Genomic DNA, 129674 nt, shown 5'->3' on the forward strand with positions numbered 1-129674 from the left:
AGGCGTCGGTCAATGAAGCCCGTGTGTCGTCCTGAACAGAGCGGCGTGTCAGCCAGGCGAGCGACTAGAAACGGGATGTTCCACGCACACGCGAGTCGTCAGCCTCAACAAGCAACGCCTCACATCCGATGATTACATTTACTGTTTGAAGGGAGGAGGAGGAGCTAACTGGTAGCATGAAGCTCCTCCGTGTCTTCAAGGTGTGTTTGATTTTATGCGGTCGTCATTTCGCGTGCAGAACTCGCAGAACTGTTGTTGTTCCGGATTCATAAAACTCATCGGAATTCTGCTCTGCCCCACAACTTTGCAGGTCATGCTGAGTGTCAGGGGTTTTGTCTCTATATGTATTGTTTCAGATGGCATCTTCTCTCCTCCAACGTTTTTGTTTCAAGGCAGTTTAGCAGCAATATGTAGCCCCTCAGACAGACAGACAGACAGACAGACAGACAGACAGACACACACACACACAAACAGTATCTCTCTCTCTCTCTAAACCCAAAATGAGGAAATGTTTCTCTAATGTTGTGGTTTTATTCTGACACACACTGAGGACCTACACACTAACTAGAGAATGCTCTCCACGCATTTCATCCAAAATCTCCCAAATTTTGTGTAATGTTAAACCATTTTGTGACTGGATTCTGTCCACACATGCCTGTATTATATCCTGAGAAAGATGTGATCAATCTGAACCATTAAATCCTTCAGTTTGAAACCAAGACATTTTATGCTACTTTACACTGTGATACATGTTGAGTTGTGACCTCACAGGAAGATCCTCCGCTGCAGGCTGGGGGTCGTCCACACACACACACACACACAGCTGGACTAGGGTGTCCTGAGAAGAGGTGAGTTTGCAATCATGCTTGACCCAACTTTGTTTTCCCACCAGTCTGCACTGTACGTAACCACACATGGTGTCAGGGATGGCTCCCCAGGTTTATTTACTCTCATCGCTGGATCTCTGCGAGCTGTGTGTGGAGCTGTGTGTGGCCTCCATGGCGCTGCGTTGTAAACGCGCCGCCAGAGGAAATGTAACATTTTACAGTAGGCTCGGGCTGGTGACAGATCCAGCACGCGTGGGCGGTGGAGGCACAGACACAATGGGGGGAGACGACCTTCAGACTTCAGGTGGAGCCGTCTCTCAAACGCAATATGTGTTGATTCAACTTTTTGGGGGGAATTCTATAATTTCTAAGTATTTATGTTGAATAATTAGAAAGTATCTTTGAAAGAAATACTCCCTCACTTTCTAACATGCTTCATAATTTTGTGGAAGCATCGTCTGAGCTGCCTGGCGGAGTCTTCTTACACCTTTGGATGCCTGCCTATACTGTAGTACATCAACATGAGTTAAAATCTACTGCTTAAAAAAAATCAATAAAAGCTAAAAGCATCAAGTCTTAACTGTGGATGACATGAGAGGTCAAAGCTGTACGTTAACCTGCATTAACACACTTGTGGGTGAGGGGGGGGGGGGGGGGAGTGCAAGAGAGAGGAAGACTAGAAGTTGAGTCACCCTCATCAATTCTACCTCCAAATGGGACTTTTTGAAGGACGGTGTTTTACGCTCCATGTATTCCGCCTCAGACCTTCGCCTCTCTCTATGGCAGCGCTGCATGTTTGGGCACATGTGGTCCAAATTAGATCCTATGATGCAAAAAAAAAACCGTGGCACCGAGAATCAATGAGGTATGAAGCTTTGCCACGTCTACTTTCAAATCCCATCATTCAATAGAAAACTGGGCAGAACGCGTTTTTCTTTTTCTTTTCGATTTTTTGTTTTCCTTCCTCAGCATTCCACGTTCTGCGACTATAAATGTGTTGAATGTTAAATGCGCAAGATCCCCGCTAATTGCTATCAATTATAACTCCTTAAATGAACGGCAATGAAAGTAAAGGTGTTGCTTACGAGGTGTAAATCCTGCTAAGCCTAAAGGTTCATATAAGCTCAAGATTCTCTGCGTTCTGTCCCATGTTTGGCCCTGTGAACCCTCCATGCAGCACCAGGCCTTCAAGGTCTCCAGGTCTCCAGGTCTCCCTGCAGTGTGGATAACATGTCTCACCTTTGTCTATAGCCGGTGTGTGACGCCCAGCATGATAGTGGTTCTCCATACAGCACTGCCACCCTCACCCGGCCTTTCAGCACCTCCCGGCCCACAGAAAGGGCCTCTTTGTTCAGCTCCTGCTCGTGACGTCCACTCAGGTCCATGCTTCCATTAGCAACAGCCTGCCAAATAACCAGGGATTGTGATGGAGCCTAATACCCACTGTATATGGAGTATTTACTTAAGGAGGAATAGAAAATTGTCCCTCCCATAGCTTCCACACACACAAGACCACATTTATAACTCACTCCAGTCACGTTGACTGACTTTTACCGGCCTGATTGATTGATTGATTGATTTCATTAGCCACACTAGACCTTATATTTAGATTTGATTTATCATCCCGTCGGTGGTTTTATGATTGTTGCAGGTAAATTAATTCACCGTCGCTAAAAAAGAAATAATCTCCAAAGCCACAGTTTACAACTAATATAAGTCAAAGTGTCGTGAATTATTATAATCAAAGATCCTACATCGTAAAGGAACAAAGGAAAGAAATCTTGGTGTTTCCTTCTGGGCGAGAACATGACATCACATCACATCACAACATGAGGCACAAACTAATACAACAAGCTCTTCCATGAAGCACAGTTGAGCTTTATTCCCTCTATTAAACTAAACTCAAACTGGCCCAAATATCCATCATTCTGCATATTACATTCATTAAAGTGTGTGTTCCAGTCGTATTCCACAGTTGTGCAGCTTTCAGGCCCAAATTTTAGCTGAACCAGCAACGAGAATTTCATATTTAATTGGAGCGTCTCGAAAGGTGTTTTATTGCACATGAAACCCAATCCTGTGCAAACATAATGAAAAGTAAACTGAAATTTCCCAAAAAGTGCAAGAAAAGAGAGGGGAAAGTGACACCTTGGATGTGATATTAACTGTGGTCTCTTTCCACCGTGCGGGCTTGATATTTCATGGCCGTGTTCAAAAATAAAGTGTGCCAGTCTTTGGCTTATTTTCCTTGGATAGCGTGACACAGATTGTCTTATCACAGCGCTGACACTGTCCCAGCACAGACTCCTACAGTACACAAATTGAATCCAGGCTGTAGACGCGGAGACAGACTGACCTGCTGAGCCAAGTCTACAAGTATATGGAAATAAAACAATATTCAAGCATAACTTTTAAAATAAACATTTGTACTTGATCGACATAGTTGGCAAATGCTCTCTCCTCCGCTGTCTCTACTTAAGGAAACTAGAGACATGTGTCCTTTCATATCATCGTGGCTTATAATGATAGTTAGCAAGATCAAACCGTTATGACATAAGGCCTCCGTGCGCACTGGTTTCTATTTAGAGTCAAAAACAATCTGCCAGACGGAGCGATTCGAGATTCCGTGCCGCCTTTAACGCCAAATTAATCAAACGCAACAGCGCAGTGCGGGGCAAAAATAAAAAGACAGGAAATAAAATGTCCCCAAACTCATACCGGAGTGACAAAACCCTGGCGGTGACCTCATTGGACAGAGTTAGACGCGGATTTCCCTCAGCTGACGGCTCCTAATATAGCCCCGAGGACGAGGAAAACACGGAGCGGTCGGCGTGGAGACAGAGTGAGACGGGGTGGCCATCCTCGGCTCGTTTTGTTTACCGACCGCCGCGTTCACAGCGCCGTCTTGTTTGCTCGACTGGACTCTCATTGAATTACCACAGAAAACAAACAGGCTGAACAGGCTGAGTTATAAGGAGCTTATTCTTAACATTTCTTTTAATAGACAAAAAAAAATATCAAGGTCTTTTTGTGTATTTTTCTGTAAGACGGGAAACTCCTCCCCCCTCCCTGCTTTTACTGGAACTCTGTCCAGGTGTTTCGTTGTAAACGTTATGACTCATTTGACAATATTACAGTGGCTCTCCCTCCCTGGATCATCTTCACAGTATCTGTCCATGTTAACCTCCTCCAATACAAAACTCTGAGCAGTCCAATAGTCCTTTTTCCTGATCAATATGAAGCATCAGAAAAAACAGAAAGTCCCGTCGGCGGTGCGTTACTGTCTTCTGTCCACCGTGGCGCTAAAACTGATGACAGCCGGCGTGTGTGATGTCGCCACCCAGCGATCAGGACACACCGGCTGAATATAGGCTCTGTTAATAAACGACTAATTTAGGCATAGTTCTGGTCGTCGGCATGTAAATGGCGGACGGCGGTGGAGCACAAACTGCCTCATTCAAACTGAGGTGGGGCGCTCGCCACTCTGAATATTTTTGCTTCATTTTCGAGACCTTTTCCAATAGTTAAAGGAAGAAAAGGAGTTTGTTTGTTTATTGGCGGGGGAACTGGCTCGGTAAGTAACTGTCAGATGTTGAAATTCAGGCTGGTTTTATAAACTTTTTAAAAAGTCTGACCGCTGCGGTGCGTCCGACATACTTGGTTATAAATTTCGCAGGTAGAGAAATGCCATGCATGCATTCATTTTTTAGGCCCCCGCCACACACACACACACACACACACACCTTTCCACAGGATTACACCAAGAAAAAAAAAAAAAAGAAAAAGTGTGTGGTCAGTTTTTCCAGTCCGGCCTAATTAAAGGGGGAGGAATATGAAACATGTCTGCTGTGCTTACAAAGGGCTGTGGCAACCGAATCCATCACCAAGGTCAACACAGATCTCCACAAGCAACAAGCCATCTCATTGTTTACACAGCACCGCGTATCACACTGGAGGAAAACAACACGGACAAGTTTTAGTTTGGTGATTCTGAGAGACCGAAGACGCCGACGAGAGTTCTTCTCTTTATTAATAATCTAGATTTTGTAGTCAAATGAAACACTTACTGTGTTTTCATTGATACTTGCGATATTTCTGGTCATTACCAAAAAGTGGGAAAGATTGTAATTAATCAAAGTAATAATTTGTAACATGGAGTCCCACGTGTGTATGCAGAGCAATTTGCTATATAATAATTACACCACAGCCCAAAGGTGGATTGGAGCTGCACAGGGAGCTCTGTATGTTCCTGCTGCCGTTTGTTTTACCTGGAGTGGCAGTCAACCTATAATAAGTCTATTCACACAATAATTGCTGCATGGGAATACCTTAGGTAAACTGGTCAAGACGTATCAAAAACAATCGGGCGGTTGCAGTGAATTCCTGCGTCTCCGTGAGCAATTGAGGAGCACAGAGGCGCTCAGTGAGACTTTCAGCTCCATCTGCCAGCGAGCCCATCAGGCCCTGGAACCCGGAGCGCTCCCGCCTCACAAAGAGATGAGGGAGCACGGACAGGAGAGGGGCTGCTGGGAGGCTGCGGCGAGGGTCCGGCTCGGCTCAGCTTACCGCCACTTTGCCTCGGACACAGACTTGCCTGTAGTCACACACACACACACACACGCACGCACACGCACACACATGCACGCACACAAACTCCCCTATACTCATCCACTAATTTTGTAGCGCCATTAGAGCTTCAGGAATATAATCAACCACATGTATCGGTCTCAGGAGGTTTCTACAACAACACAGAACGCAACAAAAGCGAGTGTTGGTTTGCACTTCTTGTTTCCTTCATAGCAGCAAATGAGAGAAGGTCCAATCAAATATCTGAGCCCCGGCCGTGAAGGTTTGAGGTTTGATGTAATCCCACACTGGTGATGAATGAGGCTCCTTGCGGAACGGTGGCAGGGAGATCAGGTCCGGTGTTGTCACACGGCGCCTTAAAGCATCGCACTTCTAAAGGACCCGTTCACCTGGGAGGGACCCGGCGAATTAGGGCCTTCATCAATCACAACTCGGCCGGTTTCCACAGGCAAGTAGCATGAACAGCCCTGACACAACGTTCAACACAGGCTCGCTGCCAGAATATAAGTGGCAATATCGTGTTCTATACGCAAAGGATCCTGCAGGGGAGGAACGGGGAGGGGAGTTGCTGTTAACTAAGCGAGCAACAGTCACCAGAACATCTCAGAGCGCCACTGTCAGTCACTACGGGTTCAGAAGGGGAATTTATCTCAAATGTGTCCACTAATGAGGAAACTTTATTCTCCTTTTGCACGGCTTAGGAAAGTTGCAAGTAATGCAAAATAAACATCTACTTGTTACACGTGGAGGTTAACAGTAATCGTTACTCAAACTGGACCTCTCATAAGTCAAACTGGAGAAATGTGGATTTTATACAAGACACGTTAAACCTTTATAAACGTACTTGTCTGTAGCATAATAAGCCTTCGGGGACTGTCGGGGCTTTTTCATAGACTCGTATTATTCCTGCAGTTGCCGGATATTTTCAAAGCAACAGCAATCAATGCGGAGTTAATGAACCCAGTCCTGGGGCTCCTGTATCCCGGTGGCGGCACACGTCCAGAGGCCCAATACCTGAGAGATCCATTTAGGGGTGAGATATTCCGAGCGGAAAAGCCCATTGGTAGCCAGGCCACGTTTTATGGGGGTCAGAACAATTGGGAGAAACGCACACCCAATCTTTCAGTCGTCCACATGCGCAGTAACGCTGTCAACACACTAGGGAGAGCGGGACCCCTGAGGGTCGGTCATGGGGCAGAGCCCATGCCAGAGCCTCTCACCTTCTCCCATAAATCCTTACAATGTGAACTCTCACTGAATGCTGTGGGAAGGTCAGGTGTTTGCTGCTCTCTGTGGAGGGGCCAGAGCTCTGCTGTAAACCTCCAGCACTGATGGGATAAAGCTTCACACTCCTGACCCCGAAGCTACTGGTTACACTTGATGCTGAAATTAACCAGCAGCAGCTTTAATACGCTGAACACGGCGATATGAGAATCAAGCAGAACAGAAGAACACACAGCATCTAGAAGTCTGATAGCTTTGAATATTATACTAATGAAAGAATAAGGAAAAAATAACAATAAAATAATAATGCAATTGGATCAAGAAAACTAAATCAATATACTTCTGTATTTATTTTGCTGTCAGATTCATTGCTGTTGATTATTCATTGTTGCAATCGTCTAACCAGTGAAAGAAAACTATCTGATCTTGGGAGTGTAAATGAGCCCCAAACAAGGACAATTTAATGACATTGCCTTTGATATGGGATGCATCACTCTTGTCATCAACACAAAGCTACAACAGCAGTGGTGTCAGTTTCCATTTGCTGCCTGTGCTGCAGAAAGCCGGTGTGTTTTGTTGAAACCTTCCAAACGTCCAGTGTGCTGCGGCGAGTCTTCCAGCACACTGCGGTGCTTTGTGGTCCGCTGCTCTGAACAGAGGGCAAGGTGTGCTGTGGTATCTGGCCTCTGCTCTCCCTAAGAGGAGGAGCGTGCCTGTCTGCCGTCCCGCTCGGTGGCCGGTGGGAGGAGGAGAGGGCGGGCGGTTGTTTGGCTTGGCCCGCACCGGACACACGTCCTGGACCGCGGCGAGCTGGATACGCGGATTCAGGAACTGGAATCAGCATTGGTACATACGTACTCGCATGTATACACACACCAGCTTCACCACACGCAGACAAACAGACAGACTACACCCCTAACACACACACACACACACACCCTCTTACACCATCACACACTAGCACTGGTGGATCCATTCCCAGAGTGTTTTTGGAGCTTCCCCAGCTGCATGTACTGTGCAGACTGTATGCACGCTGCCCGTTTGGTTTGGCATCGCCAACAGACTGGAAACACGTCACATGACTTCTGGAAAAGGCAGTTCCCACCAGTTTTATGTGCACAAGCCAAACTGAGAGGGAGATGATAGAATCAGGCTCAGTCTGGCGTCTATTACTCCAACTGAACAAGTAGATACTCTTACTTATACACAAAGAGGATCCACAAGACTCCCAATGCATCTGTGTGCTTCTGCCTTCAAACTGCTGGAATTTAAATGAATTTAGGTGTAAATAAACACATTGCAGCGTAATTTACGACTAAAAACAATAATCCTGTATTGGCCTGGACAACAAAGGAACAATCCTCTACCATGAGCTTCCTGTTAGAGCTGCAGTGTGTGTGAGTTTCCTTCATAAGGAGACAAAACATTGTGTGATCCAGTGAGGTGAGAGCTCTGGGTTCACACACACACACACACACACACAGATCGGGACTCACAAGAGCAGACAGAAGCCAGAAAAGACATTTTAGAAAATACTGCCTCCACACAAGCTTGTTTGTGTGTGTTGGTGTGTGCATGTGCCACAATGTGGTGTACAAAATGTCCAAATCTCCATTTTTTATATTCCTGTGTCTGTGCGAATGCAAACCACTTGGCAAACACAAAGTGACTTTTCTGTTCGCTCAGTGTCAAATGAGTGAGTAATTATAGGAGGTGGGCATATTTGGCGTCCGTGTTAGAAGTTTAGGTGGGGAGTGTGTCACGCTCAAATTCATAAACACAATACCAACCCAGCCTGTCTGAGCTGAGAGAGTAGAAGTGGCAAACATCCCCACGTGTTAGCATACAACCAAACCCCCGCGTCAACACGGAGAAACGCGCGCAGATGCCTGCACGCTGACACACACACACACACACACAGCAGGGAAACAAACCTCGGGTGATGTCAGTGTCACCGGGCACGTTCGGGGGCCTGACACCTCCCGGGTGACACGCTTGCTGTTTTGCAGTGTTGGTAAGCAGCGGCCACAGAGGACAAAGACGGCCTTCATGTGGTGTTCACTCAGCCCCGGAGACTACTTCTGGTTTTGTGTGTCTGGAAAGGAGAACGTGAGGTGGCAGCGAGACGCCACCGAGCCACAATCAAGCGCGAGGGATATTTGCACGCGACATTTACTGGAGTTTTAGCGCCGTCTCTCCTTTTTTTCCCCCCCCGATGCCGGTTTCGACCGTGCGCAGGTATTTTCTCAATCTCCAACCTGGGATGTGATTGCCGAGTGATTTCTCCCCGACGAGCGCATACACACACTCCTCAGAGGGCGGAGGGGGACGGGGTATCAGTTTTCAGTAAATTCTATAATGACAAAGACAAGGCCGTCACCATGGCAACCCTCCGCTTCATAAGCAACAGGTTTGAATTTCTACGATACAACAACCCCTCTCTCCATCTCTCCACAGAGGGGGAAATATTAGTTCCTTAGTAAAACATCATTTTCTCTGGCAGGTGAGACCGGACACCAAACCAAAACAAGATGTTGTCTTGTCCTGTTAGCGACGCCAAACACGAGGCCGGGATCCATTTCTTTCTGTTTTCATAGCCAGAAGATCTCTCCCTCTCAGTCGGCTGTCCCTCACTTCAGTTTGTCTTGAAATAGAGCCGCAAGAACCCTCTCTCCACTACACACACACACACATACACACACACCCCCACACACACACTGTCTCCTTAATTTGCCAGGCTGATTTGAAGACTGGTCTTGAGATGACAATATTAATTAAGGGCTAATTAGAGGAAAGCAAACACAAGCTGGTATTCATATTTTCTAAGCGTATTAGAGTAGATGAAGGCCGGGCGGTGGCCTGTGGGCAGACGGGGGGATGTAAGCTGTGTGTAATTAAATAACATGACACCTCTCGGCCCGACTCGCTCACTGTAGGAAACCCCGCACAACATGAGACACATTCCACCGCATGCGTTTGTGTGTCTTGGAGGCTGTCAGCTCTCAGCCATTGTTAAAGCGTGACCAGGCCACCGGAGGAGGGGAGGAATAATACAAATGCTCAAACATATGACGTGACTGACAAGCGGGATTCTCCTGCTGGCCGTAGTGCTTCGTGGAGGGGAGCTGAGAGAATACGTGACGTTTATTATGAAAGGATCTTCTTTCATCGACGTGTGTACGCGTATTGGTGTGTGTGTGTGTGTGTGTGTGATTGGGTGTCACGATTTGGCTTTTCCTTGTCTAAATCAATTGACTGTAAAGATAAATGCGTGACAGCACATTTCTGACACTATGAAGAGGTATGCAAGCTTGCCAGTCTGCTTCAATAATCTTTATTTCTGATATCGGTTTCCTTCTCGGGCAGAGAATCAATGAGATTCCAGGAAACGAGTGTAATGTGTTTACACCGCTGAGATCCTGAGGTCGGGCATCTCAGACTAAACACACCGTTAGCTATTGTTTCTCATCTGGGAAACCAGCGATGACTGGACGTGTAAAGGTTACGAGCAGAGGTCCGGTAAAGTCTCTGTTTGGTAGTTCGGTCAAACATTGGTCAGAAACAGATGAGCTGAGGAGCTGAGGGTTCGACTTCTGCGGCAAAAATAGCTCAGAAACTGCCGAATCTCCTCCGTCTCTCCTCTTTCTCTTTTGATCCCAGTCCAGCTGAGACGTCTCTATTTCTGTCCCCCCCCTCTCTCTCTGCCCCTCTCACCTCTCTCTCTCTCTCTCTCTCTCTCGCTTTCTCTCTCTCTCCGGAAGTGATAGTGGCTGGAGGGGGCAGAAGCTGCGGCAGACAGGCTGTCTGAGGAAACACAGGGCCGAGCACTGGAAGCGTAAGATGTTTCCTTGTGGAAACACTAAGTGCTCTGAATGAAGACAAGTTGCAGGCCTCTGGTTGTCCACCCACACATCTATGTACAAGCTGCACCAATGACCGGCACATGAACAGGAAGTGAACGAGTCCCCGCGCTGACTTGATGCGGCAATAAGCATAACGAGCTAAAGACGTCACAAGACTGCGACCACATCTTAATTAATTAATTCTAATCATAAAATTCAGTAACTGGACCTATTTTCTATCCATCGTCCTCGACGTTACTTCAGGCTAATACTGCACACTTCCTGTTATGCTTAATTAGCACACTCCTATAAAATCATAACAGGAGCCGTGTCGGGTTCCTGTTACCCACAAGGCTTGTTTCTAAAACAAACTGTTGATGGGGGGGGGTAAGTTTAGAGCATTGCTGAATGTAAAGGGTGGTGGGTGTGCTGGGTGGAGCCCTGTGGGTCTGAAGGTCCCCTGTGTTTATGCCTTTGTCATACAGTGTGCTGGCCCCTGGTCCAGGACCCCTGAGGACCCCTCTGGCTGCTGCTGTGTCTGCTCCATCATAAATAAGCAGCCGTAGGACTCGGAACCCTGCATATTCTCACACAAACTACAGTAAACGAGCTCCTGCACCTCATACACTCACAACACAACACAGCATCAGGTCCAGAACACTACACATGAACTGTCACACTTTACACCACATTAAGGATGTTACTCCTCAACTACTTCTTCTGCTGATTGACGATTTGTAACATTTTTGAAGGCATGAATGCACTTTCAGACTGACAGAGGTGTGTGTGTGTGTACTGTGTGTACTTCTCAGCCTGAGTCACAGCACTGAGCGTGGCCGTTCCTGACAGATACAAACACGCAGATATATTGTAAGTTGGCAGTTTGCAGTCAAGGGTTCACTTTGAGGGAAGGCTAAACCACAGAGCAGTCATATAATGCACATAGAGCGTAAAAGCCCGTCAAATGGGGCCTTGAAGGCATCTTAGGTATGATTCTCTTTCAGCTGAAGCTTAGAAACATCCTGGAGTCCCTCGTGAGCGACTTTAACCGACTCGCACTGAGCTCACGGCCACAATCCTCACACTTCACATTGTATTAGATGGATTACAAAAGGAACATCAAAAGGACAACACATTATCCCAAACCTGCATCAGCCTTCTCTTTGTTTGACACAATCTATGGCAAATACAGATGTTAGCATTTTAAAAGGCCAGAATCTAATAACCAAGACTGCCTGAAAAAGTGTTTCCATGAACGTGCTCACAGACACACACACACACCACCTCAGGTTTTCTCTGGCGTGTTGTGGGAATAAGAAATGTTAAGTAAACATTGGATTTCAGTAAGCATCATCAAAATGCTGCTGCTTGTTACTGCATATATTAAAGGCCGCCAGCTGGCTTCATAATTACATAATATGAACATTCTGTCTGCTCCCCCTTTCTTTCATTGGTGCAGGGGGACTTTATTTATAAATATAATCTTTCACAAACAACCAAAAGAGCATTATAAGCAGTAAATGAGTCTGTATCAGTGTGTGGGTGACGCTGTCGCCCCTCCATGGTGCCAGATGTCTCGGAGCCCACGCAGCCTCCACTCAGACCCGAGGGAAAAGGCAGACAGCCCGCTGATATCTGGGAGAAAGAAGCTTTTGATGCTCCCAATCATTTCCACCTTTCCCGGCGCTCATTAGTCACAGCTTCTGTAGCCAAAGTTTGACATTCTTGGCATTTTTTTTAACCATGCAGTTGTCTATAAAAATATATAGTTTCTCCCTGCGTGCTAAATCAGCTGGGGAAATGTAGAACTGTATGCGTGTCTGTTTGTGTGCACATGCTTGCAGCCCCAGAGTATTTACATGTGTATGCTGGAGGAAGCAGGGCCTCCAGGAATTTGATACACCGTCCCACTCAGGAAGAGAGCGCGAGTCACACACCAGATAACACGCCAGTAAAGTTGGGTCCTGGATATTTGGTTAAAGCCGCATGCATTATGCATGCCCTCTCACTGTAAACGTACACGTGTCAAAAGGCTCCCATCATCATCACTCCGCTCGACAGATCCGCTTCCATGGTACAGGGGTCCCTCATGGAGACCCAGGCTCAATATTGGAGGGGAAATCAGTCGTGACACTAATGAGGCCCTAGAAAAATGTTCAGATCCTGTCAAATTCTCTCTATTCATAATTTTCTGGGGGATTTGATTTCAGATTGATTGGTCTACTTCTCCTGTCAAACTCTAGTTTGACAGAATCATTCTGAGAGACGTGAAACTTATTTTGTTAATCCAACTTAATGATTCTATACGGTTCCTATCCAGGCTGCAGTGTTCAATCACTAAGGTCTCATCAGGTCTGATGACACAGACTTTGATATCTTCCTCCCATCTGACTGTTTCTTTTTCCTTTTCTTGTGTTCACTTCCTCCTGAGGTCAGTTAATGGTTATAAATTCTCTGCTTGTATCTCAGCTTGTTGTAGTAAACACAACCCCCTCTGCATGAACCCCCTCACACAAGATTGTATCAGCTTTGGTGTCTTTTGATGCCTTCAGGGCGTCACTGGGCTCCTCTGCTCTCTCTCATGCAATGTTCAGTGTGATTCCAGTAGAAACACAGAGAGAAACGCCTCTCCACAAGGCCGTCGCCTTTGACCTGAGAGTAGCAGGAAGGGGAGGAAGAAGCATAGGGTTGGCCCTCAGGGGGCCATTCCCAGACAGAGAATCTAGAGCGCTGAAGGAACATGTGTGGTTTTGATATCCGTTGTGCTGCTGAACAGGAAACAGAGGTGAACAGCGAGGGGAATCATCTGTTGATCATCTGAGATGCTGGGTTCTTGAAGGGCACCACCTCCACCTCCGCCCTTTACAAAACTGTGCCGCAACACTTTTACAACGTGTGAAGTAAAACATTTAAAAAGCCGAATAGAAAGTCATGATAAACTATAATAGACTCAAACATGTTGCCATAGCTCTTGAACATAACTTAACCATCAGAGGAAAGAGAGGAAGTGTTACATACATGCTGTTAAAATATTATCTTGTTTTATTTTTAAGACAAGTTTTATCTTCCCACCTGCTCGACTTCATGCTCAATTTTAAAATGAACGCTTCATAATCCTCAGCAAAGGATCCACATAAACTCACAATCAGCTTTTTATTTTTCAGCGTGAAAAGAAATGATGGATGTGCTGCGAATCCTTTGAATATTCAGAATTTTTTATGCTTCTTGTGAAGCCGTGTCTCGGTGTGAGGTTGAGTCTCTCCCCTGCTTCTATTTTAACTAGCAGGAGGGGAGGTTCGGGGGCTGCAGCAGACAGTGTGGCGCTGCGAGGCCGGAGCAATGTTAGGCCGGCTGTGCTGGCCCAGGGACTTTACACCTGAATGTGAGAGGGCCTGAGGATGTCAGAAGCATGTATGCCAGAAGACCCCCTACGGTGCCTGTCCCAGACTCAGCTGTGCACACCTCCAGAACGCCTGTCAAAACAGGGATTTCTTTTGGTGAAGGGGCTTTAAGTGAGTCGTGACCGTGACAGTGATAAATGGCCTCGTCCACAGAATATGAATTTGCGGGCACAAAAAATTACAAACCGAGATATCTTTATTTGCACAACGGAGCTGGTGATAAACACAAATTCAAATTCAACACCTGATGAATTCTCACATAAGTGATCTGTTCTCTGTAAGAAATTCTCCTGGTGGTTCTGTGGGGAATGAAAGAGCAACAGTGTGGTTTTCTAGTATATAATAGTCTGTTTGCTTTCAGTTGCTTCAAGAGTGATTAGTCCTCTCTAAGATAACAAAAGCCTACCTGTCACCGGCTACAGAATCATGCTACATGCGTGTAACGCGATCTGCTGAGGTTGCAACTGTGAACAGCGGCTTTATTGATTTTCGGGCGGCAGCGGTTGATATTGTCACATTCAAAACAGCATCTGTATCTGTTTTCAAGGATTTTAGCCATGTGGGCCAAAGTAAACAAATCAAGTGACGGGTGGATGGTGAGGTTTTGCGGAGGGGGCGGGGTCACTGCACAGGCTGTGTGACACACGCTGATCTTGTCAGGATCATGCGGGCACAGTGGGCTGATGACAAGGCAGAGGTGGCCAAGAAAACCCGATCCCCTCCTCAAGGGAGGAGCAGTGTACTGTGGCTTCCTGTTTAGGGGGACAAAGCGGCGGTGTACTTCAAGACACTATATCACCTCTACCATCCCACGTCAAGCCACATCACCTCCCACTCTACCCCATCCATCCCCACCTCCGCCCGGGCTTTGATTTCCAGCCAAAGCAAACAGCGACCCGCTTGCGGCCGCCGTCCCCGTTCCCATGGTGACAGCGCACAAGGGCACAGCGTTGGCCTTGAAGATTTGGATCGGCAGGGGCAGACAAAGAAGCCAATTCAGGGACAGCATAGGAGATTTGGATGCAGGCGGGCCTTTCTGCTGGACACTGGGTCTGAACACACGGGGAGGAAAAAAAATCTGCAGCGTGCAAGACGTATCGCATCCAATCAAGCGAGTGATATTAACACATCCTGTCACTTGGGGGAGACTTTGCAAACAAAGAGGGTTCTTGTCAAGGTTGGATGGGACCATTAATAGAGGTGAAATAGGGAACGATACAGCCGCAAGCATAATTATCTGTGCAAACTCATGAGAGGGCCACACTGGGTCACTCACACACTAAACTACTTCACTCTCAGTATGGAGAACTGCCATAATAATAACAACAATAATAATAATTGTAAGTTAGACTCAAGTCACATATTTGCTGGTTTGAAACTCAAGTTGACAATTTAAAAAAAGACATTGACTTTGAGAACAGAGACTTGTGACTTCAGATAAGAATTGTCGGTTTGGAGGATTTGATTCTAGATTGGATTGATTCCGCCGTATCGTTTAATCTATACAGTGCAGTAAATCAGCTCTACATTCACCTGATCCACGATAAACCCACCAGATAGTTAATCAAGTGGCACAAGATTGAACAATTCATAAGTTAACTTCATGTGTTACAGTTCACACACTAAGGCACTCATTATTATCCTGCCGTTACATTTAGTTTAGAGCGCATTGACTTGTTAAAGACGTGAAACTGGCGGTTTAGGACTTGAGACTTAACTCAATGAAGTGAAAATTTGACCTTCTTCAGCTTTATAGCTTCATCATCAGAAAACAGCTTTGTGGTTGAAGGATTAATCTGAATGCAGGCACAGGGCAGGTGAATACTTGCTGTTAATTACCCAAATCATCAACATGAGAGCCACTGGGAGAGAATTCTAGGGGGCAGTTTTGTCCCCCAAAGTGAGAGACGATGAGAGAAAAGGTGAAAGTTTGATCATTACTATGTGACATTTTGAAACTGTAGACAAATTTGGCTCAAACGCTTGTGTGACATTGTAAACCTTCTGTTGAAATGAGGTGCAGCTCAAAGCTTTTGGTATTAACGCCTGGGGGGCAGAGAGCTATACGCTACCTGATCTGTAACTTAAGACAATTTGTGCCAAATAAAACCTCAATAAATCAAAGCCACATTTCAATGTTGCCTCACCCAGATGTAAATCTGGGGCTCAAAAATTCTCTACGGCCTTGCCCCGGGACTGGAGGTAGAGTGTTATTGTTGATTAAAATGGATTAAGGCTGAGATTACAGTGTCTCCTCCCAAAGTCGGCTCTAAACTCGCCCAGCGCCAGCAGGCCAGGTCACCCTGAAGAGAAATGGAGGCAGTAAGAGAGGCTCTTTGAGTGAGCGGCCCGCTCTGTCTGACTGTGGTTTCCAGTGACACAGTGGCTTTTTATTTTTTATTATACCAAGGGGGGAGGAGGGTACGAGTGAGAAAGGCGGGGATTGAATGAAAAGGGAGAGGGGAGGGAGAGAGGGTGAGGCAGACAGAAAGACAGATTATGAATGAATGACATACATTTAGCGCTCAGACAGAAGGAGCTGCAGCCATCACCGTGTGTGTGTGTCTGGGAACATTTAGGACGGAGCGGCCCTGTCTGCTGGGGAAGGCAATGGGAGCCTTGGGTTTTTGCCTGTGGCCGGTCCTCACCCAGCTGAAAACATATTTTCACATCTCTGCTGGAGACCATTTGCTCTCACATCATCCCACACAGCTCTGACAGGGATGAAGATGCTCCAACAACCAACAATCTGGGCCTGAAATATGCATGAGAACGTGTCGTAAATTGGTAAAAACTCCTTACACACTTCTATGTTAAAGGGTTCCTGGTCTCACTGAGAAGCAACATAAGCAACTCTGCAGCTCTGAGGGACAAAGTAACACGGCAAAAAGAGAGCCTGATACTTTTGACTTTAGAGGTCAAATTCATTACAGGAGGCTCAAATGGGATGCTCTTTTAGCTCTGGTGCTGTAAGCTGTATGTAGGCATTACAGGTTTCTCACAGCAGACATTTGGACTCATCACACGGCCATAACAGTGTGAGATTTGTTGTTGTTTTAGAGTCCCGGCTTTAAAAGATTGCAGTATTGCAGTATTAGACATTCTGTAAGATGTCCTTTTCATCATTCTAACTGTTAAAACCAGAGAAGGAGTGTACATTTTTTAGTGAGGTATTAGTAGTAAAACAGTGAGGGACACACTGACTCAAAAACAGGTTTGTATCATATGTTATATGTAGTATAAAAAGGATTTAATGCCCAATGATGCCAACAAGCACAGACCTTCTCAAAGTGACTCTCTTAGCTTTGGCTTAGCAAGAAAAATCTTCAGGAGAGGCTGAAGTGTGTATAACAAGCAGAGTGGCCGGGGTTAGGGTAAGGCAATATTTATTTCTGCTTTTAATTAGGGAAAATGACTCCCACCTGTGAAAAAGTTATTGTTGCTCTGGTTATAAAAGGTTTCTCTGGAGCGGTTGATTAATTGGGCATGTCTTCAGTGCTCCACTCGAGCTGGACCTGACCAACCAATTATCATAATCCAAGGCTGTTTATTTTTTCTCCACTGCCAGTCATGACGCTGTGGCTGAGCCGGTGGTTTTGCAGTGCGATGCCTGGGGACAGGAGATGCTCAGGGACCGGAGAGACGGACAGGGGAGGCAGGACAAGCTCAGATCAGGCTGTCAGTCATCTGAAATGCTGCAATGACTGACTGGAGATCTGTCTCACTGTACACTAAACACGAGGCAGGACAAGAACCATTAAATCTCTCGCATTTTCACTTTCAAAACTACAGTGAGTTGTACTGTAATTAGTAAATTGGCGCTTTCACAAGTCTTTGATTCCTACTGAGTCATGGACAAGAGAGGAGGAGACACATTGACCCTTTGCTCTTAAAAACATACAACAAACAGCACAAACATTCAAACTTTCTGGATGAATTTAGATGTTTGTCAATGTGTTGAGTCTGGTCATGTTGGTTTACTTGTCCAATTGTTTGTTTTTACATAATTCCTTAGTAACTATTTTCATGTCTAGCGTTGGCTGGAGAGCAGAAACCACCCACAGACGTGACTAACAGAGGAACTGTCCGAGATTAAATTCTTTCCACTTAGAATAAGTCCATTTATAGTCCATGCTGGTGGACATTTCTCCCTTTTCCTGCGTCTAGACAAGCAGAGCAGAACCACAGTGGACAAAAGAGCCACACAGGTCCCTGGAGAACTGTGAATCGCAAACCACCATTTTGAGAGTCCGTCTCCTGGGTTGCATATGTTAGCAGATGGGGAAAACACCACGTTTGTCACTGTAGAGTCCGACCGAGCGCACGCAGCGGTTACAAACCCTCACCTCACTTTTTTGAACAAGAGTAATTGCGACAGAAACCACAGAATTCTCATACTGCTAATGCGATTTGCTGCTGCTGAGCTTCGTCACCTCTAACATGGTATGCTAGTCTGTTAACCTCCGGCTACTGTGCCAGTAGCAAACGCTACTTAAGTTCAATAGTAGTCAGTGACCAAAGGAAATTTAATTTCCCCTCCACTTTACGTTTGATAATGGCCTCTTCCAGAAACCTGCTCCCTCTTGACCTTTACTTCCACCTGTTTTAGTCATGGTCTGTCTCGTGTCACTCACCTCATAACAATGACAACACTACTCCATTGGGCGTCAATTACTACAGGGCCTCCTCAGTGTCCCAGATGGGCCAATAACGCAGGGCGGCTGGCAACATGCGTGGCCTCGCAGTAAACTAGTGCTGCGGGACAACTGCTATCTCTGTGTAAAGAGTTAACGAACACAGCTGCGGCCATTTTCCCACACAGCCACACCTCGGCTCTAAACTGCTCCATTCAATAAAAGAGGCTGCCAGGTTTGCAGAATCGGCCACCGATGGCTGGAATGTTTGGGAGAAAACAAAGATGTTTGTTTCTGCTTTGTGCCGAAGCATTTGGTGGGAAAGTGCAGCTCTTAAAGTGTGTATGAGCCGAAGATCAAGCAGCGATGTGGGCCATGTAACTGCTAATGCTGCTCACCTGGAAACCCATTCAAGAACCATCAGTTATCAGTAAGAAGCTATAATGTTGTTGTTGGCTATGCTTTAATTCTTACTCCACTCATGCAGACTCAAGTCCTTGCTGTCAACATTAAAATACATCATAATGTAGAAAATAGTCCAATGGCCTTGCAAAATGAATAAATCATTTTAAAAGTGTATTGATAATGAAATCACCTTTTGCAGCCTAAGTTAGACATAAACGTAGCTAATGTGTAAATCCACCTCACACTTCAGAGATAACCATCACAATAACTTAAACAAACATCAAACTTGTCCTCCTGCAGCGTGAAAGGTTGAGCTGTGGTATAAATTAAAGGTGCAGCAACTCATGGAGGAGGCAGAAGGTGATGACCTCTTATTCTCCTGTTAGAGAGGAATGTAGGCCAGCGAAAGCATCATTAATCCTCACACAGCACGAGTCCAAACAAACATCTACGGCCAATTAGGACAAAAGCCGGGAATCTGCCAGAGCTCGTTAATTCAAATGATCATTTTACCCATTGTTATTAAAAATCCTCCCTTTCTGTTTTTTTACTGGCAAAACTGGCACATCAACAGCTTTTCTAAGTCCATTTGGTTTGTACAGTATATGATAAACATGTACACTTTCTGGGATATCGTGTTACGAGTTAAAATATCTGTTTAAGTGGCACTTTCAGCAGCTCATAATTTCTGTACACTGGAGCTTCTGTGCCAAGATACACTTACTATTTTTTCTTATCATGTACAGTATCAGGCTGTGAAAGTGGAGCAATAACATCCTTGACTTCTCCTCCTTGCCAAGGTAGCGGCACTGGCGGCTGCTGTCTGTGGAGGAAATTAAAGTGAAATACATCTGCCTGCCTGGCTCTTACACTCCACAGAGCCATAAAGCTCCTCTCAGTGATTGTCATCTTTACAGCCTACACAGCATTTAAGAAGATTTTTCATGTGGCCGAATAAATCACGACTTAAATATTTGTGATCTGCCTAGCAACAACAATAAGAGCAACAGCAAGAAGACAGGAACGTGGTGTGTGTTCAACAGGCGGCAATTCAGCAAAAAAGCAGAGGTCAAAGTCTGGAGTTTACGATTTTAAAGCACTTTAAGTGATTTAATGGACATTAACTTCAGCTGTTTAATGTAAGTTAAATGGAGCCAGAGAAGTTGTGTCGTTAGATGCCAGTAGTGTGCAGTCCACCATAAGAATCAGTAAACTCCCTAAACTTCATTAGCATGTCTGCCTGGAGCTCAGCTTGGTTCGAGCGGCTCGGGCTGAGGCTGAAAGAGCCTTTTCATCCGTGACAGAATGAATCAAATGCATAATTTGGAGAAAGCTGCTGACAGAAAATCAGGTAGGAAAATATTTGGACGTTCATATGCTCCCCCAAACACATCACATGTTAAAAATACAGAGCGTCCTGCACATGCGTGCACGCGTAGCTGAAGGCAGGACGCCTGGCCACCCTCTAATCACACTTCATCCGCCCCACACACTTTGTAAATATCCCATCATCCCCAGGTGGTGGAGACACTAGTCAACGCCAGGAAACTGCCAGCATGACAGACACATGTCTTACACCGCTGCCCCATGCGACCCTGCCCTCCTCCTCCTCCCACAACATCCCCATTCTCAGTGCTCAAGGCCCCTCGCTTGCTCGTGGAGCTGAGTGAGAGATGAAGTTTATGAGGTCTGAGGAACATGTGGCTTCAAATGCAGCTTCTGTTGCTTGTTAGTCGAATCTGCGCCGCACTGACGTAGCACCCTAGTTTTCATTATTCAGCTTTCAGTATTTGTAGTACATTCACTCTGATGCCCCTCTGAGAGCATAATAATATAATAATAACGTCTAAATCCCAACATTTGGAAACCATTGATATTCTGCAAACAATATTAGAACACAGCAAAGTTCACAATATCTGCTAGCTGCTAGCAGGTCAAAGCCTAAGTGGTTCATTTCCTGGCAGACGCTATAAAATACATAAAAGTACAACATAGTAACTCTAACCTGCAATCTGACTTGGGACAGACTGGCGCTCAATAATAATTACCGTTCCCTCAGCCATTACCTCACTGACAACGCTAATAATGTAGCACAAACACAGAATATTAAACTGTATGATCATTCTAAAAATATATGACATACTAGAAAGTATTTCATTTCAAAACATATGAAAAGTCAAAAAACGTTAGATTGAAAATAACATCTGAACCGGAGCGCTCCCAGGTCATTCTACATCAGTTTTCATCTTAAAAATATGTTTCATATACGAGACGCCGCACAGCCGCAGAGCACCGGCGCTCTTAATTCATTACAAAAAAGCATTAAAAATGAATTATCCTCATATTCAGCCCGATACACTTAGGTTGCTTTTCTGCTGCCCGGGTTTTGGTGAACACGTTTCCCACGAGGCTGACAATAATAAGGCTACAATAAAAGGATAGAGGCCAGCGGTACAAACATTAGCAGATTTAAAGACGTCTGACTTTACTGATGCAGAGGGATTGTATACAGTATGGCTGCCATGCTCCATAAAGGTAAATCAGTTGGACTTTTGAGGTTTTTTTCTGCAGAGAGGAATATATGGTCCGCTCATGGAATGGGCCTCTGTGGATCGGCTTCGTTTCGAGCTTTGCGTTGGTCATTAAAGGTGATGCAACAGCTCCACAGTCAAGACGCCGCTTGTGGTCCGGCGTTCCATCAGATTAGATCGACATTTTCTACCGCCGATAGGACTTAAAGTAATCTGGTTTGATATCAGCTCGAGTTGGTGGGTTTTGTTGGTTTTGTTGCTACAGTGTGTTACCAGCGCCCCCCCCCCCCCCCCCCCTCCTTCAAAGCAAAGATCGTCTCAAGCGATTTCTTACATTTAGCCCTCATCAGAGACACCCCTGAAGCAATGCATCACAGCCGTTACAGTGTGTTTAAAAGGCCCAGAGGAAAACAAAAGTGTTCACAGAGGACGAGGGACTGAATGAAATGAACCAGAAATCTGTGTGTGTGTGTGTGTGTGTGTGTGTGTGTGTGTACATGTGTGTGGTTTCTTTTCTGACAAACACACACATGCAGTTTCACACGTAACTACCTGACTAACACACGGCCATATACACGGACGCGTGACTGGGTGAGGACGATTCGTACAAACGTCTCATTGAAGCAGAGATCAGATGAGACCAGTTCAACTCCACTTTAACTCCTGTTTAGATCCTTAGTTGTTGTAAATATTAAGCACTTTGAACTGAAATGAGACGATAATCTATGGCAAATAATAAATGAGATACATTTTCCCTTTGTTGAATTCTTTTAATCTATATTTTGGACACTGACTCAGACTGATTGTTTGGCATTGAGCAGCTTATTGAAACAGAATTTGTACGCCCATGGTTTCAACTTATTCCCTTGTTAATTCGAATGCTTAAGGGCTTCAGCTGAAACAATTATTTGGAATTTAAGGTCTAATAGTTACAATTAGTGGTACAATAACTGGCAAAGGGTTACGGACCTGATTTACTGAAAACAATGTCTAAAACTTACAACTCCGTAACAGCAAGCAAAGGCCGGCGCTTTGAACTCGTGTGCAAATGGACTGCGAACACATCGAGATAGACATCACAGAGATATTGAACAAATTCTCTGAGCTGTGGATGAAATAGCCACTCCGGCTATTAAGAAAACTGGGTGTACTTACGTGCGATTAGGACCATTTAATCTCAGAGAAATGGAAACAACAAGCTGATTAACTTGGCATTGCACCGCCCCTGTTTTCAGTCAACAGTGAGAGCTTGTTTGTGCATTCGGCCAAAAACGCAGAGGGAAAATATTCTGGCTTTAGATTGGATAATAACATTGCAAATCTGATAAATGCCTGGTTACTCATAGCCTATTAGATCTGCTGAATTTAACACCGAATAATGGTCATTTAGGTCCGACCTCCATGGTGACCAGAGTGGGGTGCAAGCTGAGGTTGTTTGCTGTGAGAGGATGAGTTCAACCCCCTTTTCCATTGCATAAATCTCGAATTCGTCGCTGCTAGAATTTTAGAGAAACAGCCAAAGTAATTTCCCAAACAGCCCCTTCTGCACCTTTACGAAATGTTAGACGGGTTATTAATATTCCAACAATATTAAAGCTACATACTTATTTTGACAACATTGATTTTCAACATCTTGGAAATTCCATACAAAACTAACAAAACTCAGTGTGTACTGTATGCGTGTGCATGGGCGCGTGTGTGTGTGTGTGTATGTGTATTCCTGTGTGTAGGTGTGTATTGCTGCAGTCACAAGAATTCCTGAGGGATAATCCCATAATTAGAGCAGATAGCACAGGAAGTTTATTCAGGTGGGCTTTTTAAACAGGCCTGTCTACCTCCTCTACTGTATGAGAGACAGCCCGGCACAAAAGGCTTGTAATGAGAGCCTGTGTAGGTGCTTTCCACTGGGACAAGACTGGAAGATCATGCGCAGGAATCCGATCAGAGAAGCTGACTTGGTGCTGGCTGACGTCTGCTTGTCTGGTTGCATTAGGCTGAAACATGGAGAGAGGTGCACTGATGGACCGGAAAACCCATTTGCTTACTTTTACTTTTTTTACAAAAAACGCTTTCTGGAAATGATTCTGCATTCATCAACGCTATTGTGCAATGAATGTTATCTTTGTGAGGATTCAGCTGGCTAGTAAAGGTTTCAGGAGTGAGGAATGTTTCAGCGTGTCATGTGGGATAGAGATGTTTCAGACATTAGAGGAAAACACAAAGGTGCATAAGAGCAATAGGTGCAGGACCAGGCACCTTACACATGATGTAACAATACAGGAAGATGTAAATGATGTCGTCAATATGAAAACATGAAAACTTACTTATTGACTCAATTGTATTGCTAAAGTCATATTCAAGTGTTTTACTAGCTTCCATTTGTCAGACCTGCCATTTACAGACTACAGCCATAAATGATATGCTCAAAAGAAAAAACATCTGGCTTGGACTTCAGCTGCAACAAAAAAATCATGGCAGCTCTTCTGAACGCCCAAAACAAACTCTCCCTGGGTCAGAGACAGGAAGCAGATGGCTTTCTTTCACTCTCCATGTGGGATCATATGCCCTCCATAAGCCCATTAACACCTACGGTACAGTAGCCACGCCGCTGCGCAACACTACCTTAAGAGTTGGACATCTTTAATTTGGGTCATCTTTGTTGTCTTCTCTGGCTAAACGCATACAAAGTCACATTGAGGCTGCGTGAAGCCATTAGTAATAAATTGCCAAGAACAGTGTGAAAACCCGGTTGAGACCATGTGGTTTTAAACTACCTCCTCCTCGCCATGTTTTTGGAATCACTTCCAGCTGCTCCACAGCCACTAATGGCACCTTGGGCCCACACTGCTGTTTTAACACTGGCCAAGTCTCAGCCCCTCCTGCCTGCGAGAAGCTAAGGAGGTTTTCAACTACTGTTCAACAAATGATTTTAGTCCGTATTACGAGCAATAAAACGACGTCCTGCTGAGTGTCCTGAACGTTGTGTTTTGTGCACGGGAGCAGATCTTATATTAACAGCTAGTCAAACAGTTTCATTTCAAAATTGTGCCTCTGCCAGGTTTTAAGGAAATCCATGAAGACGTGCACTAATCCAATGTAAGCCTTTGATAATACTTTAAGAAATAATGTAAATGTGTTTGGGTCGACTACTTAAGGCTTTTAACTGCACCCACAGCTCGTTGCCCCCGGTTCAACTAGGTCAGGTCTCTCTCTCTTTGTTTTGACTTTTTTTTATAGCTATAAAAGTCTTGAATTCTACTCGACACATGAGGATATTACTTAAAGAATCCAGCTCACAGAGAGAGGAAGTGTAATGCTTCTAACAGCAAAGTACACAGTGAACTAATCATTATTCTACTCACATATTTACAGCAGGAAGACTTAACTATATGCTAATCTATTCCATTAATAAAGCCATTGCCATTAGGGTAATGCTAAATAACTTAAACACACCATGACCAGGTCCATATGGTGGAGAGAAGTTTACAGAGTTTACAAAGTCAAACAAAGAGTGAGGCCAAATGTAGAGCCCAGGTGGCCGCGATGGTCAGTTAGCATCTGCAACCTGCAGGTTATGGAGAGGTCGTCCATCCCGGATGAGCTCATGATGACGGAGGAGCCTTAAAACTGACAACAGATCTAACTGTCAAGGTAATAAAAAGGTAATTCTGAATTTACAGTCTCTGATTCACCGGCATAACTGTTACACGTATCACACGATGACATATCAGAGAAATATCAGACTCTATAAAAATCCAACTTTCCCGCTAACAATAGGGTCAAAGGGTCACACTAACAGAATAAAAGCACCAAATAAAAAACGGAGACATATGCTACAGAACATATGTGGTCCACTTTTGCAGGTCATCACCTTTGCGCCGCAATCTGTCTGAAGTGACTTTGCCGACTTAACGTGATGTGAATTAAAAGCAACAAAAGCCAGAACTGCTTCCATGTGGCAGCATTTACAACACACAACCTGTATGAGAATTATAATCTAAATAGTCTCTTCTCTTCTAACATTCCAGAACATTCTTAGTAAGTAAAAAACAACAATGCAGTAATTCAGTAACTCGTTCGTAACAGTAGATGTGTCATTTTTGCATGTGTCATTTTCTCTATGTGGCTCTGATTAAAGGGGGAAATAAAACAGATCTGGTGCTGTTCCAGATTCCTTCATTGATTTATAGTTCCACCCTCATCTTGTGCTGATCGCCTCACATTCACACAGCAGCACAGATAAACGCCGGCTGACTCAGCGGGCGGTGTCACACACTAACAAAAGCTTCCAGTCACAGGCGTCTGTGCAGTTAATTCCCCCGACTGTACCTGAGCTATTAAAACAGACAACAACATGTGCGCCGGACTGAAGGGGAAACAATGAAGAAACCACAAAAGGTGAATTGTCGACCGGCAACACTGTGTACATTATGCAAACTGTCCTGGTAAACGGCGTTGCACACAAATACTAAATATGTTTACAGTAGAGAACAATCTATGGTTAAGACCTTCATTTCAGTTCAGACAGTTAATAGTCAGACAGACATCTATTGTCAGACATTGTTTCCAGCATTCTGGCAGTTAGTAACTGCAACATAATTACATGTTCCACACAATAAAGGGATTCATACAGGAGGCCAGACAGTTTGCAGGTAAAGGGTAACTATTCTTCTAAAGGATACTGTGACAGTTATGTCCACACTGGTGCCCTCATTCAGCTCACCCTGCAGTTTGAGGAATTGCCTTGAAAACAATTATGCAAAATCACATCCTAAACACAAATGGGAGCTCTACTTAAACAGCCTGAGGGAAATGTAAGCGCCTTTCATGACAGGGGAATGTGTTGTCTGCTGGTGTTTACTTTAAAGGGGCTTCATTCCTGAGCAGCCAGTCTGTTTGAGCCTATCAGTGACATCATCTTGGAGAGAGAGCTCTGCCTGATAACCCCTGACCCCACCGTGCTGTCGGTTGTAGAAACAACTGAGTGTGTGGGGGGCCAGGAATATACCGACACACGTGAGAAGGCCGGTCGATGTGTGCATTCATCTCCACGGAAAAAATGACAAAATGAAAACAATTCACTGACAAATATATAATAATAATAATATATATGAAGTTAACTCATGCAGTCATTTCTCAAAGGTTTTTTCTTTTGCCAAACAGAGAACATGATAGTACCAAAACAATGAGCAGCACAATTCTGATAAGTTAATTATTGTTATATTGTGTCATGTGATGCATGATTAAATAAGAATCTATCCCAGTAAAAATAAAGTGAAATAAAAAAGTCAGTTGTAAGCAGGAGGCTGCAGATCTGCATGTCTGCATGAGTGTGTAACTGTTCATGTGTGCATGTGTTAATGAGTGCTTATGAACCATGGTGGCGGGTCAGATCGGCAATTAGTGCTGGAACTTTTTCGACCCGTCTCTGGAATAGAGGCAGAGAACATCTGGTGTCAATACATCTTAATAACTTATTGTAATTCTCCTTTTCCTGGACTGAACGTGCTGAGACAGAGGCCCTTTTTAAAGAGCTGTCAAGTGTTTGCTGCCTGTTTAAATGGAGTCAGATTGCCATCACTGGATCGGTGACGGTACTGCAGAAAGAAATATAGAAAGGTGGTTTATCTCTCCTGTAGGGTCTCTACAAATGAAGAGGGAACTCTCTTAGATTAAATAATTAACAACAAGTCTGTCACAAATGTTCTCAGACATTTTGTAGTCCCTTATATTGTAGCATAAACCATAATAAACCATAATGATGATGAATTAAACAGAGCATCTACACGTGCACTGACTGCATCTATGGTACTCTATGATAGATTTACTGAGAGGGACATGAGCAATGTTTGTAAAATGTAATTTCATAGAGTATTGGACCTGGAAAATGCCAAAATCCTCAGACATAAACAATAACAAGTGTTTCCTTGGTGTTAGGATAGAAGGGAGAGTTAGTTTGGCCTAAACTCCTGATTTCCTTCATTATTGATCTCCTCTGTGGGGTCTTTAATCGATGCTTACATGCTGTCATTAGTTCTCATTGGACACACAGGTCAGTGCTTACTCGCTTGCTTGCCGGTGCTTTCCCCCCCAAGGCTAATATTAACAGATGTTCCTAAATACTTTCTTGTCAAAGTGAGCATTTGGAATTTCAAGGTCTGCGGAAAATGAGGATGAAAACACATGATACACAAATATAGCTTTTTTTTGTCTTATTCAATACTTAGAAAGCGATGTTCAGTTCTGTGGGGAGGAGAGACGAGAGGATCCTCAGGGAGCTTAGACAGTAAATCTATCCACCGTGCAATTCACCGATTAGGCTTTTGGCCGGCGAATATCTTCTGAGACTATACAAATGACTTCTTCCGTCCAACATTCTTATTTCAGGGTAACCAACACGATATCATTTGAGTGTTCTAAATGGTCTGTCTTGGATATGAGCATGCATAATGTATGAAGTTCAGCAGCGCTCACACAAACCAAACAGACCATTTATAGTATCAAAGGGAAAGAAAATCAAACACTGACGTCAGAGATGCAAAAGCCGACGGGATTGACAGCAGTAAAAGCGGCACAAACACCAGCCGAAAAGACAAAAATAGGCTCTCGGTCAGCCTGTGACGTGGTGAACTAGCGGCTCGGGCCAAACCTTAAGGCGAAAGCACAGGGAGGAGTTGCCCCAGGCACAGCTTACCTCATGCTGTCCCGTTCTGCGATCGCCAACGCGTCGCCATCATCCCCTGGCATCCCTGGTCTTCCTCGAGGGTGTGATGATTGTGAAATGCTGACGTCTCTGGGATCAGAAACACATCCAGAAAATGCTGGGTAAGTGAGGTGCCGCTGGCTGTTTCCATGGCAAACACCGCTATTCTATTACAATAAGTGCATAGTAACATAACCATTTATGATCACAGGCGAACAATGCTCAGTGTGGATGTGATTATTCATTCAGTTAACACGCACTTATAAATGGATCTGACCTCAAACAGCTCCATATGTGTGTGTGTGTGTGAGTAGATACCCCCGTTATAAATATCCCTGCCACGGATTCTAGACTAACAAGCTAAAGGGGCTGCGGACCGCAACCTACGCAGAATAAAGCTCTGGTTGCTTGTGCCGAGCGCTCAGCCAATGCCGTCGATAATACAGCCGCTCCGTCCAAAACCGCACGTTTCGGCCGTATTACAAGAATCTTGCTGAAAGCCCAGAGCCTCTCGTGGCCGACGCAGAGGAAATCAAGTTGGCTACACTATGGCAGGCGACGGACGCAGCCTCCATCGCTGCTTACTGACTTTCAGCAGAGGTGGTTTATGGGGGGGGGCATACAGGGTCCAGACACTCTGGTCAGCTGCCTTCACATTCCACCACCATCATCAACCAAAACACCCCCCCCCCAAGAGCAAGAAGCAGGCGGTAGCGGACGTATCTGTTGATTATATTGGAGCATTGAGGCCCTGAGAGGCTGAAACAGACAGATTCATAACAAATACAGACAGGGATACATGGCTTCCTCCCTCCAGAGATCGACCCCCCCTCGGCCCCCCCTCGGCCCCCCAAGCCCCAAATATTAGGATGCACATATTCACAGACGATATGCGGGGAGCAGCTGTTGAACATGTGGATTTCCATGTTGCTCAGTAAAGACGCAGAGACACATGGCGACACATTCACACCTGTTAGCACCGGCAGCACCACCAGCCAACTCTGACTGACAGCTTCCCCCCCGGCCATCATCGCCTCTCAATCGCAGCGGCACTGTCTAAGCAAACAGTCCATCAGCGGCACGCCGGAAAGTTCTGCCCTACGGCGTTTGTATCCACAAGCTTTCCACATCTCCACTGATTACTGGACAAAGACTGTGAAACAAAACAAGTCAGAAATGTCTTTTTGTTTGTTAATAAAGTCCCGGGCTTCCTGGAATACGAGCTACCGATTGGGAATACGTGCACGTGTACGCGTGTGTGCACAGTGGCCTCAGTGTATGTGTGTGTGTGTGTGTTTGTGTGTGTGTGTGTGTGTGTGTGGAGAGACAAAATGCTCCAGACACCAGCAGTTTAAAGGATAATTACAATAAAACATGCTTCTTTTCCCGTGACTGTGTCAAAAATATGGATTAATAAGCAATCAGCAATATTCCGAGGGATTCCAAAAAGTGCAGCAGCGTTCCTTGCAGTTCACATCACACTGTTTATTTTGGTTTGTTGCAGAAACTGACCTGAGAGCTGTTAGGTTTATTTAACACTTGGAGTCTGCGAGGAGAGACGGGGAGCTGTCAGAGATAAGGAGAGGAGGAGAGGAGCGGTGAATTAGGAACGTTATCGCGTCACAAGATCAAGGAATAAAGAGGGGAGACGCACAGATCTGCCTCCTAATAAATCTCCTAATCGCTCGTCTGAACCGGAGAGTGGTTCTCATCACGGTGATTGATGCTACGCGAGAATCACACACGAGAACCTTCAGGGAGGTTTCCAGCTCTTATGTTTTCTTCCTCCTGTTTGTGCCAAAGAAACAGAAACGGCATGGAACTACAGCAAAGCGGTTAACATCTACATCGCTCTGGATCTAGTATATCTACGTGTGTGTGTGTGTGTGTATGTGGTGGTGACAGGTGATTAAATGGCAGCTGTTGCTCTGCAGTGAGGTAGAGTGTGTTAAACAGCGCTCTGGCATGCACTCTGATCCCTCTTTGTCTGCTTATCTGGGCTCAGGACCTGCAGATGGATGAGTCCAGAGGGGGGGACGGAGGTCTGCGTGGTAAAGTCATCATGCTGTGATGTGAACCAGGCGCACGCAGACGCTTCTCCACAAGTTCAAAAGGGAAATGAAATACTTATTTGATTTTTTCTTCCTCTTCTTTCTCTCTTTCTTTCTTTCTTTTCCCAAGCAGCCTCCCTCTCTGCCATTATGGCCACGAGCAGATTTATTAATGTTATTCCTGGGATCATCTGCATAATGTATGATGGAAATTTATGCGTTTGGCCTGATTTTGGTCCTGACAGAGTGAGGCTGAGTCACAGAGCTGCTGAGTCCTGGTTGACCTGAGGAGGATATACTGATGTGTTCAAACGTCTTCCTCATGACTAACTGCTCAGGGAAGCACAATATAAAGAGGAAGCTCACATATGATCGAACAATATGAGACAAAATATCATTATGTCACCTATATAACATCACCCGTTCACCTCCTTGAATTGGTTGAGACTTTCTATTTTACAACAATTACAACATCAGCCCAGTCTCACCTTTCTGTCTCACTGTGACTCTTCATCTGGTCCAACATGGAACATTGTGAACCTCATGTTGGGCCTCATAACCTCAAATGCCATGAACTGCATCTAAAACTACGTGGGTCAGCGTTGTTTGTGTTTGTGTTCTGGGACTCACCTTCATCGCCATCGCACTTTTCTAACCCGCCGACGTCACGCTTGCTCTCTCGGTCACGCGGTGCGTTCACGGGCGCTGTAGTGTGGACGAAGATCGATTTTCAAACTTTAATTGAGCATTATGCGCGCGCTGTTGTGAGTTAACAGAACATCCGGATGTGTTGTTGACATCACGAATCATTCATGTCGAGTCTCGGCACGTTGAACTCGCCATCTTTCCTCTGTAAATACACTTAAAGCGCATTACATTCACCTGTAAATACACACTGTTTGGCACCTTCCGTCTGCCATTTTTCAATCCCGATCGCTGGTTTCGGTGCTTTCTTTTGAACGCGCCACCTGCTGGTCGGGCGTCCACATTGCGCCAATTGTGAAACTTCTCGAATATTCTTTCATGAAAGAAAGTGAGTTCTCTATGGAGGAAAATATACTTTTACTTTTACTTTTAATTTTGCTTTAACATACAGCACATTTAACAACAGTTATCTTAATTACCAGTTATCATTATTGGATGTAGTTGCAAGTGCATCTGTTTGTTCCTGACCTCGAACGTCTCACCGTGCCTTCCGGTGAGGACGCAGCTCGTCGCTATCTGTGCAGGCTGGAGGCCGGCTATCAATCGTGCCTCCTCCAAAGCCTCTTAAGAAGTTCAAGGGTCTGCGTAAACATGCTGCCAGGGAGCCCCATCGCCACTGATAAAGTCTGTGGGTGTGAGGATACAAACCGCAGTATCACCTGCATTTCCGTCTGATTCCTGATAATCTAATCAGCAGGATGCAGAACCACAGTGCAGCTGAGTTTGATGAGTGTTTACGAAACATATTCAATGGAAAAGTGAAAATCCAGAAGACAACATCAGGAGGTTACAGACTTTACCCAAAAACCCCTCACATAACATTGTTTTAGAATCCACTGCCTGCTTAAATCTTTTATATATAGCATATGTTGTTTTTATGATCTCACTGCTGTTCCATCAAAGCTGAGACCAAATGCAGAAGAGGGAGTGCTTATAGTGAAGCCTGGAGGTCAAGGGCTTAGCATTATCCTCACTCCCCTCCAGGCAGGGCGAGAGTGTGCTCTGACATGACAGAGCTGTTCACAGGCTCTATCACTGTGCCAGCAGAGCTCCCCAGTGCCTCCTTTCATGCCACAACATGCGAGTGTGCAACCGCAAAAGCGTAGAGCGCATAGCCCAGCGCCGCCATTTTCACCACCTCACTTATCATCGCGGTCATTATCATCATCTATAAAAGCACGCAGAGGGGAACCGAAGATATCCTCCAGTGATCGGCTCTATTGGTTGACAGGCCCAGCTGCCTCTGTCCAATAATTCAGCCATTAGTGTTTCGCTGGCACACGGCCCACACCGCCGGCTGTGCCGTGGGCCGAGCCAGCCAGCGACGGCTGTGGAATACTGATGCTCAGCTGTGGGGCCCAGCTAGAGTGAAGCTCCTTCTGCACTGGAACCTTCCTCTCTTCTCTTTTGTCCCTTTCTGTTGTTTTCGTGTGTTGATGCAACTCGTGTTTTGCTTTAATAAAGGGGCGACGCAGTGGAATTCATTTGTAGAATCGGCTTAATTAGCTCTGAAAAAGTTTATAAAAGCTAAAAGAAGTAATTTACAGCTTATTTTAAAGGTAAAGACAGCTTTAAGTTAAACATCATTGTTGGCAGTTTAAAGTTAAATGTCCAACATAGTTTGCTGCATTGGCTTAAACTGCATTGGCGTACATTGATTGATGTTTTCAGATTATTAGTTTTATATTTTATACGTAGTTGTATTCAGATCAAAGATTATTGTGTTGTTTTTTTCAGGCTGTATTAAAACCTCATGCTTTTTGTCTGGCGAAGCAGATTTACTTTAGATACTGAACATTCAAACAACATCCATTTTAGTCAGTATGCTCATTAATAACAAGTAATTACATGAGACCCTCCTGTTATCGCTCAGCAAAACCACCTAAATATCGTGTAATTCAAGATACTTTGTAATTAGTCTGTATTGTTTGTGTAAGCTTTGTATATACAGTTTGGAAATCCATCCTATGGGGCTGTACAAGCTAGAGTAAACAGGCTATTTCTCAAAGCCAAGGGCACTTATGGAGCATATTTATAAATGGTCTGATTCAGACGTTTTATACATTTCATTATAAAATGAAAATTTCTAAGACCCTAGAACCCTTGAACTGCAATTTTGATTTGCCTGGAAATACTGCTGCTGTCAAGAAAAGAAAAATATACAAGTTTCATTTTGGGAATCAGACACAGAACATGAGCGGGCTGCCAGTGAGCAGCGGTAATAACCAAATGACTGACTCTGGCAGGAAATGACACGCATGTCGGTCCTGGGCATCGCAGGGTAGTGCTGACTTGCCCAAAATAGGCCTTGCCAGTAACAACAATATTGCACACAGATCTCTCTATGTGTGCAGGTTAAAGAAGCAGAGACTGGCAGCCGCTCCTTCCCTTCATTATTTCCATCTACTTCCCCTCGAAAATCCTCAATCCTCAGATGCCATCTCTAATAGCCAAGACAACCAACAAATCACCGGCTGATCCTCAATAAGTGCTCCAGCTTATACTGGATGTTGGCAGACAAAATGAGATGGATGATCTCAAGACATATGTGGTGTCACAGTTTGAAGCAGGTAATGGGACACATGCTGTGCACTCTGACTGGCTTGGTTCAATATTGCTCTTTATGTAGAACAGATATTGGACTTTGACCAAAAATACTTACAGTCTTATAAGACTCCTTCATAAAGCAAATACATATATGAGCCTGACGTCACGCAATAAGGCACCGCTGCACCGTCGCTAAAGGTTCAAGCTAAAAATGTGCAAGATTTATAAACTGGCTCTTCCTCACTCTGAGGGCGAGACAGTCACAGTGCCCCCTAACTCACCCTGATCCCAGTTCCCCTCTTCTTGCCTTACCCACAATGCAACAGTCCAACCAAAAAAAGTGCTGAGGCCAAGTCTACCGTCTGTGGACCTCGGTTGAGTTCACCTGCACGCAAAAACCGACAACACCAGATATTATTCATCCTTATTATGGCTGCGAGCTCCGTTCAGACAGTCTTGACTTTACCAAGGTCTCTGCTGGAAAGACCCCATTCCTCATACCTGCAGACATCTGTTTGACCAATCTATGGCTTTGTGGTTTATGGTTTTGTGTTCAGCTGCGCTCATTTATACACTTATCTCTGACACTGGCTAGTTATTGGGGTTAACGCAGGCAAGGACTAACCAGGCTGCAGCCTCGCAAGAAGAAGCCGGGTTCATTTATTTAAACTGTGGCCACCCGACACATGCAACACTTAGTGTGAGTGTGTATTTTCCACGTGGTTTCGCGTTTCACTATAGCAACACATGCACTCATCACAAGGACAAATATACATCCAAGTGTTCTTCAGTTGCATTCAGGCTCTTAATGGCTACGTTGCTTATTTAGCCCCACTGCTGGAGACACTAGCAGATGAATGATCTGAGGTCAGTGCAGCAGCAGCAGGGCCCGGTCGGGAGCTCAAGGCCACAGCACCGCTTTGCCTGCTGCCACTGTAGTCCACTCAAGAATCTATATCTGTGGAATTATAATTGAGGATAAATATTATCAAGTGCAATCTGAGAGGTGTGTTGTGTATTTGTGCGGGGGGCCGACGAGAGAGGCGCTCTGAAACCCACACCGCCGTCGGGCCCTGACCACTGGAGAGCTTAGAGAGAGAGAGAGAGAGACGGCAGAGGAGCAATCTAACCCTCCACGGGCCAGCGCAGGCATCAGGGAACACCGGGGTGAAAGGTCAAGGTGGAGCTGGCGTCAGGACCACGGCGAAGGCTGACAGGACGACACCCCAGTACTCGTGAACAAGCCATTGTTCAGAAACCAGCCGACGATGAGACCTACGGAAGCTCTTGGACGCTGTATCACCCAAAACTGCCCTCCTCTTCTCCTCTCCTCTCCTCCTCCTCCTCAAGCTCTTGGCATTGTCGGTCTTTTCTGCTACTTAGTCTCTCATCACCCAGGTGTAGAAAAACAACCTATAATCCAAGTTCTCTAATCTTGTACAGGATAACTGTCAGCACCTCCATAGACGCTGGAAGCTTCCCCCGGCCTGTGACATCGCTGGCACCAGCAGCAATCACGCTAATCCGCCGGTATCCATGGTAAACAAAACCTTTTGCACAGTCATTATCTACTCACAGCCAAAGGTTGTCAGATAACAAAAGAGAATCGGGGAGAAGAGAATGAATAAAGACAGTAGAGAGAGAAAACAAGAGAGAAAAGCAGGGAAAGAAAAGACAGCAAACAAGGGCAAGAGACAAGTGGACAAAGAGGGAGAGAGAGAGGGAAGAGTCTTTAATTGTATTATATAACACTCTGCTTCATGCCAGGAAGCAACTCTCCCTTTCTTTCTCTCTCTCCCTCTCTCTCACACTCTCTCTTCCTCCCTCTCCCTCTTTCTCTCTCTCTCTCTCTCTCTCTCTCTCTCTCTCTCTCTCTCTCTCTCTCTGGCTCTCTGTTTTCTGTTGTGAACGCTCCAGGCATTCACAGCCTCACTGTAAACTGCGATAAACACTCTGGGGTTTGATCCAAATTTTAATCAAGCCTCAAAATTCTCTAAATCATCTTCATTTTTGACTCATCTACTATACGTTTTGCAGTCGTGTTTTAAACCCCCCTACACACATGATCAGAGCGACTTTGAAACCTGACAGACCTTCTTCAATCAAACCCACACGTGTTCCCCGAAGGTCAGGGAGGTAGAGCGCCTGTAGAGCATCTGTAGAGCTCCGAGCATCGCCTCTGAGTTCGGTATAACCCCCTTTTTTTTCTTCTTTCTTCTCCCCCTGCTTGGTATGTGGTGCAGACTGAAGCAGCAGAACTAAAGTGCTAATTCTTCACACAGGATCTGCTGGGAAAGTGGGAACAGCTGAGGATCTGCAGAGCTGAAAAATTATGAGCAGCTGCCCATATGCAAACCTCCCAGCTCAGGAGCGTGTGTGTGTGTGTGTGTGTGTGTGTGTGTGCGTGTGTGTGTGTGTGTGTGTGCGTGTGTGTGTGTGTGTGTGTGTGTCGCTGTTTGGGGGACCTGATGGACAAAAGTGTTAAGCGTCTTTTCAACTAAGCTGCGCCTGAGCAACAGGGATTTATCATCAAACATCAGCAGTGACTCACATGCATCACATGTTGACCCCTGACAGCCTTTGACCCTCCATAGGACGTGTTTGATCTGTGTGTCTGCAACTGACTGGTGTGTCATGTGGTCAGTTTAAACTTGAATTCTGTTCACTATCCACATTGTAGTTTGCTTTTATGGCATGTTGACCGTTTTGAAATCACCATCTATGTTTATATTACAGCCACAGCTCTTGATGTCCAGATTTGGATTGTAGTTTCTTTTGGACTCATTTAAACTGGTCACCCCTGCTGTGACAGAGACGTTGGTACATTTTCGGTTCACACACCAGTTTAAGCGTGTTGACCAGCGATCAGTGTGTCTATATAAAGTCTCTCAACCAGCCATCCAGGTCACGGCCCGTATCAGAACCTCTGTCCTCCAGGTTCTACACTGACGATATAGTATTTCTCTTACAGTGCGTTATACAAAATATCACCTCCCTGCCTGGAGACACTTTCCTAAACAGTTTCCCTCTGAGACAAATACACTCTTGACAGATGAACAACAAGCTAGGAGAGACTTCTGGCTCTGATTGTCTCCAGTGCCTGTAACTTTCCCAAAACAAGTGGGCGAGAGCAGCGGGGGCTTCTTACGTGCTGAATGTAACAGCAGCACCTGACACCACAACCTCATCCTGCCCTGCTTTTTTATTGTTATTTGGGAAATGCAATACATATTTCTGCGCTACTCAAAGGCCGTCTCCATTTACTACAACAATCTGATTCAATATGTGGTATTATTGTTATGGAACGCAAAGGCAGAGCTGCTGTCTGCCTGTTGCAGACAGTTTGGTATCGAAATTCAAGCTGGAGTAATGAATCTGCTGAAGCTCATTTCACATTTCTTGGCCCAAGGTGAGTTATGAGTGGCAAGATGCACCTCAGTATATTAAAAAACAATCAATCTTTATGGTTATTGCAGGTTATTCTTTGCTGTGTATTTTGTAATAACTGTATGATTCAAACACGGAGAGGAGATTTTAGTTTTGAACAAGCTCCAACAAACTGTGAATCACACTTCAGGATGTGCTTATAATCACTAAAAGCCACAATATCAAACTGAGTGGAAGCTAAAATGAGGAGTGGAGCCACACGTAAACGTCCACTACATCAAACTGAACCTGTGAGACAGAGACGTTTCAAACTGAGGATGAAGCTTTGTCACGTTCGGTCCTACAGGGAATGTCAGAGAATGAACTCTGGGCTCTGAGGCACTGAAACACTCGGCCTCTCCTAATCCCATGAGGTATGTTCCCACTTAGCCAGTAATTGTATTTTCTCTTCACATATTTAATAGAACAACATGGCAGCGGTGCTCTTAATTTCTTCCTTGTGCTTGGAGGACAACCCAAGTGTTGAGTGCAAATAGAAGTGCAAACAATTAGCTAATATAATTCACAGATGTGCTCCGTCGTTTCTAAATTGCACGGCGACATGAGTGCCGCGCCGCGCTCGCTCTCTCACTCACTCGCTCGCTCTCTGCTTCACCCCACTCTGACCCGTTGGCACATACATTTCCGATGACGTCGTAATTAAAATACACTAATTTGATAATAATGCAATAACAGCAGTACCCTGAAGGGCTAATTTAAAGAAAACATTTTCCCAGACCACCGGTAAAGCATGTGTAAGTCTCCATAGCACATACAGTAGCCTGTTGATGTGCTTTGAGGTCTCCGGGGCGTTTCAGAGTTCTGATTTCATACCACAATTAAAATCTCAGCTCCCTTTTGGCTGCGAGCGCCCGGCTGGCGTCAGGGCCTTTGAATGATGTCGTGTCCCCCAGGTGCAAACGTGATGAACATCTGAGGTTGTTTGGAAAGGGTTAAAGTCTGAAGCTCCCCAGCAGATCAGCTTACAACTCAAAACACAACGTCCACATCATTTAAACTGGGTGGTGAAGTTTACTGGGAGTCTCTTTGAGGAAATAACAATGAATATGAAAGCAGGGCTGCAACAAATGTTCATGAATTATTGACTAATCTGTCCCTGACTCAATGTAATGTCAAGAAATAATGGATATAACCAGCGGATTGAGCATTAGAATCATTCCAGTAATGTACTGTGAGATGTTATTGCAGAGATTTTGGAGTTTCGGCCCAAAAAACTCAATAATCTCAACGCTACAGCAGATATTTTTGCTCTGAAGCCCGAAATTGAAATTCGAAAATGTAACAAAAATGTAACCCAGAACATCCTGACAGGTTTGGTTGAGCAGCCTCACATGCTTTACAACATGTTGACACTCGTGACCTACAACTCTGCATGTCATTAGATGAGAGCTGTGCTGTGAGGAACTTTCTCCTCATCAAGGGGACAAATACAATAACAAGCCGCCGACCAATTTGGTGTCTCTTTATTCTTCCCATTGTGTTGTTATTATGGTGCTTTTGAAGCCTACGGAAGTGGAAACAGAAGTGATTGAGCGTGCTCAGTGAGGCTTGGTCCTGTAGGCCCGGGCCGCCTGCGTCACGCCTCATTGTTGGTGCTGATTGGCCCCCGTGTACTGCGCCTCCGCAGCCGGGCTCACTAATGAGCCGCAGGGACGTGGCCACAGTGGCCACAATGACCTGGAGGTCACCGTCACCTTGGCCTGATGGAATGTGCAAGCTGGCAGTTCTGGATTGAGCTCTTCATGTTACAGGTCTGCAAATAATGGACCGATCCTGATCCACTGTACTTTGGCCACATCATGTTACTTCTACTAAGTCATATTTCATTTGTTCATATCTTGGTTTATTTGAAAGCGACACTGCATGTTCACTTTGTAATGGCCGGACTTCTATCTGCAGGGTGGTCACACACACACACGCACACACAGGCCTGTGTTCCCGTACAAGCCTGTGCTTCCATTTGACATTGTTATGCTAAACATTACTTTGGTATCGAGGAAATTCAATTATGGAGCTGTCCAGCCGTGCAGCTGTCTTGTCCTTATCATGTTCATCTGCATGATCAGAAACACATTGAGGTCCCACCAACAGAGGGTCACCACGTCCCCTCACCCAGGGCGCGCGGCCATTTCCTGTGCAGTCCATCACGGACGTCTCTGCTGCCTTTGGCAAAGACGCAAACAGCCAGAAGGAATAACAAGAGACCTCGTGATACCGTTAAACAGCGACTCCATCACTTCCCCCGTGAGCAGCAGGAACATTCAGCTCCTGCGGAAATGCTTAGTTGCAACTCCTTAATTTAGATGAATTGGACAGCAGATTTACAGAACATTACATACATAATATCTAAATAGAGCAAACTTTTCCACTGCGACCTTTAACCTTCTTCAGTGTCTAATGCAGGATTGTACACAAGTTTCCTCCCTGTTCTATAAACTGATCTTCATATAGTGGAATGTTTAGATCCAGATGGTTTTTGTAAACAACTTAAATTTGTTGGTGTAAACTAAGCAACACTGATGTTAGATGATCTTGACAGCTAGATCTTATATTGAAGACAGCATTTGCCACGACAACGAGCCTCATGTAGATGTATTTAAACTTTGTGAATATAAATAAAAAGTGTACAAGATGTGATAAGAAGAAGAGATCGCCTCATTTGACGCAACTATTCTTTTGATTTTGATCACAAAAATATAATAATCGCAAAGAAATGTTGAAATCCTGGAAAGACTGACTGCTACTAAAACAGACAACTGAGACAAGAAGTGAAAGTCAGTTTACATTGCGCAAGTTTGACTTACATCACAATTTACAGATGGAATGTCAAAGAAAGAAAAAGCAAACTTTAAGGTGCAGATATTGAAGTGCAAACATCGACTTTTTAGTACGAAAGAAGAAGTGGACACTCTTAAGACAGCATATTGAGAAGTGAGGGAAAGAGGAGTAACACGACCTCTGATAAAACAGAGCAGCAGTTACAGTAGAGTGGAGCAAACAGTCATTTTTGTGACATTCTAGCGATTAAGTGATTGTCGCTCTTTTCAGTTACTCCTCATGTCACATGTTGCACCTGAGTGTACGACGGTTAGAATCTGGCTCTCTTTCATTTCGGCCCCTGAGGGACAAAGAACTTCACATTACACGTAAAATATAAGCAAAAAGAGAAAACATATACTTTGTTCGAAGAAAGAAATAAAACCTCTGCATGAAATCCTTCCAGTTGTCCTCCTGTGGCACTGTGAAGCTTCATATCAACGCTGTTTAAAAAGGCACATCTCACTTCGGGATTCATACCCCGGCTGTAAACACCGCGAGCTATCTGAAGGCCGCGGCAGAGAGGAAGTGACGCCCTGTCCGTCCTCTCGTCCTCATTATCTGTGAGCGCGCTCGTGCTTGAAGGCTACGATGAACTTCCAGGCCTCGATATAGTGGCACAGGTTGATCTCTGTTGGGAAGAGCTCGTTCCCGTCGTCGGGGACGTCCAGGTCTTTGCGCTCCATATAAGACACCAGCGTGTCCTTCAAGCTGTTAAGAGACAAGTCACACACGTTACACCTGTGATCTCCCACAGTAGACTTTGGATCACATGGAGTTCAGGCTGAAGTTGTTTACCCTAGTTTAAAACATTTACATGCGTGTGCAAAGTGAAATGTTTGCAGAATAACGTGAGCAAACTTTACCCCCACTCAGGCTTGAAGGTCTCAGTGGCATTGGGCTTTTTCAGAACCAGCAGCAGGAACTCGTGCATCTCCAGCACGAAGGTGTCGGCGCTGCTCTTGGAGAAGAACGTGGTCAGCAGCCTGCGCTCGTTGTCGCCCAGGGCCTTCTTGAACTCTGCCGAGATTCCCACAAACGGATCCTGATGAACACGGGAGAAGCAGAGATTATTAAGTCGTCTAGATCGGCCATTTTCCACCAGGTGCTGGATGTTGAAGTCACACTGCTGTTTCTCCTTCCATCTCTTCCTCCTGTGTTGTACTACACTTACCCTCTTGAGCCGCAGCATGTTTTCTGATTTGAGCGAGGCGAGGAGCTGCCACAGGGCCACACAGTGCTTCAGACAGCACACACTCAGGGCCTGAGGGGGGCGCAACACCAACAACATCACATAAGAGTAGATCGCATACAAACCCTCAGTACAGAATGAGACCCGTAGCAAACAGGTTATGGACAGAGTCTCTCAGACGGAGGGGCCGACCTTGACGATGTGCGGCGCCATCTGGTTCCCCATCTGCAGCACCTCCTCCAGGTAGCTCACCAGCTGCATGCTGGGATCGCCCCCGGTCATGGCCAGGAAGCCCAGAGCCACTTCCACTGTGGACAAGGCTTCACACACCTCGCTGTAGGAGTGCAGCTCGCTCGATATGGTGCACAGGGTGAGGGTCTGAAGGGGCTCCTGTTGGCACACACAGACACACAGACACACACACACACACACACACACACACACACACACACACACGGCTCAGTCACAGTCGGCAGGAACACAGCATTTATTCTGGATGCAGCCAGTTTCCCTGCTCACCTGCATTATTTTTGCGTTTACGTCCTTAAAAATGATCTCATAGTTGCGGTCGTGTCTGTTGACAAGCGTTGGAATGCCCTGAGATGAGGAGAGAGACAAGGGGAAGAGAGGATTGTTATGTCATATGTCATTCAAGCATGCAGACATTTCTTGTTTGGCGTCTTGTTATCCGCTCACGTTCAGAGTGATGAGAGGTTTGCCCAACAAGAAACGGGAGAAGATCTGCCGCTGGATCTTGGGTAAGTCATATTCGTACAGGGTCTCCTGGCCTCTCTCAATGCTGTACTGGGTGTTGGACAGAACCAGCGGCAGCAGGTCTCTCTCCACCTCGTACCGGATCACGTGCAGGTCGGTCAGATCTGCGGGACTCACTTTGTAGCTGCGGGAAGGAGAAATAGATCGGTGGTGTTGCTGTTAACACGCTCGCTATCTTGCCATCTATCAGGCTGAAATTAAAAATGTCATTGCGCAATCACATTATTGATGTCACATCCAGTCCAATACACAAATCTGGTTTACATCTGTGAGAGGAGTTTAGACACATTCATCATCACAGCGTTCCTGCAGCCACACGTGTGTAAGTGAATCAAATGCATCAGCGCCCCCACCTGGTCTCCTCTCCAGTGTGCTTATCCACACAGTAGACCAGCTCATTGTGGACGGCAATGAGGTAGCTGACCAGGGCTGTAGAGCACAGGCCTAAGCCTTGTCGTCGTGGTAACAGCACCTTGAAGTCACTCTTCAGGTCCAGGTCCATCTGGCAAAACTCAGCTGGCATCTTAATCTCACCTAGACGACAATATCCATGAGTTACTTCACAACGTCACGCTGGCATGAGACCAGTGTCATTGTTGTGCTGTGTGTGCTCGAGTGTGTGTGTGTGCGTGCGTGTGTATTTACCGTTGGTTGCCAAAGACACCCTGAGGTGATTCCAGGTTGTCAGAAAGGCTTTGATGTGTTTCTCATACCAGAGTTTCAGCGAAGCTACAAACAGATGAAGAAACCAAACATTATCACACAAAGAACAAAACAAACAATAGCAAAGTCAGACATCGCTGCCCAGATCATGTGTGGAGAAACGTTAGCTCCACTGTCACCACTGTCTCTTTCCAGGTTTGAACATCAGTAACTTGGCAAGCGGGGCTTCATTCTGTACACACTTGACAGCTTTACTGTGAGCTGGCTGCTTGGAACGCTAACTGGAGTGTGTGTAGAGATGGAGACTGTACCTGCTTTCTGACTGTTCAGGAACTCGGCAATGGTGCCAAAACTCAGATCGTTGATGTTTTGGAACTTCTTAACCAGATCCCTCTGGAGTGTGAGGATGTCAGGAAGGTGCTTCACCAATCGCAGCTCCGCCTCCTGGGAAAGACATTGTAGGACCTTGAGTTTTGTTTTTGGCGTATCCTCCAATAAGCACATTAACCCTTTAAACTACTGGTATTATTAGTGGTGGAATAACCTACAGAAATGGATGAATGAGTGTTTTCTTACTCTATGCAGGAATCTCCAGAGCACAGGCAGCGTGTCCTTGCCATCATTCTGCTCCACAATGTGTGTGAGGCTCAGCAGAGACACTTTCTCTCTGCAGCTCCACACCACTGAGCGGTGGATCAGAGAGTTTTGGGGAAGCGAAACCAAGAAGAGACGAGGTTCCCCGAACACCAGCTTCATGATGGGATTGGCCGAGAGCCGTTGGTCCGATCGGATGAAAGTGTTCACTTCCTTAAGTGTTCTATCCAAGTGCTGCGGAGGAGGAGGAAATGGCACAAAGATGATGAGCGGCAGGTCTTTAATAAACAAGCACAACACACAGGACAAACGCAACAGAACAGTCTCACCTTCAGCTGAGGTGCGATGACACTGTTGCTCATTTCTATCTCCCAACTGTTTCTAGTCGTTTTGGTGGAAAGCTGATTGTTGTACGGAACAGGCCCTGAAAGACAAACAAGCTGAGTTCAGCAGAGGGAATCTGGGCCAAAAGTCACGTTGGAGAGGAGGGCAAAAATAAAAACATAATATAAATATTCTTTAGTGTCAGTCATTAGGTTACAATAATCATGGACAGTTTGGATAAGTACAAATGAAACAGAGCACTTTCTCTCTCTTTGGTACAGCAAACCGTTTACAACTTACACAGCTGCTGACAACCTGCACAAAACTTTAATGCTGCAGTAACCGGTTTCTGACCACTAGAGGGCAGCCCCTCTCTTTCTCTAGACTACAGGGGCAGCAGAAACGCCTTCTCTCCCCATAGAAAGTAGGCGAAAACAGCAACAGGAAGCTTGATCTCTAAATCCAAAGTGCTCCAGTCTGGTGTTTCCTCACATGGCTGTGTGTAGTTTGGTTCCAGCAGGCTGCTGATGAGCAGATGAAGAGCGTTGACCGTGTCATCGTTCCCTTTGCCCAGCGACCTGGTAAAATGGACTGAGTCCTTCAGCAGGTGAGCGACCAAGAACGCCACTGGATCAGCGACTGGGGGTTTGATGATGGCAGACACAACCTGGAAATACATCAAAGTAGATCAGTGACAGACAGCTTGTGAATGTAGTCTAGTAAACAGGTGCCATTAGGCAGTTAGACACACAGTTAGCCTTTTATTATAGTGAAATGTATGTTTATGTGTGCATATTGTTTCATATATGGAGTGCAAAGCATGGATATTATAATATATGATATTTTAGATAGAAACTTTTTAATTAGCAGGGTAAGGAATCAACCTGATCTAGGTGAGGTGTGTGTACCTGCTGGTGTTTGCTGGCTCCCAGCAGCAGGGACATGTGGGTCAACATGCGGACCATGCTGAAGGGAACTGGGGACATGTTTTTAGTGTCCAACATGTCTGGGTTGTCTCTACGACCGGGGTCACCAAGGATGTGGCCTGACTGAGTGCGGTCACCCCTGGCCAAAGACAATCCATACATCAATCAATCAATCAATCAGTAATGGGATAGTACAATTTCTGATTTGTCCATTTAAAGGAAACTCACTGTAGCTGAGTAGCACGAAATCCCTGAACTGGTTGGTGGTTATTTCCACCAATCGGAGCACGACAGTCCAGACAACGGCTCATTTCCATTGGCTGGCCGCACTGAAATAGAAAAAACAAATTAAAGCAAGAAAAGTAACCCAGAAAAAACTATGAAAGTAGCGAAGCCTTCAAACCAGACATTCAGACTCAACTCACCTCGCCGATGGTGCAGGGGTGACCGTTTTCACAATCTATTGTGAATGACAAACAAATCATGTGTAGAGTCTCTAAATGGCATATTTACATAATATTACATTATTTTAATTAGTGAATATGATTGTTTTGTCTTTGACTTACAGTACCACTGCAAATGCCCCATAGCTTCTTGAGCCACAGCCAGCATGTCCTCAGGCATGGAGGGCAAGAAGGCCGCCTGTCATACCAAAGGACAAAGTTAGATTCACTTCAAACTAAATGGGTGGCGTGGGTGCCGACAATGAAAGCAGGTGATCACACAGGACACACACACAGGACACACACCTGCATGCTTCCAGGTGTGAACGCCAGCTGCTGGAGGGGACCCAAGATGGGTTGTGTCCCACAGAGCAGGACAGCAGCCAGGTGGACCGTCAGCTCTTTTACCATGCAGAGGGCCTCAGAGTGCCCAGGCTGGGCTATCAGGGGCCCCAGGGTGTTCGTCAGCATGGCCTGGGCAAAGGCCTTCACTGCTGGGCTGGCAAGGACCTTGGAGGTCTGGATGTAGGTCCCCAGGTCTTGCAATTGCTGTAAATACAATGACATTATTCAATTTATATTAACCCTAAAAATGCACGGGGAACTTGTCTACTCAATATGTGGTAAATCACATTTCTGGTGGTTTCTAGTAGTCACACACATACACACACACACACACACACAGGTCTGCATGTACCTCAGGTTTGGGGTGGACGTCAGCATTAGCTGCTGCATAGAGACAGGTGACTTCTCTGTACAGAGCCAACAAAAGGTAAACACTTCTCCTTTGTGGTGAACACTTGCACCCCTGAAACAGAAAGAACCCAAATGAAAACAGGGACTCATGAGCACAACACACCAAAAGCAGCATGGTAAAGTTCATTATTAGTGTATAAACAGTGTAACATTACCTCACAAGCCTCATCCAGTCTGTCTGCTTTGCCTTCCATCAGTATTTTAGCTACAGCGTCTCTGATAGTCTTATAGTCTTCCCCACACACAAGAAACTGGTCCATGGCATTGGCCTCCTCAGTCTAGATGTCATGACAGCGTACGTGAGTTTGGGATCATTTCATTTCATTACATGAGCCTTTTGAAAAGGACATTGCGGGGAATAGTACCTGTTGGAGAACTTCATCGGGGAAAAGCCAGTGCACTTCCTTCACTTTGAGGAGTTTCTGGACAAACTCGACGCCATGTTGGCTGCAGATTTTCCGGACCAGGTAAACACGATACCAGTTGTTCCCACTACGCCTACACAGGTCCCTCACACTGGTCAGGAAGGCTGTGGCTCCATTCTGAACACCCTCATGCACTCCTAATATAAGGTTAAAATGTGACAAACACTCACTCAAAACACTCAAAATTGACTTGTGTAAGAAGCATGTATGGATATCATGAAAATGTCATACCTGCAGCGGCCAGGTTGTCCACAAGCAGCTCAGCAGCCATGTCCAGGTCCATACGCACCCTGGCGACCTGCTGCAGATACTCTACAGTTGCTGCTTGACCCGACTGAGCGTCTGTGTGCAGGTGGTCAGAAAGGAAGGCGCCTTCATCCAGCAGATACGTCTTCTGCTCTGTCGCCGAACGAAACTGTAACCTCTCAAACATGGAATCCTACGAGAGAAAATTCACATTACAGAAAGGAGATCAATCACGACGCCAGATACTACGATGGTGCGTGCAATGTAAAATATACAGTACCTCCAGGCAGTTAATGTACATGGAGTAGAGCTCCGTTTTGTCAGTTTCCTCCAGGATGTTACTCCCCTCGACTGCCACCAGGTGCTGCTGCAGGTACCCCTTAACCTCGTCAAAGCTTCAGACACACAGAACAATGTCAGCAACAATCAATGGCGCTTGATGATAATGACGGTAATGGTGATGATAGGAGCCATATTTAAGCAGCATTCTGACACCTGAACGCCTCACCTGTACTTCAACAGGAGTTTGAGCACTACGGACCGAACCACTGGGTTTTTGTCCACAGAGTCATCAAACGGGGAGAGCGTCTTTGTGAGAATTTGGCGATTAGCTGGCAAAAATAGATAATATTAAAGAATTAACAATTAATGTGGAGCATAAGCAGAAGTGTGCACATGTGAGCAGAGGTGGTGCCTTGCCTCTGAGAAAAGGAACGGTAACGGCCTCCACCATGAGGAAGGAGAGCAGATGAAGAATGACCTCTCTACAGGGGGGGGAGTTGTCCTTGAAGCACACGGTGGACACCAAGTCGATGAAGAAAGCGTTGCACTGCTTCCTGAACTGAGCGTGTTGTTTGACCAGAATCCTGCAGCGACAAACGTCAAAGAGGAATTCATTCAGACAGCATCATTTTACTTTGACAGGGAATGAGATCCAGACTGACAAAGATCATTTAAATTACATATGAAGGTAAACGTTCATTGTGTTTCATTCCACATGCAGTAACCGACCGTAAGTTCGCTGAAGGAGCCAGGTGGAAGTCATCCGGCACCGGCTGCATGCACAGGGGACAGTACATCTGACCGAGAGTCAACCACTGTTTGATACAGGCCACACAGTAGATGTGGTCACAGGGCAGGCAGAGGGGATCCTGGGGGTCTCCCATACACACAGGACACAACTTGATTCCAAACCTGGAGGAAAGGCGGAGACCTGGTCAGGCCCAATGTCGTATCAAAATACAGCACGGCGCTAAAGCCTGAGCGGTGACTTCAAGTACCTGAAGATGCATTCAACTGCTCCTTCCTTACAGGATCTCAGTAAATCAATCACAGCCTCAAACGCCTGCTGGGTTTTGAGGTCTGAATACTTCTGTAGTATCTTTGATGGGAGATGATGACAAAGTGAGAGTTACACATTTTATTATGGCTGCAGTAATGCTTGTTATCAAAATACTTTGAATCAACGTCATGTAATGTAATGTCAACTATGAGGCTGGTAGGACAAAGGTTGGACAAACAGGACCGACCTGTGCGAGCACTCGGGTGTGCTCCAACACTACAGGCTTCAGCTTCTTCTCTACCACCTCGATACCCAACAGCATGTGCTCCACAAACAGAGAGAGAGAGAATACACGACTCCATCCGGTTCTAAAAACACACACACACACACACACATACACACACACACACACACACACACAGAAGATGACATCATTATGATATTGAACATTTCACTTTCATCTAATGTATTAAATGAAAGAGTCAGACACTGGACTCACTGGACTCTTTGGACCATGGTCTTGCTCCTCTCTCCGTAGCGTCTCACGCTGTCCTCTGAGCAGATCAGCTCAATGGGGACCTGGAGCTTCTTCACCTGCCTGAGCCAGGCTTGTCTCTGTGCGTCTGTGTCCAGCGTCCTAGGCTCCAGGTACTCCACACAGGCAATAGCAGCATATACATCCAGCACCTTGATGGAGGAGGAATACCATCATCTCAGGGACTCTAGACTCTACACTTATACTGTTGCAGTCAGACTGAACTCACTTTGTAGCATTGACATTCAAAAGAAAAGCATTTTAAATAACTGTTGAGGCTCACCAGTTCCACTCCATTCATGGCATGAGGATTCCTCAAGATGACCCGGGTCACCTCAGACTCGATGCAGATCATTCTCGACAGGTTCTGCAGTCGATTCTTGAACTGGTGGTAAGCGGCATGGACCCACGGGAGAGACGTCACCTCGATAGTGTCGCTCTGTTGCGGCCGTAGCTCATTGACGCAGCAGTTCAAAGCGGCACAAAGGAGCTAGAGAAGCAGAAAGCACACATCACATACACGCACACACTGAGAGAGCAAACAAGAACGTATAGCTTCAAATGCCTCCGATAGATAAACAACCTGCAGATCTTCCTCACACGTCACCGTCATCGTCATGGAGACAAAATCCTGCAAGTAACGTTGGAAAAACTCGGTCTGCATTTTTGGTTCGGCTTTGGCGATGTATCGGCCCAATGGCGTCTTCCCGAAGAACTCATCAAACTGACTTTGTGTCTGGCCTGTCGATGAGCACACAGAGTCATTACAGACATGAATGAACACGATATTATAACACAAAATGGACGGATCGACGGCGCCCTTTGCTCCGGCCTTTTACCTTCATGTTGAAGGGAATAAACCCAGAGTTCTTCCAGGTAGTCCTTGATCCTCCAGCTAAAGGGCATGGTGCAGCCAATGTTCCTACTTGAGGCAATATAGTTCTGTACAAGGATTGTCCTGGTCTCAGAGCTGTGACAGAGGCAGACATGCACAAGAATTAAAGTTAAAAACATGGCAATTTATGAGAATCTACTAAGCCTGTAGGAAACACAATGCTATCATCACTTACTTGTTGTCCAGTGTTACATATGGGACTTCAAGCAGTTTATCGTTGCCAAAGATGTCCAACCACAGCCTCTTCACAGATTCACTACAGTTGCCGTCAAGCAAGATGTCCAGGTTTTTGTCACGATCAATGACGGAGATCAGCTGGGCCAAAAATGGGACGACTACGGCCTGAACACGCTTCCACAGGGTGTGCCTGTCATCATCCAAACAGACGTTACTAAGGCAGGTCCAAAACCAGGGAGAGAAACATATGGAAACGGTTCTGTTTGAGTGCTACGCCCACCTGAATGTTCCACCTTCTTGCAAGGCATCAATGTTGGAAGCCTCCTTAATGACCCAGTTGCTGGATGTAAATGTGTTTCCATCGTGAGTCGCAAGCAAAGAGTGAAGGTGCCTCTTAACAGTTTGCAGGAATTCATCTGAGAAGAATAAGATAACAACCATGATGAGCTTTTCACACACTAACTAAGGAGCTGAAAAGAGGGAGGAGCTGTTGGTACCTTTCATTTCATCAGCGTCATTGAGCAGCGTGAGGAGGATCTCTACTCTCGCAGTGCTGCGGAAGCTACTGTCCCCCTGGTCCCTCAGCATGCCCACTGCACTCTGCACACAGCTCCGCAACAGCGCTGTGGTGTCCAGAGCACGTTCAGGGACCTGCAGCAGGACAGGTCACAGGTCACAGGTTACATCACAGGAACCACAGATCACAACATGCCACAACACACATTCTACATATTAAACTCTCTTTCCATGGGGAGGGGAAATTATCATAAAAAAAATATTTTCTAAATTACAATATGCTGACAACCGTTTATCTTTTCATTTCAAGGAACAACCTTGAAAATGTTTTACTCACGTTTTCTACCAGGGGCTGTGCTTCGTCCTCCTCGTTCCCAGTATACATGTCCTCTGCCACTTCCATGGCTGTTGAAAATAAAATTGTAATTCAATGCCACAGAGGAGCTAATTGTAAAAACCAAGATCATATAAGTATAATCCAGTTACCTTCAGGTGGGCTCTCGTTTTGATCAAACAGCTGACTGATCTTTATGTTCTGCAGGGCTTTGATGTCTGAAACGATGTCTTTTGACTTTCTGAGGTCATCGATATGAACCGATCTCCAAGGGCCTAAAAAGAAGACACGTCTCCACTTATTACTCTTTAAACTCAAAACAATAAGAATAAACTTGCAATATAAATTCCAGTATCCTCACCTCCATGAAACCCAACGTAGGAAGTTCCTCCTTCCATTCTTGGCAGTCTTGTGATGAAGTAGACAAACACTTTGCCTTTCTTGCTGTCCTGTGTGATCTTGTTGATTTCATTGATGGCTGAATACCTGAGTACAGACAAAACAAGTCAATATGGGAAAATGGCATAATGGCACACACAGGAAGGAGACAGGAAGTGTTGGACCTACTTTGCAGATGCTATGAGATTCGCACTCTGGGAGGCTTCATCAAAATCACACTGAATGATGAGGATCTTGTTGCAGGATGTTTTTGTGGCGTCATTGGTTCTTCTTTTAGAAATTAGAAAGTTCCTGGAAGAAAAACATGATTTGGTCCGTACATTAGAAAATACAGACCATATGGTGTAAATATCCTTTTTATTCTATTACTACGTCAAAATAAACATAGGAACATGGTGAATAACTCTTTAATATTAGTACCAAATGTTACCAAATATGTCAACCAACCTGATCTTCTTGAGGAAGGAGTGCTCCGTGTCAAACTGCTGGAGGGAGAGAAGCTCGATACTTTGCAACATGGGCCCAAGTGTCAACAAGTCAGACGCCGTGAGAAGTCTGGAGAATGTCGTCACCTACGAATCAAAGTGAATCAAATCTTAGCCGACATCTGCATCACATCTTTAAGAAAGACATTGTATAACAACTTCATCTACCTCTGTGAAGGAGGAGCTGCAATGGACGTCTTGTCTTATGTGGGCCAGTGTGAAATCAGACAAACAACTGTTGTTCTGCTCTTCAAAGTAGACGCGGGCCAGATCGTCGCTCTCCACTTTGGGAAGACAAGTGCCGTCGAGTCGCACCACCGAGTCTGGCGTGGCGCAGTTGAGCAATATCAGCTTTGCCTCGTCCAGGACTCTCCTATCGGCGTCTTCCGTCTCCATGGCGTCTTTTTGCTTTTCCAAGACTTGAAGCACCACAGAAGCACACGTGTCTGAGTGGTAGCCAATGAAGACATCAGGGGGAAGGTATTTGTGGGTCTGGGGTGTTGCTGCATGTTGACTTTTGTTGACCTTCACAAACTTCTCCACCCATCCCTCCAGTTCGACCACAATTCTCTTCTGCTCGTTTCGGAGGACAGTGTGGATATCCAGGTAATGTTTCTCCAGCCTGTTGATCAAAGGTATCGGGAACTGTTTGTAGACGACTTCTTTTTCCTCGATGACGATTAGCCGGAAGTCTTTGTGCACTCTGCATTTGACACGATGAGTTCCCAGGCCGAGATCCACATACTTCTGACCTCCCAAGCAGACATAGTATTGGTTGAGAGCATCATACAGACTTTCGTAAAGATTCTGCAAGTTTAGAAGCACGACAGTCTGTCCGGTCTCCATGCAGATCTTCACTCTGTTGATGTTGCGGCATATCTGGGTATACTCCTGGTCTTTAGGGAAGCTGGATCCAAAGATAATTTCAGGCTGGCCACTCTCTGAGAAGAAGGTTTGCTGAAGTATCTGTAGGGCTGCGTAGTTTTTCGTCAGCACCAGCAGGTACCTGCAGTCTTCTTCCTGTCCCACCGAGTGAATGTTTTCTTTCACAAACTCAATGGCGTTGATGTTGTCCAGGTTGGGTGTGATCTTCAGCCATTCGGTGAACACCTTTACTGCGTCCACACCGTCTCTGCCGCTGAAATTCCTCAGCACCGCCTTTACAATCTCGTCTGCAGTGGGTTTCTGTTGGGACGCCTTGGCCACTGCAAACACCATCTTCACCAAGCTGTAGTAGTCGCGGAGGCCAAAGAACCCTTTCCCTCGTCTGCGACAGATTCTCAAGTAGGCTTTTGCAAAAGGTTGGAAGACATCCCTCACCTTCTCCAAGACCATTGGATCGGATGAGCATATGCCCTTGGCACTCTCAATTAGTTCTTTTTCATCAGGGTCACCACGGGAGACGAAGATGCCTCTGTTCATCTTTGCTGGGTCTAAAGCCCAGTTTGAGATCCCGATGAATCCGACCTTTTTGTGAGGTAGTGGTTCATCATCAATGCATCCCTCTTCTAGCAGAGGATGAAGGGTTTTCAGTGGCATCTTTGGGGAATCCTCCGCCAACCCAATCTCATCCAGGACCACAACAGAAATGTACTCGTTCAGGTTCTTTCCCTTCTGGAAGCGGGCGCACTGTTTGAATGTATTTATGATGCCATCTGGTGTTGAGTGAGGGCTACACTGGAAGGACACCAGATGGATCTGTTTAAGCCTTCTATAGAGCTCAGAGTGGGCAGCTTGACCCTGCATTGCATCTGCCACCAGAGTTTTGGACAGAGACTTAGAACTTCCGGGTTTTCCAACCAAGAACAAGGGGATTTTTAGCTCAATGCAGATGACCATCATGAAGACGTTCTCTTTGAGGGCACTGTTTCTTGCAATCGTTTCGCCCAATGGCACACCACTCAAAAGGAGATCCTGCATGAGGGAGATTTCCTGCATCACTCTCAATGAGTTGTACCCATCTGGGAGGATGCTACAGATCCTCTGCCTGTATTTATCCTTATTTTCTAGGCAAGCATGGTAGCACACACCAATGGCCATCACCAGAGACCAAAACACAGGATCTCTATTTGGTTGATAGCGCTGATATTTTTCAGTTTGTTCAACGCTAAAATTACTCACAAACTCTTCAAGCTCTGCGAAAAACATCAGATGGTTCTGAAAGAACCAAACAAACGCCTGCATGCAGCGCTCCACATCTCTCAGACTGACAAAGCTGCATTCGTCTTTTCTTGTTCGCATATAGTTCTGTGAAACTGAGAGGACATCTGTGATCAACTTGATGTATCTTTGGTTGATTGCGTTGACAATGGCCACCCGTTGGACAATCTGCTGGATGTATATTCTCTCTGTGTGATCGTTTAACTGCCCAAAGTCCCACACCAGAGGGATCATGCTTGGTGGCAACGCTTGGACCCTGTACACTAACTGCCGGAGCGGGATAGAGCCCAGCTTTTCATCCGTCTCCTCAGCTCGAACTCTGTATCCAAGCCCAGCAGATTCCAACCTCTGTATCATCTCATCTGTGTGCTTTCGGTATGGGTTGCATGCTGCTATTATCTGCAAGCCACAGTTAGGCAACAAGCTATCCCCCTTGACTGTCTTGTCGCAGAGGACCTCCTTAATACTGCTGATGGCTTCAGTGGTGTTGGCCTCATCGAAGAAGAGGACAGAATCAAATCCATAGTCTAATTTGTTGGTAGACGAAATGACTTCTGCGTCCCTGACTTTGCTGTAAATCATGTCTGAGGTGGTTCCTCCATGCACTTTCAGCAGTTTCATGTTCTCAGTGGCCGCTCCGCTCCTCCGCAACTCACAAAGGAACTTTATGAGCCTTGTTTTACCGCAGCCCGTCTCTCCCATGATGATGACGGGGATGCCACACCTGAAACGCATATGGATTGCTAGCATCTTCAAGATGTTGTCAGTTGTGAGCTCATACGTTTCATCAGGGTCAAGAGGCCACTGGATGCCGAGAACGTTGCAGATTCGCTCAATTTTCTCCCCTCTTGGTAGTTGATCAAAGTCAATGTTGAACGGGACCCTTTGGAGTGTCAGACCTTCAAACAAAGCCCTTGTCATGATGTTCCTTTTGATCACCCTTCCCGAGGTTGGCTCAATGGCATCTGCAAAATTATTTTCATTGAGCTGAAGGTGGAAGCCAATGAAGGTCAAAGACATATGGTCATCGTTGAAAAAGATGTATGGATGCGGTTCTGTTTCCCATCTTTTCCGAATCAGAAAAGGGGCCAAGTCTTCATCGCGGACACCAGTCAAGTCCATCTGCAGCCTCCCAGGACTCTGGTCAGAGATGCTCAGTGATGGTGTGGCAAAGTCCTTTGCCATCAGAATCATGAAGTCCACCACAAACGTCTTGAATCCACTTAGAGTGTCTCCAGTGAACGTAGCATCGCAGAAAACAGATGTCTCACAGTCTTTCAGCTGGAGGTTCAGGAACCAAGCAAAATTCCTCAGTTCTGCCCAGGATGGATCCATAATGCCACAAAACATCAGAAGCATCTGAAGACATTCCACATGCGACCCTTCCACACCTGTACATTTGAATGAATCAAGATCGATATGGTTATGAAACCGATTGAGATACTGGTACGGCCTTTGGAAGGCATCACTCCTGAACTCGTGCCCGTCCATCAGCGGATCTTCAGCATTCACAATGGTTGGATCTTCTTGCTTCCTCATTTCTAGCATTAAGACCTCTTTAGGTGGCCGGCAGAAAATGTTTGGGAACACGTCCACGAATGAGCTGTCAGCGGCTTGAGCCTATAAAGAAAACAGATAATAAACAATATAAGACAATATGAAATAAATTGTTTTCGTCGCAACGCCTGTAAGAATCCTGACCTGCCGTGCAGCATGTCTGGGCGTCGCATCGGTTGGTTGTAAAATCTCAATGATGTACAGCTGCTTGTCACTGCACTTCCACATCTTCCCCTCAGAGTCCATCAGATAGCGAAGGATCAACAGTTTGAAAAGAAATTCGTGGAGGCCTTTCTGCACCTTTTCAATAGAACGAGCAGGAAACACACACGTCATCATTCAAACCCAGGTGCGTCATCTCCATACGCCTTTAAATACAAACACAAGATATTACGCGACATCACAAAAACACTTATTCTTACCGATGATGTTACATCAAAATGGAAAATGGAGAGGGCCTTCTTCTTGGGGCTGTTGAGCAGAGACTGAAGGACGACGTTCTCATCGACCTTTGGTTCAATCAGGCGAATGCACCTCATCATTGTGGGTTTCTTGGTTGAGTCCTTCAGTTTTTCAAAAAGTCTCTTGATGTAAAGAGATTTACCTGAAAATGTGCGATCGTTACTACACATATCAACAATGCGTTAACAACTTATGACAAACGCCATTGGACATACGTACCAACGCCGGCTCGTTTGGACGACACGACCCCAATGCACAGTCGATCTTTAAATGCGGCTGCAGCGCTGGACTGATCTGCAGGCACCACGTAATGTTTGTGGAGGTACCTCTGGATCCTCGCCAAGGGCTCCTGTGGCACCATGTGCAGTCTGTGCTGACTGAAAGCCGACGGAAGGTACGCGTGTTCTCTCTCTGAGCTGCAGACGATAACGAGTCTGTAGTCTTTCCTGCTCCGCATCTTCATTCGCTGGAAAAAGCTCTCCACTCTGGAGCTCACGTCATAAGTCAGTAGATCTCCGTACAGCAGAGAGTAAATCTTCTTTCCTCTGTATCCCTCAGTGAGACAGCGTCTGAGGAACAACTCCACCTGCTCGTAAGGCGTCGAGGAGCTGCACAGAAGGACTTCGTCGTAGGTCGGGAGTTCCGCGTCTTCACTGCTCATGTAAATGGAGATGCAAGATGTCAAAACTTCATCGTGAGGGCAAACAATAAGGTTCGGATTGCCGTCGGCCAAGCCGTTGGGTAGATCCCTTGTGATGAACTTGTCCTCTTCATAGGTATCTTCACCCAGCTCATCTTCTTTGTTGGCCAGTATTTCCAACAATCTTCCCAGGCTTTTTGTATCAAGAATGTGGGGCAGAAAACTGGTCATGTCTTTCATGTAAGAGTTCCATATGAAGTCGAACTTCAGGGCCCCTTGAGCTGGTTCAACCATGCTGGGCAGAAGATCCAACTCGCTGGTGAAATCTGGGCCTTCCTGTTCACTTCCTGTAACCATGACAAATGTCTGAAATTCAATGTCCTCGTTTTGCTCTTGTGGTTGTGTGAGAATTTCGTACTGGAGCGTGTGCCGGACCTGCCTCAGGTCTGAGGCTGTGCAGTTTGGCTTGACAAAAGAAAGCATGGTAAGAACTTGCTCCTCTACGTTGGCCACGTGTTGCTGTGTCAGTTTGCTGCACAGGTAGACGATCTGTTCAGCTGTGTAGTAATTCAGATAGTAATGTTGGGAACGCTGTTTGTCCACAAAATCCATCCAGTACTCCAGACATTTCTCCATTTTCCTGCAAAGTTCGGGAAGCTGCTCCTCCACGTTTCCCTCCACGATGATGACGCTGAGCACGCTGCCCAGGTTAAAGTCCATGATGATGCTGGGCTCTGTGTTGTTCAAGCAGCAGCTGATTTGAGCTTCCCAGTGTCTGAACAGAGGGTTGCCAGCTGTGTAGAGGGCGATGAATGCCTGTGCCAGTCTCTGAACGCTGGAAAAAACCTGAAAAGTCAATAACAAATTGCAGTCAGCCACACGTGGATGGATATAATAGAAGCATACCACCTTAAAAGTAACACAGTTGTAAGGATGATAAACTGCATATGGCCTTGGTTCACCTACAGAATGTACGAGGTATGAGGCTGAGCTCAGGATTCTGGCAAACACTCAATCCAGGTATTTGTCCCAACCATGATCAATGTAAGTGAACTCTATACAACAGGGAGGGGCTTAACGCGATAACCAATCAGGAAAACAGGATTTGGGGGAGGGGCCAGAGAACAGCAAGGGGGTGTGGAGGCTACCAGCTTCCTTCTGACGCCCTGACATGGTGCTCAACATACTGTACCTCTGCAAAGTGTTCAACTTCATTCTGGCCCTGATCTCCTTTTCCAGACATGAGCATGAGTTTGTTCTGCAGCTCCCTCAGGTCCTCCAGAGAGTAGCTGCGTGTCTGCTGACCCTCCTCATGCTCCTCTATGATCTGCAGCTTCAGCGCCATGTCAAGACTCAGCTGCAATGATAAACACAAAACACACAAACAATTCAGAACGTTCTGGAGCTGTAACCTGAGCAGTATGGGAGCAGGGTCGATGTCCTTCTTTACCTTTTTGACATTCTGTGCAGTGATATGGTAGATTCCCTTTTGGTTGATGGCCGACGCTAAAGAGAGAGACGACAGCTCCACAGAGCCGTGACTTTCCTTCACCGTCTTCAGCCATTCTATGTGCCGAGCGCTGTCACACTGCAAGAGAGAAGACATGAAGTTTCACTGCACCTATGCCAAATTAATACAACAATGTCATACACAGGTCATAGACACTGTCATAGCAGTAGCCCAGTCTGCAGGGGACAGTAGCCCAGTCTTGCCGGTTCAAGGCCCGTGAGGACCAAAAATATGGAAGCTGGACTGGTAGCTGAAGAGATGCCGGTCAGGTCTCCTGGGCACTGCAGAGGTGCCCTTGAGCAATATATACAGTATGTGTATTTCAGGCCTGTGTCAACAACTACAGAGTGAGGAACTGATTTTCCCATCAGGAACTAATAAAGTACTTCTTCTTCTTCTTATACAGAGGCTCAATGTTGCTATTTGAAAGGTGGAAAAGTATTATGACTTGTATAATGTTTTATGTATGAGGAGTTAACCCTTTAGACTGGGATGTATTTGCCATATCATTGTCCTCTCACCAGTTTCTTAGGTAGGTTGGCGTCATTATCTAAAGCCCTCCAAAGCTTCTTCAGGATCTCCTCGAAAGCCTGAAATCCAGAGTCTGGTTTCAGCTCGTAAAGCATGGAGGAGTAGCCGAGCACAGCGTTGTGGAAGCAAGAGACGCGATCCACGTCCATGTCGTTCTCCCCGGCAGAGATGGAGGCCAGGTCCACAAACACCTTCAGCTCGTTGATATCTGAAATCAAAGGCAAGATGAAGTTTTTAAAAGTGAACTTGCATTAAAGTGAAGTTTTCAGACTGGAGACGGGAGCAGGTGATGAGACGTCTTACCCTCCAGTGCGTCCTTCACCCAGTTTACAAAGTGTTTTCTCAGTCCCAGCTCCTGGAGGCACAATTTGCGTGGTTCGGTGATGTCCGCCAGCACCAGCGTCGCCTGCATCAAATCGTTGTCGATGCGATTGAGGGGCTCCTTCTGAAAGGCGGCGTTATTCTGCAAGACAAAAACGTTAAAAGTTAATGATGCCCAGGGACTAGAATAATGTATTTGTATCTGTATAAGTATAAATCAAACATGGCACTTACAACTTCTGTGAGCGTCTGCAGGACCCTGAAGTCTCCTTGAAGACAAAGTGTCTCCTTGACCATCATGATGATTTCAGCCGACGCCACGGCCAGATGGAGATCGTGGTACTGCTCAATCTGCTGAACTCTCCCGTTGACCCACCGCTTGTCAATATTGTCAATTCTGCACATGATGTCCAGGTCCTCCGCCAGCTTGTCGTACTTGCCCTTGTACGCACTGAAGACTTGGTTGACCTTCTCGAGCCGCATGGTGCCGTTCTTCAACAAATTGTAGATGGTCTTGTAATCATTGAAACAAGGCTCAAAAATGTGGCGGTGTATGTCGAGCGGTGTCAACCCCCTGTTCATCGAATCCGGCCCCTCAGCATCTTCATCATCTCTTTCTTCAGCAGCTATGATTTTGGCTCGTTTCTCCCAGCAGATGCTGAATATGTAACTGTCTCTGAAGGTGTAGAGAACCTCAGCCATGCTTCTGATTTCCTCATCAAGATTAAAGAAGGTGACGATGCCGGCCATGGAAGCGGGCGTCTGGTCAAATTGGTGAACCACCATGAAGTTGATCAGGTGCATGGACTCTAACTCGATCTCCTGGTTCGCCTCCATCTCAGACACATCGACTATCATGGGGAAGAAATGAGGAGATGTTAGAGAGAGAGAGAGAGATGCCACCACCGCATCAAGAGGGTTCCTGTGGCAGACCCAGAGGTCGTCAACAAGAATCTCACTGTTGTCATTATAGCGCTACCGAGACGCGATCAAATTCGGCTACAGTAGACTTCAAACAATTTTTTTTGTAGAAGAAGCCACACCCACTCAACTTAAACAGCAAACACTGGCAAAACGTTACGCAATTTCACAACAAACACACGCTTTGATCTGACTTGGACCAGACAAAAGTGAATATTAGGTCCAGGTGTCACATTGAGGAGCGAGCGTACCTGTGATATGTTCCTCAAGTTTGTGGCTCATCGTGAGCAAGATGTCCAAAAGGTTCTTCTCGTGGTAGACGGCGTCCACTTCCTGCTTTCTCAGCTGGAGCAGCCTGCTCATTTTGCCGTTATCCATGAATTTCTCGTCCTCACGGAGACAATCTGTTGATGTCAAGCCACACATTTCCATCTCAATATTCCTGTCAGGTCATTAAACAGCATCTCAGCACAACAGCTCACTCTGGGGTTCAATACTAAGCACATGTATGACTCATTACCGATCTTTAGCAGGTCTAAGTAAGCTCTCCTCTTCTCCAAAATGATTTCGAGCAGGTGGATGTTGATGTTTCCTGTGACCAGCTGAGCATGGATGTCTGTGAAGAATGATATGGCGATAGCGAGTCTCTCATTGGCCTCTGGTGACAGTCGCTCAATCACTCCTTCCTCTGCACCTGGAAGATTGAAGAAGTTTGTGGTGTGAATGTTGTCAGTCAGTCAGTATGTTCACATGCTACTACAACAATAAATAGATAATAAACTTCAAGTGTGTGTACTTCGGTATGCTTATGCTGAGAAACAGATTTTGTGATTGCGAATCGATTTATTCGAGCTCGTAAACAAACATCTGCCACATCTGAGCAGCAGATTTGTGTGGAGCTCAGTGGAGTGTTGAGTGCATGTCCGTGTAGTGAGTGTTGTACATGTGGCGGTACCGTAGAGTTTGAAAATGTCTTTGGCAGCAGTCCAGGAGAGGAGATGCTGGAGGACCACCTCTTTGTCGTCTCGATAGCCTCCTCGACCGTCCCTTGGCCACGACTTCTGGATTATGGCTGAGATGAGTTTCCCAAACCGCAAGTTGATCTTGAACCTCTCAAACAGTTTCCCCTCTGATTTGGTCTGGAAATGCAAAACAAACAGACATGGATTTCAAACACATAATCACACAGATCCAGAGGAAGATGATCCTGCTGTACAAGTATAATATCAGTGGTTCAGTTTCCGTTTCTTTTCTCTGTAGTTTCACTGGGGAATGTGCTGTACATACTCTTCTTCTTAAATGAGGGTTGTTCAGTCCTAAACCGTGTCTCGTACCTGGCAGAGCGACGTCACCGCCTCAAGAGCACACTTCTCCACACTGGCAGCAACGTGTGAATGGGAACTGCTGAGGTCATCGATCTTTGAGCAGTAGAACTCAATTTGATCCAACGGGGATTCCTGCAACCACAAATTCAGATAAAACACACAGCACACAGAATATCTACCTTCAGAAAAGAAAGGAAATCTATCTATCACAAGATAAATCATGCATACCTTTTTAAACTTGCCCTCAAAATCCAAAGTGAACATCTGCCACCATTCTTTGGTGCAATCGCTGTCTTTGAATTGAACAGCGATGATGTTGTTCCACGTCTGTAAAACACAGATATGTGGATACAGATGAGTTACAAAGTGCATAACATTTTTTTGCGGAGAATAATAACAAGAATTCTTCACGAAAAAGAGAAAACGTATCTCGACGCTGCTCACCTCAATCTCTGCTGTTGAGATATCGTTGCTGAAAAGGGCGGACAGTCCACCTTTAAACAAGGAGTCCCGGAAAAAGCGACTGATCCAGCTTCTCATGATGATCGAGGCCTGATTGATCCAGTATCTCACATGCTGAGGGGTCTCACCCTCCTCGCTCATCTTCACAACAACAAGAGTTAAGCGTTAAAAGAGGGCGGGTCAGTTATTTGGACGTTCTGGCGGACCTGTCACTTCACACACCTGCGTCTTGTTGTTGTGGTGAACCAAGTCGGAAACGGACACGACCAGATGCATGCAGGCTACAGGGATGTCAGGGTAGGTCTTTGAGTACGACGTGGCTTTGACTCCTCGGCAGATCTTGTCCAGCAGGTTCACTGCTGAGGTCAGGCACTCTCTGCTGTAAGCCTCACTAAAGCAACTGTACAAGACGGACAGGAGCCAAAGATTGACGTCTCTATTTGATCATTCTTGTTATTGTCCCCAATCTGGACAACAACACAAGATCTATTTAGGCCCACAGTTAATGTCAGTAGACTTAAAATCTTCTTCAACCGACTTCACATAACAGTAATAAAAGTGGAATGTTTAGTTTTGCAGTCAATAAAAAGTCAAATCACCTGTACTTCTCCTCAATGAGATTCCTTTGAATATGTGAGAGAATGTCAGTCACCGCCTGTCAAACAGGAAGATAAGAACATTGACTTACTGTTTGATTATAATTCATCTTTACATTCTGTTCTTTCAGGAAAGGTTTGCACTTCACCTGGAATTCGCCGTAGGAGATTTCGTGGGGAGCCTTTCCGTTGAAAACACAAAGCATGTCCAGAAGCTCCGTTTTCATGGCAACGCTGCACTCCAGCAGCTCATCCAGTGACATCAGGTACAGGCAGGACCGCGCTGCCAAGGCGTCCACGTGCAGCAGGTGACCGTGGCTCGTAATCAGCTTCAAAAGAGCCCTGAGGAATCACACACACAAAACCCCACAACTTCATACACACACACACTTCACTTCGATATCAAAATGAGATGTTTGTGCAAAGGAAACAGGGCTTTTACCTTTTGTCTTGACTGTTGAATGTTTGAACGTTAAGGCCTTGCAGACCGGCCCAGGTGAGGCCGTACTTTGCGTTCCCCGATGTTGGTACTTCAAAAGGCTTCGTGGTGCCTTTGAGGAGGTGCAAGAGTGGAAGGACCAGAATCCAGTGTGGCATTCCCTTTATTTTCGCAGTGTTTATCAGAGCCGCCAACGCATCTGGCAGACTGAACAAAGAGAATTCTGTAAGCTGGAAAACTAATCAGTAGAATCTCTGGGAACTATTGAATTTCTCACTGAATTATTGAAAAGATAAAGCACGTACTTTTTGAGGTTAGAGACATCTTGTGAAAGACGTGCCCAGTAAATTAGGAATTCATCTTTATTCATGTTGGGCAAGCAGAGCGCAGCGCAGAGTCGAGGAAGCTCATAATCACTCAGTCTGATGGCGTACTGATTACACACACGCAGCATGATCACAGCCGCCCTCAGGGGATCCTGAATGTAGAAACTCTTCCCCTCTCCTTCCTTCAACAACTGAGGGATCACATTCTGCAGCATGAATTCCTTAATCATCTTCCTCACCTGCAAAATCACATCAGAGAAAGTCATTAGAGATGGTCCTGCCCGAGAGCGCACAGCCTATGAGCAAGGCAACCCTGTGAACACTTACATTGTCTTCTCCGTAGTCTAAGTGCCACTTCCTTTCTATGTCCTCATACACAAATGGGTTCCCATAGACCTGAAAGAACTGATTCAACTGAATCAGAAAACTCTTCAAATTGATGTCCGACCAGCTCTTGAGAAGATCAAATAGGGTCTCAAGCATGATGCGTCCAGCGAGGTTTCTGCCTTGAATGAGAGTCTGCTTTTGTTCAGGCCAAATGGTTTCTTTAAGTCGTTTGAGGACACTCTTTGATGGCTCTGCACAAATGATGTCATCATACTGATGCCAGTCCCCTGAACGAACAAAACAAATGGTGGTCATCAGTAATATTCAACTCCTATGATTACATATGGACATGTGGACATGTGGACGGCTGTACTTACCATCCTTGTTGAGGAGATGAGATTTCACAAACAAACACCTGTTTGTTGTACATTGTGAAGTACTCTGTTTGTATATGAACTCATAGTCAAGTTTGTCCTTTTTACTCCTATAGACAGCATATTTGTAAGGTATGGACACTGCTTCAGCATGAGTTTTTGTTGTCACCATGCTGCCCTCAATCAGGAATCCATGTTCACCAAGATCCCTGTGTGAGAAGAACAAGAGAGGCTTGATTTTATCTGACATCATCACTGTTTGTTATTTATTAAACACCTATTTCCTGCATTTTAACTTTAAACTCAAAGTCATATAATTGAGGACGTTTCCCATGGAAAGGTTGATGAGCTTCTGAGGAACAGGACACATCACCTGCCAGCAGAGAAAGCAGACATTCATTTGTGATTAATAGGAAATAAACGTACCTGCTCACAAACAGCTCGGCCAGGTTTTCCTTCCAGTTCCAGATGCGACCTCCAGCCCGGATGAAGATTTGATCTTTATCTGAATCAAACTTGAAATCCTTAGAGAGAACTGCGTGAAAGTAAATAGTGATTCTGTCACATGCGGCGATGGTTTTGGTCCTGGCGGTCGTCCTGAAAGGTACAAATACACAATTATGTACATGAACACACAGTAAACATGGAGCGGAATCAGTCAGGATGAGGATCTGAATGCAAATGTTTTCTTTTTGATACCTCCTGGATGCATGTTCAGGTGAGATGCTGGACTCCTTGTCCTTGTCCTTGTCCTTGTCCTTGTCCTTGTCCTTGTTCGTGTCCTTGTCCTTGTCCTTGTTCGTGTCCTTGTCCTTGTCCTTGTTCGTGTCCTTGTTCGTGTCCTTGTTCTTGTCCTTGTTCTTGTCCTTGTTCTTGTCCTTGTCCTTGTCCTTGTCCTTGCTGCCCTCCTCATCTCCCTTCTTGTCTTTGGTGCCGTGTCTGCTCTCAGACTGCTGAGTCTCCATGTCTTCCACTGGCTCAGTCAGGTCCACACTGGAGCCGGCGCTTTCAGCCTGTAGAGGGAAAGTAACATAGTGATGCTAAAGGTATGAAGACTGGAAAATAAAACCCTCTAGTGTGACTTGAATAGCAGCAGTTGTCATTTACCTTTGATGGTTTTTGGGGCCCAAACACCATCTGCTGTTCAACTTTTGCTGCTTGCGACTGGTTCTGGTTCTGGTTCTGGTTCTGGTTCTGGTCCTGCTTTGCAGCTTTCCCTTTCTGTTTGGGTTTTTCAGCCTGTTTGGGATTTTCTTCCAAATTGGCATTTTGGTCCAGTTCAGGTTGTGTAGGAACTTTCGCGCCTTTGTTGGGCTTTTTTTCTTTTTGGTTTGTGACCTTTGCCTCTGAATCTGAACCTGCCTGAGCGGTTGTGTTTGTGGTGTCTGCTGAAGCGGGTGGTTGTTGAGCGGAGGAGTCAGATAGGGGTTTGGGCGTTTCATCCTGAGCCGTTGTTGGTGTCTCGCTCTCTTCATGTTGGTCCGGAGCGACAGCCTGACTGGCTGCGTCAGGCTCTCCGGTGGCAGCTTCCATCTGGACGTCAGAATGCTCCGACGTGGCAGTCGTGCCGTTAGCTGCTGTGGGATCGATCTTGCTCTCTAATGACGGATGGCAGAGGTGGAGTGAGCCTGGTGTTTCGTCCATTGTATTTTCGGAGCTTTCGCTGTCGGAAAGCTCTGTTCCCTGCTTCGTCTTCCCCTGCTTGTGTTGCAGGGAGATCGCAGACAGATCACTGTGGATCTCATCCTGGGCGAGTGAAAGGTTGTCATCTTTCTTCTTTTTTGTCCTCTTCCGCTTCTTTTTCTATTGAGGAAACAGAGTTTAAAGGATCCAATGGAAATGCACATGTTGTGATTTGATTGTATGTAATTTAGATTAGGGAAAATGTTTGCTATTCCTCTTCAACACCAGATTTTCTTTTTGCATTACATGTGTATTCATAAAGTACAGCCTGATTCATTTATGTATCCGGATTATTCTCTGTGCAGGTTGTGATGCCATGGGGATATTAATAGATCTCTTGATCAAAAATGAAGGAAGAGTTAGAATAAGTACTTGGATAAAAGTGGCTGTAGTTGCTGTTTATTGACGTTGGCGGTGTGATTATGTGTTTATGAATGGTCATGTGTTCATGATTATCTTTTCCAAGGGCCATAAAGATATTTTACTACCGTGACCCTTGATACCTTGTGTTCTCTCTGCTGTATCTGGGGAATATCATGACCCTAATGACTTCGTCCAAACTATAAATCACCTGAGTCTAACGATAAAGCACATTCCTGTAATAACGTTGAGCCTACTTAGGTTCCCTCCTTCTGCCTCAATCATCTGCTTGGCATATTATACAGAAACACCAGGGCGGTTAATATCACATTATACCTCTGCTAAGATGGATTGTAGATTTGTGGATTTGTGATTTTTTAAGGTTGAAAGCTACTAGAGAGGGCTGATTACATAACAAATCACTTCAGTCATTCAGGGTTACCTACAAATCTCACCTTTTTCTTTGGATTACTGCTGGTGTTCTCTTCATTAAGACGTTTGGGTGATTTATCAACAGGTGCTGAGCTCTGAGTTGCACTTTCCATGTCTGCTCTCAAGGACTTGGGCTGACTTTCTGTATCTGAAATTAAAAGATTTACAATTTCAGTCAGACAGCATTCAAAGAAGGGTGTGGCTGCTCAATTTGCTCAGTTGGCCTCATTTGCATGCAAGCAAATTGTCGCCACAGGAATTTCCATTCGTGACAATCCTTTCCAAATGAATGGATGAAACAATAAATAAAGCTAGTGCTCACTTATAAATAGAAATAGAAAAAAGACACATTCTGTATATAATCTACAACCGTTTCTGGTAAATGTATCAATTTGACTGACACACTTTATTTGAATGTTGTTATATTCAGTCACGATGCTGAAGTTGAAGTCTAATTGAGTTCCTGTTTCAGTTTGTAAACGCAACCCAGTGATCAAACCAAAGCCCCATGGCGCGTACAACACCGCCATCGTGAGGTCAAAAACTGTAACTACAAAACCTTAACCTGGAAGTAGACAGATTCCAAGTACAGAATAAAAGTTTTCAGCAGAAAAAAATAAGACTGTTCATTACAACCTTTCACACTTTGTGGTTATACAACAAAATACAAAACATCTCACATACAGAAGTGTTATTTTGTAGCAACATTGCGTTTAAACTAGATGACAACTAGATGACAGCTGGTTAAATTATGGCTCTATTCAGCTGTGTCAACTGAATGTAATGTATGTATACTAACATAGATCCTCTTCTTTAGGACTCCTAACAGTACAGGACACACAGTCACACGTGAAACGCTGTCGATGTGATTTGTAGAAAAAAAGCCCACTTACCCACTGTGCTGTTTGCAGGCTGGACACACAGCTTGTGGCCACACTCACTGCAGAACTTGGCTGCTTTCTCCCCAGCAACGTGGCCACAAGACGAGCACTTCATCTTCAGGCTTCAGTGTTCCCTGAGGAAGAGTCAGTGTTGGTGAAAGTGTGATGCACCCAGAATCCAGATCCACCCAGCAGACACTTCTCTTTCACTTTCCATTCCGCTGAAACAACAACCACTGAGCTGTCGGCTTTTTTTTTTATTAATTTGGACCCGAACCAGTCCGGCACAACATACGAACCTGTGTTAATGTCATAAAGTGAAGGTGGACCTAAGGCTGGTTCTGGGAGGAGATGGGCCTCCTGTGCTCCAGCTGAGCCGCGGAACCTCCAAACACGCAATAATAAAGTCACTCGACTCAGATAGACGGAACACAAAGAGGTCTCACTGCGAACCAGACACGATCTTTCACGGTGATTTATGACTCAATACTACAAAAAACATCTCACGTAGGTTAGGTTACTCAAACAAGTCGAAAAAATCTAAATCTTTCCTGATAATAATAATGAAAAAGCGTCAACACCACAAAAATGGGAGTTTCTCTGGGATGCAAACGTCAATAAACAAATCAGGGAGGTCAAACGGCAGGAGCCATTTAAATAAGTTAGCAACAAATGCCGTGAACGTCACGTAAGATTAATACTTTTATTGTCGATCCTTATAGATTAGAACTAAAGAGTATATCGGTTGAGATTGACTGGTTATCAATAAAGAGAAATTATTATTATTATTTTGTTTTTACACAATGTGGGGAAATAAGGAGAAGTGTGTCAAGTTACATCAGCGACAATGTGAATCTATTTTAAGGTCGAGATGCTGAAGGTGGATAATTAACAGTGATCTTTGTCAGGGTTGTCTTATATGCACAGGAAATAATACTTTCACTACCATTACTACATACATTACATGTATTAAAGCCGATACAATAATTGGCATCATATTACATATAGTTTCACGTCGCTAACAAATCAGGTCAGCGTCTCTTTCCACACAGAGTGACTCCTATTGTCTATACACGATCTTTGAATCACCCTTCAGCCAATCACATGTGGCGCTCAAATCTCGCGCGTTTCCATTCACTTCCTGTTTCGATTCCGTTCCGCAGATAAACAAATAAATCTATCCACCTCAAATACTTAATAGCATTAATTCAACACAACGGCGCATTTATCACATGAAGTCGTAACCAAACACATCGTTCCTTGCCGTTGTGTTGACTCGCTTCCCTCCTAATGTCGCCCTGATATTCCCTAATCAGCTGGACGGTCAGTTTACTTGTGACTCAGACATAGCAGCCAAACTACACTGAGATGAGTTGACCCAGTTTCCCTCGGGTGTTCTGTGACAGACATGCTGATAACCCGACACTGAGAGTATCTGGAGTAAATCCCCCGGTAACGTTGGAGCTCACCTACCTTCTACCTTCTACCTTAGTGGAGGAACATCCGCATGTGAACTCGGCTGGAACTCTGCTGAGAATGAATTCAATTCTCACTTCAGTTCCGCCTGTCATCCTAAGTTTCGTTTTTGTCCGAAATGGGCGTCAGTCACGATAACATCTGTTTGTGTATGACTCATAAGGTTCCTATAGGACTGAGGAAAGTCACAATAAAGCCGTTAAAATGTGAAAAATACTTAGTGATTTATATTTGCCAACTGAGCTCATCACAGGCAGCTCTAACTACGAGGACTAGAGGTTTAATATAGTTTATTTTATTATTATTATCACCATCATCATCATAATTTGTATTATAAATATAACAATGCTGTATTTATTATAATTATTTACTATTTCTTGTTTTAACCATTTTCCCATAATGCCAAAGTGTGACCTATATAAGTCTGGATTTCACACACACATATAGAAATGAAAATGGAAGCAACAGTCTTTTCCAAGGGAAACTGGAGGAGGCAGTAGCTCAGTCGGTAGGGCAAGGCACCACACCCCCAACTGCTCCCCCCTCTGTAATGGGTGGTAATGTAATGTAAGTGGCTTTGGATAAAAGCGCCTGCCAAATGTTCGGAATGTAAACTGAGATCTTTCAGCTAAGGAGGTCTAGTCAGGTGACACACTCTACTGTTTTCCCCAACACACAAGCAATGGAGAAAGCATTCCTCCAGCTGGATGTTGTCCAGTTGCCTTGTTTGCCTTTCATGTCATTTACATTTTTCTGTTGCCTGATAGTAGGAGATGTGAGACATGTATGGAATCATAATTGATGCCGCCATCGTTAATGACATGTCTGATACAATGACATCATGGATGATGACGGTCTGGGGAGGCTGGGGTCAAGAGTGAAAGTTGTCACTGTTGTTAATGACATCATGAATGTTGTCACAGCTGACACACACACTACTTTGAGAAAAAGTTGGGGGAAGGGGGCGACATTAGGGGAAAGTGCCCGAAGGGCCTGAATGACCTACAGGGTTCTTTGCTCTAGTCTGCGGAATGACAAAGATACAGTACATTGCACCAAGGCAACGTAGATCAGGAGCCCTGAAGAGGAAGAATACAAGTGGTGATATCATAGCCCGACCTATCACCCCTAACCCCAGCCTCCCTCCTTCCTCCCCTACGCCCCTCCTGGTCTCTTTTTGACGTTTCTACCTTTTCTCGACTTCCCTCCCGTAACATCCTCCCCCTGATATTTCGACGCCTTCACTCCAGCCCTACCCGTTACCCCTAACCCCAGTCTCATGTTGTCCATGAAGCAGCATTATTAGGTCATTGTTACCTGACTTTTAAGGAGATCTGGACGCTCCAGCCGATCTCAAGAGCTTTGCATTGCAGTTTGTCGCCAGTGATGGGCCCTTCTCTTTGGCACAATAAAGGGTTTATCTTGCGGTTTTGTCCGTGACTTCATAGTGACAACATTCATGATGTCATCATGGGGAATGCTTTTGGGGTTTTAGAAGTCTCCCACTTCTATAATTTGGTAATGGCACATTTATAATAAAACAGCTAATTTTATGTAAATTAAATGAAACCGGCACCGTATGCAAATTTACCTAAACAATGTTTTTGGCAAGTTTGGAGGCAATTGGACAGATTGTGCTCATTGCAACTCCACACAAAACTAAACTGAATGCAAACATACACAATCTCCAATTAAAGTAGAATATAAAGTACAGTAAGAAAGATATGATAAAACAAGATTACATCCCCAGACCACGTGGCCAGATCAGAATTTATCATTCAACCCAGACTTATTCTAAACTCTTCAGTTTTGCTTTCACGCTTTTAGGTGCGTGAAGAATAACAAAATTGAAAAAATGTTGGTTCAAACTGCTCTGATTGTGATTAACAGCTGCTTTTGTTCTTTTACTTCAGTATCTTTCAAGTCCTTTTCCCGCGATTGCTGTGCCTTCTGCCCTGTTTTCTTACACACACAGGGTGAAACACAGACTGATCAAAAGGTGAATAAAGTTTAAATACAGACCAATGGGGGCTGCTGGTTGCTACTTTCACTGTGTCCTTCAGGAAGGACAAAGTGCCCTAGCAGAGTTATAGACGGGCCTCTAGCTCCTGCAAATCACGTGACTTCCCCAAATCAATAAAAGGTCAAAGGTTAAACCAATAGCAACCTGTCCATAACATGGACCAGAACCTGCCTGGGACCCGTTCCAGAGACCAGAAATATGAAAATTAGACCTGGCAGCCAGAAAAGCAGCATAAACTGTGTCGAACCCACTCTGTGCCCGTGTGCCTTGAAGCAAGGCGTGTCAACACTGTTACATGTTTGTCAGGCAGTGTGTCATGGAACAAGAATGTTACTCTAAATGCTTAGCAAATATTGTTGATAGTGATTGACCTTTAGCCTCCACTGCTCAGTTGCAGTAAAGCAGTAAAGAGGCTGCTTTATTCCTAAATCTCCACCAGGGGGCAGAATGAGGTTTAACTAACAGCATTAGAGAATGAAGCAGCAATCGTTAAACAAAGTTCCTTAGTCCTATGAGCTGATTCAGGTGTCTTTTTATTTTTGAAAAAAAAGTCATAGTTTCCATACAATGGTGTCTGTTATCTATATTTTTATATTTATATATATACATGTACACTTGCAGTGCTGTTGTTTCTACTGCTTAGAATTTACAAGATAATAGAGCAAAACCAAATTAGTACTGCTGAACACGTGAAGGGTTTGAGATTTGGCTCCTGTAAAAGCAAAAAAAAGGATTATTAAGTCTATTATTATACAAGCACTGCACAAACATGTAAGGAGCTGTGAGAATTTACCTGCACACTTCACTGTAAATCGCAACATCGACACCGTGGTTTGAATTCATCTGCTGCTCCCTGCAGGCGACACAGTCAATCAGTGTGTGTGCCTCTCATGCAATATAAATGAAGTCAGTATTTTAAAAAGTATCTCACGTGTTTGGTTTCCTCCTGATGTGCACAGATGTGTAAGTGGCTTCTGGTGGTTGCTCAGGTTCTTTTCCATCTTGTGATTTGTGTTTGTCAGAAATGGGCCAGTTGGCATAGATGTGTGTATTCTGGGTATAATTGTGAAGAAAAAAGCATGTGAGGAATTGGTGCAGTAAAAAAACAATGTTATTTGATTGTTGCACTTCCTTCTGCACCTCCAACCAGCTCCATGTGATCGTACACACACAGATTGATGACATGTAAAATGCAACATAAAATCCACAATGTAGTACAAAGAGCAACAGGGGAAACCGTACAGACAGCTGTATGTTCTCCTCAGAGTCGTAGTTTGAAGGCTCCTTGCTCTCTTTGAAGAGACTGGAAGAGATGAAAATATTATATTACATGTAGCGTGACTTGTATAAGAGCTGCAGCTGAGTGTAAATACAGCATGGTACCTTATGATGGCAATACCAATGACCCCAATCAGGAACACGGCAACAGCAGCAAAAATACGTATGTGTCTGGAACGTCTTGCTTCACTTCCTGCATCGCAAAGGCAGAATCGAGCTTCAAAGGAATAACAGAATCTTGTGAAAATTCTGTTTCTAAAGCTCATTTCACTGTCCAAGTGGATGAAAATGGCTGATATGGAATAAATATTGAGTTGATATAGTAAATATATATATCAGTGCGTGTGTGATGAACATCCAAATCTGAAATTCGTTTGATTTAAATTAAGATATTCTTTTTCTTTTTTATTCCAGTCACAAAAAAAAGTATGTTTCCTTGTTGACTATTAAATTCTTAGACTTCATAATTGACCTACTGACCTTTCCTGTTCAGCCTGACAGGGGAGGAGTTCTGGCATCCGTGTTTGTTGGTCACGCTGCATAAATACTCTCCGCCATCAGCAGGGACCGACGTAGCAACTACCAGCAGCTTAGCCTCGTATCCCACTGCTTCTTTCTCAGAGCCTCTCAGAGCAAACCAGGTGTAATTCTCCACCGGGGGGTTCGCGTCGCTGCTGCAAGTCAGAGTGATGTTGCTGCTGATGTCGACCTCTGTGGACGGCCTCACTGACACTGATGTGTCCTTAGGGCAGTCTGAAAACCATTAGTTTAGCACATAACAACAACATACAGCAGATTACATCCTAAATATCAATCACAGGTTATGTCTCTTGCTCTTTGGTGGCGTCCATTCTGTACTTACATCCAACAGAGACGTGTACGGGTGATGAAAGCGTCCCGGGTTCGTTGTTCAGGGAGCAGGTGTAGCTGCCGGAGCTGCGGGTGCTCAGGTTGTCCAGGTGAAGCACACGTCCTTCCTTCATGTGAACTCTATCCTTGAACCAGCTAATAGCAGATGAGCCGCCGTCACAGCTGTTAATGCAGGTCAGACTGACAGACTCGCCCTCCTTTATCTGTCCCTTTCCGACAGGTTTACTCACCGAAATGTGCAAATCTAGAAGAGGAAAGGTTCTGCTTATCTCTCAGACTTTGTAGGTCCAAACGAAACATTTCAAAATGACCTTAGAAACCTTAAAAGACACCAACGACTTACCAGTGACGTGTAATGTTGAGCCACCCGTGCCGGTGAATTTGTTTCTCTTGGCATGAAGTATGAACCTGAAGGTGTATCGTCCTTTGTCGTTATGATCCACTCGGTGTATTTTTAAAGAACAGTTCTGATGTTTGTCGCCAACGTACTGGAATTTTGAGGGTGTTTCCGAGAATTTACTGTCAAAGACGAAAGGACCCCTATAAATATTCGACCTCTCGTGACCCCACATGACTCTTTTCGCTCTCCGCCGCGAAGACATCCCAGGATAGCAGAAGGTACAAGGAATCACGACGGACGAGCCTCTCACCGCACACAAGTGTGGATGCGGGTAATTCACACAGAAGTCGCTGCATACACCTGAAAAAGACGGATTCACGAGTTTAGATTGAACTCCAATAATGTTACACAGAGTATATCCAAGTATTGTGATTACCTGATGCGAGCAATTGTATCATCACAGCCAGCGTAACACACCCATCACCCATGTTGAACCTTTTAGCCGGCCAAGGAAAGTAGAGAAGCTTACGAATACTGATCACACGTTAAGAGGAAGAAGAGAAGAGACCAGGACACTCACACTGCAGAGCGATTTGATTCTGTCTATTTGCATGAGCAGTGAGCGACGAGGCCGTGTGCACAGGAAACACCTCGTGTCCTTAACGTATGCCTCTGCTTTCTTGTGGGTCACAGGTCGCAGTGTGACGCTTTCTGAACACACACAAGTGACAACCCACAAACCAGGTGCAACAATGAGCTTTCCTGTTGTTTGGTATGTGGGCAGTTTATGCAGAGACCTGGGGAATCAGTGATGAAGAGTGAAGTCAGAAAGGAAGACGGAGTTATGGACGGATTGTGTGTCAAAATCCAGAGAGAATGTGTGTTTATGTTCTGATATGCCATCAATGTGCTTTGAAGAGAATGGCGATGCAATCGATTGGATGACGTCATAAACACGAGTTAAATCAATTAAAGTTACTCCAGCCTCCATCTGGTCTGTCTGTTGTTCCTCAGCAGGTCTCCGGAGGCGCAGAGAGGACACACACACACACACACACACACACACACACACACACACACACACACACACACACACACACACGCACGCTGTGAGTGAATCACGCACTCCGGGGCGGTGGTCTGGTCGCGGTGTCAGTATAAGAACCGCGGGACCGGGAGGAGAGCGTCAGTGGAGTCGAACGCGTCTCCAGTTTCGGTGTGATGATGGAGGTTCCCGCTAGACTCGTGTTCCCCGCCGTGCTCCTCTCCGTCATGGTCTCCTTCGGCCCAGCGGACGCGTGGTACAAGCAGGTGTCCGGTCCGAGCTACTCGGTGGGCAGAGCGTCCGGTTTGCTGTCCGGGATCCGGAGGTCACCGTACGTCAGGAGGGACGAGCCGGACGCGGCGGACAGCTTGGAGTCAGTGGCCAACAGCGTGTTGACTGATCTGTCCCCCGGCGGCTCCATCCTCAGCATCCTGAAGACCATGGTGAGTGTGAGCGGAGCGATATTACGCGTTACGCATTACGCACGGTAACGATTGGCACCAAACTTTCTCAAAAATATGAAAACAAATCTAATTCCTTTGTGACTTTAAAATTATGAGCTCAGGATAAATTAGAGTTGGAGATAATATGTTTGCGTTTATACAATATTATAAAGAAGCTGAAGCTGATACTGTTTGTGAAAATGAAAGAAATGTGTTTCTAAATTATTCCAGAAACTCTAAAGGTCCAAAAAAGTAAAAAGCTACTATTTGCAACAAACATTGACTTTCTATTCACGCTGTAGTGATGTCATAAATGTGTCATGCATCTGATTATGATATGGAATTGAAGCTCTCTGACACACACACACACACACACACACGATCATCTGCAACATGATGGCATCACCTCCCCTTTTCTCTCCAACAGTCTGTGTGCATCAAAGAGGTCACGCCCAACCTGCAGAGCTGCGAACTCTTCCAGGAGGTCAAAGGGTCGTTCAAGTGTCAAGCAGACGTCTTCCTGTCGCTGGACTCGTCAGACTGTGCAGAGGACTGAGCAGCAGAGCCAGATGATCATTTTACTCAAGAGTCGTATTCAATGGAAGATGTGCTTTTTGTTGTCCATTTGAACAAAATACTGTATTTGTTTTTCATAAATATGTCTTATTACTTAACATGTACTGTTAATGTACATATCTGACCTGTTTTCATGAATAAATGGATCATACTTCAGCATTTATTGCCTCGGCTTGCTTCAAGATGACATCACAGGAAGTACCAATGCAAATTCTGATGCGTTTGTATAGAAATCTGACAATTAAACCTTTAACCTTTCACTAACATCTTAATGAAACAAATCAGAGAACAATTAGAGATGTGATCATTATGATTAGAGCCCTAGAGCCTAAGGGTGAGTGAGTGAGTGAGTGAGTGTGTGAGTGTGTGAGTGTGTGATAAAATTTCATCCAGACTGGAGAAACAAACACCAGCTGGCTTATCAATAAATATTTTATTTAAAATATCTTCAAATTAAAATGCATACACTGCTTTGCAGCTTAAATAATAATGACCAGAACTTTGTTAAAGTCTTTAAAAGACTTAAGATTTTAAAATCAGCAGGGTCCTTTTGCAGTTTAAAACCACGAGATAAAACCTGCGAGTCCTGTGAGAACTTTCACAGGAGCGGCACAGCGGCCAGGTTCTCCTTGATGATCTGCTCAATGGCCACCTGGAAGACCACCTGGACGCTGCTGGTGTCTGTGGCGGTGGTGAAGTGGTGAAACACGGGCTTGTCCGGCCTGCTGTTACACGCCGAGAACATGGCGGTGATGTAGTGGGCTGCAGTGTCCACATCGCCGTCCGCTCCTGTTTGGACCAGAGACACAATAAATAACTCACAATTAATGCAGCGATCTACTCAGGTTCTTCCTCTCCAAGTTCTGATCCACAGACGTCCTGCTGCGAGATGGAAGCACTCCGTCACTGTGTTAGAGGTTTAAATATGTATGAGCATCATCCGGACAGACTAAATAATACATAGAGCAGAGGAATGTAATGTTTATATGAATGCTATGGGAATCTTTGACTCAGGGGAATTCTGATTTCTCATCAGGTCAGGAGGAAACAGCGACCAGAGGAAGACAACAACACTACATACAATCCAAGATTCAGGCAGATCCCAAACTGTTCTGCTGGATTGAGTTCATATTTTGAACAAGATTGATGCTTGAAAGATGATTGAATATGTAATATGTAGTGTTTTTAAATCAAGTCTACCATTAGGGACTTTACGTGAGAACCTCTGCAGCTACATACACAAAGTACGTGTGTGTGTGAGTGAGTGAGTGAGTGTGTGTGTGTGTCTCCAGCGTACCATCATAGCTGGGCAGGTACCATCTTAGGTGTCTTCCAGAATGCAGGATCTTTTCACGGAAAAGGTCCGTCTTGTTCATGAACAGAATCTTTCAGGGATGGGAAACAGAGATAAAACACAGCCACAACATCCATCACGGCTCCATAACACTTTCAATATCAAACATTCAGAATAAGCAGACTTTATAAAGTCACCTGCTGCAAATTTTCGTTCTTTAAAACCAGCAAACATTCATTTCTGTGTAGGTGAAGTCTACAGTTTGTCTGAAATAATAGTAATTTGTTCATTTACCTCTACAGATGGATCCTCTTACTAGTAAGGGCTAAATATTTTGTAAATAGAGGCAAGACGAGTAAATACAGTGAGCTAATCTTACACAGACGTAAACTCTGATGACCAATAAGTTATTGAAAGCTCAATGATGCTGACAGAAGACATTGCACTGGGCTTTAAACGGCACATCTGCACTGAAACAAGCCGCCAGCCTCACACGTCAGTCAGACTCTCTGTACACCAATTACGTACGTCAGACATAATCACAGCCAGGCGGCTCCCCGACTGCAAAAATCATTACCAAAGGGTGCTTATGGCTTTGTCACCCCACATGTCAGGATGAGCCTCATGCAGACGTGGCAGCCTGAAACGCCACACACACACACACACACACACACACACACACACACACACACACACACACACACACACACACACACACACACACACACACACACACACACACACACACACACACACACACACACACACACACACACACACACACACACACACACACACACACACACACACACACACACACACACACACACACACACACACACACACACACACACACACACACACACACAGAACACTTGTAAGGGTTAAGTTTAGAAACGTACAAGTGAGGTGCTGGTAAAAACTGTGTTGGTGCAGATTGATGAGAAAAGCTCGAGGCTTTCCTTCAGACGATTCTGGGAACAAAAACAAACAGAGGCAGAGAGCGGCGATGAGTCTCGCGGCAGGTTTTTGGCGAGTCAGAAAACACATTTGAGCAGGAGGCAGAACGCACCACTGAGGGGTCTTCAGTCAGGCTCATGTCATAGCTGCTGAGGGCCACGACAAACAGCACGGCCTGAATACCGTCGAAGCAGCTGAGCCACTTCCTCCTCTCGCTCCGCTGGCCACCGACATCATACAACCTGACATGCAACAGGCAAAACACTCATTAATAACGATTATGCTGCAGTAACGCGTCTAAACTGTCTAAACTAAGCAGCTGCTGGTATTTTCCCAAGTTCCAGTCCGGTTCCAGTTTTGTTGCTGGCCATCTTATGATTGTCAGGTCTGAACTTCAGCCTCTTTAGGTCCGTTTGCTAAATACCATATCAAGTCTCAAATGCTCCACTTTCTCTTTTGGTCACTCTCTGGCTCCGTCTCAGCGTCCATCATGTTGGACAGGCGGCAAACAGTCGGGTTGTTACAGATTGTCTGCTGGAAAAGGCTGCAGGTGGTTTAATATGAGGGGGTGGCGACATTGTTCAAATCAGCCTTTTTAGAATTCACTTGCTTGCTTTCCGCTTCATCCACATCAACTTTGGTTTAAGTAGCAGGTTTGTAGATTAACTTTACATTAATACGCTTATACCAACCTATTCACAGTTATTCAATGGAGAGAAGACGACAACATTATTCTCAGGAAGCTGTGAAAACTAAACAATTCTGAGCACACGCTTGAGGGATCTTCATGTGTCTCGGTCCGTCCACATGTATAAAACATGACATTCCTCCACCGGAACAGTCACAGCAGGTTCACACTCTGGGGATCAGTCAGAGTTTTCTATGGAGCTGTAAAGTCTGACCAAGGTATTGTCTCAAACTGAATAAATAAGCTGTTTCCCGCCACATAATCATATTCATGGGCGACGTGGCGATAAGAAAAGCTCCCGCGTCGACGCTTTCAAAGCAATTGTCGAAGGGGAAAAATGTTGTGGCCGTTTATTTCAAAATACAATCCTGCACTAAGTGAAGCTGTGGGTCTGGGTGACACAGGTAATGAGCTCCCATTGGGGCCAGACCGTCTCCAGGTGCACGATTGCGGCTCGCATGTCAAGACGCAGCAAAGTGTTTATCTGCTGGGTCAAGAGTCGGCGTTAACAAGCTGGAAGACTATCGGGCTGTGACAGTGGATGGCAGCAGTTTGGATAATGAGTGACCATGTGACGCTCGGCACCGCAGAGAAAATCCTTCCCTTTCACAATTTGTGGAAAGCCCGAGCAGGGAAACGATGTGACTGAATTTAGACATTCAGGGGATCCGATCAGAGAGCCACGAGACAAACACGTACGTTATTTCCGTGGTAGACGATCCAAGCAAAAATGGGGCCAGATCATCATCATCATAATAAGAACATAAAACTCATGTTAACTAAAACGCTGATTTGGCTGCAACTCGTCTGTTGGCTGCTCTCTGTTGGCTCTGCAGAGGAATCATATTCGGTTCTCTTTGGGCAATCTGCAGACTGGGACAGGAGAAACTTGAACACAGTAGTGAACGTTGAAGTGGACAGATGAGGGGACAGCGCTGTCCCACCTGTACGTTTGTGTTCTTCGGAATATATTCCAAACATCGTCTTGCGGTGGAAGACATCAATATTTCAGGTATCTGCCTTCCCAAGAGCTCTGCATTATGTTCAGAGTCTCTTTGTGAAGTTTGGTGTCGAGTCTCAGGAGGCACACATGCTGCTCACTGAGACGCCAGTGTGGACAGACGGAAGACATAACAAGTCCACATGCAGGTAATGAGACAAATGCAAAACTAATCCAAAGGTTCTAAAAAAGGAACATAAGGTAGATTCTTTGTTTCAGCCAATGAGTGTAAGACGACATTATCTATCTCGTCATCACTGGAAAATTATTAAAATAATAATATTGGCTCTAATACACGATTTTACTTATTCTTGATGACTTTACTGGAGCAGTTAAGGGTTAAGTGCCTTGCTCAACGGCAGTCCAAGAGGAGTCCGTGTACGATGACTAAGTGATTAGATTTAAAACTGGTGAATATGGCTCCACAGTGCAGCAGCGGTCGACTTTAAGTGTGCAGAAGTATATGCAAAAAAAATAAAACCTCATCCCACTAAGGTAAAATAAAGTGAAATATTGTTTTAATCTTAAGCATAAGCGTAAGACTTGTGGTACAATATGGAGTCTGGGTTGTCTGGGGCGCCCGCGGTGAACCATTTACCTTTATTGATTCCTACAGAGCAGAGGGAGAATACGCCCTCTGCTGGGCTCAGGCGTCCCCGCGCAGCACTGCGTCACCTAGAAACCAACACTCGCCTTACCGAAACACGAGGCCATTAAGCTGAAAGTGCGTCTCAATGATGCCGCAGGTCCTCACTCTCACTCGCAGCACATCTGTCTCGGTGGGGACGTAATTCGGAGCGATGACTCGACTCATGTTCTCGAAGAAACTGGATGGGGAACGAGAAGGGGAACGAGACAGGGAACAAGACTCAATCAAACTCACAGTGAGGTTCAGCAGCGTGTTTGGAAAGAGTGAATCATTAATTATTAAAAAAGGGAAAGTTCACCTGCAACCTATTACTCAGGAAGATATTCAGATATGTGAAATACAGTTTGGTTGGGTCATGACGCTCCATGACGCAGCCACAACAAAACAAAACACTAAATCCAACAAAAGCGGCACGCAGGCTTTGTCAAATGGGATTTCATCATCATCAAGTGCTTTTGTGACATAATTGTAGATGAAGGACAACTACCGGGTGATACCACTCAGAAACCCCTCTTCTGCCCGTGGAAAGATGAAGCTTCCCGCATCGGCTCGGCCTCACTGTATACCGACACATGTTTACTGACTGGCACACAGCTCATACAGTGATCCATGCTGTCCTATAACTGTACTACCAACTCTTCCAACCTTTTCACAGGCTTCAGCACCAATCCACCTCCCAAACACCGCTTTCTAATTTGGTCCCAATTAAGCCTCCCACTCCACAAATGTCAGAGGAATCATTTCCTGTGGATGACTTACACTCGCTTTACTGCCGCGCCGCATTGACGACACACAATGATGCGTTTCTTACCGAGCAATTTCCCCTGACATTTACACGCCGCTCGTGATTGGCAGGTAGTTGGCAGCAGTTCACCTGAGGCCGTTCTACTCACTACAGCGCAGAGTCGTTCAGCTCAAACTCGTAACCTCTGGACGCGGCCGCTCGCACGCCTTGGTCGGCCCAGAGGGAACAAAAGGCGTGAGCCACAAAAGGAAGCAGCTCCTGGTCGTCGCCTAGGCAATAGATACAGGACAGGATGGAGCGGGCGTGGACCTGAGACAGTCAACAACAACAACAACAGAAAATGACATCAGATCAAAGTCAAACGGTTTGTCATTACCAGCTAATCCAGCACACAAACGCATGACAAATCACAGTGAGACGTTCTGATTGACAGAGTAAAGTGTGTCAAATGAAGACTGACATCTAGTGTTACAAAGTGGGGACGCAGCAGACTTCCTCCCCTCACAGCCTCCTCCTCCTCCTCCACCTCACCTTGTTCTTCTTGTTAGCGAGGTTGATCCTCAGCATCCCCATCCCCCGCAGAACAAACTTCATCGAGGTCAGGAGGTTATCTAGAACTGCAGGCTGTGGACGGAGGACGCGCAACAAGTTAATTGCAGTGGGAAAGACTCCCAGAATGCTCCTCTTCCTCTACCGTACCTTGAAACTAACGAGCTCCTGTCTGGAGAAGCCGTGACTGTGGATGATCTTCATCTGTTTGATCAGCGTGCTCTTTCCACTCTCTGCAGCCCCTGACCCACACACCACAGAGGCCTTTCAGACACACACACACATGTCAACACTATGACACAGCGTGCATGTGTAAGCACAGACACGTGTCACTCACCCAGCATGAGGAGCTTCATGACGCTCATCTCCGTCTTGGCGTGTTCGCATAACTCTTGTTCTATTTTGGAGCTCTGGATTTTAGCCTTCTTGTCTTCTTCTGTGACTTCTTGGTGAAGGCACATTCCCAAGCAGAGCTAAAGAATCGCATTAGGAAACATTAACACCAGTAATTGTGCCCATAACAGCAAATAATACTTAAATATATACACTTCAGGATGTTTGCAAGCTAGTTTTCCAATGCAAAGCTGACTGGAAACGATTTTAAGATCATTTAAAATCTCCATTTTAGTGAAATACGGGTTTGTTTTGTTAACAAATAAACTAGATTTTGGCCTTTCAGAATAATTGTACTTCCTGACTGCAGCCAGAGTCTCAGTCGTACCTGCAGAGAGGCTGGAAGAACATTTAGACAAGAAAACATCTCTTTGCTTGAGTTCTGCGGTTCGCCTGAACATCTACACACAACACAGGTAAGTTGATCGTCACTGTGACTGCAGAGCTCATTTAATTGATGAGGAGCACGTGCGGGAGCAGGTACACTTCCGGTTAGGTCTTTCCAAATTACACGCGCTTTCAAAGAAGGCGATGCGTTTTTTTCCTTCAAAATAAAACTCCCGCAATCTGCTTTCTTCTTTATTGTTCGAATGTGTTTGTCCATGAACGCGTCATGATGTAGGTACATAATCCTCTACTAATGGAAATGCAGATCCGTGCATTCGAGCACAATGAAGTTACATTCTGCAAACTGAATTTGAGTATTCATAATTAAAGATTCATCCAGTTATCTTGTTTGTCTGCGTTTACCAACATCCTGATAATTAATAATAAATAATCCGATCAATTTAACTAATCAAAGGTAATTTATGTGTCTAACCCTGGGCCTCAGCTGACTCAGGATCAGCTCGCTTACCTCATTTGGCAAATCAATAGTTTAGGTCCAACACATTTTGTTCTAGACATTTTCATATTTTAGTAAAAACAAGACGAAAAAGAGCTTTTCAGATTAATTATTATTGTCGGCAATAATATACTGTAGTTGAATCGGTTTATACATAGCGTACATACATACAGAGTATAGTCCACAGAATACATTCCATACTTTACATACAGACATATTATGTTTCTGAAACAAGTCATAGTGAATGGAGAGGAGGTGAGTAAAATATACATGTACAAAAAATATATTATATAATTACATTTGATATTTAGATAGTGTGAGAGGTTGAGTTGAAATCAAGTCAACAACAATGGACATCTGCAATATTTCTCTACGCTTTGACATTTCAGTGTTAAAAGCATCTGTCCAAACTCTGTAGCTTTCATTCTTTTAATAACTTTTAAGGAGTGTTTGTTTACAAAAACACATAGAAAGAAAGAAGGAAAGAAAGGCAGAAAGGCAGAAAGAAAGAAAGAATAAAATTGCACTGAAGTCAGGTGTGCAGGTCTTGACAGTGCGTGTCTGAGTTAAAAAGCTGCTCTAGTCATTGCAAGCAGTCATCTGCTATGTACATGAGGTCCCATATTAAATATATTTTCACTTCCAAAGGCTTAAGAACCCAAGTAAGAAGCGAAGGGTAGTCGGCATGGTTATATCATTCTTCCACAGTGGTCAGTATATGAAGGAAAGATTCATAATCGAGAAAACCCCAAGCTTCTCCTGAGTAAACCAGCCGATGGAATACTTCATAAAATACGGACAATCTTTCACCCCAGTGGTTTGAGCCTCCTGCACAGAGCCTTCCATCACTTTATGATACATACATACAGCACATACGTGTACACACTAGCTGAGGGCCTGTGGAGGAAGCAGCAGAAGCCTCCACTCGAAAAAACGTCCACTGTCCTCGTATCAGGCTCGTCCCCCAAACTCCCACCGTAAAAAATAGCTAGAAACCTAACATTACATACTGACGACAGAAATAAAAGGAGTTGAAGACTGAAAATCATCTGAAGATATAAAATGGACATTTGAAGTAATGTGGTCCCGCCCATAACTCAGGGAACAGCGGACAGTTCGTTGGTATGGGTGATTTGTTAAGTGACGTTAGCTGGAGTCACGTGTGGTTGCATATGCGGTACAGACGCTGAGGATCCACACACACGCACTCGCACCCGCTCATACACTCACACACACACACATCCAGCAAACCTGGCGATCCCAGACGGCTGCCGGAAACGTTCGTAACACTTACGAGGAGGGTTGATTTGACTGTACGAGAGTTGAAAGTGGGTGGAGTTTGCCGGCTGGTCCTCCTACAGCACAGCCTGAGCTCTTCCTTTAGACTTCTCCTCCTCCTGCCGCTTCATGGCCTGGATCACCGCGATCTCCTTGGCCTCTTTCTTCTGGTTCCGTGCTTCAAACAGCAGCCTGAATCGTAAAGCAGAGGTTGGAGAAATGAATGCGTGAAGTGTTTTTGCAGGTGTTTCTTAGGGTTGGGAGGACACTGGATGGTTTGTTTGAACCTGTTTTTGATTATCCTCTGCACGATGGCGTCTGTGGTGAGGCTATTCCCACTGTCAACCGTACGCAGGATTCCTTTCCTCCTAGGCTCCTGGATATGAAGTGAATATTATATATGAATATCATATTATCAAACAAATGTTCTTTATCAGTGCTACATTTCATTCCATTCATGTTTTGTTGTGAAACTGCTGGGAGGTCTCACAGCATAAGGGTCCGATCCGTCCTTGTCAGGGTAGATCTCTGTTTTTCCATGGCAGACCAGATCCACCTGTGAAGAGGAAGCACATTTGAGTTACGATTTAATTTAGTTTTGTTGCAAATGTCACCATCTAGCTGTGCTTAGTGTATTTTTAAAGTGCATTATTTACCTTAAAATGGTCAAGCAAATCTTTTGTGACTGCAAATGGGGCTCCTATCACCACTTCAGAGACATACTGTGGAAAACACACACACACACACACACACACACACACACACACACACACACACACACACACACACACACACACACACACAGACAATGTCATGTTTGGTTCTTTAAATGTGCACTTGGAGATAAGCAGGATACAGACAGGAAGTAAAAAGGGAGGACGCACTCGACAGGCCAGCACACTGAGCGTTCTCTCGTGCACGTTCATGATGGGGTAATTCTTCCCTTTGTAACGATTCACCTCCTGAAACAGAAGAACAAAGTACAAATCTGCAGTGTGAAACCTCAGATCGTTAAAGGGAAACTTCAGATCTTTAAAGGGAAAGAGTCTCACCTGATCAAAGTGCAGCCCCACTATGATGTATGGCTTTACTGCCAGTTTATGCACCGCTTCCAGAAAGTCCACATGGCCGATGTCTGACAGGGGAGAGGTCAAGGGGGCATCACAGAGTCAGAGTCATGACATTCTAGTTCTTAGAAACCACGATTGCTCAGGTCGGCCTCTCGTTTTATTACTATGAATGTTCGCCGTTTAAGATAAAACAGGTGTAAAAAGATACGGAAGAGGTCAAAGGCTCCTGCCACGTAGATGATGGTGTCGCCGGGTTGAGGCTCCTGGCCCGAAGCGAACTGGATGATCTTCTGTGACGTCTGCAGGAACTGAGACACCCCTGTCCATGGACTGTGGCCCTTCTGAACATGCGACCCCCATAGTCCAGAAACAGACATAATAAGTACAGAGCCAACAGAGACACACATATGAAGCATGAATGTCATCCTGCCAGTCGCCTGTGCAAACAACTACTTCTGTAGCATTAGCGCCACCCTGTGGTGAACGGAAGGATGTGACTTTTGCTTTGCTTTGGTTTAAACGCTGCTGCCGAATCAGCTATTATTCAACCCCGGCCAGATTCATAGCATTATTCTTCCACTCAACCCTCGCCTGCTTTCACTATTTGGTTCTGCAGTATGTTGACCCTGGTTTGTTCTCTCCATCCTGGGACAGAAGTGTCATTCATCACTAAACTGGCAACGTTGCAACTTGGTTATAAATTGTGTCCACAACAGTTCTTTGTCTGGTAATGGTGTCGGCATCCAGCCCATGTGGCGACTTGGCTGACAAAACGGAGGCAGAGAAAGAACAATTTGGCTCCGAAGAGGCCAGAGTGGAGAGTTTGGCTGCGAGCTGCGTTTACTACGACTTTGACGTTGGCTAGGAGATGAGCGACGACGCCGCAAACAGGCTGGGGAGATTTAATGGATGTGGTACGTACCTTTCCAAAGTTGTCTGTGTGCTGCTGATAGTCTGAACTATCCTACAGAGAGGAGAGGAAAGGAGAGGAGAGGAGAGGAGGAGACTTCATTAGACGGAGGCGGGCGAGAGGAGGACTCAGAGTGAGAGATGAAGGCCTCACTCACAATGTTGCTGTGGTGTGCTTTGGTCATCAGCAGCATTCTGCCCACCAGGTCTGTGGTGGAGACTCCCTGGGTTCTCTTACACTCCCTGTGACGGCGAGACAAACAGAGGAGCTGTCACCAACGCGGCTTCAGTCTCCTCCCGGATCATCATCACACGTGCAGGAGGAGAAACCAATCTCACCTGTAGCGTCCCGACTTCTTCACCTCTTCATACGTGTCCTTCCCGTCCACTGTTAGTGTGATGTCATCTGAAACACACAGACAACATACATCTGGTTTCATCTTGTTGTGACCTTTTCACCTTTGGACTATGTAAGAAAATGTGCCGTATTGCGTGCGGTTGTCATGGTTACCTCCGTGCACACAGAAGTCACAGTTGTACTTGTCCAGCGTCTCCAGCGTGGTGACGTACGGCGCTCCTTCCACCACCTCATCAACCCATTTTATGGCGCGCACCATCTTGTACCGCTCCTCCTGAGTGAAGACCGGCGGGCCCTTGTGCTTTGCGATCTCACCTTAACACACACACACATATATAACAGTGATGACTCGCATTTTAACAGAATGCAGGGGAGACAAACAGCCTTAGCGTTACATCGCGATAAGCACTTTTATAGTGACTGAACGCAGCGTCACCCTCATCAAGGAGATGTTCCTTTATCACAGCGGTAGAGAGAAAGGTCGCCGCTATCTGTGCTCACTCCGTCTCTTATCGTGAACACTGTGCGTCAGAATGCGAGAGGCTGAGCTGAACACACTCACTCGGACCCTGTGGTGCTGTTACAGCGTCTCTAATCATGCCGGGCCTAGCTGCTACCCGCCTCGCTGTTATGGGACTGACGAGAAAACATCAATAATATGGAACTATAAAGTTATTCTGCTCTGTAGTTCAGCCCTAAAAAGTCGTATTTTTGTGAAGCAAATATCTCCCAGTGCAGCAATATTACTTTTATATTACTTCTATATTATTTTGCTCGTCTCCTGCAAACACAACATTAGCAGAATCACCTCCCGATTAAGAGAAAATACTTGTTTGGGTGCGACACCTTCGCGTTCTTCCATCCGCAGACTTACTGTCGGTGTGAACTCCAACGATGAGGTAATCGCCCATGGCCTTGGCCTGCCGCAGCTGGTTGGAGTGACCGTAGTGGACCATGTCGTAGCTGCGAGAGGGGAAACAGATAGGAGGTCAGCGAGGAGCGGCTGGGAATGCGGCTGCTGCTGCTGCTGCTGAGTCTGTGCTGCATTCACTGGTAATCAGAAATCTGACGGGTAAAAGTCGACAGCTCAGAAATATCAGAACACAAAATATAACAATGTGTGGATAAGATGACAAGAATAAAAGGTTTGTGTCCAGCAGCTGATATTTCAGGCTCAGATGTCACAGTGTCCTTGATTACAGCTGAACCATAAAACGACTCTGACATCATGATTCATGTGCAGCCCAGAAGTGAAAGGAAACCAGCCATCATCTGTGAGCTCATCTGGATATGGATGATGTGCTTGGCGTTGATCTAATCCACCCGCGTCACATGATATGATGGGAGAGATCGTACCATAATAACACTGGAATTAGAATTTTGCTACTACGTAAGTGAGCAAAATAAGAGATTGAGAGATTCCGTTTGCCGTTACGCTCATAAAAGCGTTATTTAAATATTATATAATGTCAACTTCATGTCTGTATAAACACCTGCAGGCTTGTTAAGATTCACTTTGACCCCAATGACCCCAACCCACGCTCATATAAAAGCTCACACAGCTGTTTCAGAGTGACACACCTGGAGATCTCACACCTCAATCTACAGAACAGACGTCAGATTTGGCAGAAGGAGACGTCAAAGTGAGCGCAGGTGCTGCTGCGGTCGCCCCTGAGTGGAGTCACTGCACAAATCCCTCCTTGGGAAGCTTCCTGTGCCAGCGATTAACTCAGCAAATTAACAAGACGGCGACATAATGAGGCAGCGCTGAAAAACCAAAACAATACATTTGATGAGTGTGTGTTATTTATTTATAACGTTAAAGTGCAGCAAAAGTCAGCATCCTCAGGCTTAATGAGCGGGACGGCTCTATTTATAGCAACCTTACGTTTACTAAAACAGACGGTGGAGTTGTAAGACTTTGTTCGCCGCCGTCGCCGCCGTAACCGAATCCCCCACGCTGCTGTCAGCCACTAATGAAGGACAGCATCTGTGTGTCACTGTACACAGCCTGACTCAGCACAGGCCGGGAGACACTGGGGCGCAGTGAAATCCCCTCCAGCACTGCCACACCTTAAACAAACTAAGGTAGGCCCAGTACCACACACACACACACACACAAACACACAGGGGAAAGCCACAGATGGAAGCTTGTTTTCTAGGAGCTTTTTCCGCTCGTCTTGTGCTGTTAATCAGAGTTGAAATGAGATCCACGTGAGGCGGTGCGGGGACCGGGGGGTGAGACGTCTGGAGGTGAAAGGGGTAAAGGGAGGAAAAGTTTGGGAAACCGCAAGAGCAGGAAGCTGCTGTACGGACGCGGAGCTCTACGGTATCTGGTTCGACCGCACTCATGTTGTATTTTTTAGCAGAGATGGATGGCGGGGGGGGTATCACAGCCAGACGGTGAATTATTCATCAGTGTTGCCTGTTAGTGGACACCCGAACAGCACCTAAGCTGCTCCGGAACAAAAAACCAGACAGGCCAGGGAGCAGACAGTGAGCCAGAGCAGCGAGGAGACGTGGAGGACAAACCGGGGGGAAAAGGTTTCAGTGTTGCTCATGTCTGAAAAAGACGGGAGATCATGAGGTCGTAACTGTGTCGAAGACGTGGAACGCAGCGTGAAACGAAGCGTGAAAGCAGCGATCCAAGCGGAATGAATCGGAGAAACTGTGTGGGTTCCTTAGTTTAAGCCTTTAAATGGTTTGTTTGTTAGGACTGGAACAACAGATGCACACAGGAAGAGGAAGCAGGACTTTACACGCTCCCTTTACACGCACCCGTGACAGACGACCTTTAACCCCTGATGAACCTAGTACTGTGCGGAGAGGAGGAGGTCCGTCGCTCCTCCTCGGAATTCGCCTCCGGGCCAAACTTGCTGACAGTGCAGAACGTGAGCGACAGCATGGCCCGGGGAGAACAATGCACTCTGTGACGGAAAAACAAGCAGGTGTGGGCCGCAGGGGCCAGAGGGGTTAATGACGCACAGTTGACATTCCCTCTCTTTGCGTGTTCAGCCCACCGATGAATATTCCGGCATTCCATATATTCTGCAACATTCCATTTAACTACTTTAACTACAAAATAGAGCGGCTTCAGCTAAATGGCAGCGACACTGGGATGGAGCGGCGCCGTGCGTCCGTCGGCCCAGGTGCAGACATTCAAAACAAAGCCTCGTCTCCACACCGTGAATGCCGGGTGAGAGAGCAGTATCGATACAGGTATTGATCTGTTTCCACCTTTGATGAAGGGACGGAGAGATGGAGACACTGTAGGGGGGGAGGGGATACGCAGCAAAAAGGTCCCCAACCTCATCATCAATCAAACTGAGGGTGTGGATGCTGCAATTAAATCACCAACAAATACACCAACATATGGACCCCAGAAGGATTCAATGGTATTCCTACTGTCACTCAGCTTCCTCTGCAGCTTCGGCCTCTTGTGTCTTTGACTTCAGACTTTGAGCCTCTGACACATGAGCTTAGTGATGTCATTGGTTTTGCCACCTTAAGTGTAACGTACAGTACAGTTTCATTTTCCATCATCGGTCACATTAACGGCACCTGGCTGAGCACCAGCTGAGTGAATTGTAATTGTTTCTCTAAACTCCATTGCATCACGCTGAAAGAGGAGACTTTGTTTGTGCAGGTATCACTGTGGCATCATGGAGGCCTGTGTGTGTGTGTGTGTGTGAGTGTGTGTGTGTGAGCAGCACGTCAAGGAACTCCTATGTTCTGGGTTTGAATCGGGATCTAGACTGGAGACTGATGAAGCCGCAGCAATGCCACATTTCTGTTTGATTGTTTTAACTTTACAGCCAAACTCATAATAACTCTACACTGTGATAGAGTCATTAAGTTACAGTTAAATTTAGTGTGATAACAACACAAAGCCTCACTAACAGCACACAACGGAACTCAATGTTGATGCTGAATGCCAAAAACTGATCCACCAGCAGAGCTCAATCAATGAATCAATCAATTTAGATCAATTGTACTTATCCTTTAATTGCTCTGATCAATTCTGTCGCCTTCTAATGCTCTCACGCTTGGTTTGGTCCTTTGTTTTGTTTATTACACCACTGACTTGGAATGAATATACAGCGTGAGAATAATCACACATTTGTAATGGCAGAAAGTGAGAAAACGTCTAGTCGGCATCATCTTCATCATCTGTGGCTCACTGCGTCTCTTCACTTCACACAGGGTTTGATCATTCTGTAGTGAAGGTATGAATGGGAGAAATACTTAAAGCCACTATAGTATTGTTGACTGTGTGTGTGTGTGTATGTTTATGTGTGGGTGTGTGTGTGTGTGTGTGGCCAGTGCAAAGAGAGGTATTTGCGTCAGTGTTGTGGAAGAAATATCATAGAACATCTTGAGGAGGTTCCTTCTGCATGACATGACAAGACGTGAGCGGCATAAAGGGTTTGAGCAGCAGATATACTATTTACTATGTCAACATCACATAATCCAGTTGTGTGTGTCTGTGAGAAGAAGCAATTATTATGATAACAGCTACAATGTTTGCATCCATTACTGTCCTCAATGTCTCCTGAACTGAGCTCTGGAGTGTGTGTGTGTTCCATCAGACCACTGGTGTGTTAGAATATAAGTGATATAGCAGGATGTTAGTATGGAAGTTAAAGTAGTGATGTGTATGACGTGAAGCAGCAGCAGTGAAGCTGAGAGGCTGAAGCTGAAGCAGGAGGCCTGGAGTCATAAATGTCCTCGGTACCAGCAGCCTGCAAACACATCTGCATCACATATCGCGCGATCATCCAGCCGGGTTACTCACCATCCATCGCACCACACCCGGATCTTTCTCCTCCTCTTCTCGGGACTGCAGGCTGCACCTCCGGGGCTCGTCCCTGCATCTTTACCGGCTGACGGTGTGTTAGCCGGGGGGTGGTGGTGTCCGTTCTTGATCATGTCGTGCGTGAAGGGGGCCAAACCCGGTGAGTGTCGTGTAAGTGCAGCCTCTCTCTCGGGGTTACACAAGCGAGGCCGTGGCGGGGTGGATGGATGGATGTTCGGGTCCCGGTGCGCGCAGGACAGCCGGTCTCCGTGTCAGCGGCAGCAGCAGCAGCAGGAGCAGCAGTTACGCGGTGCGCCAACGCCTCCTCCACCGGCGACGCAGCTACGCACGACGCACGACGCCCGCTGCGTCAAGCCGGTCAGATAGTCGACAAAGGGTGACGGAAGACAACGCAACAGATAAACGCCGCACAACACAGACTGGCCCTCGCGGATTTTATTTTGAAAAGCTTAGACGGAAACTCAATGTTGACTTTAGGTGACGTGACAGAGACTGAATCGTATAAGTGCCGGTGCATAGGGCGACATGTTGTTATATAATAGCGGCATTATCCGTTGGTACCATGTGACTGTGTGATGTGATGTGATGTATGGATGCACAACAACACTAACTACAACGCGAATATGAGTTGAATGGTTTGAGAAATGTAATTAGGAGTTAAATTAATATGACCTAAATACAAAATAAAAGTACAGACTGTTCTATTTTAAAATATGAAAATAAATATGGAAAACATAGCGAATGTCCTTAATATATGGGCTGCATTGCATCCTAATGATTTAAAGATATGATAAATAAATACAAAATAAAGAATGCTAATCAATTTTGCAGCCAGAATAGGATGTGAGCAGGTGTTGGCTCTCCTGTGCCCGGGACAGAGGCGATGAAGGTGTCTGGTCAGGTGTGACCTCTGCAGATGTGATATTCGACCCCTCAAAGAACTGCAGGATTTTTTTTTACGCATTACCTGTATCATGTCACCATAGAATTAATATCCCAACATCACTAAGAAAACAAGTTATAATAATGTGTAATAATAATATCTGTAATAATAATCTGTCTCTGCAGCGTGAAACTACACACTTCGACTCCTCCTTATATCCTGCTGCCTTGCTTATGTAAGCTTATTTGGAGATTAATGCCTACTCAAACAACACATTCAACACGTTACCCACAAATTACTTTTCAGTTCGTTGACAGAAAGACAGCCTCGTGTTTGGCGCCACCTTGTGGAGGACTCCTGCTAAATAACCCATATTTCCATCATAACATACAGTTTAGTCTTTACACTAAAGTGCCAGCAGAGGGAAACCTTTATCCATGGATTGCTTAGGTGGTGCAAGGTAAACTGTTGTTGAGCGGTAATCTTCACTCCACTGTGTTGTCTTTTGTTCTCTCTATTGTCTGTAATCTTTCATCTCAGTTGTGGTGCGCGCAGAATTTCCTGTTGTTGCCGAGATGCCACCAATATCCTGACAAATCAGGGCGTCTGATATGAGAGTAAACATTTCTGCTGCTCTACTTGATGTGCACCAACACAGCACCTTTACCTGCTTCAAATAATTGCTGATTTAGAAGAGACATCCCTCAGTGTTAGCCACACACACACACACACACATGCACACATATAGAAATGTGGTATGGAAAGGCGACATTTGCAGCGGTGTAGTTTCACGCCGAGCTTTGGCAGGGCAGGGATGGTAAATGAACGACTGCGCCTCACTAATGGCGATGGCAGCCTTAATTGTAGAGCAGGCAGTGGTGTGAGAACTGGGGCAGGCACCTGCTGCAGAAGTGGGTGAAGATGAAGAATGTTGTCCTAGATTGCCCACCAGCTCACCTTAACCCAACCCGCCAAATTAATCAACTCTTCAGAGGCCATCCGGTTGTCTGGGGCAGGCATCGGAGGAGGGAGAGGCACATCTTTTAAGGCACAGGTCACACAGACCTGTAGGAGCCTCCTCCTCCCTCTAAGGGGAGGAGGAGGAGGAGGAGGGAACAATGCAAAGAGCCGGAGCACACGCGGGGGTTTGGACTTGCCCTGCAGGAATGGAGCGGTAAGATGGAGCTCGTCTTGAGCCATCTGTCTCTTTGTCTGCCGGCCTGCTCTCCTGAGATGTGTTTTGAATGTGTGCTGGGGTTGAGGAGGGTGATGTTTGATGAGGTGCACTGAGGCAGAGGGGGTTTAGGAGGCCCACAGGGAGCAGAGATGACTAACTCACTACTCCTCCTAATCTAGGACAAGCACACCTAGACATCCTTCATGACTCTAATGTTTTACGCATGTCGGGCCAAAAATATGTCCGCTGAGGTTAGTCAAAGTGGGTCGCCCGACGGCTTTTTTTGGATCACAGAAAAAGAAATCGTGCCATCTAAATGATCGCTGTCTTCTCAAACCCACCCTGGACGGCAGAAAGCCTTCCCCGCTAGTTTATTTTTACAAGTATCAAACTAGGTCAATGACGCCACAGAATATGACAAAAACCCAATTTCCCACTGTTTCAAAGCCTCAAAAAGACACCACAGGTTGCTCGTGAGCCTTTTTCAAAACATTTTTATTGGTCTTATAGAAAATAAAGTAAGCTGTATCAACAAACATACAATATATACATCAATAACTTAGACACCTCAGAGAATCACGTTTAAATCCACAGTTGTTACTGTATATATGAATACATAGTACTTATCTACAGATTGCAAAAAAGTACAATAATTTAATTTATAAATAGTTACAACGAACTATTTTCTGTTTTGATACAAAGTACTGCAATATTTTTATTACAACCCATACAGAAAAATAACAAAAACAGATTATTACCTTTTGTATTACTCGCTTTATAGTCAGATTTTTGAGAACACAGACCGACTCCATGGAGCAAGAGAAAAACCTGCACAGTCAACTGTTTACAAAGCAGAACGTCCATGAAAAAAGCCAAACGTCTGGAGAGCTATTAAAGTCAACGGCCACACAAGTGCTGTTAAATCCTCTCTAACATGTCGCTTAAGAAACAAACACAAAAGAAGAAGAAGAAGAGGAAGGAGAAGAAGAAGAAGCTAGAACCAATTAAAAAGGAAATCTGCAGAACAAATTACAGTGTTAAGATCAATTTCAAATACACGCACACACACACACACATACACACAAGGTATGGAAACAAAAAACGTCGGTGGATGATGTTTCGGTGAACAATCAGCATTGTATTGACTGGTGTAGCAGCAGAGGAACCTCGAACTTCACAATCACACACACACGCACACACAAGAAACAAAACAAAAACACGAGATATTGCAAGTGGCCCTTGTGACAATCTACCGAAGCATCCGTCTCACATCCAGCCAAAATATAAATATCAAAGTTGGACTCAAGGTAAATAGAGAAACGAGAGAATTTAAACGTGTCCCGCAAAAAAACATTTGCTCTTTCACTTTTTGGGACGTCAAATCTAAAAGGGGCGAGAGAAAGAAACATCTTACAAGAAAACTACAAAACCACCAGAGCGAGAGTTATTAAATAATACACCAGAATCACTTAGAGACGATATTGATTTACATCTTACAGCTACTCTTTCACACCTTTCCACTGAGTTGCATATTAAGGGTCACTTCTTCACAATGGTCATTAATACCTACTGCAGCTACATACTTATACATGTGTGTGTGTGTGTGTGTGTGAGAGAGAGAGAGGGACAGAGAGAGAGAGAGTCATCGTCGTTGTCGTCTCTAGTGGAGATCGGAGAGAGATTGGTCGACGGTGCCGCTCCGAGGGGGGGGAACACCTTTTTAAAAGACACTTCACACGGACAAAGATTCACTCCACAAGACTTTAGCCACGGCAATAAAGACGCCAACATCAATACTGGGCTACGTCGAGAGCCAGATATACAGTATATTTTCCCCCCACAGTAAACCAGTCCGTGTAGATAGAGCGAGAGTGAGCAGCGTGCGGATATGGGGGAGGGGGGGAAAGTGGGGATGAGATATAATAACAGATTGATGGCCGGCACGCTGGGCTGGCACGGGGGGCTTTGCAGAGATGCGGTTCAGAGAGAGAGACAGAGAGAGAGAGAGAGAGAGAGATTGTACACCGAATGCTTTGTACAGAAGGCAAAAAAACACCTGGGTGTTCTCAGACGGAAGGCCCCGGTATACTTCAAAAACACACACGGGAGGAGAAGCTGGTGAAACACTGCATGCGGTACAGTTCTAAGAGCCGGAGTTTGTCGGGGGGAGAGCCCCTGAACATAAAAAGCCTGGAGTCTGGACTGATTTATGCCCCGGAACCTTCTACCTCAAATAAAGTGGACTGGGGCCTGTTCAGTTCTGACTAGCAGGAGCGTTCCAATTGTTTGGATGAAGTGCATTTTTTTTTTCTTTTTCTTCTGTCATTGTCATTACGTAACTCGTTTCAGCTTCAGGTGTAAAAAAAATGCTTCATTGTTCAGATTCCTTTTTTTAAAGAGGGCGAGGGGAGCAATGCGACACTTGGCACAGAGGAAGAAGAAGGAGAAGGAGGAGGAGGAGGAGGAGAAGAAGCGCTGGCTGCTGTTGATTGTAATTCTACCTGGTCTTCCTGTGTCTGTGCGTGGATTGAAGCCCTTTATGACGTGACTTATTATCAAAGGAAAGAAAAGCAAAGCTGAAGATGAACAGAGCTGCTGCCACCCGCGCCTCCCTGCTCCTCGTCTACACAAACGCTTTGTTCGCATCTCGTGACCCGTTTTGTCCTGAGCAAAACAAGCAGCGGCAGCTTAGTGCATACGAACCCTCAGCCAAACCCCCCACAGTCTGAGAACCATTTATACACACTGCTGCACCTTTAGGCTGTTTGACGCCATCGCACTTCAAAGTTTACAACAAGGTTTGGAGAGAACACAGCTGGAGGGAAAGTGTTAAAGCTGCTTTTCAAACATTGCCTTTAGTGTGTCAAAAAACATCATTTTTCTTTTGACGTTATTTCTTTTGTTCCAGTGAATCCACGTCAAGCCGGTTCAGTTCTCAAACTGCAGAAACAAAGTCTGGTATGTACTGCCTATGTGAGGCCTTTACAGTGTGTACATACGAGTACACAGTGAGCACACGGGACCAGCTGCACTGTTTAATTAGGAAGATTTAGCTTATGGGGCCTTTAAAAAAACATTTTTAAAGAATAATTTCTTCAATTATTTAGATTTATCAATAATTCAGAATCTATCATTTTCAATTGTTTCGATTTTCTACAGAAATTAAACATTATAATAATATTATATTTTTCACCTCGAGTACCATCAGTGGACCGCGCCCCACAGTTTGAGAACCCCTCACTCAGGCTTACAGGTTAGTGAGACTCTTGTGATTTGTTCTTCACAAGAATGCAGCTTCTGATTTATTTTCCTCCCCCCCTTTTTTTTTTTTTCGTTTTTTTTTTTTAAATCCTCAAATTCCCAAACGCCATTCCACCCAATTCTGTCTCTTTCGAAAAAACCCTTTAAATGACGACGTGATTGGGTAACTAACACCGAGGAAGCGGAAAGAGATATCACAGATGCCAATACGCACAAAAGACAATTGACCTTGTTTACACCACCTAGATTAGCTCTACAGATTTTGTTTTAAATAGCACAGCATTGACATCTATACAGTGAACGACACTGCCAACTTGTCACTTACACGTCACGTCACGCGCTACCTCACAGTACGCGCCTAGTCACTAGAAAAAGCTATCAGACTTCAATAGTAAGCCACTTTTGGTACAATTGCAAAAAAGATATCACAGGTTGTTTTTGTTTTTGTTTTTTGTCACATTTTTCTTTTTCTGTATTTCTAGAAACAACAGAATCTACGTAGTCATAAAAACCCCAAAGAAAGTCAACATTCGACAAAGAATTCTACACCTTAACATTTTTCAAACAGTAAAGCTCGTGTAAAGATTTTCTCTTTTTGGAAACATCCGACCGCCCTGGCGACGAGTCATTGCAACAACAACAACAACAAAAAAAAAAATGCAATATATGTCTTTTAAACAAAACTGGAAGATATTTTCTCTATGGAGCGAAGAATGACGTTTCAAAAATGTCTTGCGGATGACGTCGTCCCCCCACAAAACGCGAGGATATTACTGTAATAACATTCAGCTTTTTCAGATATTCGTTGAAGGGGTCTCGTCGTAGCGGGAACGGCGCTCAGCTTTCCCGCAAACGCGTCGTTTGCAACTGCTGATCGTTTGAAACGTTTTCCATTCCCCCCCCGTAAATATGCGAGACCTCTTTGTATTTTCAGTGCATACGTATATTATTGCATCTACCAGTCATACTGATAACGACAAGTTCATTAAAGCCTGTCACACACACGTGAACACACAAAAACAGGACGATTGCTGGATTTCGGGAGCGTTTTTCCATACTGAAGATTCTTGACGGCCGACCGACAAAACGACAAATTGGGACTAATTTGCTATTTAGGGGTTGAGTCTGGCCGAGAAGTGGTGACTGTTTGTGATCCGTCCTAATTGGAGTCAGTGCATCATAACAAGCCGCTCTGAGGACGGAGAAGAGGGAGCGTCCAGAGAAAAACAGGAAGTTAACAGTCTGACTCCAGTCAAATGCTTATTCTGTTGTACTTTAGTTAACACGGTCACATTACTCGATTAATGCTGCTCCCCCTGAAGCACAGCGTGTGGAGTACAGGTGCAGGAGGTCCAGACGTCAATCTGAGAGCCAATCGAGAGAAGGGGGGCAGGATTGAGAAATGGTGGTCTGATATTGGAGCGTGTTACGATGCACTGACTCTGTTTTTAGTCTTCAAATTCTACGTGCCGTCCTTCTCGCTACTACGACCTAGCCTCCGTTTTGGATTTGACAATGGTGATGACGCTGGTGGCAGCTACTTTACCGGGGATGAGGGGCCCTATGACGGAGGCCATGGGGCCCCTGGCTGAGGTGACGGGGTTGCGGGCCACAGTCCTGGCGAAGCTCTGCAGGGCCTCGTACTTTGAGCGCAGAGCGTCCAGCTCCACCTTCATGCTGGCGTTCTCCGTGGCCAACTTGTCCACCTCCTGCTGCAGCTGGGCCTTTTGCTTCTCCAGCTCTTCCTTCTGAGTCACGCGCTTCACCCGGCAGCTGGCGGCGTAGCCCCGGTTCTTCAAGGTGCGCCGCCGCTGCTTCAGCTGCAGGATCTCCTCCTTCGTCAGGCCCCGTAGGTGCTGGTTCAGCTCCCGCACCGACATGGTCACCAGCTCGTCGTCCGTCAGGCTGGTGCCATTTTCCCCCGGCTCCCGCTTCACCTGAGAACACACACGCACAAACACACACACACGCAGAGAGAGGTGAGCTCAGGCTTCTCCTTATATTGACAATACAATAAATTCTGAAAAGTAAGATGTAACTTTGAATTCAATCCAAGACTAATATGTTATGGGGGAATGAATAATAATTGCGGTTGACGGTTGAGCTCTATATAGGATCCAAACAAGTAGAACGTGTTTCAAGGAGGATGTTTAGAATAATCCTTCATGCTACCTTCAAGGCCTTGTTTCCCTTGTTTGTGGTAGTCATGCCACGAGAGCCGCGTCCACCTGTGCTGCTGGTCGGTCTGCGGATGAGAAAAGTCACCGTGAGTACACAAACAATACCAGAGACCAGAGACGATCTCACACTGATAATTCCTTTGAAACACACAAGAAAGCCTCAACACTTCTTGGCGAGGAAGCGACAGCATGACTAAGCTCTTTCCACACAAAAGCACAAAAGTGGGTCAAGGACTTCAGACTTCTTTGTAATAAATGCCAAGGCCGTTTAGAAAGTGATACCTGGAGCATTTTTGCACCTGTTGTTAGGAATGAATAGCTCGCTGGTATTTCCCCCCTTTGACACGGGTCAGACTGAGCAGCGCCGGGCCGTACGGGATTAACGAGAGGAGGAAGAGCTTTAGAGGGGGGACTCGTTTGAACTCGCAAGACGCGCAAGATCAAAGCAGGCAGGCCGCCGCCGCCGCTGGAGCGACGCAGTGAGGACAGGAGGAGGGCGATGTTTAACTGGCTGGCAGGAACACACAATGATTTCTTGGAAAACAAAATTTGAGAAAGGGACGCGTCCATCATGAGCAGGAGCAGCAGAGGACACGGGCTGAAGGGAATGGACTGGAGCTTTTTAACACACACACACACACACACACACACACACACACACACCCGCACACGCACACGCACACGCACACACGCACACACACACACAGGGAAACACCCAGAGACGCTTTGTGAGTGAGAAATCTAACCTATTGGTGTTAAGACTGACAGGAGGTTGGGTGCCGTCCCCACCGAGAGCTCTGCCACAGGATAAGAGTGCACCATAGACACACATACACACATGCCACAGGCACACACACACACACACACAAAGTTGTGGCCTGGGTGCCTTTTACACTACACACAGTAAATGCTGCGTCAGCGACACAGGCACCCACCACAGTCAGCCCAGCCAGCACATTGCACCGCTAAGCTGATTTACAAGGCACAGCAGTGTGTGTGTGTGTGTGTGTGTGTGTGTGTGTGTGTGTGTGTGTGTGTGTGTGTGTGTGTGTGTGTGTATGTCTACTGAGCACATAAACAAATACATGTGGGCTCTTACAAATCTTTGGTATCCAACGAGGAAAAGAATCCTTCAAAAAAAAGAAGAAGAAGAAGAAGATGCTTCTGTGTTTAGAGATAAACCGAGGAGTCGTGTGTGTGTGCTGAAGTGCTGCAAAGATGGCCAGGACATTACCATGGCAACCCAAAAGGGGTGTTACAGGTGGAGCGGTCACCTGAGTCAAACCGGGAGAGACAGAGGCTTGTTAAAAATGACCTGAATACCGACGACACGATCGCAAACCGGCTCAGGACTTAACACGGAGGTCAGACTGTGACTCGCATCCCCGACGCCTCCACCTCACAAAAAGCTCCTCAGGGGGAAGAGAAGGAAAAAAAACACACACGCTGGCGTCCCTCACCGCCGCACAGATATATAAAAAGAGTCTCTCATGTTTTCCACTGGAGGACTTTCTATTAAACGCCGCACTCTCATCCCTGTTGGTCCGTCTATGAATAGCGGGGCTGATAGTAACACCTCACCTTCCACCGGGCGGCCGTGACTCATTTCCAGTAAGCATTTGGAACCACAGATGCAAAAACATAATGGGATAATGGTCCGCCTGATGATGCACAGATAATGGACAAACAGGCAGGGAAGTACTCCGCTAATAGCTACAGGGGGGGGAGGAGGGGGATGAGCGTAGAGAAGGGGGCCGCTTCTTCCAAAAATTTGATATAAGCTTCGCACCCGACACCTCCCTCCCCCCCCACACACACACAGCTGCCTCGGCCCTCGAGCATTGTTCAAAGCGGAATCCTGGAAATGCAGAGAGAGAGAGACACAGAGAGAGAGAGAGAGAGGGAGAGAGAGAGAGAGGTGGCATGTCGTCCAGGTTGAAGAGGCATATTCTGTCTGGCAGCTGTGGAGGAGAACGCAAGGGGCACCTCGGCGTGCTGGAAGCTCTCGGCCGTGTGACACTGTGGGAGAAAGGAATCGCGTCCGGGGTTTCTGAAAACCCGTCAGCGCCCCGGCCGCTGCCAACAGACGGCGAGCTCCCAGTGACAGGGCATGGCAGCGCAACACACAGACAAGGTCCAACGCACAGCTGCTCCCCTCCCCTGCGCTGCCACCAGGCATGTCATACCTCAGGCCCAGACAAAGAGGCGAGCTCACACACACACACACACACAGATAAAGAATGGTGTATCGTCGGCGTGTAGGTTTATAATCACTTAAAGAGGAGAGAAAGGATTGGGACATTTCTCCCTGTGTGGTTGTTATTGTGCAGGATGCCCTTGTGTCTGACAGCTTCACCCTCTTTACTGTCGCACTTGAGGGAAAGTGGATGCCAACTTCTTCCCTCGCACAGAGCGCAGACACATTACCGTCTATTAATGACTCCGGGGTCTTTTGTGCGTGCCGAGCGAAGGCGGCGGGAGGTGAACGGCGTGGCGTGGAGCGCAGCGCAGGGGCCGGTGGAGGAAAGGAAAGGAAGGGAGCGAGCGAGCGAGCAAGCGAGAGAGCAGAGGACACACACACACACGCGGTGTCTTTTGTAGGTGCTTGCTGAATTTTTATGAATTGCCCCGCAAAGAACGCTGACAAATCAGAGCTGATTGCTTGTGGAGGAGAGACATCACACCCACAGGAAATAGAAAACGCTGAGTGTGGTCACCCGGAGAAAGGCAAGGAGGGGATGGTGTGAGAGAGACAGACAGAGAGAAACAGAGAGAGAGGCAGAGAGAGAGAAAGAGACACAGAGAGAGAGGCAGAGAGAGAGAAAGAGACACAGAGAGAGAGGCAGAGAGAGAAAGACACAGAGAGAGAGGCAGAGAGAGAGAAAGAGACACAGAGAGAGAGGCAGAGAGAGAGAAAGAGACACAGAGAGAGAGGCAGAGAGAGAGAAAGAGACACAGAGAGAGAGGCAGAGAGAGAGAAAGAGACACAGAGAGACAGAGAGAAAGTGGAGTGAAGAGAGAAAGAGAGAGAGAGACAGTGAACAGCCTTGTGAAAAATGCCCGCTCGACACATTTAGAGGAGCTTGAGAAGAACAGGTTGAGGGAGAGAAAAACACTGATCTCAGCAAGGACCACAACCAAGGTGCCAATTAGGAAGTTGTGAAGTTGAACTAGCGCGACGAGAGCGACCCGGCCAACCTTCAAAAGCCGTCTGCCTTCCTTTACGAATCGGGCGGGCGGGGGCGGCGCGCCAAGGCGGGGTCGTCTGGGGTTAGAGTCTGGGAACGGCAGAGAGAGAGAGAGAGAGAAGACTGTGGCGGGAGATAAACGCTGATGTGACACGGCCAGGTTGGGCCTTTTCCTGCCTGTGTCACGCTTTAATGATCTCATCCCCTCCGTGGGATCTCTCCAGGGGATCTGCCGGGGATGGACACCATTATCTAGGGGACCCTTTGTTGGGGGGGGGGGGGTGGCGAGGCGAGGCGAGGCTCCCCTACAGCATCTGCACGCCGCATCCCCTGATGAATATTTATCACTGTCGTACAGCGCCTAAGGTGGGGATGGGGGAGACGAGGGCGGGAGGGAGGCTGAATAAAGACGCTCGGGAGGTGATTCTTCAAGGATACATCCAAGGATCCTTCATCAACGGCTGTCTCAAAATGACGGTGGGCTGGTGGGGGGGCTGGGGGAGAGCGTGGCGGGGGCTGGGGGGTTGGGGGGGGCTGGTTGCCGGTTCTGGAGGTGGCACGCGTGGAGGTAGAGGGGCTGCGAGGAGAGCCAGCTCCACTTGACAGCAGTGTAACGAGATTATCAGGGCCATAAGAGCAAGCGACACACACAAAAAAACAAAAACAACCCAGCAACCTGCCGGAGAATCCAGATTACAACGCCGTCTGCTTCCCTGAATACTAAACGCGGGCGGGGAGAGGACTAACAGGGGCGCAGACTTCAACCCAGACACCAGAGGGGACGGCGTATCTGTGTGTAGCCGCACCAACACCCGTTACAGAAACAAGCACAAGCCCCGTAGAAATGCAACTGGGACGTGATGGATTCTTGAAAGGCGTCCGAGTTCTCTTGGCACAGGCAGGGATGTTAATAAAGTGAATAAAACTCCAGGGTGTAGGTGCGCTCTGATGAAAGCACAGGCAGCGTCCAACCATGAAACCAACAACCCAATAGCGTTTCACACCAATGGAGAGAAAGAAAGAAAGTAAGAAAGTAACAATGAGCCGTTTCTCTCAGACTCATTACTGCCTTTCCTCTGCAACGACAAGATCTGTAAGGAAGGCAGACGAGCGACGGCGGCACATAGAAGTGACTGAAGATCACTGAAGATTGACGCAACACACGGTCGAGGGCTCGACATGGAGTCTGTATGATCGCCTTATCGGTTTCCTCGATCAATAATTGATGAGACTTGTAGCCTCTCGCTCCATTATCGTGGACTTTCCGCAGGAAATAGAACGCCGATTGACCACAAAGATACTGAGAGGCCGACGATGATAAGATAAGTGTGTGGGACGAACGCAAGAAACTAAACAAAAAATACATTTCAATACGTGTCGGCAATTTTGGCTTATCATTTAAATCCTAAATGAATCTGGTTGTTATTTGTCGTCTTGTTGTTCGAAGGGTTAACACACTGAGCGCAGCCAATAATTGAACTCAAACCCCCGTAAATAGTCGTTCTCAACAGTTCGTGTCTGATCAGAGCGACTCCATTTACTGCCTCCCTCCTCGTTCAGAGTGGAAAGAGATGGCAGAGATATTCAGATCTAATCATTCTTCCCTTCAGCCGAGTGAAGTCAATTATCAAGCAAAGCTGCATGTGCCGGCTGCCATTTAACTGCAAATTAAAAATCAGACTCCTCTGATAGCTCTGGAAGAATTACTGGGAGACTGGAGTAAACTTATGGAAAACTGTGTGTGTGCGTGTGTGTGTGTGGGAGGGAGACGGAAAGACACAACAGGCAGAGAGGAGGGAAGCTATTAACCACTAAGTATTCAGAGCGTGAAATAAGAGTGACAAAAAGAGGGAGAGGGGAAATCAGTCAGCAGTTTTTTTCCGGGGGGGGAAACGCGATCCGCTCGTAGTAGAGGGGGAAATACTACGCCGACACGTCTGACCGCTGGAGGGTGAGGGCCACGGCGGCTCGACGGGCAGCCGGTTCGGCGGGGGTTGTGTTTTTATAATCGACGTTGTATTACAATGATTTCCAATTAGCAAATCCCACGAGTCAAAGCGGCTGCAGAGTGGAAAATCTCCCACGTTATTGTCTTGGATGGACGAAGAAACAGCTCAGCGGCGCCCGGAAACGTGTTCCAATTAGAAAGGTTGAGAATACAGAGTGAATGTGTGACGCCCAGTGATGCGTCGACGTAAAGGCCTGTTAGAGAAAACTGATCCGTCACCTTCAGATCATTGATTCCACCTAAACGTTACACTAGATTTACTCTGAGATGAATGATGCTGGGGATTCAGATTACAATGAGATGACAGCAACGTTTTTGGTATTTTATGATGTGTGTTTATATGTGTTCATTCTCATATTTCCTTTTCTGTATAAGCAGGGGATTCTACGTCAGATTCAATGCAGCGAATTGACAAGCAAAGTGGCTCAGATACCCGGAACTGTTCACTTTTTTTATCTTTCCATCCATATTATTGTCGTATTTTTGCGCATTTCATACACTGGACTGTGTTTTTTCCTCTAAAAAGGCAAATCGGGGGTTAAAAACAGCCCTATACAGAAAGAGCAACATCTTCTCCACTGGTTCAGATGGAAAGTTTGGTCAAATTCCCACAAAATTTGATTCCTTGACGACAAAAATGTGCCCCGGTCCAAATTGGCTCATTTCCTCCCCTGACACAGAGAATGCTGGGTAATCTGGACTTTATGTTGGAATGATCTCTGTGATTTGTTTTATTTCCAGAGGATATGAACCAAGGCCGATTTATTACGAGATCAAAATTGACGCCCAGCTGCATTAGGACCTTAAAAACATGACATATGGGCGGGAGTAGAGCCTGCAGACCGGCGTGTGGCTCATTTACGTTGGCAATTTGCATCCAGTTCATGTTTAAAAACGAACACATGAATCAGGGGGGGGGGGGCTGAATACTTTCTGAAGCCGCTGATAATGTGAAGCTTATTTAAAAGGGACTTTGGTATGGACTCCTTTTGCGTTCACCAGCGAAGAGAAGAGATTTCCAAAGCTCTAAAGCCGTTGTTTCGCCGTGTCGGTGTGAGCAGCAGGAAGGAGAGGAGAGGAGAGGAGAGACTTCATTGGCCTTCCTCTGTATCCGCCTGGAGGACTTGATTAAAAGGGAAGAGAATAGCGCGTGATACGTCGGCCTTGCTCTGGCAGAGGAAGTAAGGGTTGCCGGCAACCCACACAGAGGCAAAACCACCGGCAGCTCCACTGTGCAGGATGCATACATATTAAATGCATATTGACCTCGCAGCTACCGCGGCGCCATTTCAGAACAGCGGGCTAAAGTGAAAGCGGGGCGACGCGTTTCAGCGCTAATTCGAGTGAAATCATCGAGATCACTGCTGTCAATGTTGATCTAATCGCTGACTCTCGGGAGAATATCATTGCATTTGTTGATTTTCTCCGGAGCTCTCTGATTCCGATACAGTTATCAAAGTTATTACCTAAAAGGAACAAAGGCGCTAATTTGCATTCACAACACCGCTGGCGGTCAGTTCATTTTTATAACATATGATTGATGATGTCTGCCGACGGGACGTTTGATGAAGCTCACGCTCAATGTGAAACCCGTGATTATGTCGACCCAGAGTACAGCGGAATCTTAAAATTCAATTAAGACGGATGCTTTTAGTGCAGCCAGGAATGAATCTTTAACCTTTGTTTGACCCGGATTCGTCCTGCGTGTCACCGTCCTTTCCTTCCCTGACATTTCCCCTCCATGACGTGTCTTAATAACAACGCCAATCTAGTCTCTTCAAACACCCCCAAAAACCAAGAATCCACTCAATCCCTTCCATTGTTATTCAGTCAATTCAAGTCCAAAATACCTGCGTGACACGTTTCTCTAATGACCTCTAATTCTCGAACAAATAAATCAACCGAGCGGAAAAATAGGTTACATGCAAAGCGTCAACCACTGAACAGCTTGACAGTAAAAGTCGCTGTGTTCTCTCGGAATTTTTTTGGCTCCTCCAACTTACGAACACACACACACACACACACACAGTAGTAATGAACATGCCAAGGCTAACTCCAGCTCCGAGTGGAAATTCATCAAACACACTTGCCACTCTGTCTGGATGAAAGTATTACTTTGAGAAGTGGAGCGGGCATATCGCAATGCTTAGCAATCATAATCCTCACAACACTTGCAAGGGGTTTCATCACCGACATTCCCTCCCCATTGCAAATATATATATTTATATATATATTGATCTTCTCCGTACCCTTCAGGCATTCCTATTTCCCTGTGCAGCTTAAGCAGCACTTTTGTGGACAAATCCCACATTTGTGTTCCTTTCTGGGGGCGATTAATTGTCCTGAATAGGCGGAACTGCTCCCAAGGCGGAGCTGCCTCGGCTACACAAAGGTGCTGGTGGCCACTGTGTTCTCTGTGCCGTGTAGGGTCTTGCCTCGTGTTTCATCAACCTCACACGTATCCTCTTCCATCCTCCGCCGCCTGCCCGTTCCCAGCGACGCCACTGGGTAAGGAGCTGTGCACTGGGCTCACCTCTACGCTCTCCCTGCCTCATTTTTATCATCGCTACCTCGGTGCAAGAGGCCATAAATCTCAGAGGTGATCTCCATCACTCCCCGCCTCCATCCCCACGCCGCTGCCAGCCCCCATCAGGCTTCCAGCGCGGGCCCTCATCTGTTCTTGTTACCTGCAGAGAGCGGCAGAGATGGGCATTACGCCTTATTGCAAAAGCTGGGGCTTGTGATGTGGGGCTGGACTGTCTGCTAAACACACTTCAATGCACCGCTCGCATGAACAAAGATGATGAAATAAGTTGAATATCTGAGCAAGAATGGGCAACTTCTATCTGTTTGTCCCTGAGTATATGCTCAATAGTTTCCAAGGTGACTTTGCAGTTGCACAGAGATTCTCCATGGATAATTCATTACCTGGTCTCCATAAGGAGCCTTTCTAATTGGCAGCACATTTCAACATGCCACACACACACACTTAAAACAAGAGCATCTGGCAAACACAAATAAGGAGAGGAATCACATTTAACCTCCTATTCTGCAAGGCAAACCTGATGCATGTGCAGAATGCCCCCACCACACACACACACACACACACACAGAAATGGATATTCTAAACTGGTATTTTATGTCACCACACAGCCTGAATGGAGACTGTTTTTAACTTCCCATGCAGCTCATGAACATTAATGACCCAGTTTAAAGCCAGACCGGTTGATCACATTATATATTGCTTATCGTGCATTTTTTCTCTAATGGATCTGACATCTGCGTTGACATCCGCGCGCTCAGTTGTTGCTGTGCATGCTCGCACCCTGATTGTTGATGTGCTCGCACGATGACAGCGCTGCAATCAAACGCACCTTCTGAGCTGCATGCAGATGAAGCGCGCTTGATAAACGCATGATGGTCATCACTTGATGCTCGCGGGTCTTGACGACTGAGTTGGGACGATAAATCAGCCGCGTTTTCGATCCATCTGCTCAGTATAACGGCGGCGCGGTGATAAACATCGATCCTGATCCGCCAGAGCAGACCTTTGTCCGGCGGTGCCATATTTCGAGGGTGGGATTCTTAAAACGTCTAAATACACCATTGTGATGATTCAGCATGATGGAACAATACCGCTGCCTGCTGTGGTGATAAAGCGACGCTGTGGTTCAGAGCCAAGCCGCGGTGTGAAAGCCTAGCACGGCGGGTTTGGTTTGATTTGATTTGCCAAATGCCATTGTTAGAATTTGACCAGCGGTTCCCATGGATTGCCACTTCAGGTGAACCGATTCAGCGCCGCTACCGAGACGACGAGTCAATATGAAAGCATGTGAATGTACAGTGATGAAGAGCAAAGTAGAGAGCTGTGTTGGTGTTTGTGCATGTATGTGGTGAGGAATGCTGTAACCCACCTGATCTCACAGCCACACCGCTGCCTCCTCCACTTGCGCTTTGCTCCTCTTCACAGCGAGGTGATGAAGCAGCAGGTTTGAACGGCGAGAAGCGCATGAGTTGACAAACCGCCGAGAAGAAGCGCCACGGAGGCAACGAGACGCTTCGGAAATCCACTTATGCACCCGCCGCAGCCTAGTTGTGGTGAAACACTTGTGCCATTCCGCGGACGCGTCTCTCCAGCGCCTACAACGCCTGCTCGCCAAAGTGGCAAACAACTCCCCGCCTACAAAACAAGCGAGCGAGGAAATCCCCGCGTTCCGCTTCCCTGCTACGGCGCTACCGGCGAGTCCTCGACGGTGTAAATTACGCTCCACGAGTGGACCGTAGCTGCGAATTAAACCCATAAAGGGAATGACACATTTCACCCGTGGCTCATTACTGTATACAAAATATTAGCAGCCATCTCAGCATGGCAACAACCACACCACCACCAATTGCGTTTAACCGAAAACGAGCGTTTCCGGGAACGAGTTATCAAATGAAAAACACTGGAAATGAACCACCTGCGTTTTAACGGCTTGACATACAATGGCGCTTTTACTTTGAAAGGGAATACTGTACACTTCCGGCGTGGTATCGTTCGTATCGCGCTGACTTGACACAGCGACTGATAAGAGGCTAGCCCGTGAAGCTAGCCGAGCCGCGGCCAGTTTTGTCAGCGGCGAGACGAAGACACATGCACACTCAGCAGTACACAAACTCACCTGAGCAGATAAACTCTTCTTTCGAATGGCGCAGTTGTCAATGTGCTCCGGTAATAGAGGCGCACGGCGGGCCGGACATGAGCGGAGCAGCCGCGGTCCAATCCCACACACAGTGACACCGGACCGTACAAACCCAGCTCGCGCTCCTCTTGTTGATTCCTTTCTCTTGTATCGGAGCCAGACGTCATCGTGTTTGGTCACGTGTCTTCATTCATGAAGGGCATTCTTTCATCCCAAACAAACAAGTGTTTTAGGAAGAAAGACGAAATAAATAAAAAGGATTTGACCCAAAGAAGTGCGCGCTGTGGCTGCTTACACCGCCCGACTGCCTGCACCGTCCTGCACTCTCAGCGTTAACGACTCACAACCACAAACTGATGTGTATATATTTAATAATAAAGTTAATAGAAAACAACGCTCTGATGTTGTATGAAATATACTTTTTTAGTTCATACTGAGTGTATAAACAACAACAACACGACTCTGGATCTGCACAGTAGCAAGTGAAATCAGCTCCACCTCCTCTGTCATGAGACAGTTTAACTTTAATTGAAAGCACAGTGTTGCACAGATCTTACAGTGTCAGCTCCCCTCAGAACATGTGAGCTCCTGAAAGCCACGTCACCACGTTTAAACTGCTGTTCAAGCTCACAGTCCAGTCAAGAAGAAGAGATGACAGGTACTATTAGACTGCAAGGTAACAATTACAAACGTAAACAAACCAGTCAGGTAAAGGGAATATATACATTTCACTGTGATCCACATCCTTAATTTAGTGGACATTTTCACAAAAAGGCCTCCTAACATTCCATCTAACTGAACACTAACACATTTTGACCTTTTGAAATATTAAACCCATTAATATTAAAAGAAATGCCACAATAACCCCCCAAGAACATAATGCACCTTCACTGAGTTCATGTGCTTTATGCATTTTAAACCAAAACGTCAAATAGACCCGTATAATATTGACCTCACACTTTTCTCCAGTTAAAACATTAGGTTTGCTTCTGTTTGAACAATTTCCAGTGGCACAAGAACTCACATAGGATGTGAAGAGAGAGCAAGAACATATTCAGCTCTTCTTGTTTCTTGGGTTGTTGGTGTTGAAGAGACTAATCCCACCAGACCTGACTCCATCAGCTTCCACAGTCACTCCTGACTGCTGCAGCACTTTTTTCAAAGTTGTCTTCTTTATGGCAGCTGGGGAGATCGTCTCTTGGTCAGCCAAATACTGAAGCTCCCTATTGAAGGAGGACAGGAGCACAGAGGGTTTGATTTACCATCACGTCTTCAGTTTATCACTAGATTATCATCAACCAGGGAACAAAATACTGTGTCAAATTACTTGCCTATGGCTCCATCTACTGCACAATTTATAAACAGAACATTAAGACATCACGCTTTGGACAACATTGAATTGAAAACATGTGTAGCGTGTCCTAATGACACAAAATAAGAGCACAACTTTCTTATCAACCTACCTAGTCCTAATGCAGGAAGCCTCTACAGCATTGATCAGCAGGCTACGGAAACCACCGCTCTCCATGACATGTAGGGCGTGGATGGTGGCGCCCCCTGGTGAACACACATTGTCCTTGAGTTGACCAGGGTGTTGCTCTGAGTCCAACAGCATCTTGGCTGCTCCCTTAAAAGAGCAAGACACACATTAGGGCAGACATTAGGGCATTGACTGTGTCCTAGTGGTCCTGTATCTTTAAGTTTATGTCTCCATCCATTTGACAGAGACTTCAGTTCACATCTGGCATCAGAGCACCAACCAGCACACTAAGTTAGTCTCTACTTGCATGTCCCAAGTTGAATACAAGATTTTGTAATTTTTCTAGCATTTACCAATCATTTTCCTACCAGCAAAGCTTGGGCTCCGAGGCGTACGGCCAGTCTCCTGGGCAGGCCCATCTTCACTCCACCATCAGCAAGAGCATCTACAGCTGTGAACGCCTACAAGGTCATAAATGACAAATCACGTCTCAAACTACTGTCAGGATGATAGAAACGAAGAAAATTACATAAAGGGCCCATTCCATTAGGTACAGGAAATTGCAGGGAACTCGGCATTGCAAAACACACATTACATGAGTGACTCACATAAGCAGGGCCGCTGCCGCTCAACCCAGTCACGGCATCAATCAAGTCCTCTTCCACCTCCGTGCAGTAACCTACACTGGCCATCAGCTGCTCCAAGAGCCTCCCATCCTCCACCTCCGCGTGCGTCCCTGTGGCATACACAGTCGCACCCTCACGCACCACCACAGGAGTGTTGGTCATCAGGCGCATCACCTTTGGACCAGGGCGATACTGCTGCAGCTTCTGCAAGTGGGAACATTGCACTATTTTAGGGATTCACTTGAAATGGCTTTGCTGAAAGGATCCACAAAACCTGGTTTATCAAGTATGCATTAGTTTCTTTCTTTTATCGACACATACATTTACTTTTTTACAGTACACAACACAACGTATGGCAGCATTTAGTAATTAAAAAAGCATGAGTTTGAGTGTGTTAAGTGTGAACGCCAAAGCAGTGTGACACGTCCCAGCTTGTAGCTGTTATGCCCGAGGGCCTGAGAAAAACGAGCAGAGTGTTAGAGTTTCAGAGCAGAGTGTTAACTACAGCTCACAAATAGCTGCACAGGATGGTTAAGGCAGGATTTCAACACCATTGTACCACAATTCAGCATCAGAGATAAGAGAGAGTAAACAATATGTAGAAATATTGTCATAAATAGTGTCTTTGGAGTGGTGGTGTGTATTTTTATGAGTCTCATGGAGCTCTGCAGCCATCAGACCCTGTGCAGTCTTGGGTAGACAGGGAGTGCCGGTCACTTGCCTTCTCTATGGAGCTGATGGTGACACCTGCAGCACAGGACACAATAAGGTGACGATCTTCAATGTCCGGCCCGATCTCATCCAGGACAAACGGGATGATGTGGGGCTTCACAGCCAGGAAGAGAACATCACTTTTGCTGACGGCTTCTTTGTTGCTGATGGTTAAATTCACACCCAGTTTCTGTAAAGAGAGAAGCATTTTGATTACATAAGTATTTCATTAGGACTATAATACATGTGTGACCTACATGCACAGAGATAAACAATATAAAAGGCTGTAATTACACCAGAAACAGCTCATCTCTCAAATAAATCACCTTCAACCGACACCTGTTGTAAGTAAATAATGAGTCCTATTTGTTAGAGATTCCTGTTGCTTCATCTTTCACGTTTGTTCACTTTTAAAGCGCACACACACAAAACACACATAAATAAACCTACAGAATTAACTTGTAAACACTGCAACATAATCCATTGTACCCACCCGCAGCCCCTGCACGGTGGGGAGATCTGTGTCCGGGGAGCTGGCGGTGATCCGGTGGGTGGAAATCACGCCTAGGTGGAGAAAAGTGACCAGAGTGACTGATTGCAATCAAATATCAGATATAAATGGAAGCACACACACGCCTGTATGTGATGTATAGAAGGTGACGTGACTTACCTGCAGCAGCGAAGCCTCTGACCAGAGCGTGAACCAGCTGGCCCGCTCCGATGAAGCCCACACTCATGCCGGCTGTCACTGTGTCTGGAGACGACCGACACACTTATACAACCAACAACAACACAAGACAATAGCGATAATAAGCCTGTAACAGCTGATCCGAACCGTGACGCATTATGGGTCGTAAACAAACACGACTTCCTGCTTAACTGTTGGTTAAGTTTGAACACACGGTGGCAGCACCGGCACAACAATACTGACAATGGCTGCAAACACACTTACAAATATGAAGGAGGAACTGAAAGTTGACAGAGTGGCCCAGTGACCCGTGAGCCGATGAGCAAGGCACCGGGGAAACAGAGGGGACACCTACCGCGCACCGTCCAGCGTCAACGTGGATCCCTGCCTGTACCTGGTGGTGGAGAGCGGTTGCGATTGACTGACGTGCGGAGGAGCCAATCAGTGAGCTGCTTAGGAGGCAGCGTGTTGTAGCTGACCAATCGCGTAGCAGGATTTGTAATATGAGGGCAGGGCGCTGTGAGGCTCGCCGGGTGCGCCAGGTTTGTGCTGGGTGAGGCAGAAATGGTGGCCAGGTGCCAAAGCAGGTGATAGGAATGAGACTTTGAGGGTTTGGAGCAGCGAGGAGATGCAGAAAGAGTGTCTATGAAGCATTTAAAACGGAGTTTAAACGCAGTCTGAGTAAATAAGGAGCTTTTCTGGTCTTATAGTATTCCCAGTATTTACAACTTTCACGCTAAATGTCTTAACAAATTCACTCTAATTAACATTACATTTCTTCGTTGTCTGTAAATGTTGCTGTTTGTATCGAGGATAAGCAGGGATGAGATATAAACATTTTAATTATTATTGTGAGAAACTGCACATCTGCTCATTTGGACTGAATTTCAAAACCCAAGCCAGTCTGAGAGGAACAGTGTGTGTACTAATCCTGCTCGTTACACACAGAAATCAACCCATAAAATGTACTAATAACTATTTTATTGAACATGGAACAGAATCAGAAGCTATCAGAACAATTCAAATCGTCACATGACACATTGGTGGATGTCCTTAAATACTGTGGCATTACTGTGAAAGCAATATCATTACCAATTACATATGAAATAACAAAAAATACTAGAAAATGGTCAAAAAAAAAAAACAATCAAAACCAAATATACTACATTACTTTGAATAATACTTCAACAAATCCTCTTCACTTTTCTGTTAACAACACATTCCAGTGCATACTTTGACTTGAGATGCTTTTTTAGATACACTTTCATGCTGTTTACTGTTAAATATATTAGTGTTTAGCCTTTTCAAAAACACATGAAACAATCCTTTCTAAGACAATAATACTGTTGAGATGAAACATAATGATACACTCTCATAGCTAATGTAATGTAATGTAATGTAATGTAATGTAATAGGTCTGTCTTGTTTGAGACCACCAACGCAACTTGGAGTTGAGGGGGTTGTCGGTGCTGAGATGGACATATTTTCTGGGGTCCACTGTGAGAGGAGCTGCTGAGGTCAGCTCTTCTGTACACCTGGCAAACAAGCTCTCCCTGGTAGGTCACTGCCTGTATCATGTAATACTGTTAGTTCTGCTGCCACGTGCAGAGGCTCAATGCTCTATGAATACTGGTCACAAAAATGTCACACTGAGATAAGGTCATGAACGGGGAATGAGCCCTTCACACAAACTGACTGTGGAGAGCACGTTGGCCTCAGACTTTATTTTTGTCTCTGTGATCCCAGACAATCTAAGACGGGGGGAAGAGTTTCTCAAACAGCAGAGTTGGAGACAAAGCGGATCCTCTGGGAGTAGACCAGATCGATGAAGTACAGGATCAGGTTGACATTGGTGAACACTGCCACCACCAGCTTACTATCCCAGGGACAATCTCCACGCGGGCAGTTCTCAGGACGAGAAGTGGTGCCGTACTTCTTGTCGAAGCTGAAGATGGGCCACACCAGTGCAGTACTGAGGTAGAGGATCATAGCGAAGAAGGTGTAGACAACCACAAATCTGTCAAAAGGGAACCGCAGGGCAGCGGTCCTCCCGGAAACTGTTAGAACGACCACTATCACGGTGAGAGAGAAACACAGGCTGTACACCACTACACAGTACTGGGTGGCAATGTGGAGGGTGTATTCACTGTCATTGGCCAGGGCCCCAAAAATGATGCAAGCCACAAAAGCCTGGACCACCTTGAGTAGACCGGAAACAGTGGCCATGTACCCCACTACAGCCCCGGGCTTGGCTCGAGTTAGGAACACCTCAGCTCCGTAGGGGAAGCAGCAGAAACTGGAGATGACAGTAACAGAGATGCGGTAGATTTGGGCATCACAGTCGTCCTCAGGGCACTCTGTCTGGAGGAAGTAAACTGGGTAGACCACAGAGGCAGTGATGTACATGAGTGTTGCCAGCATGGCAAACGCCACTGTGAAGTTGTCCCAAGATATGGGCATGCAGGCGTGAAGCCGCGTAACATCCAGGGTGAACACCACCAGTGTGACGGCAAAGCTGAAGCACCACACAAACATGCAGAAGTTTCCATAGCTGGCGCTGTAGTCTGCACCGTGCGACACCAGGGCCATTATGGTGCAACCAAGCACCAGCTGGCAAATCCGAGCGGCACCCAAAGGTGACAAGACAGCTGCCTTGTTGAGGTAGTGTCCTCCATGGGAGTCCATGGTCCTGGCTGACCCCCCAAAAAGCAGCTGGTTTTCCTGATGAAATGCTGTATGCCCGTTTCTTTGTCTTGTGCTTGTGGTCTGCCTGTCTGTATTCACAGGCCTCGCCCTTTCCTTGGTTGCCTTTTATAGATGGTCCTTAATTACAAATCTCTGTTAAAAAAAAAATTCCTGTGCTTGCTTCGTAATTACAGTGGTGTGCTTAAGGTCAAATTACATTCACACACTGCTCTGTAGAACTCTGTAGCTTGTGACTATTTAGTTATAATTTAAATATAAAGTAGTCTATATAAGTAAACTTTTAGTATTTTAAATCAGTGAACCTGTAAGGCCACACAGGCCTATAAGCATTTGTCCCTCATAATACTGGAGAAGTATCAATATTTGAATAAATGTGTATCAGAATGAGATTGTTACCCTGATCCTACTCAAAGCTCTGTGTCATCAGACGCCTTTCGCTCTCTTCATTCTCTTCAGTCTACTCGCTTCGGTTACCAAGCAGTCCAGTGTGTCTCATGAAAAGGTGAAAGTGAAGTTCAGGCTTTTCTGTCAAGTTTTCCTCCAAAAGTGATCCAGAGACCAGTCCTTGAACAGGTGGGTTAGTTTGTAGTCTTGCCACTCACAGAATCAGCCCTGGTAGCTGTGCAGGTCGCTGCTCCCCAAAGTCACTCAAAGCGAGGCCTCTGTCTCTACCTCCTTCTCTTTCTGTTTCTGTCTGACTGTGCTTCTCTTGAAAATGGTCCCTCTCTTTCTTCCTCACACAAACACTCCTCTCTCTCTCTCTCTCTCTCTCTCTCTCTCTCTCTCTCTCTCTCTCTCTCTCTTTCTCTCTCTCTCTCTCTCTCTCCCTCTCCCTCTGTCTCTTGTGTGTCAGTATGTCCTCGATGCCTTGCCAGGGGTGGTTGTTTAAATGAAAGTATGTGCCGAGCCCAGGGTTACAGGCCTAGCCAGTGCTAAAAATAGGGGGTCTATATTCCACAACAGGGTGGGGTGGGAGGCTGCATGCAGGCAGGCGGCATGGGAGTCATATTTCTGGGGAGCACCCAAAGAGACTGAGTCAGAGCTCATTCGGTGCGAAACTGGCATTTATACACAGTGTAATGACAGGGAGGGAGGCTTAGACTCCCATTAGAGACAGAAATTACATACAAGTCCAGAGGGATGATTATATATGAGAGATGGCAGATCTGCGCTCTGCATAAGAGCCGTGAAGTGGAAATGGTCTCCTAGTTACTTGAAGTGCGTGAAACTGTCATATTAGTTCTTTTTTTTAAAAGTTTTCTTTTCAAATGTTACTATTTTAAGTTGTTTTTGAAGTTTGATTTAACATCAGGTTGCACAGGCACAAGCAATGTTATTGTTAATGTCAGCTCTTCACTCTTCAGCGAGCTCTGTGTGTGTACACAGTGAAACAGATATTTCCATGTATTTTGAGTCCAAAAGGGGGAAAGAAAACAAGACAGCACAGAGACATTTACCTTGAAGTATCTGTAATGGGTCTTTTTTTGATACAAAGACATGCAATCAACACAAAGAGAAAAAACAAAACAAAAACAGCAATGTATTTACAATTCACAAAGAATCTTTTCTCTGTGAAAATAGCACTTATAAATATGATTTACATAACAAAATAAATATGTAAATTACCGATGTAGCTTGAGTTTTTTTTTCTGTTAAAAAATATGTTACAGAATAAAATTACAATTAGCAATACCTTTCCTTCTCTGGTGTGAAATAGAGGTCCTTTAAAAACATCATTTATAAGACATCATTACATACATCGTCATTATATTAAAAAGTGATCTCTATTATGATATATAAGAAGAGAGTTACAACGGTGAACACTTAAAAAGAACCTATACAAATACTCAAAAAATTATATAATACACAATATTTGTCTCCCTTTGAATGTGCATTGCATTGATTCTGAGGATGTCGCTGAACTACTGAGGTGACCTAATGTGAAAAGCGCATCCTGCCGTGAATGTTTGCATGAACTCTCTTGTATTGGACTGGCGCAGAGAGGTATAGACTGGATGTAACGGCACCACGGTTTATATTTAGCTACTAATAGACCTTAAAGTTCACCTTAGCACCACAGTCGGGCTCAGCAAGTCACGGAGTGTCGTGGCATCTTCACAGCTGCTGTGTCTGAGAAGACGCCACAGCTTTCCCCACACTGAGCTCTACCTTAGCAGGGACATTTTGTAAAACCAAGATAATCACAAGCAAAAATGATCAATACATTTCTTGATTGGTAATGAATCAATCTGATTTCCGTCTTGTCATTTGTGTTGAATTCTAGTTTCAGCAACTTTCTGTGTGTTATTTCATCCGTGTCTCCAGATTCTGTACCGTATGTGTGATTGCACATGAGAACATTTGATCTGTTATCGTGCCACAAATTGATCTCTGCTCTTCTCTGTCTCTCTCTGCTCTTCTCCTCATTGTCCCCCACTGCCTTAGAGGTAAATTTCCTTCTGTCCCGTCCCGATCCAGTGCTTTTCTCGCCTTATCATACGTCCCTTTATATAGGTTACTGTGTGATGAGATGTAAAGATGATCCAACAATAAAAGAAACACTTAGAACAATCTAATACCTTTATATACTCTATAGTTACTATTCAACAAAGACAGCATTCTGAAGTCACTGTTGCACTTTGTGTTGCCTTAACAATGACTAAATATAATCTAGAGAAGGATGAAAATAGTATTTAAAAAAAATTTGAAACATTAATGAGCATCCTTAAAACTGGATTATACTTGTGATCCTTTTTTCTTTTACAAGCAAAAGATAATTTAATAGGAGAGTAGCAGAGAGTTGTGCCTTGTCGTGTTGGCATGTTGCCCCCTGTACTTGTCACCAGTACTGGGGTTGTGAGGAGCCGCGGGATGGAAGGAAAGAGAAAGTGGGACAAATGCAAGTCTCTGTTAGACTGAGGTTTGGTCAAAGGTAAATATGAGGTCATAAGGGGACGGGTTAGGTAGAACAGGTTGTGAAGGGGCACAGGTAGTTGGAGGTATCAGGCCTTGGAGACTGACCAGTGGGACCAGCCATCCCTGCTTGGACTTAGCTTGGAGTTGCTGTGTGCGAGTGTGTGTGCGCGTGTATCTGTGTGTGTGCGTTCCTTTTAGCTGCCGCTGCTGAGCATGCCCAGTAGCTTGCTGGGGTCCATGCCCTGCTGCTGGGCCATCTGTTGCACGTCAAAGCCCATGTGCATGAGGAACTGGATGACGTTCATCTCCTGTCCAGTGAACTGGTCTCGGATGGTGGGACAGGTGGGGTTGCAGTGTGGCCAGGGGCAGCTGTCAATCAAGTGCACAGGACATCCTTTGGGTGGAGCCTTGTTGTTTCTGTTGTTGTCATGGAGACTACGGTCCCAACAGTGCAGCGCCCGGGGCAGGGAGGTGCCTTTAACCTGCACGTCCATCCAGTAACTAAGATACAACACAAGAGGGCGCTGTCAGTTTACAAATGGAAATTGTCTGTACGGAATTCTTTGCTCTGACAAACACACAGTGGGAATGAGAGTTAGAAAATCAAATACTCACTTTCTAGTGATAACTTCATGTGATAAGCAGGCGGGTGCAAACATGGCTCTGAAAAATAAAACAACATAATGACACCTGTAACATTAACAAACGTTAAATTCACTTAAATGATTAAATGAAGATTTGGTCTTACGGGACGTCTTTGAGCGTGTTCCTGAGTTCAATGCCCAGGTTCTGGATGTAACGCCACTGGCCTTCTTGCACAGGTTGGCCAGTCAGCTGGATGTTGTCCACTGTCAACTGGGCCTCATCAAACAGCCACTGGACCACAAACACAGGGCCTGCAGCGGAGGGATAATCCAGCACATTATATTGAACACACACTCAGATATGAGTGAGTGTGTACTTCCTATGAAACACAACATGGGCTCATACAGCTGATGTCACGGAAAGCAAAACTCACTTTTTATGGATGGAAAGACTCTGTAGCCAAAGAAACAGTTCCACTCTTCTCCTTCGTGTGCCACCCTGCACCGCTCTGGCACCACGCCTCCCCAGTACCTGATGGAGCAGGTGAACAACATGGACAAAGGTTTGATGTCTACATCAACAGCCTGATGAACAAAAACATTCCCGCTCTCATGAGTGTGTTGTCCTCCATACTTGATGCCTCTCTTGATGGTCTCGGTGGGCGTGCAGCTGGCTGTATCCACACAGTCAGTGCAGTGGTACTGCTTGTTGTCCAGGAACCAGCCGGAGTCAGACAGGCCTCGCACTTGAATCCCAGTGTGGCCGAGGCCCTCCAGCAACTCTGCCACGCTGTCCACATTCAGCAGGACCCCAGTACCACCGGCACTGCACAGAGAAACAGATTTGTACACATATATACGGTAAATACAAACACACCAAGATGGCAAATGGTTACATAAAATGATTTCACATGTTTACACACCTGCTTCCTGCTAGTAGGAGGATCTTTGCGTTGTCCAGACCTTTGTTCAGCAGGTCCTTTACAACCTCCTGAATAATCAATGAGCCCATGAAGGCATAACCATCTGAGCAGAGGAGAAAGAGATGTTAGTATTGCATCATAACACTAGAACATTTGAGGAGAGGTGCATCTGATGATTGCGACGATTCAGTGTTGACTTACTCTGTTCTGTTTTGGCTGTGGCGCCGCTCCACACGTCACTAGAACAGTACGGGATGAACCTGAGCGAGCCATAGAGTCTCATGTTAAGACAGCATGTGCAGGATGTGAAATTTACCAGATGTGACTAGGTATGAAGTGCCAACACACACACACACACACACACAGGAGTGGACTTACACCATGTTGGCGTTCCACCAGTGAGGGTTTTCTTCGGGCAGTGGAGACAGGATCCCCGTGCCTGCAGAGACAGCGAGGCACAGATCAACGTGTATCATTAGCCATCCTGGCACTCCCACACACATCCTCTTCCTCCTCATCATCATCACCACGTGGATTACAGTTATTATGCCACAATGAGAGAGAGAGGCGTCTCTGTTCCTGCAGCAGCGGGCGCCATGTCGCCCTACGCCGCAGCTACACTATGACTGGGTGTGGGTCTGAATAACACTGCAGATGAGCGCAGATACATCCGGTCCTTCTCATTACTGGGACTTTACTGTGTGAGCTCTCTGTACTTTGTTCACTCTGCAAGCAGGTCAGGATTTGCTTACAGGCCACAGCCGGGCTAACTGTGATGCTGATGATGGGAGGATCTGAAGCTCACCTGTTTTGGTTTGGGGCCACTTTGATGAGCTCATCAGTCTCCTCATGGTCTCATACCGGCTGTCACAGTTGTCTTTGTGGAAGCAGTACCAGCCGCCTGGATGTAGACACACAAATGCTCAGTTTAGATGCTTTAGTTTGTCATAGAAACGGCTGATTCATTGACCAAAACAGGCTGAAGTCTGTGAGGATTCTAGGTCAGTCAATTCAGATTCTTAGATAATTTTTGTGGACAATACAGCTGGAGATAAACATGTGAATCTTGGGCATCAAAGGGAAAACAGGATGAATATTGGACAGTCATAAACTCATTCATAATACTGACCCTCCAGGAATATCAGCCACCGTCTGCTGCCTCGTGATTCTTTCAAATAGTACCTACAAGAGAACAAAGAGTAACACTTCATAAGAACACAGTGTCAGTGATCGGTGATGGTGATGTTGAAGGAAAACACACATGACATCATTATCTTTTCCAAACAAAGATGGCTTGGTTCTTTGTTGATTCTTGTCTCTAACAGTAGACAGGAAAGGAACATAAAAGAAAGAGCATAACCCCACACAGACTCCATGCTGTCCCCTATCCTCCCCCCTCTTCTTCTGCGGATGCCATTTGACGATATGCTTCATGTTTAATGTGGCAAAGCTAACTAACATACCAGCATTTCCTCCTCTGTGACACTGAGCTCATCAGAAATGGAATGATAAGAAACACAGTGAGCTACCAAAGCTTTATTTGGCCGGTGTACATGTCAACACACAGACTTCAGCCTGTCTGTGTTGCTTCGGGCGCCCATGGCCCTGAGATAAAGCCTCTTTTACTCACATCCCCGCTGACCTAAAGCACATTTATGGTCATATTCATACCACACCATGACTTTTGAGCTGTGTGTCTAGTCACCCAGAAGAGGGCAACGCTATCATGAAGCTCTAGGCTGCAGGAAGCACCGGAGTCCACTACACCTTTCTTTCATTTAACAGGCTACTTATTCAATATGAGGAGGACCAGGATATCCAGTGTATAACAGATGAGGAAGCCTGAAAAGTACTTTTCAGAGCGCAAAGGAGCTTTAACCACAGAAGCAAGAAGCTCCAAATGTGCTCCTATGATGCTGAGAGATGGCGTTATGTGTGTGTGTGTGTGTGTGTGTGTGTGTGTGACCAAACTCAAGTGACTGTCAACCACATTCCAGCTCATTTAAAGAGAGCCTGGGCTTTAATGTCTTATATTGTTATTGGTGTACATGCTGGACATGTTCACTCTGCTTCCAAACAACGAGGAGAACAAACAGCATCTCCTACCTACGTGTCTTAATCCAGACAACGATCACACAACCTTTACACACGATTGGTTTCCCTTCACACAACCATGTGGGCACATGTGTAGCTGTGTGTGTGTGTAGCTGCTGGTCACGGGGTGCATTAGTCTCCCTGAGTGACAGCAGCCACACTGGTGACTGCCATCATGCCATCTGCCATCATGCCACTGTCCCGTACGAGCTCGTCCTCAGAGCTAAAAGGTTCACAGGCTGCTCTCTCACTGGCTCTCTGGGATTTAACCGGAATTAGACAGGAAACTAAATCCTTCCAGGGACGTGGCTATCATAGCAAAAATCCATTTCAGTCGTGTGCCTTCACTGGAATAAAACCCAAAGCACACTAGTAGACACACACACACACATACACACACACACACACACACACGCCAAATCCCTATTTTACGACACAGGCAACATGAACAGTATCATTAAAGCCTTTATGTAACTGTATATACTGCATGTACACAACACCTGCTCTCCCATTCCCATCGCCTTGTTGCTATAGTAAACTTACGCAATGTGATGTCATCCTATTTTTAAAGTTTAATCCCGTTTGAGACAACATATCATTTCGTTCCAAAGCACAACCGTGACATCTGCTCCTAAACTGATAAACATCCATCACACCGCGTCTCAGCTCAGGTGGCGGCAGGTTTACGTGCCAAAGTTCACCTGCAGAGAGAAGATCAAGCGACGTCTCGATGATTACGCAACCGCAGGGCCACAGTGGCTCGTGTGGCTGCAACAACGGCGACGATCAGTCAGTCAGAACCAAGCAAACGCGTTGATGAAGCCACGAACAGACCCCGAGCACGTTTCAGTTTCAGTCTCCGCCAACCCAGTCCCCCTCTTGCCCTCTGCGTTTGATTTTGCTCAAAGGAAATGAGGCACAGACTGTGTGGTGATCCACAAATTTCACGCTCCACTGACGCAAAACTGTTTTGTGTTATTCTGAAGCAGCTCATTACTCTTGACACCCAGATTGGTATGATATTGAATTCTTAACTCGAGGGGTACAAACAACTTTTACGCAGAGCAGATACCTGTGGATTAGTGGCGCTTTTTACGCGCTGGTAAGCATGGCACCCTGCTGGAGTACTCTTGAGCAAAACACGTAAAAAATTCCCGGCTCCAGGCTTTGATCCTTCGCTCTGGGTAACATTCATTTATTCAAGGTAATTTTTTTGCTCTACGTACCCCGCAGGACTTCCGTCGTTGCAGGTGACTGACGTATTCTCCAAAAAGTTGAGCTTCATGTCGTAGTCGAGCTTCTGGGCCGAGCAGGGGTAGAGGGACTGCGCCAGGTTCTTCACTTGTGTCATGAAGTTGTCCCTGTTCTCCTCCACGGCGGTGAAATCCAGAGGGAAGCTCTCCGTCGTGTCGCCCCGGTCCGCTCGGTATGTGGGAGGAGGTGGCGCCCGTCGCGGTTGCGGGTTGCGGCCGCCCCGGTACCTCCGAGCGCAAAGAGCTCCGGGCTGCATCAGCACCAGCAGCAGCAACACTGATGAAACAATCCTGATCGCTGACATGTTTATCCCTGATCGGCCCGCAGCGGCTTTAAGATCTCCTTAGTGATGGATGCGAGAGAGACAACAACAATTACGCAAAAATTACGCACCGTTTTGGAGACGCCACCGAGCGCGTTAATTCTTATGTCAACCAAAGTCTAAAGTCCTCTCAGCTCAGCTCCAGTCCTCTATAGACCTCAGGGTGATACTATGTGCTGTTTATTCTCTCTCTTCTCTCAGCTGTTTACCATCCAGCACACCGGCGCTGCTGCTCCAGTCCTGCCATGCTCTTGTATTTTATTCAAACTTTCCCCCCTTGTGTGTCCGTGCAGCCAATCGCAGCAGCGGGGCAGGACTCGGGGCACGATCAAGCGTGGCAGACTGGCCCCCCCACTACACACACACACACACACACACACACACACACACACACACACACACACACACACACACACACACACACACACACACACACACACTTAAGGGGGGCAGTGAGGCTCCATGCGTTGGTTCTTTTCATCCGCGATGTTTTATTTGATGTGGTGGCTTTTATTGGCCTTGAAATGCCGATTTCCCATTCCAACGCAAATTTATGCAATGGGAATGTGCAACAGTTTGTATGAAGATGGTGGGAAATGTTGTGGGAAAATAACTTTCTGTCTTTATTTATTTATTTATTTATTTATTAACCAATCAAACCAATCAATGTGTTAAATTAATTGAATCAGTCCTACAGTGTGATGTATGATGATGATGTGTGACTTGGGCCCTCATCTTTCCCACATAAACCTGGAGATTGTTTAGGCTTTCATTATGCCTGTTTTCGCACTCTCCCGAATAAATTGATTATTTTTACTCCTGAGTCTTCTCAATTGTCTCACTCCAAATTTCCACCACAGTTTGGCGATGTCGGCAGGATCTGACGCCTGACTGGGTGAACTGCTGCGGCGGGAACGGTATCAGTCGACAAATAGCGATTTCTCCCCTCTCACCAAGCGGTGGGGTGAGCAGACGTTCCGCCACAGCCCTGGGCAATGCTCAGATCCTTGAGGGGTAAAGAACCCGGTGGCTTCTGTAGGGGTAAGGTTATTTACTCAAAAAGAGAAATCCTTGTTGGACAAGGTAACCGGTTTTGGGAATGCCTTGTGGGACAAGGCAACAGTCAAAGTAAACTAAAAGGTGAGGAAGACAATCTATCACCAGCTGCATCTGCATGAGAACGAACTACAAATGCAGTTTGCGTCAAATAAATAAATGGTAGAAGCTGGGATTTCCGGTTAAAGGAAGTTTCAGCCTAAATCAATTGGAACAACTACGGGGTAAACTAATAGGAAAAGAGGAGAGCGATGTACTGAAAACGGGGTGTTGTGGGTTAACAACCAGAAGTGACCCACTGCAGTGTGAAGGAATACATTGATTCTTCATTTTACTCCTGAGTCTTCTCAATTGTCTCACTCCAAATTTCCACCACAGAAAACTATTCGCATTTCAACATCAATAATGTTATGATTCATTGTATTTTGTTTCAAATCAAAGTTAAGATCTGGTGTGTGTACCTGTGTGGAGAGGTCACGAGTTTCCAGAATATCATCTCTCAAAGCTCCAAAACAAACAATCACTTCCACCATCTTCAGTGCTTAAGATGAAGGAAAAGGACACAGACACTTTTTTTATTCGGTTGGAGCCTCCAAGATCAAAGCAGCCATCACTCTTTCTACCCCCCTCCCCTCACCCCCAATACACACACACCCCAATACACACACACACACACACACACACAGTCAGTCTCTTCCAAACTTCGCTGGTCTACTGTATATTTGAAGTGGAGCAGAGCATCCTGACGGGTAGCCAGCGTTTTAACACAGGAATGTCTCTTTATAGTCGCAGTACAGACGTCCCTCCAACAGGCTCTCATTTAAAGTTGAAGTGCAGACAACTAGAAAATGTAATCGCTGACCAAAAATAGTGGTGGTTCTTTGTTTTTTGCCTCTGATCATTGCGACCGCGTGACATTAACTGAGAGGAGCGGACAAGCAGGGACGCTTTAGGGACGTAATTATCTAATGTCACGGTCGCACTAACATGCACATTTGCTTTTGTTTGTTTTCACCAAAGCAACATGGGGAAGCTGCTGAAGTTGTGCGTGATTGAAGAGGCTTTTACTGCCGCACGGCCCCCCGGATTGATGAACGTCTCATTCAGGTGGTGTGATCAGAAAGAGACAGGAAGGGAGTTTAGTGCCAGAAACTCACTGTTTGAGGCAGCGTGATGTCTGACTTTACACTCTTTTCTCTCAACTTGAAAAGCATCTTCCACAAATCCACATGACCTGAGCACATGCACCTAAAAGTTGGAAGTGTTGTGTGTATTTTTTTTAAAGCAGGTAAGATGGATATGAAGTCACCGGCAGCACTGATGGTATTCATTGAGGACTTCAAACAGATGCTTGTATAGATTAAAACATTGACCTCCCTGTTTTATCACACGTCATCCCCAAAAATGTAACCCTGAAATCACTCGCAGATGGACGCCGGCCTCTGAAACACGCACGTCCAAGAGGAGGAGATGCCCCGGTGGCGTGTGTGTGCGTGTGTGTCAAAATGTCCCCTGACCTCAGCCGGCGAGGGCGCTGCTGGGAGCCGCAGATGCAAACACTCGGCGAACGCACGAGACGAGACGAGACGAGACGCCGCCGATGATCTAAAGGAGATTCAAATATTTCACAAAGGATTCTGTGCTCAAGCTGCAAGCAGTGTTTGAATTTAAAACATATAGATCCACCAACCAGAAAGAAAGACAAGCTTCAAAACTGGAGATAAGTCAGAAAGATGGAGTTTTCCACCTGACGAGTGTCTCCTAAAATGTGAATTTGTTATGATTTATTTACAGATTTGTCATTATTTTATACATAACTCTTCAAAATGAATGTGACAAGGTTGTTCATGCTGCCTGAAATCTTATATCTCAGTATTTGGGGGTTGAATATGCACTAATTGGAACATGCATCAGATACGTGTTTTGCTACTGTCGGTGCACAGTGCCGCACATTCTGCTGTGCACCTTGTTTGAACTCCAGACACTAAGCCTCTCTGGCTCTCACTGGTAATTCTCTCTCTCTCTCTCTCTCTCTCTCTCTCTCTCTCTCTCTTTCTCTCTCTTGCTCTCTCTCTCTCCCTCTCTTTTTGCCTGCCATCCTCTGTGTGTAGCATAGGCACAAATTTAACCATGCAAGTCCAAGCGGATTAATCCTAGAATTAGGTCATTCGAGAATGACCCAGCTGTTCTGATGGCAGTCCCTCAGAAGTGCCCCTGTAGCCCCTGTAGCCCCCCACGGCCCCCCGCCCCGCTCCAACTCCAGGCCTCCTGTGAAAGTCAAAGCTTGTCTTTCATCTCCGATCAGTTGCATGTGCCCTCACAGATCCACAGGTTTTACTGCTTAAGTCTGGGCTGGCAGCATTGATCATGTGACCGTTGCCTGCCTGGCGTTCAGACACATCACAGCTCTGGGAGCGCGCTCCGTCTACGCAGCCTGCCAGTTCTGCTCACTCATCCCCATCTTCCATCTCCCCATGCCTGTTAGTTTTGATTTGCACATGCTGTTGTCGAGGGTCCATCCATGATCATCAAATGCTGCTAGTTGGAACTGTTAGGTCAGGTTACATCAAAGAGATCAGGAGGGATCAGCCTCTTGAAAGGGACAGGCTCTGGCTCACATCATCAGAAACAGGTGGAGGTCCTCATTGGAAGAACAAAGGAGAGATCACCATCTATAAAACTTTTGTATTTCATCGAGGAGTTTCTTTAAATTCCTTTAATGTGCCACCCTCTCTTTTACAGAGCCGGCAAACTGCTCAGCTCCAGCATGGAACATATGCTATCAGGTTAGGGATTGTGGGACTCGACCGCAGCACTAAATCCTGTGAAGGTCACAACAGCAAAGCCTGAGGCTTAGTGGCCACAAAGTGTTTAAGTCTAGAAATCTGCTAAAAGCCAGAACGAAAAGGGAAATGGAAATCTAAGGAATATGACTCAGGTGTTACGAATTAGATGAAAAGTTGTTGAAACCTTCAGAGGTTTTGTTTATATTGTCGTAATGAATCTTAATTTCTCCTGTGGCTTACGTTTCCTCGCTGCCTCTTCAAAAGAGACCGCAGCAGACTTTGACATTTAGTTGATTGTTTGTCGTGGCTTATTATGACGGCGCAGCGGTGCACTCTGCATAAAAACAAATATTCTCTTATTCATGCCAAGACGTCGGCTCAATTTAATGGTGATCATAGTTGTTTTAGTCAAGCACCCTGAGTATTTGCCTGCATTCTTTTAATGCCTGGCTCATTATTTGATCTGACTGAAACATTAGAGCGCTCTGACATTTGAGGTTATCCGCCCTTGTGAAAACGTTTTGAGGTGCAGCTTCTGTTCTGCGTCACCTTGAGGCAAAAGTCCGGAAGCATTTCCCCTTAATTTCATGTTGAAGCTATTGTTTAAAACCCAAAACAAACATGTACCAAGGTTTTGGGTGTTAACACGCTGTATCGTTCCTTTCATGTACCTCACCACATGTTCCTGATATTAGCCAGAGAATTAGTAAACAACCTTGATCCTGACTTGAGTCAAGAGGTGCCATCTAAGATGTGGACTTAAATGGAGAGTAAGAGGAGAGGCAGGAGACATCTGTCGAGCAGGCTCTCATTTCGTAAGAGGAGACCTTCTATTGGTTACAGATGATGCCCTGTTTGATAAAAATGAACTCTTTCATGATTGGGCAGCTTGCATTAGGAGCCTCCTTGGCACCCGAGGGGAACCAAATACTTCAGCAAAACATGTCAGCTGTTTGTTGTTGATCTGTCAAGAAGGACGGCTCACAAAATAGCTGCCGTTCCGTGTAAACAGACCCATTATGTCATTCATACTAACCCAGATCGATGTTTGCGTTTGCCAGCGTGTGTTTACATCACGCGTGCGCCTGCATAGCAATGCGCCGCTTGCACTTGCAGGATGAGCAAGGTGGTCCCGGGCCTCGTCGGAGGTCGCTGGTGCATGAGCGTGCCGCCCTCCCTCCGCAGTTTTCCATTCATGCTTAGTGCCTGAATCATCCGACTCCCTTACGACGCCCTGTGCCAGGTAGTGACAGAGGAGGGAGCAGAGACCAATTACGATCGGAGACCTGCTATTATTATCATCAGGGAGGCGGCAGCTCTCCTACCTCGGCGCTCCTTCACATCTAAAACGGAGAATTAGACGCTTTTGTCTTGAAGATGTTTATTTATGCCACAGATTTGCCAAAGGACATGGAAAGCCCTTATTACAGGTCGTGACAGTAAAACCACAACGCATTCTTCATCTTCTGTCTCTTAACCTGCCCCGTCTCTATGGGGACTGCACACACTCTTTTGAAGCCCACACCCTGCTGTAAAACATGGTCATTATTCAGTTATGTGAAAACTGCTCTTAAAACTCTAAAGAATCAACGTAGGAAGAGTTTAGAATCGGCATCGTGTTACAGTTTGAGTTGTCGACATGCAGTGACTCTTATAATCTGTACTTCGGGATTAGACTTAGTCCCAGAAGATCCATTTGAAGTATTTGAAGAAAAACACCTCAGCCTGGGTTTGAATCCCTGCTCAGGACTTTGTGAGTACACAGTTTGCATTTCAGCCCCACTGAGCCACTGGGACACCATTAGCTGCTGGTATGCGCCTCATTATTTTTGACACTCTCTTAACACCGAGCAGCCGTTTTCTTTTATCCTCTCAGCGAGGAAGATGAGGCTACTGTAATCAAAGCAGACAATGATCAGTGCCAGCCTCTTGGCCTGGTACCTACTTTGATGTCATATTTTTGGTGTGGCGGGAATGCGGCGCGTGCCAACGAGGGCCCGTCGTCGCCAACTGTCTGACAGGCTGCCTTTCATCAGAAATGACATCACTCAGCTGCTTGATTACTTTCCGCGCTCTCTTCCAGGCCTGAGAATGTTGCTCCCATGAATCTGAAATCATCGTCGCTGCCTCAGTGTTGAAATAAAAGAAATTCACATGTTTGAGATGAACGCTGAAGCGGTTTGAGGGTCTTTTGTTATTTCTGGGTTTATTTTTAGTCCCCACAAAAACGACAAAAGTATGTATGAACACTCAATACAGCAAAATGAAAGTGTATCAATGGATCAACTTAACACAAGTGCCAAAACTCTTCAACAGCTGATCGCAGTTCAAACTGTTTATATCCAAAACAAAAGTACACCAGGAAGTTGCCTCAGGTTCTGTAGACAGGATGATCAGGTTCAGTCAGGTGGAGTGACAGAGTGAGTAGGAGTGAGGAGGAGAAGGAGGAGGAGGAGGAGGAGGAGGGGATGCAGACCTCCTTCTCCTGAAATGGTAGAAACGGTGTCGGTACGTTGCCTGAATATCCTCATCATCCCGTCGTGGGTTTCCAGATTGTGTCGTCCAAGACTTTGCTGTCTCTCTTTTCACAGGCAGAATGGGCGGCATGTGTCTATAGGAGACTGAATGATGATGTCGTCCCGTAAGTCGTCCTAATCCACCTTGAAGAGAGGCAGCAGGTAGGAACAGTGCAGCAGAACACAGGCGGTGTTGTGATCGGATCAATGTAAATGAAGTGCTAACAGGTATTTATTTACCTTCTGCACCAGTCGGAGGGTTTTCTGATGAATACTTAGTTTATTTCCTGTAAACTCTTGAATATGTATGACAGTGTGAGACCTGTTGGAGTTCAGTAAACAGCCTCTGGCAATACAAGGATGTGAACTTGCTCACAAAATGAGACGTGAAAAGTAAAAACAACTGTGTACACTGAAATCTTTCAACCCAGTATTTCCCTTCCCTCGATTTTCCCTCCTGGTGGGAGAGACCGGTGATAAATTACAAGGTAGAATCTGAAATGTTTGCCTTAGGAGGAAACTCTGGTGTGAGGTGGATATTTATAATCAGCGTCTCCCCCTGCGCGCTCTCTGCCCGCCGTTCGCTTCACAGGACCGCCGTCTGTCTTCACCTGGAGGTCAGGAGCATGTGGAGCGGCTCCTCCTCCCACATCAGAGAGCTTCTCCTCCTCTGGATGGCCCTGCGGATCAGGAGGTGTCACTCCAGACCCGTTCACTAACTGGAAACTGGAGTTTAGCAGATTCAAAAGGCAAATGTTTCAAAGGATTATAGGCTGTGTTTGTTTATCCTCCGCAGAGAGGCAGAGGAGAAGGACAGCGTATCTTCTTAAGAGGCCGAGGTGGGACACACAGTGGGGACCGCAAGGGCTCTTTGATGTCTTCAGATGCCTCTAACACATATCATTTCCTCTGACAAACTGTCCCAGCGTGATTTAATTAGGAACACGGACACACACAATTAAAGCTGATCTGACCGAGGCGCCAACATGACACCATCTTTCCCGAAAACCCCTCACCTTTGCCTTTTGAGGTCACCTGTGGTCGGCCCAGTGGAAACACTTCATTCAAAACAAGGTAACATATCTGTTTAGGAATACGGCGCTCACTTCCCCTCTGTCCTGCGGCAGGAAGAAAGTGGTCATTTGTGGGAAGAAGAAAGTGTTACTCAGGCTTTACTCATAGGAGCGAGGGTGCGAGAGCAGGCGGCGCGAGGGACACATCATCGTGTTTTTGTCATGACTAAAGGAGCAGATTGCTGCCCGCATACTTCAGCCATCTCAGTCTGGTTTGGATCTGTGGAAAAGTTCACAACGCTGGAATCAGGAAATGGGAGTTCCGCCCCTTGAAAGAGCGTCAGGAAGGGAAATGAAGAAAACCTGAAACATGTAGAGAAATCCTAATTGATTTCGAGGTGAATCAGATGAATTGTTTGTGTGTACTCGTCACTCAATTATCTGATTAAGGCAGTAAATCAATCATGTTAACACAATAATCAGATTAGGAGATTTCCAGTGATTGAAAGATGAAAACAATCCCTCGGCACAACATTTGCATATTAATTCTAATCGTATTTCCTCACCTGGCTCTCTTCCCTCTTGTAAGCAATGAAAGTTAAGGAGTCTTATTTGGCTTCATCTTTGTTTCTGCCTCAAACCAGAGCAAAGTGTGCATGTAAACATATTGACTGCAGGTCTTTAAGGCCGACAAGTCGAGTCGTGTTGCTCTAGCATGGAGAACAAAAACAATTAAAGCCAAAAGACAAAATTCCATCACAGCGAAATGCCCTCACACACACACACACACACATCTGGAGGACAGGTGGAGCCCAAAACTCTGCCGCGTTCCAATTCGCTCTCTAATTTACATACGCAACACGCCGCGAAAAGCGAGAGTGAAGCTGGTTGTTTACCTCTGGAGTGAGAGAGAGAGAGAGAGAGAGAGAGAGACTCGGTATCCTCAAGAGTCCTAAAAAATGGGAGGGGGAAAGATAAATGGGAAAAGCACGGAGATCCCTGGAAAAGTCAGGTAGGAACGA

The 129674-nt window shown here is 45.8% G+C and overlaps 9 protein-coding genes across 15 annotated transcripts; 1 reads left to right on the top strand and 8 right to left on the bottom strand.

Annotated features, from left to right (window-relative positions):
* Positions 1-39673: 39673 nt before the first annotated feature.
* On the bottom strand, positions 39674-67565 carry LOC142992499 (E3 ubiquitin-protein ligase rnf213-alpha-like). 3 transcript variants are annotated; one of them, XM_076142968.1, is made up of 67 exons: positions 67468-67565; positions 66007-66128; positions 65137-65261; positions 63746-64441; positions 63338-63651; positions 63065-63235; positions 62642-62847; positions 62265-62551; positions 61917-62176; positions 61615-61818; positions 61322-61514; positions 61176-61231; positions 60799-60976; positions 60559-60717; positions 60343-60441; positions 60124-60246; positions 59745-59928; positions 59310-59483; positions 59041-59193; positions 58103-58719; positions 57851-58010; positions 57538-57755; positions 56957-57094; positions 56699-56863; positions 55086-56352; positions 54827-55008; positions 54549-54704; positions 50856-54467; positions 50650-50774; positions 50371-50493; positions 50165-50289; positions 49956-50078; positions 49807-49874; positions 49451-49604; positions 49234-49369; positions 48952-49143; positions 48721-48851; positions 48465-48622; positions 48165-48371; positions 47846-48033; positions 47594-47714; positions 47345-47445; positions 47076-47258; positions 46764-46930; positions 46573-46675; positions 46345-46459; positions 46050-46257; positions 45759-45955; positions 45549-45671; positions 45335-45445; positions 44944-45186; positions 44761-44836; positions 44620-44654; positions 44423-44523; positions 44177-44333; positions 43761-43935; positions 43274-43368; positions 42927-43178; positions 42662-42794; positions 42333-42416; positions 42041-42221; positions 41610-41811; positions 41433-41510; positions 41106-41303; positions 40896-40985; positions 40588-40766; positions 39674-40432 (listed from the first exon to the last, which is right to left on the bottom strand). In XM_076142968.1, exons 2-67 carry the CDS (start codon positions 66107-66109, stop codon positions 40279-40281), a joined length of 15792 nt encoding a protein of 5263 aa, XP_075999083.1. In that variant the 5' UTR covers positions 66110-66128; positions 67468-67565; the 3' UTR covers positions 39674-40278. The 3 variants fall into 3 exon arrangements, with proteins under 3 accessions (XP_075999083.1, XP_075999084.1, XP_075999085.1); XM_076142969.1 differs by having other exon boundaries at positions 67464-67564; XM_076142970.1 differs by lacking the exon at positions 67468-67565 and adding an exon at positions 66294-66420.
* A 3678-nt stretch (positions 67566-71243) lies between these two features.
* LOC142992578 (B-cell receptor CD22-like) lies at positions 71244-72213 on the bottom strand. Its single transcript, XM_076143061.1, has 3 exons — positions 71985-72213; positions 71634-71885; positions 71244-71524 (listed from the first exon to the last, which is right to left on the bottom strand). Exons 1-3 carry the CDS (start codon positions 72211-72213, stop codon positions 71244-71246), a joined length of 762 nt encoding a protein of 253 aa, XP_075999176.1.
* Positions 72214-73205: 992 nt separating this feature from the next.
* LOC142992708 (neuropeptide B-like) lies at positions 73206-74025 on the top strand. The gene is made up of 2 exons (XM_076143234.1): positions 73206-73469; positions 73897-74025. Exons 1-2 carry the CDS (start codon positions 73206-73208, stop codon positions 74023-74025), a joined length of 393 nt encoding a protein of 130 aa, XP_075999349.1.
* A 618-nt stretch (positions 74026-74643) lies between these two features.
* LOC142992557 (guanine nucleotide-binding protein G(o) subunit alpha-like) lies at positions 74644-80690 on the bottom strand. The gene is made up of 10 exons (XM_076143034.1): positions 80652-80690; positions 80268-80403; positions 80081-80172; positions 79913-80005; positions 79530-79690; positions 78686-78814; positions 76412-76541; positions 76242-76313; positions 75343-75430; positions 74644-74834 (listed from the first exon to the last, which is right to left on the bottom strand). The coding sequence occupies exons 1-10, from the start codon at positions 80688-80690 to the stop codon at positions 74644-74646; spliced, it is 1131 nt and encodes a 376-aa protein (XP_075999149.1).
* Positions 80691-81356: 666 nt separating this feature from the next.
* Positions 81357-89842, bottom strand: LOC142992563 (ethanolamine-phosphate cytidylyltransferase-like). The gene is made up of 13 exons (XM_076143041.1): positions 89578-89842; positions 85657-85745; positions 84936-85097; positions 84764-84830; positions 84583-84667; positions 84438-84479; positions 83724-83856; positions 83498-83580; positions 83330-83407; positions 83102-83167; positions 82936-83001; positions 82733-82821; positions 81357-82637 (listed from the first exon to the last, which is right to left on the bottom strand). Exons 1-13 carry the CDS (start codon positions 89709-89711, stop codon positions 82523-82525), a joined length of 1209 nt encoding a protein of 402 aa, XP_075999156.1. The 5' UTR covers positions 89712-89842; the 3' UTR covers positions 81357-82522.
* A 2323-nt stretch (positions 89843-92165) lies between these two features.
* LOC142992758 (transcription factor MafG) lies at positions 92166-107087 on the bottom strand. Of its 2 annotated transcripts, none has more exons than XM_076143298.1 (3): positions 106957-107087; positions 97092-97164; positions 92166-96856 (listed from the first exon to the last, which is right to left on the bottom strand). In XM_076143298.1, exons 2-3 carry the CDS (start codon positions 97125-97127, stop codon positions 96404-96406), a joined length of 489 nt encoding a protein of 162 aa, XP_075999413.1. In that variant the 5' UTR covers positions 97128-97164; positions 106957-107087; the 3' UTR covers positions 92166-96403. The 2 variants fall into 2 exon arrangements, with proteins under 2 accessions (XP_075999413.1, XP_075999412.1); XM_076143297.1 differs by lacking the exon at positions 106957-107087 and adding an exon at positions 106210-106685.
* Positions 107088-107442: 355 nt separating this feature from the next.
* On the bottom strand, positions 107443-110898 carry pycr1a (pyrroline-5-carboxylate reductase 1a). 4 transcript variants are annotated; one of them, XM_076143286.1, is made up of 8 exons: positions 110838-110898; positions 110465-110548; positions 110288-110358; positions 109805-109984; positions 109066-109287; positions 108826-108918; positions 108441-108604; positions 107443-108200 (listed from the first exon to the last, which is right to left on the bottom strand). In XM_076143286.1, exons 2-8 carry the CDS (start codon positions 110529-110531, stop codon positions 108032-108034), a joined length of 966 nt encoding a protein of 321 aa, XP_075999401.1. In that variant the 5' UTR covers positions 110532-110548; positions 110838-110898; the 3' UTR covers positions 107443-108031. The 4 variants fall into 4 exon arrangements, with proteins under 4 accessions (XP_075999401.1, XP_075999400.1, XP_075999398.1 ...); XM_076143285.1 differs by having other exon boundaries at positions 110465-110566; XM_076143283.1 differs by having other exon boundaries at positions 110747-110890.
* Positions 110899-111899: 1001 nt separating this feature from the next.
* Positions 111900-113790, bottom strand: myadml2 (myeloid associated differentiation marker like 2). Its single transcript, XM_076143149.1, has one exon. It carries the CDS (start codon positions 113165-113167, stop codon positions 112256-112258), a length of 912 nt encoding a protein of 303 aa, XP_075999264.1. The 5' UTR covers positions 113168-113790; the 3' UTR covers positions 111900-112255.
* An 816-nt stretch (positions 113791-114606) lies between these two features.
* Positions 114607-121499, bottom strand: notum1a (notum, palmitoleoyl-protein carboxylesterase a). Its single transcript, XM_076143005.1, has 11 exons — positions 120932-121499; positions 118741-118793; positions 118417-118512; positions 117990-118050; positions 117813-117871; positions 117612-117714; positions 117323-117514; positions 117123-117220; positions 116853-117000; positions 116720-116767; positions 114607-116605 (listed from the first exon to the last, which is right to left on the bottom strand). Exons 1-11 carry the CDS (start codon positions 121261-121263, stop codon positions 116299-116301), a joined length of 1497 nt encoding a protein of 498 aa, XP_075999120.1. The 5' UTR covers positions 121264-121499; the 3' UTR covers positions 114607-116298.
* Between the last annotated feature and the right edge of the window lie 8175 nt (positions 121500-129674).

The sequence above is a fragment of the Genypterus blacodes genome, unplaced genomic scaffold (genome assembly GCF_046128005.1).
Source record: "Genypterus blacodes isolate CSIRO-AG114 ecotype Tasmania unplaced genomic scaffold, CSIRO-AGI_Gbla_v1 ptg000022l_1, whole genome shotgun sequence".
Taxonomy (NCBI): Eukaryota; Metazoa; Chordata; class Actinopteri; order Ophidiiformes; family Ophidiidae; genus Genypterus; species Genypterus blacodes.

Bases quoted from the DNA above. Each gene is read 5' to 3' on its own strand.
- LOC142992708 (XM_076143234.1), top strand. From the start codon at position 73,206: ATGGAGGTTCCCGCTAGACTCGTGTTCCCCGCCGTGCTCCTCTCCGTC. The intron at 73,470-73,896 runs GTGAGTGTGAGC...TCTCTCCAACAG, and splicing joins TCAGCATCCTGAAGACCATG to TCTGTGTGCATCAAAGAGGT.
- LOC142992499 (XM_076142968.1), bottom strand. From the start codon at position 66,109: ATGAAGTGCTCGTCTTGTGGCCACGTTGCTGGGGAGAAAGCAGCCAAG. The intron at 60,718-60,798 runs GTGTGTGAAGTG...GTTGTTGTGAAG, and splicing joins ACCACAACAACAAGACGCAG to ATGAGCGAGGAGGGTGAGAC. The intron at 57,756-57,850 runs GTAAGACGTCTC...CTTTGATTTCAG, and splicing joins GGTGAAGGACGCACTGGAGG to ATATCAACGAGCTGAAGGTG.
- notum1a (XM_076143005.1), bottom strand. From the start codon at position 121,263: ATGTCAGCGATCAGGATTGTTTCATCAGTGTTGCTGCTGCTGGTGCTG. The intron at 118,513-118,740 runs GTCAGTATTATG...GTCTACATCCAG, and splicing joins GTGGCTGATATTCCTGGAGG to GCGGCTGGTACTGCTTCCAC. The intron at 117,001-117,122 runs GTGAGTTTTGCT...CCTCCGCTGCAG, and splicing joins AGTCTTTCCATCCATAAAAA to GCCCTGTGTTTGTGGTCCAG.
- LOC142992758 (XM_076143298.1), bottom strand. From the start codon at position 97,127: ATGACTACCACAAACAAGGGAAACAAGGCCTTGAAG. The intron at 96,857-97,091 runs GTAGCATGAAGG...GTGTGTTCTCAG, and splicing joins AGGGAAACAAGGCCTTGAAG to GTGAAGCGGGAGCCGGGGGA.
- LOC142992563 (XM_076143041.1), bottom strand. From the start codon at position 89,711: ATGATCAAGAACGGACACCACCACCCCCCGGCTAACACACCGTCAGCC. The intron at 84,668-84,763 runs GTGAGATTGGTT...TCGCCGTCACAG, and splicing joins AAGAAGTCGGGACGCTACAG to GGAGTGTAAGAGAACCCAGG. The intron at 83,581-83,723 runs GTATCTTTTTAC...CTCCCCTGTCAG, and splicing joins AGGAGCCTTTGACCTCTTCC to ACATCGGCCATGTGGACTTT.
- myadml2 (XM_076143149.1), bottom strand. From the start codon at position 113,167: ATGGACTCCCATGGAGGACACTACCTCAACAAGGCAGCTGTCTTGTCA.
- LOC142992557 (XM_076143034.1), bottom strand. From the start codon at position 80,690: ATGTTTTCTTGTCTAAATGTTCTTCCAGCCTCTCTGCAG. The intron at 80,173-80,267 runs GTGAGTGACACG...TGTGTGGGTCAG, and splicing joins CATGAAGCTCCTCATGCTGG to GGGCTGCAGAGAGTGGAAAG. The intron at 76,314-76,411 runs GTGCGTTCTGCC...TTTTGTTCCCAG, and splicing joins TGACTGAAGACCCCTCAGTG to AATCGTCTGAAGGAAAGCCT.
- LOC142992578 (XM_076143061.1), bottom strand. From the start codon at position 72,213: ATGTGGGGTCACGAGAGGTCGAATATTTATAGGGGTCCTTTCGTCTTT. The intron at 71,886-71,984 runs GTAAGTCGTTGG...TTCCTCTTCTAG, and splicing joins CTCAACATTACACGTCACTG to ATTTGCACATTTCGGTGAGT. The intron at 71,525-71,633 runs GTAAGTACAGAA...AATGGTTTTCAG, and splicing joins CGTACACGTCTCTGTTGGAT to ACTGCCCTAAGGACACATCA.
- pycr1a (XM_076143286.1), bottom strand. From the start codon at position 110,531: ATGAGTGTGGGCTTCATCGGAGCGGGCCAGCTGGTTCACGCTCTGGTC. The intron at 108,605-108,825 runs GTAGGAAAATGA...TGCTCTTTTAAG, and splicing joins TCGGAGCCCAAGCTTTGCTG to GGAGCAGCCAAGATGCTGTT. The intron at 108,201-108,440 runs GTAGGTTGATAA...CTCCTTCAATAG, and splicing joins GCTTCCTGCATTAGGACTAG to GGAGCTTCAGTATTTGGCTG.